This window comes from Sparus aurata, chromosome 12 (genome assembly GCF_900880675.1).
Source record: "Sparus aurata chromosome 12, fSpaAur1.1, whole genome shotgun sequence".
Taxonomy (NCBI): Eukaryota; Metazoa; Chordata; class Actinopteri; order Spariformes; family Sparidae; genus Sparus; species Sparus aurata.
The window spans coordinates 5,952,651-6,096,829 of record NC_044198.1 but is presented as its reverse complement, the minus strand read 5'-3'; the positions used below and the strand labels follow the sequence as shown (position 1 = coordinate 6,096,829).

General features: G+C 44.5%; 1 protein-coding gene across 1 annotated transcript; it reads left to right on the top strand.

The window, feature by feature from the left end:
* The first annotated feature begins 23,877 nt into the window (after positions 1 to 23,877).
* Positions 23,878 to 110,129, top strand: LOC115593249 (ephrin-A5b-like). The gene is made up of 5 exons (XM_030436733.1): positions 23,878 to 24,801; positions 95,404 to 95,696; positions 103,992 to 104,057; positions 104,198 to 104,278; positions 105,168 to 110,129. Exons 1-5 carry the CDS (start codon positions 24,677 to 24,679, stop codon positions 105,290 to 105,292), a joined length of 690 nt encoding a protein of 229 aa, XP_030292593.1. The 5' UTR covers positions 23,878 to 24,676; the 3' UTR covers positions 105,293 to 110,129.
* The last annotated feature ends 34,050 nt before the right edge of the window (positions 110,130 to 144,179 follow it).

Sequence of the window (144,179 nt, the reverse complement as noted above, 5' to 3'; positions counted from 1 at the left end):
CCTCTCACTCTTACATATCTTTGTCCTCCTGCTTTTTATTTCTGCTCCACTTTCGGTCTCGAATTACACAAAACTGCTTTCTTTTTTTAATCTTCTGCTCCTTCTCCTTTTACACCGTTTAATCTTCTCCTCCTCCTTCTTGTCCATTTTCTATACCCATTACCTCCTACTCCCTCCCCCTCATCCTCTTCTTACCCTCCCTCACCTCTCGCTGCTCCTTCTCCTTTCATTGCTCATCCTCTCTCAGCAGTCACAACCGCTCTACTTTATCTTGCGCTTCTCTTCCTCCTCCTTCTCTTTCTCTTACGTATTGAGATAATATCCATTAATGCTCAATCCATCATCATTTAGGTGCCTGTTGAAAACACCTACTTAAAAACAGAAGGGGTGATAACATGCAGCAGAGCGGGATATTTACCAAGCCAATCACTATCAGGGGCACAAACTTTTGCATCACTCCCATTTTTCAGTTTAACAGGATATTTACTAAGACTGCAAATGTAAAAGCTCAAAGTCTGTTCACCTGATTTGCATGAAGAGCCCCTAAATAGGCACTGATGCTGGGCTGTTATGATTTAATGCACATATCTTGAAAAATAACGGAGAAAGAGAAAGAAGGTTGTTTTCTGTTGTTAAATTTGAGGACTGAAAGTGTGAATTTATCTTGCAAGAAGCTTTTTGGCTTTTATTGGCTTAGTTAATAATTACTGGCTGCTTCAATCATATAACATAAGACTGGAACTGGGATTAGCAAGAACACTTTAGGGCACTTGCATCATCACTGCCTAAATCCTTTGAATTGGGACAGCCCGTAACAACACGCAACAGTTATTTGTAGCATTCACCTAATTTTTGCCAAAGCAGAGTCTGACCCTAACCGAGCAGTTGTGGTGCCTAAACTTAACTGAGCAGTTGTGGTGTCTAAACCTAACAGAAAAGCTGTGGTGCCTAAACCTAACCATGTAGTTTTGGTGCCTAAACCTAACCGAGAAGTTGTGGTGCCTAAACCTAACCAAGTAGTTTTGGTGCCTAAACCTAACCAAGTAGTTTTGGTGCCTAAACCTAACCATGTAGTTGTGGTGCCTAAAACTAACTGAGTAGTTGTGGTGCCTAAACCTAACCAAGTCGTTTTGGTGCCTTAAGCTAACCAACCAGTTGTGGTGCCTAAACCTAACCAAGTAGTTTTGGTGCCTAAACCTGACCAAGCAGGTGTGGTGTCTAAACCTAACCAAGTAGTTTTGGTGCCTAAACCTGACCAAGCAGGTGTGGTGTCTAAACCTAACCGAGTAGTTGTGGTGCCTAAACCTAACCAAACTGTGACCATTTCTCAACATTGTGAAATAATTGTTAACAGGCCATATCTTTTGTAGTCTGTTGCACACTTATTATTGCTAACTTGACTGCGGAGCCATTCAGATGCAAAACAGATGCTAGAGTGGTAAGCAGAGTGTCGTGGTTTGAAACTTAAGTCAACTGACCAAGCTGCTGTGTTTGAGGAGTTGAAAGACAAAAAAACATGTTGAACTTTGGGTCTTGACCAGATGGTGTTTTACACTTCCGTGGGAGCACAAGTAAAGACAAGAACATATGTTGACAATGGCCTCAAAGATCGAGCAGGATTTCTTCTTTGCACACCACGTGGAGTCGGCAGCAGAACAGTCAGTGCTGCCACAGGTGGCCGGATGCTACATTGCAGCAACACTCATTTAAACAGTTGTCTTGTTTGGATAATCTATTGTAACATTATAAATTGATCTTGCGAAATGAATAATACACAAACTATCAGTATTGATGCTCGTTTTCAATTATATTGTGTTATATAGACATTGCACAATATTTGTGTTATTTATTCTTCGGTGGAGGCTTACTGGGATCCAAATCGAGAACAAGGAAAGAAAAGCTGTTTGTAGACATTATGGTCTGCTCCCAGCCTGTCAGCCACTAACAGATTGAAACCAGCACTCTGAGATCAATGTCCCTCATCAGCATGGAGCAGGTGATCTCCGCCTCTCCGTCCCATTCTCCACTTTTCTCATTATTTCACATTCCTGCAACACTAACTGGATACGGGGAGAGGAAGCGTTCACTCAAAGAGATCCATGTTTGTGTTCATGCTCGAAATTTATCCGACATATCTAGTTCCCTGGTATGTGCATGTGATGTTGAGATACGGAGAGATGGGCAGAAATCACCCGCCGCTGTGTGTTTGTTTGTGTGTATCACCGGAGCCTGTCATTCAATTACAGGTCACACTAATCTAATCATCCAGCTGTGAGCTCAGTGTGCAGGCGTTTATGAAAGGGACTCTAGTGCTGGACAACACAGACCTCAGTCTGTCACCACGTTACCTTTAGCTGCATGACAAACTGTGTCTGTGCCGACTCTGATAGCCCACGGCTGTTTCCCAGACTGATTACTGTGGGAGTGAGCGGCCTTTGCTTCAATTTAGATACCTCAAGAGCTCCGGTTGGACATGTAAGTGTAAACAAGGGGTCACGTCTGGACTCCCAAACACATGCTGGTCTATTTGAAAGCTAGGTGATGTCCAGGTGTGATGGAGGACAGAGGCGTCTCAGAGATAAAGCTGTTATCAGTGTGACTTACAGGACTGGACAGGCGACTCAGCTCTCCTCCCTGAAATCATATTGACAGGAAATGTGGCTCCCTCAGATGAACTCTGAGGCGTTTCGCCTGGTTTATCATTCTAAGGCCTGCTTGTGAGGGTTGGCAGCTGATACAGATTTTCTCAGGCTCAATCAGCTGAGCGGCTTGAGGTAAAAGAGATCAATACTTTTCATTTTTAACACAGAGGCAATATCGACCGCCTGAAACGGCCTCGTCAGTGGGCACGGAGAGGCTTTCTGCCTCTATGATAAGAGGCGTATTATTTTAATCATCATCATCTTTCATCCGCTCCCCTCTCATCTGTCGCTCTTACACAGGAAGATGGCTGGAGAGAATAGGGCAATAGAAAAAGCTTCTCAGGCAAGAACAGATTGGTTGATTCATCTCTGAACCAGTGACTTCTTATTTTCTGCACTCTTTGTTGAATTTAAGCTGCAGCTAATTGGATGACATGCTAATGACAGGTTGTGAAAACATGCTGGAATTCATTCATGAACACAAACACATACACACAAGCGGCACCTTAGAGACTTACATCACTTGTACAGCTCTCACCACAACAGCTACAAGGCACAATGTCAATATAGTGTCATTTGTTTTATAAATACAAGGGTTTAAAAAATGAAATTATGTTAAAGTCCTTTATGGCAAAATGTTGAAAAGTAAGTAGGTGCATGCTCAGGTCTGTGAGAGCTGACCAATCAGAGCATAGTGGGCTTTTCAGGAGTGGGGTCTGAAAGACACAGGAGCTAAAACAGAGCCTTCAGACAGAGGGTGAATAGAGGTGCTGCAGCAATGGACAGTCTAAGAAAAAAATAATATTAAAACTTTAAAACATTTTCTAATAGACACTGAAATAAAAGTAAGAACCTGAAAATGAGCTTATTATGTGACCTTTAACATTAAGCCTTGCAGTTGTGCCAGCTACTAACAGACCACAGTCTGCTGTATGGGGAGCTGGACCCACTGGTGCGTTGCTAAATGAGCACTGACTGCTCATGGCATTGACGTTGGTTTCAGTAAAATAAATTGTTTGTAAAATAACAACATATGAAATGATAGTGTGAAAGGACTTGCTCCTTGTGTTGCATTATCAGCCATAAGTGCAGCTTAGCTTGGCTTTATAAGGCTTTATGGTGGGCTTTAGCTCGCTTTAGCTCATTGTTTAGCTCTCTAGCCCACAAATGCAAGCTGTTTCGGTTCACTCTCACCACTCCTATTCCACTCTTATTACACTTTTTTTCGCAAAATGCTCTAAAAACCCACTGTACAGTACCTGCTTAGCACCAAACAGTTAGCAACTAGTTGGTTAAATGATTAAGTATTAATTAAGTGTATTAAGCATTAAAGAGCCAGATATCCTCAGGAGTTGGTGGAGACCTCTGAATGAATGCTAATGTTGCCCTGTTACGCCTAGGTCAACTGGTAAGGCCATGATACATCCATGTTGTGGTCTTTACTTGTGCTTGCTTCCCCGAAGTGAACAGAACAAAACATCTCTGTTATTGCACTTTTAGCATATAAACACAGATATAAAGAGAGGCAAAATTCTTCAGACATGAGGGTTATTATTCACTGTCTATGGCAGTCTCAGCAAAAAGAGTTTCTCTACTCAGCAGCGCACCAACTGTCAAGCACTGATGTTTGCCTCTGACAGGCTGTTATAAGATAGGACCCACCCTCTTAATGTTTTGCAGCCAGTGTTTCGTTGCAGTGCTTTCACTAAACAGCCTGTGTCGACGAAGCCTTGCTGCTGCTGCTGCTGCTGCTGTCAGTGTTACTGTAGTGCTACAATAGGTGCTTCTCCTATGGTTACAACTTAGGCTGTTCCTACAATGGCAAGTTCCATTACTGTTAATGGCAACGGCATACTAAGTCTGTTAATTGACACTTCGTCAAAGTGGCAAGACACCGATCCCCAAATTGGCTTCTGACACCTCGGCCAGTGCCTTGCATGGTAGTTCACTGCCATCCACATTACCACCACAACTATTACCACTGCTCTTACTAGTATTTAAATGTTGGCATTAAACTACCACCACCACTACAGTCATCCACTATACACGGTGTTTTGGCGACTTTATTCTGATGTCTTGTTTAGCACGGCACTAAACGCCCATTCGGTGACACAGCACGTTGACCTGCTTGTGGATGGGTGCAAGCAATGAAAAAATCTCAAGCGTCGATGTTACCATCAGCTGTAATAATATACAGTACAATAATAACAGAGATGTGAAAACATCCAGAGGAGCCACGAGACAGCATAACGCTGATATTATCATAAGAAAACAATCAACGTATGTATTCATGACCACATCCACATTCATACACGCACCACGATGGAGCCATAACGTTAGGGGATGAATTATATGGTCATGTACCCACACACAGCCCGATGGAGATCACAATAGTCGAGTTCCATCACAGTTTGTCAGCAGCCAGAGAAACAATATATTGTAATTTTATTCATTGACCAAATTGGCAGATGAAATACAAACCATATTCATAAAGTGGCAATATGAGGCAGAGGCAATACAAAGCTAATGTCTCTGCAAGCACAGCAGGGTTTATTGTTTCACCGCAGTAATAGACTCTCAAGGACAAACTATTGTTTAGAAGTGGACTTAATGTTGCCAGAGAATCACATAATTATTCTGACGGATGAAATGCTGGGTATTTTTACATTTTTTCTTAAATTGAATGTTATCATGGTCTTACAAGTACTGACTAAACTCCACAAGCCAATAAAAGCCCATTCAAAACCATTTCATATCTCACTATGTCAGAACTTTACCTCCATAAAAGTTGCTCCAGTCCTCAGACTCTGCCTTCCAAAAGGACCCATGTGGCTGCACAAACACAATTCACATAACAATTTTATGTTCAGCCACTGTTATGGTTGAGGTTTTGATAAGTTTAGGCATGTAAATCTGCCTGCATGGGAAAAAAAAAGTGACTGTTGGTAGGAGATTGGATCTGAACAGGAGTCTCAGGTGTCAAAGTCAGAAACAGGCTTCAGGCCTCATTATGAGATTTCTCATAGGTATGACACAGTCATGCTTTCTGTCCTTGTGTCTCTTCTGTGGTTTAAAAAAAAAAAAAGTTTTGGAACAAATCATGCTGTCATTTTCTGCTGTGGACAGTCGAAGAAGGTGACAGTTCCAAATATGAAGTTTTTATTTTGCGATTCATTTAAAATCACTGAAAATGTCGCACAGCAGTACTGCCAATCTTAAAACAGTGTAAATTAGTTGATTGATCGCCAGAAAATGCTCAACCGTTTGTGAAGCAAATATGTCAAAACACGCTGTGCTGTTCTGAAATTAGATGATTTGCTGCTTTTGTCTCAGTTGTAAATGGAATATCTCTGGGTTCAAGGCTGTTGGTTGAACAATCCCAGCTCGTGGAAGACATTTGAATAACATTTGATACTGTAAAAATGTTTTTTTGCAGCGTCAAGGCTCATCTATGCTAAACATTAAATAAAGATGTGGACAGTATTCTGCATTCATTTGTTATGTATTTGCTTTCTGAAAGCTTACAGATGCAAATGAAACGTAGAAGTCTGAGCAATGGTGGACATCATAAAGGACTGTAAGTGACCATTGTCATCACATTCCCTCACTTGTAAAGTGAACACAATTGTGCCCACATGTCAGATCTAGTTAATGGCCTCAGAGACCAACGACATCTACAATGCTGCATCCGCTCTTTCCTAACATTACACTATCACATCCTCCTCCACCATTGCCATGTCTGTTGTTGTCAATAACTCTAGACTCTGAGATACCCTCTTAAGTATGCATGGCTAAACATCCACGCCAACAGAAAGGACACATGGGCAGTTATGATTTCATCATTTGAATTTTGTATGTAAAACCCAGACCAAATATTCACAATGGTGCATGTTGGAACTTGCAACTACTTGCAATGTGCCAGTCAGCGACCTGCCACTTCACACCAATGAAACTACTCGAGAGGTGATTCATCCCAATAACAACAATTCTCTATACTTCTGTTTTGATTGACGGTTTTTCAGGCTTGTTTTTTTTATATAGCTGGATGTAATTTGTTCCACATTAAAGTATGAATGCGCTCAGTGACAATGAGTTGCTCGCTACAGTCGCGGACATGGCGGTAACAAAAGGCGCCTGCGTCACAAAATGAGTGCGTGGGAGAGAAACAGCGGTTGAGTGAGAACGCGGTGGAAAGTGGCCGTGAGTGCGAGTGGAGTGGAGGGCAATCAGAGAAGCTGTCAGTGACCAGTCGGTGTTGGTCACGTACATTAGGTTCTAAAACCAGCCACTGGTGACGTGCCAAGCCGGGTCACAGGCAACACCGTCAGCCGACCTGTATCGAGCTGCTACAGGTCAGTTCATACTGCTGCGACTTTTCCCGGCAACGTTCCAAAATGACGTTGCATTGCAAATCTTTGACCGGAGCTGGGCCTTAGTATAGGGACGGCATAAAATGAGCCCTTTAACTGCACTGTAACATAGGACTGAATTGGTGCCATCTTCAAAAGTGACATAAGGATTTAATACTTGACATGAAATAAAAGGTCCACGTGGGTAAAAATGGCAGATCTGTATGAGTTATTATAAAAATGAATGCTGAAATGTTGAATAATGAAAAAAAAAAAAATATCGATGTTTTTTCAGGAATTGTTGGTTCGTCTATATAATTCACATTATTTATTTATTTGATTATTTCATAATGTATTTTTCTTGCAGTGCAGTTATAATGACAGACCTCTGATCAGTCAGGCCTGAACATGCGTTGATGATCAGACAGTTGCACTCTTTCAAATTGCATGTAAGACGATGAGTCATTCAGCAGCCTCTTTCTTTTCTTCTGTGAAAATGTGTCTAATGGAGACACAGGTGCGTAAGTCCTCTCATGTTATGAATGGACTAAGAAGGTCTTTTTTGCACAAAGACACTGAGTACACGTGTATATTTAGTTCATGGGCAGCAGGAGAGAACAGGAAATACAACTTATTTGGTTATTTTTTTCCACGAAGGCGAAAACAGAGGCTTATTCCGACGGCGTGATCATCATCGTCACCTTTGAATTGTGATTCAACCTCGTCCCTCCCTAAAATGAGGAATGTACAAAATGCTACTGCTCTGATATTTTCTCAGAACCAACGCTCAGCGATGATAGACTGAGCTCCATTCTCTGTAACTTCAGTCCATTATGAGAATCTTTTGCTTTTTCATGACACGGTGACAATAACCAGGTGCCCCGGCGCTGTGAAACGCTGATTACCTTGAGCTATCAGTGCCAGCTCCCATTCAACCTTTCTATGAATCACTTCAGCCGTATCCATTGTGTGACAGAAACCAGGGACTGGGAGGAATTCACTGACTTTGTGTACTCCTGCTGTCAGGTAAATGTCAATGTCAAAGTGTCAGTTTCTGCCGGAATGGGAGGAGTTGTTACTCTCAGATCAGTGACTTGCTCTCTTGACTACCAAGTGTTGAACGTTTCTAGTAGTCTTGGCTGTACTCATTCGGTTAACTTGCAAATATTTCAAGAAAATTTTAATTTTGTAAATATTGTGAATTTACAAGCCAGATGGTTTGCTCATTCATGAAAAGCCTTTAGTGCCGCTCATTGCTCTTCTCTCAATGAAATATGCTCTCCGGTTCTGATATAACTGATAATAGCATCTGTGCTAACCTCTCGACGGAGCCGCCATTGTTGTTTTTAAAGGAGCAGACGCCTGTCTCACTGTCGACACGCCTAACACACACCCGTTCCTGCCCGGAGTTCTTGATCCTACACTCTTTGACTTGGACAGAAGTGCAGCTCCCGAAGCCCGGCAACACGCGTTCATGTGTGATCTTGTGAATCCGTTTACCTCGCAGTGGTGACAGCCTTAAAAAACATGTGACCCCTGCTTCCACTCCTAGCGGCCCCTAGCAGATTTACCCAATAATCCCTGCTGACAATTCAGCAGCGAGGGCTTTTGGGATCGCAAAGGAGATTAACTAAACAAACACATCACCTTTAGAGGCCAAATCTGTCTTCAAGGAGACGGGTGAGGGATGAGCTCTCTGTGCAGGGAAATAAAGACAATGAATGAGACCGAGGTGTCCGTTTGTGACAGCAGGGTGATCTGATAGCCACCGAGGGCATCCTGTGACTTGGAAATCACACATTTCATCTTTAGAGCAATCAATGTGTCACTCACTGTTGAAGTGTCCTTGAGCAAAAGCTGAAAAAAACTGTGATTTGCTGCCAGGAGCCTCCACTCCCCTGATATGTATGACCTTTCTTGAGCAATACATAACAATAAAGTCTTTATTTTGTTTTGTAAAGTGCTCTCGAACCTCTCGAAAAATAAGAGGGGGGATATAAATAAAAGAGCCACAATGACAGTGTGCAGTTCCTGGCACCTGCTGCATAAGGGGAGGGGTTGTTTTCTGGCAACTTTGATTCAGGTTAGCTTCTCCCCCGGTTTGTTTTCAGTATGTTTTCTATGCTAGGCTAACTAGTAGCTGGCTGTCAAATTTGACATATAAAGGTCTTTAGACACTGGAGGCGTTTTGCCACGTCAGTGTATTTCTTTTTTTTCTAACTGATGTTTATGCCATGAGTACTTGCACACAGAAAGCAAATATTACACGCGGACAAGCAATTTTTTCTGCAAATGTGTGGTTTACTAATGACAAATCCTCCAGAGTACCTTGATAAAAACGGTATTTTTCCTTCACAGAACCTGTGAGTTGATCAACCACTGCCTCCATATGTAAGTTAGTCTCTTAACTTTGTATTAATACAACTCACCGGGCCGGACCAGATCCCTGAGACGGTCAGCTGAGGTGACCCGCCAATGTAATGATGTCTAGTAAAAGTAATAAATCACAAACATAATAAAAATGTGCAGCATTTAATGTAATAAACCCACAAATGCAATACATTTTCCACAAACGCAAAAGCCGCTTGCCTACTACAAACGTAGCATGCGATTTCCCACAAATGTAATAACTATTACGTTTGCAGGGATTTAATGCGTTTGTGGGGACGTGAAAATCTTTATTGTAAGAACTTACCACAAATGTAATGATACAATGAATAATGGTCGTTGTGGTTGCTGTTTGTTTGTTTGCCTATACACCTACTAATACTACTGACCGTGGGTGCAAAATCCAGCTGCTGTCTCTCCGCTCCGCCAGATTTTTATTACGTATGTGGTTTATTACGTTTGCGGACATAATTACATTATTACGTTACAGCCCTATCGGAGCTCTGCCCTGCCCTGCTTGGGACTTTGTGGTAAGTGTCACTTTAATGTGTGAATAGTTTTGGAGCGAGTATTTTGTATATTTCTGTTGGTAATTTGTCACGACTCTGGTGTGTAAAGGCCTCAACTGTCGAAAAGAAAGAGAATAAGTATTTTTTTTATGAATGGTTCCTTTGATATTTTTCATTCTTAAAAGTTCACTTCACAAACTGACGCTGACTCAAATTACATCACTTGAGGTGACTTTGTGAGGCTCTCTCTGGAGCCACAATAAGCTTTTTTATAAATACAGTAGACAACTTCAAGACCTGTGACTAGACTTTGAAATTGGTGGACGTCCCCTTTAATGACGTGCATGGGGCTTTTTTAGCAGCCTGAATTAAATAAGGAACAAGCCATGGTTTTTGGCTCTTCCGACGGCGAGGCTTTAGGGGGACGCAATAGTTACGTGGCCTTCTTAGCTTCTACTGGCCCCCTTCTCTCCCCTTTTGTCACATTGAAGCAGAGAAGGTGGACTCAAATGCACGAGATGGCAGGCAGAGAGTGCAGTGGGTAAAGTTCCATTCTCAGTCACGGCAACACAAGAAGCAGGCAAAAACAAAGAAACATCAGGCAAAGTAAAAAATCAACAGCAGGAACAGGAAACTCAACATGACTTTAAAAAGAACGGGACAAAAGACTGGACTAAGACAGGGATAAGAGGCAGGTTGAGCCAGGCGGAGAAACACCGGTGAGGATAATAATTTCGAAAAACCCTCGAAAACAGGGAGGTGAGCTCAGGGAGGTAACAGGGCTGAGCTAATTAAACAGATACGAGACTGGAAAAAGGGCCAATGGAAACCACATGAACACACAGAGCACGCACAAAGTGAAACTGAAAGGACGTGACGATGACACTTTTGTTTGTTCTTTCACAATCACACCTCCTTCTATCACATCTTTTCACAGTCAGTTGTTTCATGTTGTGTTTTTTTTTTTTTTTTCTAGCAGAGTTGACTGGAGAGACAAAAGATGTTTCCTTTGGGAGCTTAGCAAATTGCTTGGTGATTTCCTTCCTCCTTATATCTTTCCTCTGCCTCACTTAAATAAATGGGTTTCATTTTTGCTGTGGAGCCTGTTGATGGCAGTCACATCCATCTGCCTCGAATGGTCCTTCACAGGTGTACAGTGAGCTGCAATTGTCTGCTTTTGTCTTTGTTGGATAAAAACTTTAGAATAAGCATCTTTTTTTTTGGTTGGTGGTTGTTATTCATGGGTAAAGACTCTGCGTCTACTTTTGCCATAATTTTTTTTAGAGCACTTTATTCTTCTTGGCAGTTGCATTAGCGGGCAATGACATATTATAAAACACTTCAAGAAAAGTGAAGAAAAGTCTAATTATACTTGGATTTCAGCCACTGTTGGAGGTAATTGAGAGTAAGTGCTATTGGTCATAGGGTACCAATTTGGGCACTTAGTCCTTGCTTATTGTAAAATGTAAAACTACTTTGGATAAAAGAAAATTATCAAATCTATAGGAGCTAATATACATACAGGAATGTACCTGTTCTAGTTGTACAGAAACCACACTAAATATTATAATTCGAAGCCTTGCTGGAAGCAGGTCCACAAAGGAGCTGTGGTTTGTAGCATTGATGTATTTTTAAGGATAAGTTATTGAGCATTTCTGTAAGAAGAAAGACTGAGTTGTACAGCCCTCCTTAATCATTTTACAGTTGGTTTTGGTTTTGCATTGGTTTGCCAATCAAGTGTGACAACAGCACATGACAAGCGGTAGGTTGTGTCATAGAGTCCATGGCGGGATCCATATAGTACCTTGTAGTCTTTGGACAGACTATAGAATAAATGACACTGGGTCGACCGCTTTATAACGCACTTGAAAACATACTCAATTACACAGGTCAGTGTTTCAGGCATGTGATGTTTAACCCTTAAAGCTTCAGCTCCCCTTGAAAGCACGGTTTATGTTAGTCAGTATGCGCCAGCTTTTTGCTATTACCAGGTGTAGTTGTCCTGCAGGTGAAACAGCTAAGCCTTAAAAATGCAAACGGGAAATATGCCATATACATAAATTAAATAACCTAATATTTGTGTGACCTTTGAAATATTTTGCCAAGAAAATATAACTTGCATATAAGTTTGGGTCTCTGCTGCCTCTTGGAACCAGTAAACCATCTGCAAGACCCTAGCTTCCTAACTGTTAGTTAGCATGATTTACCTAGCATGCTAACTGTTAGTTAGCATGTTAGCTTATTCACAGGTAGTTAGTACGCCAGTCACTATAGCAAGCAAGCCAGCTAGCTCTGGAGAGCCATTGTGACTAACTAGCATTAGCATGATCCCGGCTAGCGAGTGGTAGCAGTGTTTGCAGGCCAGGTAGGCTAGTTCAAGAGCTATAGTCATGCGAATGATCAATCACCAAGCCCTGCACCCTAGGTTGTTCAAGAAGCCTACAATTTGTCAAATCACAACACCATTATTCATGTCAAGCTTTAAGGCAGTTCTTGAGATAGAGATTTTTTATCTACAGTATATTTTTCCATTGTTTTTGTGTAAAATGTTTATATTAAACTCGCTTTAAGAAGTTTTAAGATGATCACAGGTTCCGCGTCGACAGAATGGAGTCCGCGGCTAGCATGCAGATATTCTGCAGCGTTCTCTCCGCTGAGTCCTGGCTGCGCCGCTCTGCTGGGCTGGCACAGACGCCTGCTATCCATCATTACCAGCCACAGCCAATGCAGAGTCACCCCAGCTCCACACTTCTCCACAGGCTGTCTGCTAATTAGGAGGAGCGAAGAGTTGTGAAGTAGCTGCAGTGCAATAACATCTACAAGTTAGGCATGCGTGCCCAACATAGAGCGGCGATATGTTAGATTTAGCTCGGTGAGGGGATGTTTAAATATGCTGCTTCATCAAAAGTTTTGTCCCTCAAATAAGATAACCTCCACTGGTATAAGGACAAAATTAAAACTGAATGTGTAAGTTTAGTCCAGGAGATATTGAGCTGGAAGTTAGAAATTGTAGTTTTTTATGCATGTTACATTGTCACATGCAGCTTTTCATATTTCTGAAAGTGCATTGATTGTGTTTGCATGATGACCGCTTCAAGTGATCTTTGGAGTCCCATCAACCATATCGCCCACATACTGGTACAGCACCAATCAATGAAACGCCACCGGTGCTACGCCTAGCAGCTGGTTCCCTTTGGCTGTTTGACAGTATCATGATGATTCTGGTTGCTCACAGGATGCTGTGCAGGAATTCCTGGTCCTGAGCCAGACTTTGAAAGCCACAGCTACATAAAAGAGGAAGCCCAGGGCTGACAACTCATATTTGGTGCTCCTTGGGTTTGATTAAATTACGTTTCAATCCACATAAGGGTCTTTGTCAGGTCTAAATGTTGTAATTTAATAAAGTCCTACGGGGAAAATACAGGCTGCAAGCATTTCTCTTGTTCATTTACTTGCATTTAGCTTTCAGAAATAGTGTTGTGGTATATTTAGAAACTGAGCAATTGAGCAAGAATTACATGACCTACACTGATGTACTTATACATGATTTACAGCTGTGTGTGTGTATGACATTTGAACTACATGAGCATTTTTTTTATGTTTTTTTTAAATGAAAAGGTGTACTGTCTCTTGAGGCCACATGCAGTGTGTGTTTATGAGACTACCAGCTGCTGTGCAGGCCAGTCAGGTTCTCCAAGAACAGACTGGGGGAACCACGCTCTCTACGGAGCTTTGTGCTCCAGGGCACTGCAGTGTTCAAAACCGTGCGTCTTCCCCAGGCAAAGCTGAAGGCTCACTGTTGTGTAAAATATAAATGTATGCTACAATGTAAAGAGTTGTCTAACTGGAACTAAGAGGTCTAGTCCAAATCATGGGACCCAAGCAGCAGACCAAAAGTAAATGCAATCCTCTCCTCCTTGGGGGAGTGTGGTTGGTCAGGTTGCATTCCAATGCTCATGAAAGTATTTCTGTCATAGATATCACTTGTTTTAGCAATAAAGCTGAAAAAAATCAATGGTGAAGAAATGGAATACAAAGTGAAGGAGGTACTGGCAACTGCATCTGCACGTGGCTTTCTGATATTTTGTAATAATCAGTTGTTTCCCCGGTGATGTTGTTGGCTCTGTCGTTCAAGTTTTGTACATGTCATATGTACAGAAGTCACACTGAAACATTGGCAATGCATTTCTTGTTCTCAGGCTCTCTTCAACAATGCTCATGCTGATGTACGAAAAGAAAATAACACAAGTAAAGTCCCTTATGTGAAAAGGATCACATACGTACAGTGCATCAACACTCCGTACCTCATTAGTTTATTTGTGCCACTGAGTTTGTTTGCTTGCTCTACCGTGAAATCACTCTTCAAATGATCATGTGTTTCCAGTTTGATTCCGGGTCTCTTCCTCCGGCTGACCGCAGCACCAGTCATTTATTTTCAAAGCGCGTATTAAAGGCCACCAGCTTTATCGAAAAGTCTCTGTTTCATTTTCACACAGATCCTCCCAGAGGGGGATCAGATATCTGTCGGAAGCAGAGCCAGACAATGTATTCCCTCCTGCCCCCGTCTCCCCTCCCCTGCATGACCCCGCCAGGTCGAGGGTTCAACCCGCCGACGCATTTTCCCCCCCCGCCGCCTCGAACACATGATCTGATGAGTCCTTTCGATCATTCGCTTCAGATCAATTCTACGTGCTCGCGGTGATTTAGCCTCACCAGTCGGATTCGCAGCTCCTCGACTTCCTGTTATGATCAAGTGCCCACTTCAGCTCGAAATGCCTCAGATCAAAGGCTATAATGAACACAAGCTGGATGCGCTAATTTCATTTGTAGATCTAAAAGGTGTAAGTGCTGCGTGTATAATTAGTTTCTTTGATAGAGATTAACTCAAAGAGCTACTTCAACGGGTCATGTTTTTGCGAAGCTAATTTCTGCTTTTGTTTACAGGTCCCTCATACTGTACAGAGTTTCTGTTTTCCATGAGAGGGCGAAGACCTCAGCACTGGCTACATAATACTACTCAATATTATGTAAATTTCTCCGGCAATTTTCCATTCTGTCTTTAGTCCTCTCTCCAAATCTAATCTCAACCCCTACAGTTTTAGAAATAAGCTAATCCCAGTCTGACAAAATTGTGTTATGAGAATGGGAGTCAGTGGATTGATTGAAAGGGCAATAAGGGCCGATCAATGAGCAGATGAGCGCTGGACGTTCAGCTCCACAGAGTATGACTCCCCGAGGCAGGTCTGGCTTCGATTTGGATGACACCCTCTCATTTAGTCTTTTGGGGGCGGTCGCCCACAGCTGTGACTGTTCCTAGCTCTCAATTTAGGCTGCAGAGACCTGATCCTGGGTCTGCAGCGGTCGCCTCCACATGAACTGTATGAATCAGCGCTCCGCACAGATTCTGTGACTAAGATTCAAACATAACCGAGTCATTGGGGGGAAAAAAAAACCATTTGACAATAACACAGGACAGAAGATCACGGATAGATCTTCAGTGATCTTCCCTGACTATGGGGATATTACCCAGCCTTCCATCCAAATGCATCACACATTTTAAATGGAAATCACAATATTTTTAAAGCTGGGCTCTATCTTTACATGTTTTCTTGTGTAAATGATTCATACCTACCTTCAATGAATTCATTGTCATTTAGATCACCTCAGCCGACAAGCGCGACAAGGCTGCAACGGCTGCAGCATAATCCTTTGTGTCAACTCCGACTGTAAAAGTCACGTTTAAAGTAAAGTTTGTGTCTGACAGGCAAAGGCTGTTATTCTGAGTTTCTGACAACATTACGGAAACCGTTCCTATGGCGAGAGTAGGTTTTTCTCAAAAGACCAGAATCACGAGTCTCGCTCAAGGAATCGAAATCTTGCGAGGTGTTACAGTTCTTGCCTTATTTGGATTGTCAAAATCAATTAATCAAGAAAAATATAAATAAACTATGGAAACCCTTTCTACCGTTGTCTTTCTGCGACAACCCAACTCTTACACGATTTCAGAGCGAGTGACTTCTCGGCAAGCGAAACATGTGTTTCTGGTTACAAAAAGAATCTAAAAGGTCTTTCTCTGTAGTAACGGTTTCTGTGATGTTGTCAGATACTTATAATTTAAAAGAAGAAAATGGTAATAAATGGTTGTTTCCATCCACCGCCACTATACGATTATCAAGACGTAGGGTTAGGGTTCATCCAGATAAACAGTTGGCAATGCCAATCCAAACAATTATACCCTTGCAGAAGAACCAGGCATAACAAGATCAGGTAATTAAAAAGAGCGGCAGGGGAACTTCAAACGATGAGATACAATTAAGAAAACACAATGGAAATACAAAGTCCCTGTTTGTTTTTCGTGTGCGGGCCGAAATGCGAGGGACGTGACATCATATCTGTGAAGAGACTGTTTTAATCTGCCGCTACGTTTTGTCTCTTGAGCAGGGCAGAAGCAAACGGCTGATCAGTCATGGGAGTTACATTTTTGCTAATATTTGTTAATCGTGTCTTCATCTCCAATCAACTCTTACAAAAACGGCCAATACCAAATGAATTGAAATGAGGACAATTTTTCAGAATCTTTTCTAATGCGATACCTCAAAATGTGCATAAAAGTGTGCTGATGGAAGATACTGACCTTAGGGCACTTGTAAACGTGGGCTTACGACAGAGGACTTGGGTTTTAGAAGGGGGATCATTTGGATGAAATGCTGAATTTAACAAGGGTAAAACACTTTGGGACATAATGGTTAATCAGAGGGGTAATTGAGGTAATAACAAGGGTACTTATGGGTTGTCAATAACATGAGGATTTTGGTCAACTGAAGGGGCTCGCCCATTCAACCAGCATGAGACGTGAGTCGACCCGAAGCATACTATTCCACCACCACCCATCGGGCCGCTGGTGAGCATCCTTGTTGCTCACCTTTAGCAGTAGCTGGCCCTCGTAGGCTGCTTTCTGGCCAACTGAGCATGTTACTTTTTATTTTCTATGAGTGATAGTGGTGTGAAAAAAACGCTGTTTTAACATAATAGTTCATACACTGTATCTGCTGTCCTGAGTCTTCCAGTTTCCCTTTTTGATTGTCGAGTACAGACTACAATCTCCCAGTGGTACAGACAGGTGTCTCCTCTCACAGAGGCACAGAACATGCAAGCAAGTTGGCTTTCAGCTGGAGTCTACAAAGTGTGTTCAAATACACATTTTTGGCCAAGACAGTTGGCTGTCATTACTGCTGGTTCTTTGATGACAGTGTGGTGCAACTGGACCCTTATAGAGACACTGTGATTGATCCCACAGGGAGACTTTATTCAACAGGAAGGACACTTGGGCCTAATAGAGGGGTACTCGGGGGCAGTTTGGTCAAGCAAAGATGCACTTTAGTGGACCAGAATGGCATTTGGGACACCCAAGTGCATTTCTGTTGTGGCACTGGGGTAAAAATAAAGCTTGAAACCGACTCTTTACGCCTGAGACACATGCCGGGCTAAATTAAAGCTACAAAAGAAACAGGGCAGTGCACCCCACCACCCCCCTCTGTGCACGCCACTGGCATAAATGCACAAATCTGGCGAGCGAGCTACCCCACCACCAACAACATAGCTGGCATTCCACTGTCAGCAGCCCTCAGTTTGAATGACTTTAAGCAGGGCAGGCTCCACGGGTCACAGACATAACTTACCTACATGCAGGGAAACATCACTATGAAAACACGGATGGAGAGAAGTTTTTTCTCCATAAAAAAAACCCCACGTGAGGTGTGTGTGTGTGTGCGCGCGTGTGTGTGTGTATGCATGCCTTTGTGTGAGCTTGCACACACTCTCAAGCTTTTGTGCGCAAAGTGTGAGTTTGTGTATTTGTGTTTGCAGAAGGTCACGTATACAAAGGGAGTTCAACCAGGTGCCACACACACACACACACACACACACACACACACACAGACCTACAAGTGCAGATTGGACAGGAATAACTCAGACCTCCCACGTCTTTCTGGCTCCAAGTCAGCCTGTCATCATGCGTCTTTCCTCACACCCCTCCTCTCCCAACTCCTATTTCACATTAATTTGTGTATTTTTCACCACGGCCAAATCTTTTATTGGACCCTATTCTCCTTCCTAACCTCAGCAGCCACGTCCCGCGCTGGGCTGCATGCGAGGGCCAGCTGGGAAGGTTCACGCCGGAGTTTTGGACAGAGCGCTGAAGCGGGAGAGACGGAGGAATAGACCTCTCCCTTGGGGGAGAGATAAACATTTACTTTTCCGCGAGGAGATGGCGATAGCATGACAAGCAGGCCGAAAGCGAGGGAAAGGAGAAGAGAGGTGAAAGTAAAAGGGAAATCAAATGGACAGAAAGGGTGGAAGAGGCAGAAGTACATGACCGTCAAGCGCGATCCGTATCAGACTCACAATACGTTCTGATGACAATGGCTGACTGTTGGCTTTTGAAAACAAGCAGAGAGGAGCTTGTAGAATGTCAAGCGACCGTCTGCCAGTACCAGGCAGCAAGCTTTCATTAGCATTAAACGGAAAACATTTAAATAGCAGCCCGGCCTGATCCCCCAGACGTTTAATTTGTAGGGAAGCTATCGAAAAGTTTGCATCTGAATTAAAATCTGTATTAAATCCCCCTAAATTCTAACCAGGTAGGAATAGCTTCAGTTTCCTTCTCCTTATGTTTAATGACAATGCTACCAAAAGTATGACTGTCTCTTTGTAAAGAATATAAAACAAGGCGTTGCTTTTTCATATGTACTAACTGCGACATCCTCGGCACCGTCAATGATACATTTAGTCACCGAGGAAGGTACAAAGGCTGCATACCGAGATGTGTTAATATGACCGAAATGAATGCAGATTTTCAGTAAGTGATAACGGATGAACACGTTGCTTTGCTCAGTGGCTGTGTGCAACTTTGAGACACTTAAAATGGTAAGTGGATACAACCTCGCCTGTGAAGGTAATCCAGACAGCAATTATCGGTCTTTGACCATGACACCAGCGTCTGGGTGTTCCACGCCGTGACTGAGGATACAGACTACCAAAGCATTTGTTTTTGTTGAGGCTGGGGAAAGGTGCCGGTAGCACTGAAAAACCCTAACCCTCTCTCAAATCACTGTTTAAATTGTGCACTAGCATAACTCAACTTTGATTTACTCTGATTTGTTGCGCATTTTGTACTTTTGAGGTCTACTTAGGATTTTGAAGCTACATATTTTGCTGAATAGAGGTACTATGGTTGCACATGCACTTCACCTGTTCACGCACAAGACAATGTCACCTTGCTCTGCAGTAACACAGCCTACTGCCTCTACCCAGCAGATTAACTTAACCTTCGAAAAACTCTGTCTGTTTGAATGAACCGCAGAGCAGTGACTCGTTCAGAGCCAGAAGAATCCGTAGTAGTATCAATCTTCAGTTTGATGGGGCCAAAATCAAGAAATACACAAAGTTTGTCTGTTAGTCTGGAAATTCTCTAAGAAAAATAATGATAAAGTAAGAATCTCACATTACCATGCAATTTGAAATTGTGAGAAACACCTAAAATTCTAAATAACGAAATTCAAATTTGACAAGTGAATTTAGTGAACAGCTGCACTATGGCCCGGTACGTTCTCCAATCCAAGGAAGGGACTGAGCAGTCAACCAACCTCAAGGTTGTTGAGGACATTCTTTTTAGGCCCATTCAGGTCTAAACACCCAAAAAACAAACTATGCAAATGATAATCCAAATATAACAAGGTAAAACCATAGAAACCAGACACATTTAACATATACAGAGTAAAACATTTTAAAAATGTACTGTTCTTGTCGTTTTTTCCCCCCTCGGTTTCATTAATCCTCGGCCAGTCTATTCAAATCACGTCATTTCTAAATAACGAGCTGAACCTGCAGTGTCGGTTTTTATATAAACAGGCTCTCTGCAGACCGTATTAACACCAAGCAGGGTTATAAATATCACGTAGCACTAAAAGCTCTTCTGCAAAATATAAACTAACAAATGAATCAACAAAATATAATCAACCCGAGTGTTTACAGCGGATATTTAACTTGTGTTAAGAAAATAGAAAGTATTTTATTCACCTCTGGGCTAGCAGACGGGAATATTGAAATGGATTTTTTATTTTTTTTTTCTTCGCAGGGCCGAACGTGATTACAGTGTGTTTACGAGCCGCTAATGGAAGAGGACTGAGCGGCTGTAATGCCTGTGTCACAACATAAACACTCGGTGGCACTTTGATGGCGCTGCTTTATCGCAGATTGCGTTCATAAACAACGGCAAACAAAAAAATATATAAATATAAAAAAAAATCTGAACAATGTGCAGCTCCTGTCGCTGCCCTCGCTCTGCATGTCTGCGATTCAGCGTCCCTGTGTCAGCGTGCTTCACATAGGGCTCCACGCATGTGACAGTGGACTCATAAGGCCATGAGAAACATTAGGATGCACCGCTGTGTGTTGTGCTGGCAGCCCCACTGACCCTAATTTATAATGACTCCATTGTCTTGGGGAACACAGACGTATATCAGGCGTAAATGAAGTAGGACAGGCACTTTAGCTGGGGAGATGAGGTGATTATAGCTCATGGATTAGTCTGGCTGAGGTGGATGATCAGTCTGATGTGCATGCACACGCGCGCGCACACACACACACACACACACACACACGTACACACAACCCACACCCACCAGCATGCGCTAAAGCTGCGCTCAAGCTCACGAGCACACGCGCCAAACACCCGGACCTGCAGGTTCGTGTGTATACATACATGCATTCAAAGGACACACACACACAGCACGCGCACACACACAATGAGCTCACCACGACACCCAAACAAACACAGTGTGAGGTGGATTTACTGTAAACAAAGCCCACAGGAAGATGATCACGAGGCGGTGGAGTACGGGTTCAGCTCGCTCACCGCCGCCCTCAGGATTCATGCTCCAGCAGGTGCACGTCACCCTGGGTTTACGTGTTTTTAGGTGTGGGGGCGAGCGGTTCAGGGGCAGTTACAGCGGCCTCATAAAGACGGTGAGCCCAGGCTTAATTCAGTAAGTCAGGTTTAATTGCAGGGAATGTTGTTTTTAATAAACAGATGAGGGTTTGAATGAGTCCGACTTCAGAGGCATCGGAAAATGAACCCCTCCAGACCAACCTGCTCCAGGTTAGGTTAGTTTTTAGGTTGAGCTTCAGCTCAGGTTACAATCGATCCGTCAGACTGAAACGGTGTTTCCTCCAAAGTTCCTCGCAAAAACTCTTGTTTTATTTTTAGCGTTTTAAGTCCCTGTGTAAGTCAGTTGGTCAGGAGAATGCTGCAAAGTGGGCTGAGTAGACAACGTGTGAATTGTCACTTTTGGGTGAACGTACCCTTTAAGGAACAGACACCCTGAAATTGGTTTACTTCAAATACAAAGAGGGGCAACGAGGCTCCTGAACTCACCGTGAATAGCTGCGACTTTGATTATTATTTATGAACTAGTCTGCATTCATTCTTTGTGCATGTAGCTTTGAGAACTGCAGCAGCACATCATTTCACTCCGCGATATTTGTGTACTCTGCGGCCGCGAGGGCCGCAGATGTGATCGATGCGTAATCTGTAAGCTCCGGGTTTCAAAATCAATAAATGAATAAACCAGACGTGACTTTATCTGACCTCATCAGCTCCGACTTTATGAAACACTTTAATCCTGGTTCACTTTGTTCAAGGCGGGCTTTTATACGTCTCCTCTGAGAACCACCCCTCAGCGTTTTATTATAATGGCATCTTTTACCTTTGTGGCTTCTCACCAGAACACCTTTTGTGAACCTATTAAGCTCTCTGGATCTTGTTTGAAGCCCAGCACCAACCTGCAGACGGACACAGTCTGAACAAAGCAAAATGCACATAGTATCGATAAAAGGCCCTTGTTGGATTTAAAGTTACTGAAGTCATTTTGCCGCGGGGCAGCGGTGTGGGCCGCTATCCACCGTGCCGCTCCGTCACGGGCATTACAGCTGATGATGTGATACTTATAAATCACCTGATGTGATATCTAACCCGCGCCCTCTCCATTCCACTTCATTTTTGCAGGGCGATCGCCTCAGAGCTGCCGTCTTCATCAGATAAAATATCTCATCACTCGAGAAAGTGTTTCTACCCGCCCGTTAAACTGAAGAAACCATTTCACTTCTGCGCTCTGGGGAACGCAATAGTTTTGAAATACGTGCACACACTTTGGCATTGAGGGCTAAACAGATGGAGAGCTACTCTGAGGCGGTTCGAGGGGGCTGCTCAGGTGGAATAAATCAGGCTGTTTGCGAACAGAAGCCACAGTTCGAGGCTGTTCAGCGTCTCCGGGAAGTTTACAGTCCTCCTGTTGAGCCCAGCGGCCCTCAGACGAGCTCCCTCAGTGGTACTGTTGTCATGAGGAGGATTAGCTCGACTACCAGGCTGCAGTCTGTCTGCGTCTGCACCCACCCACTAATGGACAATCTTTAAACTCCACCTGGTGATGTTTATGTAGTCTACATACTTGTAATAATTCCATGCGAGCAGAGGAGCAGTTCAAATGTCCTCTTCTTTAATGAGCGCTGTATTGAATTCCTCTTAAAGAGACCCCGTGGATCCTCAGATGGGTTCATGAGGGTTTTCCCGTGACTGCCACTACGTGGCGCAGTGAGTCATGAGCCCAGACCTCTGCACAGCAGCAGCAAGATCTACAGCCCTGAAACCTGAGGGGGGGTTGAACGTCTGTGAGACGAATGTGTGGCCAAGAAAAGTGCACGAAAACATAAAGTCGTAAACTAGAGGAAATGAAAGCAGCTCTGCTTTTGTGCTGACAGTAAAATGTCTCATCTCAGGCAGTTTAGTGCAGAGTGGAGATGTTGTTTTCCCAGAAAAGCAAGTGAGAACTCTGCCAGCTCTGATGCTCGTGGTGCTTTCAGGACAATTTAGCCAGTTAAAGGACTGACATGGAACCAGCTGCAGCCCCTCATGTCTCGGGACAAAAACACCAGTATTTACTGAAAGGAGTCAAAGTCAACCAATTATTGATCGTCAAACTAAATTTGAGTTAATTCAACTTTAATTCATAGTTATTTGAATGTTTAAAAAAAACCAATAAAAGACCATTTTTTAAGCAATTGTAAAGTTTTTTTTACTAAACTTTTTTTTTTTAAATCAGTAGTTACTTTTAATGTCTATAGATGAACTGCACAGTCTTTATTAACCCTTTACAAAGCATTAAAAACATCAGTTGCTACTTTACAATAAACGACCGCCTAACAAAGAGTTTATAAAGCATTCAGTTGTTGTTAACAGTGGAATAACTAATGCGTGATTAACTATTAATTTACCGTTTATCATGAAGGTTTTAGGGAATTTTGTTGCGCCACGTTTGAATAAGCGCAACTATTAAGGTGAGGCTCGGGCGGCCTGAGCTCATGGCCGTCCTCCAGTGAGAGGGAGCCTGTTTGTGCAGCAGGGTTTTTTTTATGAACTGATCTGGGATCCGTCTGCCGGCCCTGGGAAGCGCGGATACCCCCCAAGGAGGAGGGACATTGTTTTTGTAAGCGAGACGCCCGTCATTCAAAATCCGAGCCAATGAGACCGAGAGCAGCCGTGAAACTGTACACTGCAAGAAATGTCGGGCTGCTCCCTGAGTTCCCCCCCCGCGGATGAACTTGATGGTGACAGCTCCTCCGTGTGGTTTGTGCACTTACTGAAACGGTTAGTATCGCTTATTTCGGAGTGGACTGGTCTGCTTTGGAGAGATTCTTTCTTTTTTTTCTTCTTCTGCAACCTGCGAAGACGTGACGCGTCAAAAAGTGGAAACGGAGCAGAGCTGATCATTTGCGCCGCTCCTTCATTTAACGTGACAGCAGCAACAACGCACCCCCAGAAGATTCAACAGTCCCCGCTGCTGAACTGCACAGGCGACCATTTTTTGCAGCGTGCCCCGGCTGGCACAGTAGGAGGGAGGGAGTGAGAGAGAGGGGGATTTGAAGGGGGGTGGAGGTTTGGAGGAGGGGGGCTGGTCCGGGAGAGCATGGCCGCAGGAGCCACAGCGCTGCTGACTTGGTTTGGTTCCTCCACATCGATAAGAGCGCTTCTCGTGCCGCTCGTCAGGGGACATTTAACCCGGAGATTGTGTGCGTTTACGCGCGGCGGAGAGGTTAGATTTACTGCGTGTGCTGTTGTTGTTGTTGCGCAGGGCAGCTGCGGGGATCAGCCGGAGCTGAAGCTGCTGGTTTGAGTCTTTTTTTTTTTTTTTTTTTTTCCTTCCCGAGGAGAGACCCCAGAGCTGGAGAGATTGACGGCACAGGGACTGTGTTCCTGCCCTTTATATCTTCGCATCTTGGAACATCAACTCTCTGTTTTTTTTTATCTTTATTCCACTGCGCACGCAGCAGCGTTGGCTCCTCTCTGGGAAATTCAACGCGAGTTGGGGAAACTGTTCGCGGAGTTGAGCCGGGGGAAGACTGCTCGTGTCTCAAGCAGATATCTAGTGGATTTTCACCTACTTTGAGCAGAACCGTCTCTCAGTCAAGCGAGTGAAGAGCGAGCGTTTGGTGCAAAGTCATTGATCTGACTGTCAAAGCGCGGACTGAACAAGACGAGAGGAGACGGACATTTGCGCTTGAACTGTATCAGAGACACAGAGGAGCGAGCGACATCTGTGCGGGAATAAAAAGCCCAAAGTGGACTCTCACCCTGTCTCATTCAACTACAGCCACATCCACCAGAACCTCTGAACCTGAACCGGAGGGAGGACTGTAATCAGTTTGGCTTCATCGGAGTTCCAGAGCAAACAGTATGCCGCAGGTGGAAATGATCCTCTTCCTCATCCTCATCATTGGGATGTGTGTGTACGGCCAGGACCCGGCGTCCAAGGTGGTGTCCGACCGCTATGCAGTCTACTGGAACAGGACCAACCCGAGGTGAGTAACCCGCCTTCCCCGCTCCGGCTCTCTCGCAGGGACGCACCGGCACGCAGGGCTTCCTCCGCCCGCAGCAGGCGGCGGGCTACACCCTGACGCTGCCCGGTTGAAGCTGCACTCTGCCCGGCTTACAGTAGTTCAGTGACTGGATGTTCAATGCGGGTGTTCAGTCTTTACACTGTGATCCCAGTCTGAGGCATCACACGCGCGAAAATGCAAAGTAAATCACTTTTTTCCCCCACAAAACCTCATTTAATATATCCACAATTTAAAAACAAACCTGTTCTGACATCACTTGTAACAACGACTATCATGATGTGACATTTTATTTCAATTACCAACATGATGAACTCCTCTCCGGCACACACACACACACACACACACACGCTTTGATACATGGAGCAGTTTCTAGTTTCAGCCTTGACTACGACCTTTATTTGCTGTCTTCGCTGATGGATCGTTGTTGTGATTACAGTTTGATAATCCTCCACATCTGAATCATCTCTGTAGCCAACCCGTGCGCACCGAGCAGCATCAATCATCCCTGGCAGAGGGACAACAAAGCATTTTCACACAGGCTGTGCGCTATTACGCACCATTACGCGCTATTACGCATTAATGCTCGGTGTTTGCTCCGCGCCCGGGTCGAAAAAATGCAAACACACGAGGAGTAATACGAGCGCTGCCTGGAGAAATGTGTTCGCCTCCGCCGAGGTAACGCTGAGTGTGTAGTCTGCCGCTATCGATTGGAATTGACAGATTTGTTTTTTTTGTGCCAAACGGAGACGCACCCTTTGAGACCGCGAGACTTGTTCGTGGAGCTAAGAGTTTATATGATTTATTATTCATCCGAGTATCAAAGTCACACGCTGCTTTGCTCAGAAAAGTGCAGATGAAGTCGTGCTGGGTGCAGCTGAAAACTTAAAAGTTGCTTCCTGGGTTTTAATTAGCGCAAGTTTGACCAAAAGGCCTTTTTTTTTTTTTTTTCCACATGAGCACAGAATATTCGAGCTGGAGCTACAAAGTGACATTTCTCTTCCTTAACACCCTCCTGTGTGTGTGTGTCTGTCAGGGCGCCTCCCTCCGTGACTCAGTGTGCCTCACTCCTGGCACTGATATAATGAGTGTGTGACACTTTGTTTTAGTAGGACAGGACTACTTTCACCTCTGGTCTGGTATTGGCTGGCAACGGTTTCGGCGTGAGTCAAAGAAAATATTATATCAACATTTGCTCGGGGACGAGAAACTGGTTTGCTGGGCTTCAGAGGAGCTGAGCTGACGAGACGCTCGTGATACAAATGCAAATGTGATGGTGGCATCAAAGGGCCGCTGGAGTTCCTGCTCCGCTAACTGACAGATATCTGATAACAGCTTTCTGTCCCACTCACAGGCTGCAGGTTGTTTTTGTGTGTGTGTGTGTGTGTGTGTGTGTGTGTGTGTGTGTGTGTGTTTTGCTTCTCTTGGCCTGCAAACAGTTCCCAAGTCTGGTTTCTTGGTTGCCATGCTCCCCCGTCCAAGTGTCCCCCGCCTTCCACCCTCCCTGCGCCCCCCCCTCCCGGCCCACGCTGGGGCAGACAATAAGGGGGTACACAGGGGTATTTCAGCCGCGGCCAAGGCACAGCGTGATGCTCCGTCTTGTGAGAGATCCACACATGCTGAGGTCACACACTTGGTAGTAACCAGGCGAGTTGCGGGTTAAGCAGCACAGAGGAGACCGTTGTCAGGGTCAAAACCGGGGCAGTACCGCCGGCCATGGGGCCCGGTGACGGCCCCGGCACGGCACCCCGCCTGGGCTTTGTCTCTGCAGAATGGGGGCTAAATAAATGAGTAACTCTAAATGACTGTCTCCTTTTCTCATTCATGACTTTAATCTAAACCTGACCCGGGCTGTATAATGTAAGAGAGGGCTGTACTTAAAGCCCGGGGGCCCCCTGACCCTCAGCAGAACCCTACAGTATTCCACACGAGCTCGCGGGCCCCGGATCCCTGCTGTTTAATGTAACCATGCTCGGTATTGGAGCTCTGGGAACCTGCTGCGGTACAGTCCCAACTTCCAGATGAGCTTTCTTGCCCCCCTCCTCTGCCTCCTCTGCTGCATATTTGACCAAAGTGGGGAAAAATGGCATCCGGAGCAGCAGTCCATACTCAGCCATTCATGAAATCCCCCTACAGGAGCAGTGGAATTGAAATGGGAAGTGAGTCGTGAAGAATGGAAATGCGATGACATTTTCATGTTTTCCTATTGTTTCAAAAAGGGCCGAGAGGAGGCTGCCTGTAATTTAGATAAACGCACGTCGGTGTTTGCTTCGCTTTCATCTCGGGGGAAACATCTTCCCGGTGCTGATGCTTGTTGCTGATTAGGCTCAGAAGAGCAGGGCTCTGAGCGGTGGAGGGAGGAGGGATTTACGGCCCAGAGGACGGTTCAGCCTCGCCTGGAGTTTGCAAAGCTCCCACAGTGACAGCGAGTAGCCGCGCTCGTATAAGCTACTTAATGAAATTAAATGTAACTCCAGTATCAGGGAGCCTTGTTCCAGGGAAACGACCAAACGCAACTGATGTTACGACTCTCAGTTGGTTCAGATCATCGCACCATTTTGGTCCTCGTCAGTCAGACAGCACTTCGGTGGGTGTCGAGGCTGCGGCGAATTGTTTTGCATTGTTCTCTCTGCTCAGAGTCGGTCCCTTAGTCTGGGGAGGATGTGTGCACGAACCCTGCACATAGCGAGGTTCGGAAAGTCTGGGAATGCTCCTAATTTGGACATAACATGAGAAAATGAAAGGATTTCACAAAAGTACTGTTGCGACTCCTTTTAGTTGTCGACCCGGGGTGGATTCAGACAGGCGGGGAATGAAGAGGCATGTGTAGCGGCGGCACCACAATTCCCTTTTCATGTAGACAGGTATTAATAGCAGTGTCTCCAGGTTTATAAGCTGTAAGTACTTGGTTCCACTCGGATTTATTGGCGTTAATAAATTATTGCTTAATGTTTTGAGAGGCCAGTTGTCAAAACAACCCTTTTGTTGCCAAGTTGTGATGGAGTGGACCTCCTCAACGGACAAGTGCACCGCCTGCCGTCTGTGAGAGCGCTGCAGAACCAGCACACCAGACCCGTTTATTAACATATTATTGACATTTACAAGCGCGGCGCTGATGCGGTATTGCAGTGGATGAACCCTTACCGATGATTTAAACGGATTTTTTCTGCATGTTGGAAAAAATACAAACGTAGCAGATACGGTGTAGTTTCAGATGTGGTGATGAATGAGTAATGAAGGCTGATGTGTGAACGCCGTCCCCCGTCGCACTGACAGGGCACTATTAGCAGGATAATCAGGTTAACAAGTTGTAACAAATGATTGATAAATAATTCACAAATGCTTTGTAGGTGAAAGGTTGCGGAAGCGCTAGCTAGATGCTAATGGCTCATGTAGCATTCATAGCTGATTTATTAACCACCATTCACCATCACTTACAATTGATAAACCCTTTATAAAGGAAGTCTGATTGGAACATAAGAATGAAATGGTAGTTAATAAATGTGTTTTAGTACGGGCTCAATCCCAAGTAGTTGCTTTTTACAGATCTTAAGTGTTAATAACTGAGTAATAATCATTAATAAAACATTAGTTACAACCTATGAACCCCTTTATAAAGGAAGCCTTGTCAGAAAGTGTTAAAAAGCAGTTAATAGATTGGTTTTAGTACAGACTCAATCCTGAGCATTAGCTTGTTAAAGATCTGTTTAGCATTAACAATAACGCGATAATAATTATTAAAGCATAGAAAGCATTTGTAATGAAAACCTTGTTAGAAAGTAAATATTGAAAAGTAGTTCAAGGTATGAAAAAATGTATTAAAAGTATGTACACTGAGTACACCTGAGTAAAAGGCTGATTAAGATTTGTTAGGTATTAACAACTGGTGTATTAATTAGTAATTAACCATTAGTTACAACTTTTAAACCTTTATAACGGAAAGTCAGCGCGAAAAAGTAGTTAATGAATGGATTCAAATCCGGACACAATCTTCAGTAATGTGAAGTATTAACAGCTGATTTCATAATTATTTATAAAACATTAGTTACAAATTATAAACTCAGTATAAAGTATGCCTGACTAGATTAGACAGATTAAAGAGAAACCAAAAACATGACCAGTAAGTGATATTAACACGTGCATTATCCGTCGTTAAAGTCAGTAATTGCATCTGATAAAACATTATTAAGGTCATGAGTTACAGCTTATAAATCGTGTGCAGCTTATGCTTCATGAGAAAGTGGCACCGGGACACAAACATCCCGGCAAAGACGAGAAGTCGAAAGCCAGAAAATAAAAAGCCGGCGTGGAAAAGCTCGTGTAAGAAAAATGAGTCACAGATGTTCCCTGTCAGCTTCGCCGTCTGTGTCGGTAACCAATGATGGAATAAAGTGTATGAGTGGGGTATTTACTGCCGCTCTGACAAGGAGCTATTAGCGAATTCCCTGCTCACCAGCTATTTAGCTGCTTCATTAAAACCCACCCGGGTCCATATGGTCCGCACGCAGGCGTTGCCGTGGCCCAAGGTGTTTATTTGTTGCTGATAGGTGGGATCAACGGAGAATCAGGGCCGAGTTCCGTCCCTAATCTCTCAAGCTGTTTGTGTCTCGGACGCCATGGAAACTGATACCCCTCGCCATCAAAGAACCTCATTGGGTGGGACTAACGACCTGACAGCTGGGGAGAGAGGGATTCCAGTGTTCAGGGAGAGCACTGTCACCCCGGGGGCTTCCTTTAATCCCTGATAATGTCCATCCAAAGCCTTTCCCCAGCAGATGCAACATATTTCTCCTTAAGACAATCAAAGAATGGCTTCAGTGTTGGGTGGAGGTGCGGTTATCGCCCTCTGATGATGAAAACGCTCTTTTCCCTCTCGGTTTACGGACACACGTGATTGTTTTTTGGTGGAGGCAATGCATCAGAAGTGGGAGTTCGCTCCTCGACTCGACACTTTGCGCACTTTCTCATAGCGGAATGACCTCCGCTATTTGCTTTTCTTGCGTCGCTCTCCTTTTAATCTCCACTTAAAGAAACAATGCTCCATTTTTCACTCGGTGGCGAGCCGATGTTGTGATAGTTTCCCAGTGGCATTGTGAGTTGCCCTGTTTGCATTGTTCCCAGTGTTTACCCTTGCTTTCCCCTCTCAGCCTTTTCCCGGCTCCCTGCCGCTCGGTTCCGCTTGGATTAAAAAACGGACACAAAAAGGCAACCACGTCCAAATATTGACTGGGTCTCAGGACCGCGGCCCTCTCCCAGCGGCGGCACAGAGCGCCTGAAAGGCCGCCATTGTTCCGCTCGTACTCAGCGGCCCATAGCCGGCTTTTTAGCTGTGCAGAGACAGGCTGAGGGGAAGGAGGAGACGGGAGAGGTGGCCGTGGAGAGTGTGCATAAGTGATCTGAGGTGGGGTGGGGGTGGGGGTGGGGGTTATAGCTGGAGGGACAGCACAGTTTCGGGGGTGAGAGAAACTTCCGCATTAGAGGCCAGAGGCTGCGGCGGGGGGGACCGGCGTCCAGGCCGCGGAGTCCTGGGGTGGGGTCAGAACCCGTGTTTCCACCCCGAGGAAGTGTCAATCTCAAAAGGCATCAAAGAGAGCTGACTGAATGTGATTTCCTGTCGGGAGGGTTCAGAAGCTATCAATAAAGTGAGGATAAGAGGCTCCTTATCTGAGGTTTACCTTCCATTTTATTACAAAGCTCAGGAGCATTAAGCCTCCTCGCAAGCACGTCAGGCTCTCGGCGCATGAAATGAAAGAGCGTCACATCTCAGATAGGAAATCTCCCCCTCCGTATTCACTTTCTCAGATCGCGTCAGGCCTGCGACCGCTCGGCGCACTTGAGTCGGTTGCATCCTACGAAATGGACTTAATAGGACTGAACCTTCAGGTCAATTAAGCTGTGAGTTTCATACGCCGAGCTTTGCGCGGAGGGGGAACAGTTGTCCCGCGGAGGCGCCCGTCATTCCTCGTGCTCTCTGTGACCCCGCCTGCAGAGAGAAGCTGCCCCGGCCCTCCCTTTTACGCTGTGTCTAATAAGGCGAGGCCCTCAGGCTGCCAGGGCCTGATTGACAGGAACTAGTGACGAGGGGTTACTAATAAGTGTGGAGGCTTTATTGGTTTACGGCAAGACTTCTCGCAAGCTCTGGCTCAGCGAATACACTAATCATGTCTGCATTGCAAGCTGAGGAAAATCTTTCCTTAACAATTTTTTTTCTTTATATTTTATATTTTTTCCCTAAAAAAGGGAGAAAATCAACCCCCGCACCACACCACAGTTAATTCAGATTCCAACAGATGTCGACTCGTTTCAAGAGTTTTTCTAGAATGTAGTGCCTGTGCGTTGAGAAAAATAAGGTAAATTACTGAACACAAAGCACCAAAAATCACCGCTGAGTTTAAAAAATGGAACTTAACTTCAAACCCGCGTTTCATTACATCGCACCTCGTTTCAAGAGTCTTTTAAAACTCAGTGTCAGGGTCTTGGAAGAAGGCAGGATCATCTAAACTGCCCCAGCAGAGTCAAGAAAAGCTGCACTCGAATGTAGAAATGATGCTCAGTACAATTTGTGAAGAAATCTTCCGGCGTGAAGCGATATTATTTCAGTTAGATTCCGATAGAGGTCGACTTGCTACAAGAATTTTTCCAGAGTCGATCGTCCTGAAACGTGAGAAAAAAAATTGCTGCAGTGGAATCGAGAAAAATCTCAAGCTTCACGCTGGAAAATTCTGCTGCTGAGAAAATCTGCCCGTGCAGCACAGCAACACACAGCAGCCTGCGATGGAAATGCAAATCAAAGTGCTTCAAGAACCCTCTGGAACAGACTGTCCTCTTGTTTTAGAACACTGAAATACGTTAAAATAAGAAATATCTTCTTGCACAGCGTGGTATCATTTCAGACTCTAGAAGTGGGTGTTCGGATGTTGAAAGAAGTCAGATTTAGGTAAATCGTAGCACCAGAATTCCTTTTTGTTTCGGAAAATAACGAACACTGTCCCGAGAATCCTTCTAAAATTACTATTGTCCTGACAGAAGACAGAATGAGGTCAGCTGTGGCCCTAGAACCGCGAAAAATCCCGACTCGAATCAAGAAAATTTGAGAAACAATCCGACCCCGCAGCATGGACTCTCAAACCTTTCTTCGTAAAAAAATCTACCTGTTTTGAAACAATTGTTAGTACTGATATGAGTGTTAGGGTCTTGAAAGAAGACAGAAAAAGTCACATTTCTGAACTGGGATCAAGAAAAATCACCCTTAAATCTCGAAAATAACGCTCATTAGTGAAAGTATTTGCTCATGCGGCACAGTGACGCCAGCCTGTTTGAAATATTCATCAGCCTGTTTCAGGACTCTTGAGTCGGATCATTTTAGCCTGTTTCTGTCCGCTCGTTTCAGAATGATCTTTTGCTAGAATCGGCGTCAGCAACCGAAAAGAAGCGAGGGCAAGCGCAGAATGATTTTTTTTCATCTAGAAAACCTAAAGAAAAGCTACGTATGCATGACTATTCTAACCTGTTTTGATACAACAAGGAACTTATTTCTAACAGAATAAGGGAAGTCAACACTTGAATCTAGAGAATTAAGCTTTACTTCGTATCTCAACCTGTTTTCATTACAAATCAACTTGTTTAGATATATTTAGAGCTAGTGTCAGTGTCTTGGAGAGAATGCGCCACGTCACAGCATCAGGAGACGTAAATGCACCAATTATGTGTACCACAGGTGAAGGAGTCGAATTCCAATATAAATCAACTTGAAGAATTTCCTAGATTTGATTCTGAGTATGTTGACAGCAGATGCAGTACGATTATACGCTAAACATGTGGGTGGACCAGCGCTGGAAACACATACAAAATACTATTTCTCTCCTGTTAGATTTGTCTTGTCTTGTCTAAGAAAAAATATACGTATTTTGAATGACTGGACAGAAGACAACGGTGGCTCGATGAGCTCCGCTGTGCTGGGATCAGATGCTGTGCGAGCCGGCCCCTCCTGTGTTTGATATGCGCGACAGTCAATGGATTAGCGGGGGGGGACTCTCCGGGCCTAATCTCGCAGTCTCACTCCGCTGCACAGAGGTTCACTTTTCTGCCGTTTTAATCTCGCCGGGGCTTTTTTCTTGTGTGTGCTGTTTAAATGTGAGTGGTGAAATGGCATCCCCTGTGTCTTTGTAGGCACCGGTGAGGGTATTAGCAAAGAGGCTCTCAGGGGCTTAAGAGGTCAGACCTCCCTTTGTGTGGAGACACAAAACACTTCCTGTGGGACCCTTCACCCCTCTCTGTTCTTCCCTCAGAAAGCCAGGCCCTGCCTGACCATTCACATTAATCAGCCTTAGCTCCTAATGACTGCAGTAAAGCTTCTCAAAACTGCTTCCAAAAAGAACCTAAAGAGCCACTAAGCTGCTAACAGACCAGCGAGACTGCTGCTGTTTGTGGCGCGTCACACAGAAGTAAGAGTGCGTGAGCGGCCGGCGGTTCGTGCTCGCCTCAACACCCAGAAATCGCAAAAGTTTGTGAAGTTTGTCGAGACTTGCAGTGTTAAACCAGAGTCCAGCGAAGGAACTCTGCAGCTGCTTCACGTTTGAATGTGCGCGCTGTTAAAAATCTGCATCTTAACAAGACTTTTTTTGTCTTTTATTGAACCATAAAAGTCTTACATTCTCTCTTTCTTTCTTTTTTTCTCCACAGCGCTCTGAAAATATCTCAACCTCTTTTCCAAAACAAGCGGCCTTGTTTCAAGCGCTCTCCCCGGTCGTGAGACGTTTTTTCCCGTAGTTATTTCTCTGGCCTCGTCCTCATCGCGTCCTCCAACCGGAGAGTTCTTGAAATAAGCCGATTTGTACTGGAAACAAGATGGAATAAAGTTCATGGAGGCTTTCTGCTCTGTAATAATAGTGAGATTTCTGCAGTGTAGGAGTTAGAGGTGCACGTAGAGTCCATCCTTCAAAGTAGAGCAAATAAAAAGATTGAACAGCCCGGAGTGAGAGCAGCGCTGGCTCTCACAGGTTCAGATCATTTCGAAGCAGCTCACTCTCTCGAAAAGTGTTTGTGAAGTTTAACTTAGGACTGAAGAACCGTGTGTGGTTTTGACTCGTTAGCTGTGGTGTCAGCAGTTTTATTACCCGGCGCTGTGATCCTGACAGGGAGGGCCCGCCGTCTCTTCTGGTTTCGGACGAACGGAGCTAACGAGGAAATTGGCACGCGGGCAGATGGAAATCACACACGATCACAGCTGAAACCTAAATTGGCTTGTAACGTACGCTTGATAAAAAGCAAATGTGATCATTTTGACAGCGCGGGGGCCAAACCTCCGACTAAATGTTTCTGGAACTATATGTGGGTCAGCGCGGCTTTGGAGCGAGGCCCGAAGACAAAAAAAAAAAAAGTATGCGCGCCTCCTCGTCAGGGCGATGTTTCCTGATCCTAAATGGCTGCTGACTCTTGGCTTTTTGTGTATCTTGGAAGAAATTAGACAAAGCTGAAGTGTGAGAGGATTACTTTTCCAGTCGAGGTTTGGGAATCGTGTGCGATTCGCGGGGAACTGAAGCTCCTCGCAGCGGGCCCACGTAGGACGGCCAGTTTTTCACTCGGCCCCCGGAGACAAACCAAAACATCTCTCGACGAGGCAAAGTATGCTTTTTGTGGGAGACGCCGCTGCCGTCTAATTGCTTTTGTTTCTCCGGGTTCGGATGTCTCATGTAATCATCTGGGTATGAGGGTTTGTGTCATGGCGGTGCTTTCGGTCCCACAACAGAGGGGAAGTTTTCGGTTGTTTGGCCGTTTTTTTCCCCTCCCCCCCGACTCCCGCGGCGGAAAAAAAAGGACAAATGTTATTTATCTGCGTGTGAAGAGCAGTTGTTGTTTCGTGAACTTGGTGTGACTTTGCGGGACCCTTCGTGTGGCTCCCCGGTCCGCCGAGACTCAAAGTGTTTCCTCCTGCTGGATTCCAGCACACTCGGTGCTTTGGGAGGCATGAAATATTAAAAAAGCCGTTTGTGATCTCACGATAGAGCCCGGACAAACCTTCACACGCAACCAGGAGAAATCCAGGTCAGGACCGCCATGACTTTAATAGCGGGGTCGACATTGCGTCGGCTGTTCTTTCTCCTTTTCACAAACTCTTTCCTGGCCCGCGTTTTGCTCTGCTGATGAATGACTGCGATTAAATTGTTGTTGGTATTTTATCATCGCGCGAGTCGAGTGGCGGGGTCATTAATTGAAATCTCAGACCGCCAGGGTCTGTGCACTTTCCATGGACGTGGCTGACTTCTCCCTCCGCTTCGCCCTTTTTTCTCTGTGGTGTGTGGCGGAGCGCGGAGCTCAGGCAGCCATTTTCCAAAGTCGACTCCATTTTGATTTAAGGAACAAAAAGTAGGTTACCAATCCCGGGGATGTCACTGGAGCATTTTTTTTTTCCCTTTCTGATCCTAACACTCCAACAGCTGCAAAGAAAGAAAAAAAGAAAAAAGAAAAAAACTCCTTCTCATGAAGCCATTTATGTCTGGAAAACAGTCCACGCATGTCCCTTTTGTCCGTTATCGAATTCCTCAAGACTGATTTTTTCCGACTTGAAGGATTTTATGACACTTTTCCTGATTCCGGTGCAGTGAAACACTTTACTCTCTTCACGTTCAAAAAAACGATGCACTCTTTTAAATGATACCGTGACGTTTTTATTGAATTTTACCGGAATAAAGTTGAAATGTGCTTTCTGCGCTGATACTTTTTTTACTAGTATGAATTCAATTTGTGGTTTCAGGACTCACTTGTAGCTGGAAATCATGTGATTTTGCTGCAGAAGTGATTGAACTTTGCGGGCACTTAACGCTCACTCCAGCATTCTCATTCTCCTCAACATTCTCTGTACAAGTACACTGCAAAAAAAAAAAAAATCCACTTCTGCAAACATTCAGAACATTCAGTTTTATTGCATCAAGGAAAAAAAAAAATCTGACAAAATGACTTGATGACAGGATCTCATGAGAGTATCCAGTAAATCAGGCCTCTGCGGGGCACAGTGCCGTCCTGAAACCGGCCGGGAAGAGTCGATGTGAGCCATCAAACTTCACATATTCAAGTTCAGAGGTTAATGAGACACCTGCTGTGCTGTGTTTGTCTCTCCTAGCTTTGATTGAAGCCACCCAGTTCTGTCTTAGCTGATGTTTGAGATATGACACTCTTAACATTGTTTTTTATTGTGAGCAACGTGACAAATTTAACTTGGATGAGAAAAAAAGGTAGGATTTGGTGATCCGGGACAAAGGTTGAACGCCTCTGTTGGCTTGTTGTCGTCCACCTTGCAGCCTGATTGACCCACTAACTCGATGATGACAGAATGATGCTGTTTGTTTATGCACAGACCCGCTGGTGTGTGCGGGCACGTTGGCGCTCATATCACTGGCTGCGGCAGCAGCACGGTGGGAACGCGCGGGCAGACGCTGCGAGCGCTCGCGCCGATGATCCCCTTTTATGTCTTGGCTCCATCAGGGCCCTGAGTTATTCTAGTGCATAATTGATGGAGGAGTTAGAATAGCAGAAGTAATGCGATGAGAGGGTGCAGCCAAGCGGAGCGAGGGATCGCGTGCGTGGGGCTGCAAACATTGCAGGGGACGAGAGGAGGGCATCTGGCGTAACAGGTCCCAGCGCTGAGTCGACACAGAATATGTCACCGCCCCCCAGCCAATCCCTGCTCTCCCCTTCCCCACCAATCAGACGTCTCCACTTGAGCGGAGTACTACGCTCTCGTGAATCGGAGACTCTCCGGTTATCAGAGCTCTTGTCGGCTTCTGCTCCTTCTCATTTGTGGCAATAAAGCTTCAAGTTGATTCTGATGTATAATTGAGATAATTGCATTTTACTGGCGCTTCCACTTTGGCTGCAGAGGAATGCCGTGAAGGACCTCGGGGTAGTTTATTCCCCTCCGAAAGCATTCTTTTGTCCCCGTGGCGGACTCTGAAGTCGACTTTGCGGTATCAGCAGTGACAAGGCGGATATCACACCTAGACGAGCACCTACAAAGACGAACTAATGGCCCAACAAGCCCGTATTGTCTGCCGAACAAAAGGGACGAGGTCACAGATAACCTGCCCCGTCCTGCTTCAAAGAGACTCATGAACTCTGAGGGGACAAATAAAAATCAGGAGAGGAGGCGGGTGTCACCCTGCAACCTCGCCCAGAGTTCCAATGCGATTTCACGTCAAAGTCATGAAAGAAAATGGCTGAAAGTAAAGGTGCTCTGTGTAGTTTAAGAAACAAAATTAAAACTAAAAAAGCATAATATTTACGATATCGATGAGGTGATAATGCACACTCGCACACACGCATTCTGTCACTGAATAAACAAGCCGTCCTTGAAGGAGAATAAGGTCACCGGAACACTGTTTGAAGCTAGAAAAGGCGGCAGGGTCCGCCACATGTAAACAGAGTAAGTCAGAATGAAACAGTGCTGTCCTTTAAGGTCGGTTTGTTTTGTTCAGTTTATTCAGCCATGATTTTTCTCTTCTTATTAAAATGTCTTCTACAAATTACACAGTGCACCTTTAATGTTGACGGGGAAACAAAAAAAAAATAATCACGAAAAATGTTCGATCACTGCAAAAAATTAAGATTCGAGAGGTTCTGCCTGAGAGGTAAAAGAATATAAGAAAATTAGACACAAAAAATAATAAGAAACAGAAATTGCTACTTAGTTAGTACTTAACGTGAATAGGTATTATTTTTATTGTATTATTTACTCTACCAAATAAATCTCATTTGATTTTTTTATTTGATCACTTTTCAGTAGTAATAATTTGTTCAAATTTACAACAGAGTGATTTAGAAAAAAAAAAAAAGAAAAGCAAATAAATAAATAAGGGCCACTTTAAGAAGTCTTTTAATCTCATACTGATCCTTTAAAATCCCACAAACAGAAGAAAAACCGCCAGCAGCGGCGAGACAAAAGCACTTAAACACAAATGGAAGTTAAGAAAAGGCCTCTTTAATCTAGAAAATGCCTAAAACATGTTCATTTGTCCTGGAAAAGTGAAATAATTTTCGCTCATTAGCAGATTATTTTCACTTGCCCCTCAGAAAATGAAGTTTGGAATTAAAATAAATTGGAAAAACATTTTTAGATTTTTGTTGCTCTGTAATAACCGCACATTCAAACACGTGTGCTGAAATAATTCATTCAGTCTGTTATTGCACAGACCGTATGACTCCTACATACAGTGTTTGTTGTCTATCAGTTTTATATGCTGTGTCTTAAGATGCAAAAAAAATGAAGGTTGGAGCCGGCTAATGGGAATTTATTGTAATTTCACGGGCAGTGAAAGTGTTCTTTTAATTATCCGGCGTCCGGGGTAATTAAGACAGTAAGTTGTGCAGAGTTTTGTGTGTGTGGCGGTGCAGACAGTAGCCGCGGCCTGAAGTCGGCTCTGAGGCACGGACCTGTCCAGCGGAGCACTTAGAGGCCAGTGGACCGGGACTGTGCCTATTAAGATCATAAAATCACGCTCATAAAGATGTTTTATTTGTTTCCTGAGTGTGCCGGCTGCTTAGGTTTCCATCAGAAGTTTTAATGGCTCCGTGCTCATATTTCTGTCTCTGGATGGAGGTGACTATTAAGTTTTAGTGGACTTTTGTAAGTAGCAGAAGCCTGGTCACCAAAAGTTCACTAATTATTGTTTTTTTCTTTTTCGTTATTGGACTTTTATGTTTGCTTTTTAACTGCAGCGTGGGGCTTCAGAAGGAATATCTCTGTTCTATAGGCTGATTTTGTGGTGTAACAATCTCAACATCCCAGGAAAAACACATTTGAATGCAATAAGAATGTATTTCAGTTTCTGTTTAAAGGGGCCCTACGTAGTTTTACGAGAAGAAATTCAACCTCAGAATTGGATTTATATTCAATACTTATATTATACAATATTATACAGTTATAATTTGTACTTTTATTTATACTATTATTATTTTCCAAAAGTGAATAAACAAGCTGTTCTCAGAGGAACATAAGGTCCCAGAACACTGTTTGAAGCTAGAAAGGTGGCAGGGTCCGCCACATGTAAAGCAAGTAAAAGAGTATAGATTGTGTTGTCCTTTAAGGTCAGCTTGTTTAGTCAGTTTATTCAGTCACAAAAACAAAGCGTATGTATATTTAGTTTGTTTAGGTATAAAAAAAAATAATCAGTCAGTGAAGATCTTTATCTTCTAATTAAAATTTCTTCCCCAAAACTACGTAGTGCACCTTTAAGCATTTGAATCGTCGATGTTAAGTAAATCCCACAAAAATCAGAGTTTCAGCAATATAATCAGATTATTTTTGTATTTTTGCATCTATGCGGATAATCTATTATTATTTATATATTATGGCTTATAGTCAATTCTTTAATCATATTATTATTATTTAAATTGGTTTATAACCATTTTCTTAAATACAAAAATGGTTTGTTTAATAGCAAATTTAAATGTAATTTCAAATTCAAATGACATTTTTTTAACATTGTAATTTTAGGTCCTGCTGTTCTTTGGAAGTAAAATGTACACCACATGCAAAATATTTCTTTATTCATCACAAATGTATTCATATACAGTATCCAGTACAAATATGCCTGTATTGTTTGTATATGCTAGAATATTGCTAGAATATGTGGTATTTTCAGTGTGTAGCACGACGTTACAGTTGAACTTAGCTCAGCCCACAGTGAACAGGACCTAGCATATCCTGTCCAAGCAGCATTTCCACTGTAAGAAATATTACAAAATGAAAAATCACTTAAAATGTACGGATTTTATATCTGTTGTAATTTTATTTACTAATGTTCAATTTTTCAATGGGATTTTTGCCGTCGTCACCATAGTTCTTTAGAATTAATCTGATATTAAGCCTTGTGACTGCTGTTACTAAAAAAAACTGAAAAAAAAAATCTTTTCAAAGGCGAGCTGGTCTTTGCGGGGCTCAACCTCGCTTTGATGCAGCCATGTGTCGCTGGCGCTGGGTCCCACTTCTGTCACTTTGCCTCAGTTTCAGTTATTTGAACCTGTCTGATTATAGGCCGGAATGAAAGGGAAGAATTGATCGAAGAAGAAGAAGAAAAAAAAAAAAAGAAAAAAGAAAACGGGCCTGAGAGTGCGGATGCTGAAGTCCTGTGACTGCTCCTGTGGGTCACATGGTCCCTTCCAGAAGTAGCGCTGGTGAGGTCTAGACACGCGATACACAGGGGGGTTAGAGAAACACGCCGGGTAAGACGTCACACACATTTACCATCCACCAAGCCACTCCTGTATGGAGGCAGGCCCGCTCTAAATTTTGCCCAGCAACCCAGCAGTGTAGTGGGAGATGTGGTGCTATGGTGCAGCACCACTGCTTGACATGCTGTTTGACTTTCCCAATCACAAGTCACATTATTTTCTGATTGTTTTTAAAGCCCAGCGAAGACCCTGCGCGGGTTTCAACTTTGTGTTGAGGCGATTAAAACGGTTCTAATCACTATTCCTGTTGAATTAAGAGTTTGAGGAGCGACTCTGGAGGGCGAAGCACCAGCTGAGAGGTCCATTTTTTTTTTACATTTGGTGATATCACGTCCTTTGGAGCCCGAAATTTTAAAATTAGGTTACAAATCCTTCACACTACAGTGAAAATGGATAAATATGCTAATTTCCCCCATCACCCCACCCAAAGAAAAAACCCCAAAATCAGGGGTGTGTCCTCTTGGAAAGTCACCAATCAGGATTAACCCATTGCCCCGCGGCAGCCAATGAGCCGCGGAGCAGCTGTGCGTTCATTGGCCCGCTGAGCGCAGATAACCAAAACTGTGCCAGATACACCAGGGTAGAAATAACCCAGAATTCCTGTTGCCTGAAGGGAGCAAAGCTCTTAATGTAGCATGTTGAAGTCATGCTGCAGCAGCCTGCTGCTTTCTGGGGGATGTAAAGTGAAATGCCAACAACTATCTGAATAAATCACTATCTGCATCGTATCTATTCTTTGTGGCAAGGACACACATATACACACACGCGTGCATACACACGCGCGCACACGCACGCTGTTGCAGAGGCGGCCACTGTATAAATGTTAGAAGGTTACAGGGAGCTGAGTTTGCTTTCTCTTTCATGCTTCTTCATGCTTGCTCATTATCTCTTCCAGTGTGTATCATGTCTCTCTATCTTTCCTTTCAAGGAAGCTCAGGCCTTTTAGCCCCAGAAGCTACTCACATACAACTACATACTAAACCTAGCTTGTTAACTATACATTCACTGATTTTGTTTAAGTAGAGCCCCTAGTGTCCCACCCCCCGCAAATTTAAATATTTGTGATCATCCTCAAATTTTTTACAGCACCACAAAATCCCAAACTTACTTCATCAAGCTAGTATTCAGATCCCCAAGCTGTGTCATTTTTAATGTCATATGCAGTTTTTATGTCGTCCCCACACTTTGCCGAAATACCCAGTTCTCACAAATCCCCCGAATTTGACGGAAATGCTCCTAAAGTTTTATATTTGGAATGCTCCCAAAGCACCCAACATCCACAACGTGTCTTAGGAAACCCCCGAAATTGTAACCTATAACACATTTGCTATAGGGCCCACAACACAGTCTTGGCATTATCCCAAATGATGTGACAGCGCATGCAAAAAATCCTCAAATTTGGTTGTAGAGTCACACAAATGTGCTATTTCAGATGATTGCAAAATGTTTCACAGTGTCAGAATCCGACGTAACGTTTGGTTTAGCTGCCCGAAAATTGTTATAATTACAAAAAGTCTACAAAATGATACTATAGTTCATGCAAATCACCTACATTTGGTGCAGTGTCCTTAAAACTTACCATTTGTGGTAACTGCCGAAATGCTTTACCACAGATTGTGTCCTCACGTTTGTAATTGGGCTTACTTTTTTTTCTTGTAAATTTGATCTAGTGCGCCTGAAATGTGTTTTTTTGTAAGCGGACTGCATTCATGTAGCGCCTCTCTAGTCTTAGCGACCACTCAAAGAGCTTAACAACACAAGTCAGCGTTCACCCACTCACACACACACACACACACACACATTCATACACCGGTTACAGAGGATAGCAAATTTATGATAATCCCAATTTTTTATGGTGTCAGAATACCAAATTTGGTGAAGCAGCTGCCAAATTTGTGTTATTATTATAACAGAATTTCTCAGGTCAGGGCACATAAACAGTCTCTTTTGCCAGGACCAAAAAATACGTTTTAATGCACCAGATCTCGTTTAAATTATTTGTGATACAAAATTTGACCAAAACGCCACAACATTTGGTGTAGAATGCAAAATTTATACTGGAAGGGCCAATTTTTTTTTGTGTTGAAAATATGTATTAATCTTAGGCTCGAACATACTGGAGCAATCCAAAATGTGTTTATAAAATCTCTTTAACAGCACTGGATAACAGCAGCATTTAAGAGAACGCCCTCAAAATGGGTCGTATCGCCCGGAAATGACAAAATGTCTGCCAGATGGAGCGGAATTAAATAGTTTGCATTTCATATAATTAGCTCAAAATAGGTAATCAATGACGAGCAGGTAACAGAGAATCCAGAAACACTTTCCCCCACAATCAGGGCCCCCTTTGTGGCCGCGGCGCCCTGAGCTGCTAACCCCGGCGTCCAGATGTTTTTCATCCAGATGCAGACTCCTGCTGCTCTGATATCAGATATGAGGAGGGCGATTAAAGCCCCTCAGACGTTCAACTCTTTGTTCTGCACGCTAAAAAAAAACATCCACCTTCGCTCCCGAACCACTCAGCTGACTCCCTCGCTCTCCGCCAGCTCTGAGGTGAAGTCACTTCCTTCCATGTGTGCGGCACGCAACCGCCGAGGTCGACGTCTTCTGCCCTGGCCTCGTGGGGACACGAGCTGATCAGCCTCCAGACGACACGGGCACTTTTAGTCTGTTTCTGTCCGTTTTTTTTCACATCCCCCTTTGAAGGAAATAGTTTTGGTTGTGTTCCCTCGCATTAAAAAGGGTTTCACATGCTGCACAGATGAACGTCGGCGTACTGGGGACTTTAATTTGGCGGTGCGCTCTGTGGGTGCAGACACACGTTTAATCTGCTGTGGAAAATGAGTCTGCAGACTTTGGGGAGACAGCGTGATCGCGCACACACACACACACACACACACACACACACACATGCTCTTACACACACACGCAGGCCACGCATGCCTGCACACACAGGGCGGACGCGCACAGATGCAGGCCTGTGAGCGGGGTGTCATATGTTTATCCTGTAAGTCAGCTGTTTGATCATAATTTGTGATTAATCAGCCATGAGAGCTCTGGAATTAAGTGCAGCTTTTCATGTCAGAGTAACTGCAGCCTAATCCGTCTGGCCTTTCCCAAATGCTTTATAGTTGAGCGGAGCAGATGACAGAGCGGGGCTGCCGGCCGCTGGTGCTCTCACAGTGTCACATAACTGGGAAGTCGCAGGTTTTTTAGCCCCAGTTGTCTCCAGAGCACAGTCGTTTCCTGCCCCGCTCGTTAAAATGTGCGTCTGGGAGGATATTTTAGATTTTTTTTTTCTCATTAAGACGCGATGCGGGCGAGGGAGGCATCTGCGCACTCCTTTGTCCACAACAAACGTGCGAGGTGTGAAGGTTCAAAGATTTGCAGCAGGAGAAGACCAAACGGGAGCGACGCTGGAAGGGAAATGACTCTGCAGAGAGGCTAAAGTCTTTAATTACTGTTTCACGGAGATAGAAAAGTTAGGGGAACTTCCTGTTTCGGGCTCTCAGTTTTGCTTTTAAAAAGCCCTCACTGAGAGCAGGGAGAGGCGTCACAGCAGCTAACAAATACCAGCTGTGGTAGCTGATTGGTCAGGGGCATCAATTAGGCTGATGAGGTCACGGGAATGAGCCGTTTGTGAGGCCGAACATCCGTCCTAACATCTTGCTGTAACAGGGCTAGGCGATATATATTGATATTAAATTGTTATCCCGACGATCTTATTAGACGTTGGATATCGTTACATCGTGATACAGCCTGAGAGTTGTCTTTTTTCGTGGTTTTCAATTTACAGGGCTTATTCTAATACCTGCCTCAACTCTCTCATTTATTTAGTTAGCCATCTATCAAAAATGTCACTGTGTTAGTAGCGAAAAAAGTCCAAAAGTCCAAAAAGTCCAAAAGTCACCGCGATGTTGAGGCATTTGGTCAAAAAAACGTTGCGACGCTCGAGTTTGTCTGATACAATTAGTTGTTTAATCGACTAAAATCTGATTAATTTCCGGCTATTTGGATAATCAATGAAGAGTTTCAAACACTGGCTGGTTCCATTGAAGGATCTGCTGCTTTTTCTTTGTCACGCGTGACAGTAAATGAAGACTCTTCTGGGTTTCAGGACTGTCGGTTGGTCAGAAGAAGCTATTTGAAGACGTCACTCGTCACGTCACTCTCGACATTTTTGAACATTTTGTAGACATGGACGATCAGCCGCTAATGAAAGCCGCCTGAAAGTTGCAGATCTACGTTTGAGAAGATTTCACAATATCTTGATATATAATATACCACGTGCTGCCACATAGACTAAAAATATTGCAATATTGTTTAAAGGCCATACGAGCCACACCTGCCTGCTGCTGTGACCTTGACGGTGCTGTTTTCCTGCGTGCGCACGGCAGCAGTGCACAATAAGCAGACGCATTAACATCGTCGCCAGTGTCGCTCAGTTAGTGGTGAAATATAAAAAGCCATAGCTGCCGTAATCGCTGCAGTCTGGTAGCCCGCATTCCTTTTGTATGTTTTTCTTTCTTGGAGGCAGGGCTCATTATTGTCACTCTTTATTTTTCAAGAGGACTCCAGACAATCCACAATGACGGTGAAAAAAAACCCCCAAAAAACTGAACATTGGATTCCTACGACATGAATCAAATTTGGAGCCGTACTCGCTACGAGAGGACGGTTTTTTGGGGGTTTTTTTTATGTTAAAAGTGACTTATCGCTGCAGGAGACGCGACGTTCGGGTGGGTGTGGTCACGATGTCAAGACCATGAGGTGAAATCGGTCAAAGAAATCGATTAAAAGTGTTTGTATTCTTTGGCGGAAAAAAAAACCCAAATGCATTACGAGCATTACTTTTCCAGCCATGTGTTTCCTATCTTTGGTTTGCAATAAATCGTTTTTTTTCTACTTGCTTCCAAGATGAATCAGTTTGAGGCTACACTTGTGGATAGTCTAAGACTGTCCGGATAGATTCTCCTTCCATCCAGTGATTTTAAAGCCCCTAACATCTGGCCCAGAGGAAAGTCACAGTTAGGGTCCAGATACTTTCTTTGAGCGACATGTTGGAAACATTCTAGCATGTCTGACTTTGATTTCCTCACGCTGTACTGCCGCCGTACGTTGCAGGTTCAACGACACCTCCATGCACATTCACCCGGTCGCCTCATCGTGCACGTTTCTCTGTACGTCTGAAAGAAACAATCTGCTAATTCTCCTCCGGAGCATCACTGCCATTAAAATGCCTTAAAATGCATCAGACTCACCCTGCGTGGCACCCTGGGCACACTGTTCCCTCCCCACAAATGTTTCTCCTACTGCCCCTTTGTTCCGCTCCAGAATGGAGTTGACGCGTGTGAAACCGAACGTGATACCAGGGGCCCGAGAGTTCATTATTCGCCGCTGTTCTCACGGGGCGAGTGAAAAATCACTCCTTTGTGCCTCGGAAGAAAGAGCCTTCCTCTGACCTCATGGTTGCGCAGTGTAATGTCAAAAGGCCCGAGGTTTGTGCGGTGTAGCCACACCCACTCTGTTGTGGAGCCGCCGTGGAATCCTACCAGGGTTCCCCGTCCTTGTGTGTGAGAGAGAGAGAGAGGCGAAGGGGAGAAAAAAAAACAAAAAAAAACGGCCCCTTGTAAACAAATGTTTGGATCCCACATCGTATACCACACTAATTGGATCTTGGCTGCTCACAGGATCTTTTTTTTTTTTTTTTTTTTTTTTTTTTCGTCCACATCCAAATAGTGCATTTTCTGCATTCTCCCTTGTACTGTCCAGTCAGACCACACTCACTCTCCAATTAGGCGCCTTCTTTTTAACGGACACATTAAAGATTTTTCTTCCAGGCCACAGTGTCTCCGCTGCAGCGCTGTGCAGAATCAGGCCAGTCTGAATTAAAGGTTTCTTGATGTCAGCTCAGCTGAGGTCTCCCCTGCTGCCCGTCACATCTCTCAAAGAGTTGACCAGCTTCAAACGCACGTCTGCGCTCGTCAAAGCCGCAGAAGAAAGCGGTTTCGTAAGTGCAGATCACGCATCCGAGGAGGCGTTCTCCCAGCTTCAGGCTGAACGCTAACAGATGACACGGTGACCCAGAGGAGCCCGTCGCCCTTCGGGTGTTAATTGAAGCTGTGTGTGGTATGTTTATATGCGCGCGTATCCGAGTGTGTGTTTCTGCTTTAAATTCCCCCCCCCTGCATGTACACACAGATGCAAAACTCCCTATCTCATCAAGCGACCTCTGTCTGTTATTAGGACCTGGAGATATTTACTTTGATAAGATGACTTCAAGAATATGCAAGTTCGACCAGTTTCAGGTACAAATCAGCTGGATTTGTTATAAACAAGCGACGTTTTCCTCAAGCTAGTGCAAGCAATCTGCTTTTCACGGGTTATGATTTCGCAATTTGTGGTTTTAACGAAACACAATTTAGAGCTTAAAATGCAAAATTGGCTAAATAAGAGGGTGATTTCTGTTGTAGTAGCTGCAAAACCCTTTGGTAGTCTAAATTATGTCTTGAAACAGTCTCATTCCGCCTGAAGCAAGATTTTTAAGGTCAAGGTTTTTCGGTCAATAACGGACAAACCAACCCGATCGCCAGAATATATGACGGCGATGTACTTCCTCGCAATCCATGCATATGTTGCACCTTTATTTATGTTCAATTTTCAGACAACACCACGCTTATGCTCTGTTTCAGTTTTAGGCACCGGAACACTTGGTCAGGGTTAGAAAAGACCATGTCTTGGCTTACCCTGTCCCGCGTCTGGAAATTGTACGGACATCTCACTAAAAATATCCAGTGTTTTCATGCTTCTAAATGTTAAAGCAGCACATTGAACAGTGGTCTCTCGCTCTGCAGCCTGACTGACACAACACCACCACCCCCCCTTTCTTCTCTGGACGTGAAGGACAGCCCATATACATGTATTGTGAACATGATGTGACTCAGGTTGTATGCATGTTGATGTCATACCTATGAAATGAAAAAAAAAAAAAAGATTTTGTACTTTTGACTTTTAGAGATCTGTAACTGACGGACCAACCGGACTGACAGAGTAAATGTTGGTAATGTATGTTTCTGCAAACCACTTAGAAGTTGAAACCACTTTGGTTAAGCTTAGGAAGAATTTATGTTTTTGGCTTGAAACACTTGTGTTTGTTGTCACAGACATGGCTGAAGATTATCTTAATGTCTCGTTAAAAATTGGCAGTTTTTGGCTGAAAATTCTCCCAGCGTTGCATCAGAAATATCTGTTTTCGTTGCCACTAACGCGGCTGGAAAATGTCCAAGCGTCTTCTGAAGAAAATCCAGTGGTGTCACGCTCAGACATGTTAAAACAGTTCAAACGTGGACAGTGGTCTCTTGCTTGTCTTGCTACTAACTCATTTCCTAGAATTTCTAACTTTCACACCCAGACGCTGATAAACCCACATGTCTTTTTCGGAGATTGAGATTTTTGCAGCAGCTGCTAAAACCTTCGCTGCATTCCAGCTCTGCTGACAAATCCAGACCCAACCCCGACCGCATAATGGAGTTTTCATTGCAAATCCTGGTAACTGTGTGATATACGATCGTCCGCTTTAATCGCTCATAATTATGACACGGCTCGACCGAACCGGCGCTCTTATGAGGTTGATTTTGGACGGGGCTCTGATGTTCCATCCACCTCCTCCGTCTTTCCGTCCTCTCCCCGCCTCCCCAGATAGCGCTGCCTTGTTAGCCAGGAATGTGGAAACGGCACATTTCTGCTATACTGAACCTTCATGGGAAAAACGTCGCTTCTTCTGTGGAGGAAGAACTGTTAATGGATTAAGTGGCTGCTGCTTCCCCACCCGGGGGCCAAGCCTCCGCCGTACCCCAGTTTATTCAGGCTCCCCCGCTCCATCTGCGCCGAGCCCTAATAGGCATGGCTAGCGTAGCTCAGCTTTAGACCCTGGTCCTCCGCCATGAACTTGGCTTTCCTGCCCCTCTTCACCCCATTCATGTCAGCAGGTCCTGGCAGTCTTGTCGGGCTTTTTTTGAGTGTGTTCACTTTGGACGGCGATGAAAGGAGTCGGGGGAACACGGGATCTTAAATCACTTAATGAGGGGAGACAGGCAACGCTTTTGTCCAGCTTGTTCTGGAGCTGCGTCCAGCCAAAGGCCTCTAACGGGCTCTGACACCTCGCTCTGCTGCAGACCCGAGTGTGTGTGTGTGAGTGTTGGTGCGTCGCCAGCGCTGCTTCAGCCGGGCCTGGCTTCAGCTTTGTACGATTTTTTGTATTTTTATTTTTTTTTCCTGGTCCCACATCTCAGCATTTATTTCGCATTTCCTCACCAGCTCGGCATGTTTATCTGGTCTCGGAGCGTTTGGTGTCTCTGGGCAGCTGGAAACATATTTGCGTGTGCGGTGAGGGTTTTAAGTGGGAGGCGGAGAGAAAGCGTATGATGTGTTGGGCGGCGGTGTCGAGGACAGGGTCGCTCCCTGCGGGTGTTTGGCCTTGGCCTGCAGTTAGCGTGCGCAGCCGGAGCCGAAGCGCGGAGGGAAAACCCAGAGAAGGAAATAAATAAACAAGTGGCAGCGAGAGTTCTGCGTCTTTTGTGTTCAGTCGTTACCCCGGGCCTTGAAGTCTCTGACACACGCTGCCGCCGATCCGGTGAACTAAACACACAAATATGTTAATGATGGGTGTATAAGATCATTAAACTACTTAATGAGCCCCAAAAGTACCTGAATCTGTTCTGAGTTTTATTCTCTTAAAAAGTTTCGCGTGTTAGTTTCCACTTTTCCGTCTTGTTAATGCTGCAATCTCGCCGTGTTGGTGGAGCGAGAAAATGGGAAAACGACATCCCGTTATTATGACCCGGAGCGTTCACACACTATTCCGCGACTCCATTATGGTGGATAAATGGAAAAGTAGCTGGAATCTTGATATACTGTCAGAGGTGTGCAGCTGCTCGCTAAGAGAGCTGCAACAATTTATCAGTCAGTTTTCAAACTAATTCAATCGTCAGCTGTTTTTCAGTTAATCAGTTGCGTTCTCAAGCAAAAAATAAGTCAAAATCCTCTGATTCTGATTTTTAGATGTGAACAGTTTCTGGTTTCTGTCCTTTGTCTCTGGCAGTTCACTGGATATATTTGGGTTGTGGACAAAACAAGACATCTGAGGCCGTCATCTTGAGCTTTTGGAAAACGCTGACCGCATTTTTAACCATTTTTTTGAAATTTTTAAAGACCAAACAACAGATTAATCTGCGATGAAAACAACCATTAGTTGAATCTAGTTGACCCAGATTGAGAACAAAACTACATGAGGCATGTAGCTCCTTTATAATTGAAGGTAACACACATATGGCGACATATGGCACGCGTTAAAATGTCCGCCGCAGCTGTTTTCTATCTGAGCCCGTGCCGCCTGCTGCACGAATGCAGATCGCGACGAGATGCTGGCCCGTTTTCTACGTGTCGGTGCTGCAAAACTAAGCAGCGGTTTTATCACATCTGTGCCAGAGATCGGCACGCCTCGGACACTGTGCCATGACTGGGGTCGTTCCGATACTGATACCAGTAATGGAAATGCCTCCAATACTGCCTAAAATGCTGGAATCTGCTGTATCGGAGAGTGCATAAGTCTATATGCCGATCCAATACCACATCAATTTGAGTTGGGCGCTGCTATTTCCTGCAATCCGTACTCACCACCTCACGTGCCCTTATTTAAAAAAAAAAAAAGTGTGCAGCATTCAATTGAGAAGGACAAATGAAATCGGATCTTGTTTGAATTTTGCCATGAAGTACAATATAATGTCTCTCAATTTAAAATATATTTCCGCAAGTCGAGAAAGTCGCAGTTTGGCGCTTATCTGATAAAATATAATTTAACTTAGTGAACTGCATTGTTTCACCCAGATATACAGCACCAGCACCAACATGGCCATCGCCATATAAAGTGTTAACAAAGGGGAAAATTGCAATAAATCTGGGCCAAAGCGACAACTGCAGCTTTATGTGAAAGGAGAGTTATTCTGTTTGTGAGCTGCTAATAAACAGGAGCAGCTCTACAAGGTCACCCGTACGAATGTTAGCTGCGCAGTCTCACCATTGACGCACTTTCACGGTCTTGCACTTTGTTAGTTTTATAACAAACTGCAACTTTTTTAGGTTGAAAAATGATCTTCTAAATAGACAAGCACCGTGCGTGTGATTCATGGCACATGGAGATTGGAAAATCACTCGTCTCTCTCCGTCTGCTTCCATACGGATTTGTTCTGAAATATGGAGGGGAGAGATTTTGCCTCTCTGTATCCATAAATGGCAGGCGACTGGTGTAACTTTCAAGCACATCCACAGTGTAACATCCATAGAGGTTTAGTAGTATACACCATAAAAAAAAAAAAAAAAAAAAAAAAAAATCCTAATGTCTGATACACAAAGTTCAGATATCAGAATCCTTGTCAGGAAGGAAAAAAAAACAAACCCAGCACATCTCTAACCTGCATCTGCTTCTTGTGTTTGACAGTGAGCGCCGTGGGAATCAATTAGCTCACATCGATCGACACGGTGTGTGCTGCAAACCTTATTTTGGTCATCTGGTTTGTTTTCCCATCTAACGTGGTTTTCAGCGTACGGCTGCTCGTACGCAGTCTGTATAAAATTACTCACATGCTCGTCTTTGGGTTTTTTTTTTTTCTAACCCTGCTTTGATTTATGACAGTCAAAAACTGGGTTACCTCAATAACACGCTCGGTTGGAAAAGGTATTCCCCACATCCGGGGGATAATGATGCCAGCGAGCAGCTGAGCTGCAGCTCAAACTGTAAGAGAGACAGTCTGGATCAGAGTGCGGTAGCACCACTGGCGTGATAAGGATCAGGCGAGGCCTGGGCAGTCAGGGGTCAGCTTTGTAGTGGAGGCCTCCACCCTGTGACATCACAATCCAGGAAATCCCCTTTTTTTCTCCCCCCTCCGGCTCCTCACACCAGCGGCTGGCTCTCCCTCACCTCCTCGACAGCCTCTGTGAGATGAGCTGCTCTCTTCCTCTGCTCTCTTCCCGCTGCTCTTCACACTCTCCCACACTCCTCACCCGCATGCCTTCCTCTCCCGTTTCCCTCTGACATATCTCGCTCAAGGTGTGTATTAGCGCTGGTACGGCTGCTTGGCTTTCACACTTGTACTACTCTCTCACTCTCTCACTCTCTCTCTCATTGTCTCTCGCCGTCTCTCACCACCAGCTCCCTCTTCTCTCTCGTTCTCACATGCTCGCACACACACATTTCACACATGCTCGCACACACACACACACACCGGCTATCTGGCAGGCCGGTGTTCAGTTACAGGACACCCTTCTCCTCTGTCCCCCACGTGTAAATGAGTTTTGTGAACTCGTCTTCATTAGAATCGCAGCTCTCCAGAGGCCGGTGTGGAGCACCCTGGCACCGAACCAGCCTCGGTCCAACCATTAACATATCAGCTGTAAACAGTTGTCGCTGCAGAGCTGCCGTGCGTGTGTTTGTCTGCGCATGTGTGTGTGTGTGCGGGGTTGCGTGTTGATGTTGGGCTCCAAAAAAGCCAAGATTTATATGGCGTTCTCGATTTAGCTTCACTGCAGCCGCTTCTCGGCTGTCAGGCCTCACTGTTCTTTTCAGCTGGCTCAAGTCCGGTTCCTTTCACAGTCCTCCAAAACAAGAAGAATGCCATGAAGTTCCCATGGTAAATCACATTCACATTTACATTTGAGGCCTCATCCAGAATGCAAAGGATACTATGGGAGAGGCTGCGTTCAGGCCCACAATGGCACTGCATTAAAAAACCATAACGGCCCCCGAACTGGTGTCGGAAGAAAACGGGGGAGTGCTGTTCGGAGGTGTATCAAACGGCAACACATGTTACTGCTGTTCGGACTCCTCCGAGGAATGGTTTTACAACGCTGGAAAGTTAGGGAAAGTGTCATTTCTCCTCCCAGATAAATAACACAACTGGTGCAGGATTCAACAGAGCTTCTCTGTTTCCAACCACGGAATCAGGCTCGCAAATCAAGTCCAGAGATAAGACGACATGATGACGAAATGGAAGTAGGAAAAAGAAAGCTGCCAGTAGATATTCAAATGTCAAGACCACAAATATTTAAGGAAGATAATTTTTTTTTTGTGCCTTTTATGACACGTGAAAGATCATTCTGAAAGTCACAGTTTGGCCTAAAGGTAGTACAATAAGTTTTTTTGGTTTGTTTTACGTTACACCGCTCAGTGAACTACACCGCCTCGCTCAATACACCAACGCCAACATGGCCGTCACCTCAGCAGCGAAAGAAAGAACAATCCAGAAATAAGACCCGCGTTCAGTTCCTTTGGTTTGCGTTAAACGATCAGTCACTTGCGCGGCCACTTTGGATATTTTTCAAATTACGCGTTTTCACCGTCTTCAACTTCAACAGCTTTAAGACACGCCGTGGCTTTATCAAGTGGAAAAAAATGATTTTTTTAAAAGCAAAATAAACATCATCTGTGTAATTCGTGGCACAGTTAATGAGTCTCTTGGCGCCAACAACCATGCGTGTGTTTTCTGAAATAAGGTCCCATGATGTTCCACAGGAAGGTGGGACTTTGCCTCTCTGCAAGGTTTTTTCCAGACAATGATGCTGCTATTTTTGTGGCACAATAGTACTGGAATGGACGAGGTAGCAAAGGAAGCTATTTCGGTCAGAGCGCATCTGTACACGTCTAGACTGATGAGGGTGAATGTCCAAGAAATGCTTGATTTAATGAACTGAAGGTGCAGTTAGTTTTACTTCTTTGATTGTAGTAGCATGAATGTATTGGGAGTTAATTTGGGTTGATCAAAGACGTATAGGTGAGTAAGGGAAGGCTACATTGGCCTTAGTTAGATTGGCAGTTGACGTGAAACTGGTGTTTAGCAGCTATATTTCACCTTACAGGAGGTTTAATAAATCACGTGAGTACCAGAAAGTGGACCTGGAAGATTTCTCCAAATAGTTTTCATGTTTTCTGCTTCCACCGAGGATATTCGCTGGCCTGTCAGTCCATCTCAGTGGGAAACTGTAACTTGACATTTTAGAATTGGTATGAAATTAAGATTTTGGAAAAGAATGCTTTGGATTAGAGCTCGCAATCAAATTAACACACACATTTTTTGACTTGAAAATGTGTGCTATTGGCTGGTACTATTATAAATGTGGCACTCTAACACATTCAATCAAGGATTTTCCCAAATGAAATCTCATCCAAAGATTTTTTTCAATTAAAATTTCAACAAAAAATCCAAACAACTTTTGTTTTACATTTTTTTTTCAACAATCTGTACAGACTCTTTAAATTATATATATATGTATATATATATATATATATATATATATACATATATATATAAATATATATATATATATATATATATATATATATACATATATATATATATATATATATATATATATATATATATATATATATTTAAATGCAAAAAAAAGGATCTCATTGATTAAGCCCGTGAAAACACATTCAAATTTGTGAGCAATCTATTATTTAGTACTTTAACATCACAACCTACTGAAATACACGGGTAAACAAAAAACAAGACCAGCGAGTGCAGCTGGACCCGTGAAGGACACGGAGAGGCCAGCTCTCTCCAGCTCTGCTGTGCCACTGGTCTTTCCAGGATGTTTACTGCGCTAAATGACAAGTTTATGTAAAAAGGAAAGTACATACCAACCAAACCACAGTCCACCCAAGTGGTGGCTGAGGAACAAATCTCATTTCCAGACTCTGTGTCGGTGCCAAACAGCGCGCTGCCAGTTCTGCCACATCTGTGCCTACTCAAAGTTTTCCTGCTGCATTCCGCTCCCGGAGATATGCAGATATGTTTTCAATCCGAGGATGTTGAGCGCAGAGTCAGTAGGATTGTGTTTTCAGGGTGATTTTATCGTGAGCTCCCCAATCTGCTACAGCTATGATTATTGCAGGCTCTCAAGGTTTTATGAAACAGATGTGAAAAACACTTTTTTTGCACTTTTGATTCGAAAGGAATAAAGAAAATGGCCTTTTCCCGAGCGAGTGTCGTTGTGCCCGGATAAATATGGATCGGTGCTTGTGCGGCCAGACTCCAAACAGACATTGTGTACTTGTGCTTCGCGGGCCGCTTTGCACGGGTGTTTGAATGGGCCGCTCGACGGGCCGTGAGACCATGAGAAACCCCCGACATGAAAGCCGTCGTCTGCGCACCAAGGAAATTCTGCTGACACCTAATCACAAAAAGAGGGGAGTGAAAAAAAATCAGCCGGAGCCCACGGCGATCTCGGCGGGTTATCTTGAGGGAGCGTAACCTTTGTGACATTGATAGGATTGTACACAAAGGAGGGCGCTTTGCTTGTGCGCGGCAGCACACACACACACACACACACACACACAACTCCACTTCAACTTTTTTCTTTCATTAGCTTTCTTTGGGGTGTGCTTTGGAGGGCTCTGAAGCAGCAGAGGTGATGGATGTCAGGTTGCCCTCTGTCGCTGTTCTGCTCAACTCGCCTTAATGGACCTTTTAGAGGCTCGAGTGAAATTGATGGGGGAAACTAAGTCCCGAAAATAAAAACCCCGGCTTCGTTTTTTCTCCTGCCCTTTTTCTCAGGCCTCGCAACCGCGCGGCGCCTTATCAACACCCAATATCTTACACGCAGTAAAACCTCCCATAAAGATCTGTTTCTCTTTACCTCACGTCGCTGGTCAGAGCTCACGGCGCTGGGAGTTGAAGTCGGGCTGGAAGGCAACCAGTGCAACCAGTCACTCCCCTCCTCTCTCACTTATTCCTCAATGTCATTCGTTTTCCCTCGTCTGACAGACTTTTCACAAGTCGGGCCAAACATGTGATTCCCTTTAACCGCTGCCCCGCAGCAGCTGATAGCACAGAAATCTCCTCGGAGGCCGGGCGGCAGTGGAGGCAGACGGAGTCACGACTGTTTATTTTATTTACTATCTATAGAAAGTGTCTATTTCTGGGGGAGGTGTAAGGCCGGCTTGATGAGGTGTTTAAATAGGGGGGGATAGATGCCAAGCGTAGGGCGCTGCGATAGCCTCCCTGTACCCTTTGACGGACAGGCTTTAACTTTTCTCCATCAGGGAGAGCGAAAGAATGAAGGGAACACTCTGTGCGAAGTGGAAAGCAGTCCCACATGGGCACATGTGCTGGACAGAACGCTCCAGACAGAGACGGTAACATTTGGGACAGCGTGGCGGGATGAAAGTTTGATGTTGCGACCCAGTCTCCAGAGTAAATGTTGCATTTCTTTATGTTCCAACTTTAACATGTTACATTTTCAAGTTCTTGTCGCGTGCGCTTATGGTCTGGTTAGGTTTAGGCAACAAAAACCACTTGGTCGGGGTTAGGAAAACATCTTGTTTTGGGGTTAAAATACTTGGTCTTCGCACCGCGAACCCAGCTGGAGAGGTCCCGACTACTTGTCAACAATATCCACTTTTAGTCACCACAAACACAGCTGGAAATTGTCCCAAGGTCTTCTTAAAAATATCCAGGGGTTTCATAGCTACGAACGTCTCAAAGTGCGGTCGCTGGCTTGGCAGCCGTTTTGCGTAACTGTAACTCCATCGCCTTCCCCTGAGCCTTCAGAAATGAAACCTGCACATGATACGACACGGTTTAAAAAATCTCAGTGTGGTACGAATGGTATTGACAAATTTGAAGGTATGCATGGTTTGCAGAGACGTTTACTCCTGACATTCTATTCTGGTGACTGGGCTGAATGTCAATAGTGAAATCATTGAAGTAGGGCTAAAACGAATGATTATTGTCATTATAGGCTATTATAGTAATTATTTTATTGATTATTTCGTCCACAAAGTCTCTTAAAATGGTAAAAAAAAAAAAAAAATGCAAATTATCATCCTACAGAATGCACCATGATGCCATCGAATGTCCTGTTTTAGCTGGCAGACAGGCCCAGACTCAAAGATGATGAAGACAATGAAAACTCAAGAAAATGAAGCAAATTCTCACAATTTTGGACAGGGAACCATCAAATGTTAAGCACTTTTTGTTCAAAATAACAAGAAGTGATTATTTTTTTTAGAGTACTTGACTTATTGTAATAGAGGAAAGAATGACCCCATCAAACATCACAAAGGAAATAAGCGATCAGGTTAACCCTACCCTTTTCTCCCTGAATAATCGCCCACTTAACGAGGCGGAGAAGGTAATACAGGGCCAGGTCACGCAAGGATTGAATGAGTTCATAAGACATCCATTGTCCCATCATGTCCGCCTCACTCAAAGGGGAGGATATTCTGATTTCAGACATGATAGAGAGGGGGGTGAGACACGATATGAAGATAATGATGCATATTTTACAGACAGTCTGTGCTGGAAGGTAGTTCACAGTGCATGAGGGAGTGAAGGGGTGCGTGGAGAAGGACAGGACACAGTTAGAGCAGACTGAATCCATCTTATCTTCATCTCTGTCCCTGTGTCAACATTTTGACTGAGAAGCTGAGTCAGATCTGACTGTCAGCCGCGAGCGTCCGAGGTCCCACCATGTGCAGCGAATCAAGCCCTAATCTCGCGTCTGCCGCCACTTCACCCGCACCTCTCAGCCTGTGGGTGTGTGTGTGTGTGTGTGTGTGTGTGTGTGTGTGCGCGCGCTAGATGATCTTACTGAAGTGTGCTGGCTGATATCTGATTCACCTGTGGCGAATAACTGCGACACAACAAACTAGCTTGATTGGAGTCACCTGAATGTTTGCACATAAGTGTGTGTGTGTGCGTGTGTGTGTGTGTGATGACCCTGTGTGTGTTTATCTCAGTGATCAGCCTCTGGTTCAGAGATAAGAGGACAAACAGCCAGCAGGAAGTCACTCAACACACACAGCCGGAGACTAAACTCCTGCGAGCTCCCCAAAAAAAAAACGTTAGCTGGAATTAGCTGTAAAAATGCAGTTTGACTTTTTGGGAAGAATTGTAATTTTATTTTTTACTTTTTCGGGAGTTAGGAAGACCCTTTGATGGCCATGTGTGAGGAACAGATGAAAAAAAAAAAAAAGATTAAAGGACCAGTTCAACTTTTTCGGCAAATGTGCTAATCTTCTTTGTTGCAGAGAGCGAGAGGAGAAGGTTGACGCCACTTTTATGTCTGTAATGTAAATATGAAGCTCCAGCCAGCAGCTGTTAGCTTAGCTCACGGAGAGGAAGCCAGCTCGCCTGGCTTTGGTCATCAGCAAATCTGCCTACCAGCACCTCTAAAGCTCTCCGCTGAGCACATATCTTGTTTGTATGATCAGTCCCAAAACAAAGTGTTTTTTTACCCTGACTTATGTGCGAGACTGTTTCTTGGCTAAGCTTTGGGTGTATTAAGGAGAATCTGGATACGGCATCAGAGACGGGGCACAGTTCAGTCTAATGAAAGTTTCTCGGCGGTGCATGAAGCCAAGAAAGTTCTGACTTCCCGGGTATAAAATTACCACATAGCTTCGTAGCCAATAGAGCATGTGCAAGACAGATATCCCCACGGACGGTTAGCTAACTTCTGGTTTAGCCCGACGCTAACTTAAATGGAGATAAAATGATTCAACCATGTGGCTCTTCTAAACTTTCCAAATGTTGTCAGACCAATTGGATCAAATTCTGTTAGTGAACCGAATAATTTTCATTGTGCATCACGTCACGTTGTAATTACATGGTCTGACCACTATGTCGAAATGACTCCAGAGCCTAGCGGCCTTCCAAGGAGTCTCCGCCGGTTTCCTGGCAACTGGCATCCTCACGGTAATGACATGCACTCTCTTAAAGAAAGGGAAAAAAAGGATAATTGCCAAAATATTGAGCTGTTCCTTTCAAAATAGATCATAGAAAAATAACAACAACTCGCAAAACAGCAAAATGATTTGATGAATTTTGTGCCTTTTGAGACCGCATGTGGCTTTTGTTTTCAGAGTATCTATTGTGGAAGTTTGTTGTCATGACAGTGATGGCTCCCCAAAATGTCAGATTTGGAAGTTACAGCAAACCACAATTGATCATTATTGTGCATAATTGTGAACAAAGTGGAACATTTTCCAACTTAAATCGAACTTTCATTCGTATTTGAGTCATGCAGCTCTTCACAGCAGAGAAACAGTAACATGTACGCTGAAGCAAACGCCAGCAGTGAGTCCTCGAGGCGTCAGAGCGGCGGTGACAGGTGGAGACGCGGCTGATTGACGGCAAAACAATGATGATGCTAAATCAAGAGGCATAGGTTGGAAAACCAACATTATCGTTCCATCGCTCCTTGTGTTATTTTGTGCCCCGGTGTCAGCGGAGGTCACTCGGTCTTGACCTGCTGACCCTCTGCTCTTCAGGCGCCCCACAAAAGCCCCAGACGTCGCTCATATGATCGCTGCCGACAACGCACTCCCCCCCGCCCACCCCCCCCCCGCACTCCTCCTCCTCCTCCTCCGTCCCTCCCTCCTCCCACCCGTCCTGCTGCCATTGTCTAAATGTCATCTGGCAAACAAAACGCCTGTTCATACAGAGCCGGAACAAAACACAGCATCCTCCATTCACACTGGGACTGTCAGACACTCCAACAAACGCTGCCACCTTCTCACAAACCCGGCTGTCTCGTTTCTTTTTTTTTTTTTTTTTATTAGCGGGGGCAGAGAACTTCTCACCCCTGATCAAAGAGGGTATCATAGCAAACATGGCAGAGATCCCGACCCTGATACCCATCCTGTGTGTGTGTGTGTGTGTGCGTGTGTGTGTGTGTGATTCGTGCAATGCAGGCAATGAAAAAGCCCATTGTGGTCGTGCAAGTGTGCCTAATTAGTGTGTACACAACTATGTCAGTCGTCCTGTGATCTCCTCTTGTTCGACTGTTTGTGGGCCTCTTTTGTGAGCCGAGTGGGAACGCAGAGGGAAATGCAGAGGATCCGTGCATGTGTGTGCATGTGTGTGTGTGTGTGTGTGTATCCCTAGTATGAGTGTTATCAGAGACACACATCAGCGTTCCTGTCTGTCTGGTTGCGGTCTCGTCTTCGTCTCACCCGCGAGCTCAGCGTCTCGGATGCCTCTTGATTTACGGCGGCGAGGCCCCGCGGCTCCAGGATCGGGTGGCACTGCTGCCCGGTGTGCCAGCCAAGGGCCAGGGGAGTCGAGTTCAGCCCAGTTGTTTACTTTATGCCCTTTAATAACTTAAAGTTAATGTCCTTATCAAGTGGTCCGTGGCCATTTTTATCAGGGTAGAGTTTCCCAACGGTACCCGAAGGTCTCTCTTGACTTTTATTCCAGAAAGCGCTGGAGTTACTCAGATAACGCTTGTATTACCCAGAAGACTTTTTGAAAATTGAATTTTCCTTCTTCTTCTATGCAAGTGGGGTTGAGGATTATCTTTTCCAAGTCAGTGCTGATAAGCAAACTGTCAAAAAGTTAGAGGAAAGTTATTTAAAAATCTGTTTAGCTGTCGTTAAACAGGGTTTTCAAGAGGGATTTGTTTTCTGTTGGTACAGAGATGTGTTGACACCTTAACTGAGGGGCCCCACATATTCTGAGTATAGGGTGAAGGGAATTTGTGGGCTCTATTCATACATACATACCTATTTGTACTATATGTGACCACCGCAAGAATAACCCATCTTCTTGTAAATGTGGTTTTGTGTTTGGCGATAGTAGACTTAAGGGTGCAACATATAAGACTTGATCACCTTTCAAATCCAATCCCCAGTCAAATAGGAGGCAGCATCTCACCAGAGTAACTGCTAAGTGCTGCTAACTGTAGTTGATTAGCTCAGTTAGCCATTTAGCTAGCAGTCCGTACTGGACGCTTGGAGCTGCTTTATTAGAAATGACGCGCTACGGCTAGCTGGTTAGCACGCTAACTTCCGTAGATATTTCCGCAAGACAACACTTTGACCTCTCTTACATCCAAATTCTTATGTTTTCATATTCTGTTGCTATTTTAAGAAAATGTTTGAATGTTTTATAATGAATGTCTTACATATTGCACCTTTAAAGCTTAAACATAAGAGATTATGAACAACAACAAGTGACTATTTGCTCCGTAAAGATACAGTGGAGTTCTGGAATGCGGACCTGGGCATGAGACTCAACAATCAGCCATCTCCAGAATCACTTACTGCCTCTTTAATTTAAAATATAAAGATAAACATACAATGTTTTACAGGTTTTATGCAATCTTGATAAATGCAACTGTCATATTAACCTCGAGGTGCATGATGTGTTTGTTGGCGAGAGAAGAAACAGCTTGAAAAGCGGAAAAAGTGATGAGGCTTTGATACGAAACTGCACAAAAATACATTAACACCCAGGGACGCCAGGTGACAACACAGAAACAGACCCTTTCTTTCCGTGAGACTGTGCGGCAAAATCCTCCGACGGCTCCCATCGTAACAAAGCTCGGAGAGTTCAAACTGTTGGAAGATTAACTTTGACTTGATCAAATGTTTTCTGTTCCCCCCTGCCCTGTTTGCGCAGATGAAAGAGCTGACTGAATGGGCTTTGTACTGGATGAGGGATAAGACTATTGTCTGGATTGGGCTTTTGTCAAAATGCCCAAGGATTTTCAGTTTACCTTGTTGGTGTAGCAGTTGCTGGGTTTCCACCGTGGAGCCAAACAGTCTGACTTAGCTCTCTTTCATCGGCTGCAGTTATAAATGACTTTGTGTTTTAAGTTCACTTGCAAGCAGAATTCCCAACATAGGGGAGGAAAATCATTATTCCCAACACAAAGAGGCTCCAAACAGGAAGAGCGCATCTCACAGCTTTGCATTTCGTCGTTACATTGTCAGACGACTTGAATGATCGCGCGTTCAGACTATCACACGTCGGTGTGTGACGGAAGCAAAGGAGCTTAATTGCAGAAAAGGGTTTGAGTTCTTTGAAAAACGCCGTCATCTTCATTTTCTGCTTGTGATATCTGTAATCTGTGTGATTGAGATTTTACAGTTGATGGAAATCTTGTTTTGGAGTAAAACCTTTCATCAGAATAAAGCACGCGTCTGATCTCCTGTAAACACTTTGAGATAGATCCGCCCTGTTGAAGCCCCCCCCGCTGTCGTAAAAAAGAAAAAAAAAGTCCCAAAAGGAGTATGGTGTTGTTGCTGGAGACAAAAGCCACAAGGTGATAACGCAGAGGTGTGTTATCAGCCTTTGATGCCTCGGCATGGCCGGGGAGTGTGTGTGAGTGAGTGTGTGTCCTGCTTTATCAGCGCACAGAGATGTAAGGGGGCCTGACCTTATCACGGCGTCTCTGCCTCCTCCCCTCCCGCTCTTGAGATCGTCAATACAAACACACACACACACACATACCCGAAAGAAGCAGATCAGAGGAAATGCTCCGAAACAGTTCAATACATCCGTCAGTGGCTCTCTTTGAAAGCGCGGGGTTCCTGTCAGTGTGTGGTGACCTGGACAGACAGCTGATATCGATGAATTGCTGGATGCCAATGTGATTGTCCCACCATTGACCTGTGTGTTGTTAGAGTCCCGTGGTGCTGTGACCTGTACAGGAAGTGCAATGAGTCGGGGTGTGGGGATTGGGCAGTATCACATCTGTTGCTGAAAATCACATCCCGGTTACTTGCGATCATGCACACACCTTGTTGTTAGCAGTTTTATATAGGAACTATTTTTTTTTCCGTCCACGAGTGGATGCATTTTTGCGTCGTAATTTCTGCAAAGAGACATCGCCGTTGAGTATTTCTTTTGAAATTTGAGCACCACAAGCCCAGTGCCGTCGTAACATAAAGGAATCATCCACCTTGGATGTGACTCACCGTCGGTAAAGTACTCAAAGCATTCAACAAGCCCCCGTTGTTCTATCACAGGGGATGGCGGATGGTTCGCGCATTGATGTCCTCGGTGTGTTTATCGTCAGACAGGAATCTTAAGTGTGTATCTCAGGCACAGTCGTCGAGTTTCACTCAGCGGGGTTTTATTGACGCCTGTGTTAGTTTCATCATGCTTCTCAGAAACGGTGACGTGTTTGATCCACCTTTCTTTCTTTCTCTTTCACCTCGAGAAAAGTTTTTTTTCCGCTGATGACCTGAAATCAGCTCACGAGCAGAACGTGGGAGTCAATCATCCGGATGAGGAGCGTCGCTATACGGGTGTAGAAAGTATTGGCTCATCCCGGCGCGTCGCTACATTCGCGGCATCGCCTTTCTTCTCTCTCATCCCCGACACACGGAACCAAAGACTAGTCAGCAGACGGGCCCTTCCAGTGCCTTGATAATAAAAAAGTTACGCGTTTAGCTGTTCGTCACTGAACCAGCTCAGCTACTTTTTTACCTCTTGCATTTGTAAAGCTGTCATAAAGATTTCAGAAACATCAAATCAATATAGCAGCTACATTGTGCACACTGCGCAAACAAAGGCTCTGTGATTTCTGCCTCGTGATATTAAATACATCGGATGTACAGAAGTCAGAGTCGGAGCACAAGTTGTCAGCGCGAGCTTTCCCTCTCTTAAACCTTTTTTAAATCTACATCTGATCGGCTCTTGTCATCGCTCGCCCTTGATGTGTTGCCCGTGTCCTTCCAGCACATGTCTTTGGTATGAATCTTTTTGCCATTACTTGGGGATTTTTGAGGTCTAGCTTCCCAGAGCTGGAAGCCTGCTGGAGCGTTTGATTTAAGACCGTTATTTTCGCCCAACACTTTTCCACCCGAGGAGAAGGAGAAGGCCTTAATTTACGTCCTGCTTTTCAACTGTGCGACTGTGCGGTCACAACCCTCATCTGTTTTGAAGCACGGAGGGGAAGTCGTTCTGTAACCCCTGCGCACGTGTGACTCGTTAGCAAACATGGCTATTAGCCACAGTTAATCCCTTTCTGTCTCTTCGCTGAAGGCCTACCGGGAGACACATAAATATCCTGAGTGGAAAAACTAAAAGCGAGGACACGTGACGCCGGTCGCTTCCTGACCACCAGCTGCCCAGCTAAGCACTTTTTGGTCATGACAAAGTCCTTGACATGCCTCACGGGCGCTGACATTGCGTTGCCGTGGAGAAAAGGGACGTTCCCGGGTGTCACTTGGTCTTGATGAGGCTGAGATTTACCACGACCTGACCTAGGGAAGGCCATCATGGGGTGTCTGGAATTATCCCAGGTTGACTCCTCCAGGGAGCGACGGTTAGAGGTCAGGGTGACGGATGCAGATTTATATAGCCGGAGCTACATGCTGCACATGCTCTTTCTCCATTTAGCTAATGGGCTTGCTGTCATAATAACCATGCTTTCAGGGCAGAAGAGTTATTGCCTCATTGTCTTCCTGCTGAAGTTGTTTGTGTGTTTCTTCTTGGAAAGCCGTGGGAGCTGCAGGTCTGCTGCTTATGTAAGCTGCGGATTCAGTGTCACATCATGTGGTTTGACTCCTGCAACAGCCAGTGTCCATTGAAGAAGATAGGTTGAAGTAAACCTATCCTGGCAGTGTTACCCACTGGTTCTGTTTGGTTTTGAAGCCTCGAGTTTGGGAACAGGGCCATCGCCATCTTGTTTTCTGGGAGCCATAAGTGACCATGTTGGGACAAGAGGGTTGAGCTGATGCTGATTGGATCTGACTGAGAACCTCCAATTCAACTGTGATAGCAACTTTTTAGTCACAAGCTAGCCCACCCTCAAGCATACCCTGATATAGTGTGCATTTTTATCTGGTGGTTAATGGTTAATCGACCATATTTAGATGGTGGCAAAGGTCGTTTTTCCACATTGCATGTTGTATAAACTGACAAATCATTATTATTTCACCACTTCCTGGTTGACCAGCAACTGAAAATACAATGGATAGTTAAAAATCCAGAGGGACCTCAAAGCCGTATTCCAAACAACGCATTCGATAAGCCTGGCGAACGGCAGACAACAGCTAATGTTAGCGTTCAACTGCTTCCTTGCTTACATTTAGCTTTGTAATAAGATAAAAAAAAAAAAAAGGTGCACATTGATTGAAAGATTGCACAGATACATCTTTGACACATTTGTTTAAGCCTGGAAGTACAGCGCTCTGGATGTAACCAAGCTTTTGAGCGGAGACGGAGCTATGTCTACATTTTATAAAGTCAGTGATGTCTCTGCCAAGATGCTGAAGACACAGAGCCTTTTAACTGCCTGTAAAAATAATGTGTATGTACAAGGGAAATGCACACAAGAAATAATACTACATCATTAAACACAGTCAGGGTCCAACCATCTTTCCTAGCTTAGCTCAACTAGCGTCTGTATTACAGATGTATTTTTCTCCTTGTGCCTTTTTTTTCTGAATCTTTCATCTCAAAACACGTTCCCGTTTTTTTCTGTTCATATTCTAAAGAAATAAAATCTCCGCATGTACTGCATAGAAAAGATAAAAATTACACACCTGTCATTCTAATCGAGAAAGAAAAAAGAAAAAAAAAACTATTTTGTTAGCATCCAACAACTACAGCTCCCATAAGGCTTTCACGACATGCCAGTAGCCACGGGGCGGCGCGCGGCAGCCTTGTCACCTTGCGTCGCGTCACTCGCCGCCCGCAGCACACTCCAGATGCGTCATGAAGACAGAAGTAGTCACGGTGCGGCAGCGTGTACCCAGTGTGATTAACCAGTTGTTCTTCCAGATCACCTACTTCTGCAGGCAGTGACATTGTGGCATGACAGGCCAGGATGACAGGAGGGTGAGTGGGCTCACATAGAAAACAACAGGCCCCGGTGTTGTGATTCATGCCATACGCCGCTGGTGGGCTGTTATGTCACGGGGTAATATGTGGTTGAATGTCCGCAATATAATTTATTTTGTTGTTATAGTCCATATTTTTGCTGTACTTCAAGCTGGGAAAAAAAACATGGCAGCTCTTCCCAGATCCATGAACTGGACACGAGTCGCCACGCACATGTGAAATGTGATCCTTTGTTACAGCCGATTTCACGAAATTGGAAAATCGAAATATAATTCAGGACCCAGTGTAGAAGTCAAGGCATCAGCATCGGTAGCAACATTTATTTTGAAAGATACCCCCTGCCATGTGTATGAGTGCTGGAACCCACAACTTCAGAGTTTTACAGTAAATCTTGATATGCAACTATCCAGGAAATGGATACGCCCCACAAATGGACCGTGTAACAACAATACCGCGTTAAAAATTCATTACTCTTTAATATGGCGACACATGTCGGTACATGGACGGTCCGTGTCCGAGCCGAGTGCACATGCGGCCCGACAGCCAGGTCTACACAGAGAACATCTGTGCCACATTCCTCTCCCATTCACACCAGTGTAAAGAGAGCAGCGTGGTAGCCTCCAGCTAACCCTGAACACTGCGGATTAGCAACGCCACGCTGGCTGGCGGCACAATGCACGGTGTTGAGAGGAGCTAACAGGCCGTGCGGCGGTTCTGAGTAGCAGGTGTGCCAGGAACACACACACACACACACACACACACACATGCATTCATACATTCCTCGTGTGCACCTTTAGATTCATCACAGGCTCATCAGAAAACCCACACATACAGGCCAGATGGGTGGTTATAGATCAGCGCGGGCCATGAGCCAGCAAGCAGCACGGTCATTAGAGAGAAGAGGGTGAGGAGAGAAGACGAGAGAGGAAGGAGGAAGTAAAACTGCGAGGGGAAACCTAAACCTCCTGGGAGCCCTTCGTCTCTCCGGCTCTGTGTATCACATTAGGAGGAACATAAAACTTTATATTGTCTTAGATGAGATTTTAACTTTGTTTTAGACCGGGTCCCGGCCCAGAATTAATGCTGGCCTCTGGACAAGCATCGAGCTGGATGTGCCACTAAAAATCCACTGAGACCGATGCTAATTAAATTCTTTCAGGCAGTGTGACATCTCAGGTGCAGACTGCTAAATGCTGAGGGATGCTGGAGTGAATGCAGGTTCTCTGCCAGCACCTGTTTCATCTGCAGGAGGAGCGGATAGTGTTGAGCCTCGGTGCGGTCTCTGGTACTGGAAAAGCGCGAGTGCAAAAAGCTGGCGTCGAATCAGATTCTTAATCTTGTTTGTAGGATTTGGGTTTATCGGGGTTTGCATTTATCAAATCCAGTATCAAATTCCACTTATTGAATCCAAATCCTCTTATCAAATCAAATTAGGTTTAGCGCTGAGCATTTGGAAGGAAGTATTAATAACTTTAACTTCATTATCTGTTATCGGGTTTTGTCGGTTGAGAGGGCAGGAACATGTGTAGTTCTGAGTCATAATGAAACGTTCACATCCCGTCGATACGAGCAGGAAATCAGGAGATGGAGGAGAAGAAGAGCACGTGAAATGCTACGGCAGCTGCAGTTAGCATCAGTTAGCAGTTATTCCGGTGATACGCGGCCCCCTATTTGTTTTCAGGAAGAATTGGACAGCTGGACATTTGTTCCATATTGCACCTTTACGAGCCATCTTAGAATATTGATATGATATGCTTGAAAGTTAAACTGTAAATTTCTGTTGAAGTTCATGTGATGTGATCAGCTGTATCACCGCTATAGTGAAGAGTCTGTCGGTGACGCTAGCTAACGCAGCCCCCAGACAAAGTAACATTTGAGCCGTTACCAAATGAATGTTAATTAGCTAATTCTGATGTGAACTGCTGCTGCCAATATTTATCATTTTAACTGAGAAAAAGTGTTGTCAGCGATAAACATTTGACTATTGCTAACGTTAACATTTTGTCACTCTTTGCTAATAATCCAGCTGATGTGTTGAAAGAATGTTCATCTTATCACATAAGCATTAAAAATGCCCTGAACATCTTCAGAAACGGAGCCGTTGCAAATCACCACATGGCAGTCATGGTGGCTATTTGACCTTCCACCATTACCAAAGTATCTATGGTACATATCTGTCTTAGGTTGGAAAGTAACATGGTGGCTATGGGCGCCATGGGCTTGGATCTGACAATTGAAATCTTGATACAGTGTTGGAGACGGTGTCCCATTCATTCCTATGAATGCAACTAAGGGGTGTTTTAAGCCAAAAAAGTTTGACTTCCCAGGTTTATAAATACCTGTGCTGTGGGCCCATGAAGCGTGCACACTTGCGCTTTTCCAGACTTTCCAGATGTCATTGGACTGGATGGCTCAAATCATGATAGTCAAAACCGGCTTGCAGTGCTAAAAATAAAGTATGCGCTGTTTTACAGATGCTGCTTTCACAATACAAGCGTACAGGAAAAAAAACATTTTTGTGCCTCAGTGCATCAGGTGATGTTGTGTTATTAGCCTGACACTCTTCCTCGGGGACCACGAGGTGTTTTAACAGTGGCACCATTTCTGAACATGTCCATGGCCCCAAACTGTAGACGCGCGCCGAGTTTGATCCTTTTCATGAAAAACTTAACATATCACCTCAAATTTAGCGCATACAGTCAGGAGACATAAACGGCCCAGTAAGACAAAGTTTATATTCCTGGGAGTGAGGAATCACAAAAAGTATCGTCTTCCGATACAGATTCTCAGGTGTTGCGTCAGGATTGGAATCAGAACATTTGCAACGATACCGTTCCCGCAAGAGATGACAGAGTGAATTTATTGCTTCAATTTATTTTTCATGCGCGTGTGTGTGTTTCTGTGTGTGCCTATGTGGAGTGTTTATTTAGGTAGTAAATCCCCAGCAGCAGGCAATGTGGCTGTGTGTCAGGACTTACTCATCGGTGTTTGGGGAAGGGATTATGAGGGATGAGAGACCTACATCCACACAAAACAGGATGAAGGGGAGAGCACGGAGAGAAGGAGTCCATTTACAAACAGCGGGCGGCTTCTCCTCCCGTCTCCTCTCCTCTTTTGTTCTCCTGCACCTTTTTAGCGAGCGCTTTTCATCCCGCGTTCCTCGCCGTACCGTGCGTGCATACGTTTTTTTTTTTGTGTTTTTTTTTTTTGCATCGGTGGCTCCGCTGGGAACCGAGCGCCAGCCCCCCTGTCACTGCCACCACCCTGGCGGAGGCGGTGCCATGCTCTGCCAGTCGAGCTGTGCAGGACCACACACTTCTTTCCTCCTCATTAGTCCCTCTCCGCAGCCAGTTCTGTAAATTATTAGTAGTAACGTCCTGCTCTCCGCGACAGCTGCCTCGGTCACGCCTGCACCACATGTCTTATGTGTGTGTGCGTGTGTGTGTGTGTGTGTGCGGCTAAAGGCAACTTTCATCTGAAGATTCAGCCTTTCAAACTTTTAGACTTAAAGAAAACTTTTTATTTCAGCAGCTTGTTGATTACTTCTTTGCTGGGTAAAGAACGTACAGGACAAAATCTTCACAAGCAGAGCATTCTTTAACGTCGATGTTTAATGTGAACGCCCGACTCCGCGGTTGCTTTTAAGTCACGCGATGTCACCATGTTAGAAAAGCTCCGGCGGAGCTAATAAGTGAACCCGGAGTAAAGATTATATCGTCACACAGAATGAACGTCCGACCTGCAGAATAAATATGTTGTTTTCCCGACATGAAATCCACTGCATGGAGATGTACTATACTATGACCACCATCAAAGTCCTGTCAGTGGTGTGTGACAATGTGTGTGACGGGTGGACTAAAAGACACACATACCGGACGGCAAGGTATGGAAAACGAAAGGCATGTTCTTTTATTCCCCCCCCCCCCTCCCCATCTTCTCCTCCATCACCCTGTCGCAGGTCCTCCACAGCTCACCCCGAGCTGTCAGGCCTAAATCAGGGGAACAGATGAGAAACAAATGGGTTTTGTCTGGCACACATGAGGGAGGGAGATACGCTTATCAGGGCTTCAGTGGTGGGCTTTGCCCAACGCGCCGCAGCTGTGACTTCGACTTTCTCCCTTCTTCCTCCTCTTCCTCTCTACCTGCCATTTTATCTGAGGAATGTGGGAATGCAGTGAGGTCAGGGACGGAGGGACGCAGAAAGAAGGGGATGTAGGGAGGGGAAGGATAAAGGGGAGAGGATGGAGTCCCTGGGTGCTGACAGGCCGGCTCTCCAGGCCGACACCTTCCTCCTGAGCCCGGGAGGATTAGAGCCTCAGTGAAGGGCCGTGGATGATTCGCACCCTCCCGGCCACCCATCATCCCTCGCTCATCCTCCCTCCTCTTCTGCCCTTAAATCAGCCACTTTCTTACTCTTAGGGGTACAGTAGGATGGTTTTTTTTTTTTTCTCGCAGCTGTCACGCCAATAAAAAAAAAAACCTTGTGCCTGGCATTCTGGCGATTTTCAGCTGACTGGAAACGGAAGTGTGAGCTTCATGGCTTAAATTAAAGACCGTTCAGCAAGTCTCCTGCCCTCTGGGGTGACCTAAAAATGCCCATAATGGGTTCTAGAAAATGAGAATACAGAGCAAACAGAACAAAAGGTAGTCTGATTGTGAAAGACAACACAGATTGACTTAAATAGAACAACTGATAAACTTAGTTTGATCAAATCTTTGTCGTTGACACTGAGAAATAGCACCAGATCAGAAATTCTCCTCAGGAACGGTAGTCTGAACCTAGGTCTAGGCCGAAGCTGCGAATCTGGATAGACTGCACTCACGGCAGAATTAGATAAAACAGGCAAGCTGCTTTAATTATTCTTCAGCTACGTTCGTTAGATGCCCGCAAAGCCCGCGCACAGAGCCCGGTGAAACCATTGGATCATAGTTGAGAAGGTGAGCTACAGTTTGATGAAGAGATATTTGTCTTCATGTCATTTCACGTCAACTCTCACCCAATCTGTTGCTCATGTTTCAGAAATTTGCTCAAAATCTGCGCAGTATCTGAATGTGAGACTCAATGTTGTGACAAGAGGTTGTAAAGCTAAGCATAAGAAACAACGGTCCACTTACTAGCTTTTCCTGAGCTTTGGGTTTTGGACTTGAGGGCCATAAAAACAAGACTTTTTAAGTTGTCGCCTCGGTCACAGGATGGGCAGTATTGTAACATTTTATAGACAACATGTAATGTGTAAAAGTTATCCACACATGAATCAGTAATGACAGTGCTGACACTCGCATCGAGAAGTCAGTGAAACGGTGAAGAAGAGCAGCTTCACGCTCCAGCAGCATTTAAAAACAACTCTTATCTCGGAATGCGACACACAGTTTGTGTTCATCCGCCGGGTCAGAGCAACCTTGGGACAAACACTGACGCTGTGCGCCGGGAAATCCACTCGGGGCCATTTAGAAACTCATCGACTGTAATATCATCCTATTGTGCAGCGTTCACTGTCAACACCATCCACTTAATGCGGCCGCAGATGCGCATATCGGCCGTCCAAATTGGCAACGAATCCGCGACGTGTCATTTGCGGGCCGGTCCCGCTGACCGCGGGGCCACCCCGGCGCTCTCATCCATTTACGGCGACACAGTGAGTGCTTCAGTCATGACGAGGGGCCCAGAGGCAGAGCTGGCAGAGTGTTTGGGAGAGTAGGTTAGTGAGTGATTGAACGCAGCCCGCTGTGATGTGTGTGTCAGAAGCGGAGAATGGTGTCAAATATTGGGTGATGTGCACGCTGACTGATTCCGCTGAAAGAAGCCTCATTTGTGACGCGCAGGCTCTCGGTGTGTGTGTGTGTGTGTGTGCGTGCAAATGCCTCAGAATGTGTGTGTGTGTGTGTGTGTGTGTGTGTGTGTGTGTGTGCCTTTGTATGCATACATCTGTGAACTTCATTGCCGCGTTAATGAGAAGCAGAACAGCCTGGAGGTGTGTGTGCGTGTGCGTACGAGTATGAGCTCTCATCTCCGGTGTCAGATCATCGCCTCAAAGAGGGGAAGCAGAGAGGTGAATATTTATGCCAAACACGGGAAATTCCTCTTCATGAAGACAAATACAGGATGAGACGACGCCGGGAAGAAGTTCAGAATTAAAGACAGTGTCAGAGTTTCATTAGCAGTTATTAAGATGTACATTTTTTTTTTTTTTTTCCCTTTCCGTTTCGGTCGCCACCTTCCATCTTTTCTGATCCGCGTTACATTCGAGAACAAGGATTTTATGGCCAAAGCGTCAATTAATCAGCAGAAAACATTAAATAGGCAAGAATCTGTCTTAATGGCGCTGCCACAGGGTCCCTCTGACAACAGTTTATACTGGAGCATATGGTAAAATATAAACAGAAGTGTGCATACGATATACAAAGACATGACAAGACATAGTGTACCTTGTAGAGTAGACTATACATACACTGCCACGTGTAAATATTCAATATTCTGCAACAGAGTGGATTTTGTGCTTATTACAGACTGTATAAACATCAGAGTTGACAAGTGTTTGCGCCCACCAACCACCAAAAGTCAATTATCTCTGCTCCTTTGTCTATTATATCCCATAATGTCTCTCCTCCCTCCCTCTGTTCTCCTCTTGAGTGATGAAGCCAAGTGAGCACAGCTGCTTTGTGACCCTTCAGAGGGGTCTCTGCCTCCTCCTGGAAGCTCCCAAACCCTCGGCGCTCCTTCCTCCGCTCGCACCTCCAATCAGCCGGGGGAAACCGCGTAAGGAGCGCGAGCGGCACTTGGACACGGAGGCGGACACTCGGGCGCAGGTGCCGGGATTTTGACTTCAAGAGGGAGTTGGCTCTCCTAAATATGCGATGTGACTTTGATACCACAGAAAACAATAGCGTAAAAATGAAATGTTTGGTAAAAACTAATGTTTGGTATCGGCGCAGACTTGCACCGCAGACTTGTTTGGGAAAGTGTTTTATGATGATCTTTTTCGAAAGCGAGCCAGAGGAGACCGAGATCTCTCTGTCTGATAGGTGAAAAGGTCAGAAAGGTCATTTACATTCCCCTCATGTGCTGTCTGTCTGAAACCTGCTCCACATCTGCCGCTGCGCTGAAAAGAGCAACGCTGTTCCGACCAATTAAGGCCCCCCCAGCGCACGCATCACCATCGCCACAGCCGCCGGCGCTGACCGCTGAGCGTCCGTCTGTCTGGCTTTTGCTTTGTCTACCCACATGTCAGTCACGCTGAACTTTTATTAAACATGAATGGATACATTTTTAATAATGGCACATTTGCTCGAACACCCACGATCAAAACCGTGAATTTACCAGATTGTCTATGATGTCGTTGTAAAGCAAACTTAAGTTGACATGACTGCTGGAGAGTACAAGCAACAGGTGTACTTGGTTAACGTTGCAGCACGGTTGCAGTTTGGTTAGGTTTAGGCACAAAAAGTACTTGGTTAGGTTTAGGAAAAGATCGTGTTAGGGTCAAAATAAGCGTGTTTGTGGCATCTTCAAGTTACATTTAGGTATGTTGCATAGGTTTCGGTTTCATATGGGTCTCTTATAGTGGCCTCCTTGGTGAAAGGCCTGTGTTTTCCAACATGTTACGTACTGCAGTGAAGTCATCTTATGTATGTTATGTACGTTTGTGAGGATATGCTGACTTCTGGTTTCACACAGCGATCACTTGGTTTAAAGTCTTGAAACGTTGTTGTTCTTTATACCACCTCACCTGACTTCCTCCTTTCTCCCCCTGACATAATTACAACAACCACTAGAGGTCAACAACCTGCTTTTGTCTCCCGCTGTACGGCAAGATTATTTTGCCGCTAACGGTGAACCTTTCTACAAAACATTATTAATTGAAGGCAAAGGCATTTTCCGACAGTAGCGCCCCCTAGTGGTAGTATCAAATGATACACACATCTATCTTGTTTTCTGCGTATTTTCCTTTTTTTATGATTTGCAAGATTTTATAAACCTAAAATCTTCTATTTAAAGTAAAAATTAATTTCTTGGAATGTTTTATTTCGCATTCATTTTTAACTGATAAACCTCCCACAGAAATTGTTTTAGCCACTACAATTAAAAGGCTAATTTAAGTCCACATGATATCAAATATGGTATAGGACTTGACTAACTGTGCTCAGTTGCTTTCCACCTCCGCCGTCAGACGTGGCGCGGCTCCGGCTCTTGTCACCTGACACTGTCCGCATGCTAACACGCCCGTGAGTGGCTCTTCAGGCTGGCCGGCACACACACCGCAGGGCCCCGCTGCGCCGCCCGGTGACAAGTGTGCAGGGACGAGAGCCAGGAGGCACACAGGAATGCAGCAGACACTCTCCTAATGCGAGTGTGTGTGTGTGTGTGTGTGTGTGTCACCCTCATTCCTTGCACGGCATAAGAATGGAAGAATTCATCTGACTAGCTCGTTGAAGGCAATACATGTTGTTTTCTCATTTTGTTTGCCTCCGGCTAACCCGCGTCTCTTACAGATTTCTCAACCAGCCTGCTCACACGAGGCCTCTCGCTTCCTTTTAATGCAGCGACAGCTCCCCTGTTGCCTATTCCTCCTTGAGTATCTTAATTATTATATGATATGGATAGATTTTACAACCTTAGTGTCACCTTAGCACATTTCAAAAAAGACTTTGAAATGAGACATTTTTAAAGGCAAATAATGAAGAGAGAAGCAAATGTAAGATAGAAGGCTTCCTTGCGGCGTGGCTTTGAATAACAATGACACTGTGATTATATGAACACCTTCCAACCAATCAGAAACAATGTGGCCATTAAAGGCTAATTTAAATGACATTTCCATCTCTATTACTCATTATATGAATGAGCTGTCAAGCTTCATTAAAAGACCTGCGTTCTTTTTTTTCTGGCGTTCTGAGCCTGTGTGTATGTCTGTGTGTGTGTGTGTGTGTGTGTGTGTGTGTGTGCTGTCACTCCTGACCCGAGCTTAATCATTTGAGGGATTATGGGGATTTGAGTCTTTACCTGCCGTGAGAAAAAGGCGACCTAATCAGCGTGTCTGCCTGGGATGGCTGCGGCCTCGGCTCCAGCGTCCGACCGTCTCACGTCTTATGAAACCTAACAGGTCCGGACATGTCACACACTCGCATACACGCAGCCACACAGTCAGGCGGGGACACGCTGTTTATCAACTGTGTTTCCTGCGACCTCATACCACCCCAGGAACACACACACACACACACACACACACACACACACACACAAATACCCACCCACTCAAACACACAGAGTGGCCGGTAAAGCCACCTGTGTGTATAATGGTCAGGACGGAGCAGTTTGCTTTACCTGACTGATGATCGCTCAGGCTGTCAGAGCAGCAGAAAGGCTTTGTTGAGGTGGATTAGCCGCCTGCAGGGTAGGGCTCGGGTTACTCTCTGGGTTAGGCTCAGCTAGCGCCTAATGACAGAGGAAAAGGTGCACCCTGTGACCTGTAGGTGTTAAAGTGGGACCTCTTCTCGACTGCGACGACCCGGCTCTGCGATCGGACAGGTTGAACGCGCGACGTGACATCTCAACTCTCGGCACATAACTGATTCGCCACGTGACTGGCCACAAGCGGCGGCGGCAGCAGCGGCGAAAGTCGACGTGAACGCAGCGAGTTTTCGTTCCTCCGTGACGCTCGGCTCCGGGAAAAACAGTAGTTTGTATCGATGTAAGCATAAATATAAAGAGGTTCATTTGAGCTGAACTCCAGGTCTGCTGCCTCTCGGTCGATTACTCAACTAATTGGTCATTAGGATCTTCACTCGACCAAGAAAGCTTCACACAATTAGTCTTTTTTTAATGGTCTTTTTATGTGGAATGAGCTATCAGTCAATAGTCATTACAGGAAAACTAGATTTTTAAGGGATTCATCTGTGAATGGCTCCAGTGGTCCTGAAGTTGCTTAGAATTTACTGAAGAGAAACCGGTATGTTGCTGTGACTTATTCCAGAAAACACAGTGTAAGGTGGTACCACTTGTAAAAACAGACAGAGAGACAGTGATCATGTGGTACGAGTCAAACAATGAAGTGTTAAGGAATTGTTCATATTTTTTTATTTGCTATCATAACCGAGAAAACTCAAACTAGATTAAAGGGAAATATTGGTCATTCCAAACATCTTTTCTCATGTTAGCTTTGCTGAATGAAAAATAAGTTTTCCCATCTCAAAGGAGACCTTGTCAGACCTGCCGGATGTTGACTGTTGGTTTAAGCCTGCCATTGACAGACTGTTTCAGTTTTCTTCTGCTATCTGTGTGTTACTCTGACATCTCTGTCTCGTGACCATAGACAACAGCCTCTGAGCTAGCAACCTACACTCTATAAATGGCAGTTCATAGTTCATAACCCTAACTAGATTCATCACAGTGAAGAAGCTAGCAGTTGTAATTTAATACTTTCCAAAGATTTAGCCATTTCAAAGTGAGGAGGAGCTGCCCCGTGTGAAAAATAAGTTCCTGGTTAAACTATTTAAACGGGGCACCATGGCTGCATTCCAGGTTTTGCGCCACCCAAGAATATTGGGATTGGTTGATGAAATACAAACAAGCCAGCACCTTTTTTTTTTTCTCTACCTATAATGAGCATTGATGCAGCCTGACTACAGTCTACAGGAGACCTGATAACAGAGTAAAAGATGAAGCTCTAACTGTAGTCAAGTACACTGAAGTAGATAAGCAAAAATCAATCAGATTATTCTAAAATAAAGTCTCCCAAGGTAGAAGAACACATACATCTTGTCAATGTTGCAGTCTGCAGTAGAGTGGCTGGTGGGTATGGTTAACCTGGCCATTCCTCCAGACTTGTTTGACTTTTTTTTTAACCAGACTCCCTTACAAAAAGAGTAAAGATAAGGCAAACCAGTGGATGTGATGAACGACAACACTAACAGAGTTCAGGGTGATTAACAGCAAACTGTATGCGAGCCTCGGCTAAGAAACGTGTATTTACATCCACGCTGAGTTATGTCGTTCGCTTTGATTTGTACCTAATCTCACCCAAACAGTATTGTGTAGAATAACATGAAAAATGTCCAAATGTTTGTGTCTGTGTGATTAAAACACCTCTAGTGCAGCCGCTCAAAGCCTCCCTGTCCATGTAATTGGCTGTTGTTCGCAGGGTAAACACTATCTGAGAAGTGTTGAGCATGTGAAGTGCTCGGTGTGTGTGCGTTAATGTGAGTGCTGAGTGCACTGTGTGCGCTGAGTGTTCGGCGGTGTGTGTGTGTGTGTGTGTGTGTGCTGACTGATGCTGGTTCAGAGTGATTTTAAACTCTGGCCCTTTTACCTAAACTGTCTCTTTCATGCGCTCAGACGTTTTCTTTCAGTGGTCGTAGATCTGAAGGTCAACCAATCAGCAGCAACACTTAACAGTGTCTCACTCCCAGTCAGCGGCTCCGGGATGTGACTGCATTTATATGTTAGGTTGCACAAGTGACTTTTCAGGGCTGTTGCTGTCTTTCAGTCTGTCTCCCCCACCCCCCGACTTTGCTGGGTATTCCCCTGTCATTGTTTTTAGCAAGACACTGCCACAGCAATTAAGATAGTGAACGTTGTAAACATTATACATATTGACATTAGTGTGTTAACATAGCATTGTGGGCATGTCACCTTGCTGATGTTAGCATTTAGCTCAAACAGGAAGCAATGTCGTGTCAAAGTACAGCCTCACAGAGGCTGAGAAAGTTAGCACGGCTGTAGACTCTTTTTCTGTAATTCCACGTTGTGCTTGAGAGCAAACGGGCGAAGGAACAAACTTCTACAGTCTTAACCATTTTTTGTTATGCTCATTTTTGATTTGACCTGAAAGTCCAGTGTGTAGGATTTAGTGGCGTCTGGCTGTGACGCCGCCGATTGCAACCAACTAAATGCCCCTCGTTTCACTCTCCCCAATGGTGGTTGCTAAGAATGCGTAAAATGTTTGAATTAGGCCCTCTCTTGAGTCTGTGTTTAGTTTGTCCGCTCCGGGCTACAGTAGCAACGTGGCGGACACTGTGGAAGAGGAAGCTGGCTCACTGTGAGGTAACAAAAACATAGCGATTCTTAGTTACAGCTGATTACTCACTAATGGAAACATTATTATGAATATTGTATTCCATTTCTGCCAGTAGACCCTCCTCAATCCCACACACACTGGACCTGTAATATCACTTGGGCAAGTGGACACCAGAGCTAAACCGTGATGTGATTCCACAGAAACACCATCACGAGTTTATTGAATTGCTGCCGCGCCCCGGTCAAATAACGTTGGCCGGGACTCCGCTCCAAAACAGAGCTCTGCTAATTGCTGCAGAGATCGAACCTGCGGCTGTTTAGATAACCAAATGGTCTCTGCCACTGCTAATCTGCAGGGCTCGAACGCTGAAGGACAGGAAGAATGTGCATTAAGGGCCAAAGTACTCAAAGTCGTAAAAAGTAATGACAGCGTCTGCTGATGTTGGCGAGCAGCTACAGTCCAACCGTGTGCCTACAGTCCATTATTTGAAGACGCTGTGTGAGTGGTCGTATCTTTTTACAACGTTCCTAATGGTTATGGATGAAAATGATGGCACACATGATGACGCCGCTCTTTCCACAAGGCGATAATGGCGGTCACATGCCATTTAGGGCGGGAGAGAGAGCGGTTGTAATGGCAGTGGAAGGACAGAGAGAGGGAGGAAGAGGCAGAGGGTTCGGGGGGTTGTATTGAAGCGATTAGAGATGCGGGGTTAAGATGGCAGCCCTGAGCTGGCGTGGAAGACGAGCAGGCGGAGGGATGAAGAGAGGGATGGTGGTGTAAAATGAGCGGGGAGGAAGGGTTAAGATGGCAGGACCAGCCCTGCTCCGCTCCCTCTATCTCCCCAGGGGGTAGATGAGAGATGAGAATGCCTGTCATTCAGTGAAGGGGAGTATATTTATCCAACCCTCCACCCCGCCGTCTCCGCGGACTCCCCCTGAATATGGTTCTATCTCTGTTTGAGCTCGTTCCTTTTCCTCTTTTTCCTCTTTTAAATCTTTTATTTTCAATTTTCTCCCTTCTTCTTTTAACCTTAGATATGTGCCTCTGTCTATTCGTCTTAAAAAAATCCCCCCCCGGCGCCCCCTTCCCATTCCAGGCACTGATTTGGTGATTTGCAAGTGTAATGAAATCAATATTCTCATATTAATATGGGTATTTTTAGCGTGGTGATCTGTATCCCAGTGAGGCAGAGGCGTGCAGAATCATGCACGATCTGATGTCCCCGTGACGGTGTTGTTCCTGGACCTTTTGTAATTGATGTTGCTCCGGGACCATCATTAAAACTGACCAGTGGCGCTTTTTGAAATTTCATAGCTTTCCGACTGCAAGGAATCCGTAATAAGAGGGGGAAAATAGGCACAGGGGAGAAGTTGTCCTCTGAAAGCTTATGATTAACATTGTGAAATAATCTATTTTAACCCAAACCGTGTTTTCCAATCTAACATATCTGCTACAGAAAACCGAAAAAAAGGAAAATAATAATATAGTGTAGTATAAAAATGAAAAAAAAAAATGAAAAACAACTTATTTTTTACATTCTGTTCAACATGGCGGAACGTTTTTTGTTCACTGACCTGCCTCCTCGCTCTCTCCAGAACGTTGAGGCGACAAGCGGGCAAATGAAACACATCGTTTTCATAAACCCAATACAGATTTCTCCGGGTTTGAACATTGTTGGAAACATTTGGGTATAATATGGGTGCACAACTCAACAAAATCTTCTAGCAGGCAGCAATATTACACTACATATCTTTAAATGTTTATATTGACAGGTCTAACTTGTGGCTAGGTAGGACTACATGTTAGACCTTCAATTTGAAATATAGTCTTTCAGATACTGTTGAAATAACACTCAGATGCAACCTAGACGTCTCAATGATAATAAAATAAGCTTAACTTTTCAGCAAAACTTCCTTAACAAACATATTTTAACAAATCCCCCAAATTGGATCTCTCTGCGTCTTCATGTGTTTGGCTCAACAGATGGTCTCTTTAACTGTATTTCTGGCCTCCATTCATACATTTCGTACGCTGTTTGAGCTCTGTCGCCTCTGCCAAATCTTGATTTCTCTTTTTTCTCCTCCGACTCACAAACAAGGACAGGCGGCGACGGTGTCGCCAGCAACTGTCAGAGGGAGACAGAGAGAAGTGTTGCTGCGTGTCGCAGTCTGAACAGCAGGCTAGTATCTCCACTCCAATAACAATTACATCAAGTGGTGTGTTAAATGAGGTGGCCCACGGTTCAGCGGCTGGGGCTAATCACTGCAGTCTGCTCCCTAAAACGCTGCAATAATGACGGGCAGAGGGGAGGATTCGGTTGCCGCGAAATGCCTAATTTAACCCAGGCTCATACTGTACATGTAAAAACACACACTGTGGCAGACGGTGAGTGGGAATAAAATGGACGTTTCCGACTCTCGATGTCTTCAGAAAAATAGATACACATCTGTCTTATGTCGTCTTTCCTTGGGCGAGGTGTGGAGGCGAAGGCTTCTCAGCGAGATGGAAACCGGCCCGCGGTGAGATGATCTATCAACAGCGGCTCTATCTCTCCTTTATGGCCCTCTCCATCATCACATCCAAGCAGTAAATCCTCTCTCAAACCGACATGCAGCTGCTGACATGTGGTTCCTATCTGGGGATTTCACAGCTGGCCCGGATTCAGCCGACGCGACGCTCACCGCGGCGAGGAACGCGCTGATAGCCGATCTGGGGTCGGTTGGGAAGTTCAGAGGGAAGTAGATAGAGACTGGGTAGGCGTCAGGTGTTGCCGAAGAGGAGCTCCGTGCTGTTTCTTGGATGTGAGGCGGATGTGAGTTTATTCAAACATTTCGGAAGGCGTGTTTCTGTGTGTGAGTGGGCTCGGTTTAGTTTAATGCTGATCAGCTGTTGGACGGCAGCTGGGGATATTTCCTTTGGCTGGTCCGCCCTGTCGGCTCGGACCGCTTTGTCCCGGGCCAGATTTCTGTTGCTCTCTGTGGCCTTTTGCTCAGAATAATAAGAGCTGTGTCTGCAAAGTGCATGTACATGTGGGCGGAGGGATTTGTATGTGTGTATCTTTTCTTAACTGTTATTTATCCAGGGAGGTTTTTCTGTTGGCGACGCCCTGCCTCAGGCTCACAAAGTTCCTTCTGCAGTCTTAATTGTGGCAGATGGTTCTTAAACTCTGAGAGGTGGATTCAGTTCGGATCTGGTTCCAGATCGGTCAAATATTCTGGTTCATTAAAGGGTAAGTTCACCCAAGTAGCCGCGCAGATAGTTTGGGGTTTTAGTTCTTCAGGTCTTCAGATACATTTAATCAATTATTTGTCAAATATCAGATTAATCAGGCCTGGGAAACGCTGATTGACATTTTTCACTATTTTCTGACATTTGAACCAAACAGCTAATTGCTGACAGATTATTCGACAGTAAAAGTAATCGTTAGTTGCAGCCAACCTTCTAGATTGGGTGAAGGATTCGGCATAGCTCAGATTTGATGACTACATTTAATTCTGAGGTTTGATTCAAAGGGAGAAAATTGAGTTAAGTATCTAAAGGCACTATTTTTTATCGAAAGTGTGTGTTTGTAATTCTTCCTCCACATATTGACCCCTTCAGTCAGATATTCAAACTAGCAATCTTGCAGTCGTAAGTCCCCCCTCCTAAACCTTTATCTCCTGCTGCCTCTATGGTGTGTATGTGTGTGTGTGTGTGTGTGTGTGTTTGCACTTACTGTAGATATTCACATGTGCTTAAAAGTTTTGGAGCACCCCTCGGGCCCGTTTATGCTCTGTAGCGGTCGGAAACCGTTTTATATGCATTGAAATTTGCCCACTGGAGGTCCCGAAAGACGGGCCATTACCTCACCGACAGAACGCCGTGCTCTGCTCTGAATATGTGAATGAGGAACATGGCCTCCGCCGACGCTGACACCGGAATGCTACAGCGGGTGTGAATATGAAATACAGCCCCTTAAGGTGGAGCGCGTGAATCTGAGCACCCCCCCCCCCCACCCCACCCCCCCCGGACTTCTAAAGGCAGAGCGTGTGAATCCGAGCCGGGCCGCTCTTCAGGTGGCGTGTGCAGATTGGAGGTAGTCTCTGCTTTGCAGGCTGATGGACGAGACTATGACAGGCATTCTGTGTCAAGGGGAAGGGGCGAGGGGGGCGTGATGGGGCCCTGAGGCGGGGGGGGGGGGGGGGGGGCAGATTGAGCGGGCCAGGTGGTACGGCTCTGCACTGGCATGCGGGGCACTCGGAGGGCGCGTCTATGTTTAGTCCTTACATGATGTTACATGTGCTGTTTTTTCTGGGCCTGCTGTGGGATGTAAAGGGGGCAGAGCTCTGAAGTGCCCCCCCCCCCCCGTAGCCTTTACAATGGACGCTGCACTCTTCTTCTATTGGATTTATAACATTAGTATTCATTTTTCACAAGTGCTGCACTTATTGTCATCCCGTGCGCTGCAAAACATCATCCAGAAATGAAGCGCAGACTTGATGTTAATACAAAACTTTTCCTTCATTTTCAGATCGTTTAACTTTTGAAATTCACCTGACTTGAAGTGTTTTGACTTGGCGTGATCAGCTGACTGAGCACAGCGCCGAGAGTTCACTGAACCCATCAGATTAAGCAGCATATTAAAAAAAAAAAAAAAAAACACTCCCCAGCATGCAATGTTAGCACTGCCACTGCAAGATGTTTTGGACACCCTGCGTGTCTTTAACGCACATTCATGCATATTCATATCTTACGACTGTTTCCTGTGATTGCAAAACAATGTGAACCATGATGAAGTCCTTGACCCCATAAACACGACATGTCTTTGCAACCGTGGTGTCGGCGTCAGCTGCGAGGTCCAGTGTGTAGGACTGGTGGTGAGGTTGCACATTACAACCGACCGCACACCCGTTGGCTCACCCTTCTGTATGGTGGACGATAAAAAGCACCAAAAAACAAAAACACCCACTCCAGAGTTGATTAGTTTGTCCGTTCTGGGCTTCTGTAGCAACATGGCGGACTCCGCAGAGTAGGGACCTGCTTTAAAACACAACGATTCTTAGTTTCAGGTGATCATACCTTAATGAAAACCCAATTAAGAACATTGTATTCCATTTCTGCACTTACCCTAAATCCCTGACCCTCACCTCTACTTAGACTAATGTCCGTTCAACGTGCCTCCACCGACCAGTAAAAGCGCCGTGTCGAGTGCTGTGTCATTTCAGTGGGATCGCTGCGTTGGCACACCGCGGGTCGCCCTCTCTCCTGTACCTGCAGCAGCGCGCCCACACACACGTGGTCAGCTGCCACTCACGCGCGGTTGCGACGCGCGGCAGAGATCAGAGATGCTGGGAACGACGGGGGACGGAGAAGGAACTCGGTGTGGTCCTCTCTGATCGCTCATCACTTAGTGAGCAATCTGACGAGAGGTCCGCGCTGCGTCTCCTGAAAAGTTAAAGTGTTCTTCAGCAGGAAGGGACCACCGCGACGCGTGAGTCACGGCAATCACTGTAATCACGGACAAATTATAGAGGGAAAGGGACGAGAGAGGACTTGACAAGTTGTTTAACACATGTCACAGCAAAGGTTGGCGTGTTTTTTAACTAAAAGGGCCGAACTTCAAGGACGGTTTGACGTCGGCTTCTCTGATTATTACCTTTTTATATCCTGAGTGGTCTGCCGACGACTTTCAGCTGCCTGCTTTGGGTGCGTGACCCACGGCGTGCACGTCGCGGTGACCTCGTGAGAGTCCTCTCCCTCTTGTCCCGCGCCCCGCCGCGGAGCGCCTGGCCTGAAAGTCATGAGCCGAGATGCGTGAGTGACACGTGTCCGAGCAGACGGACACAAAGGGTTCATTTCGTTCTCCGCTCGTAGGAGTTTGTTTGAGAGGTTGTGTGGGGTCGGGAGCTGTTGATGTTTAGAGCCTTGATACCGGGCCATGCAATTAAACTCGGCTTTCTCAGACCCACACTCACACGCATGCACAAACACACACACACACACACACACGGAGAGACCTCCTAGCTCTTATACGGCACCTATGGGAGTTTTAAATCACGGATGTGCTCTCTCCCACTCCCCTCTCTCACATTTTCTCACATCGTTTTGGCTTCTCCTTTCGCGTTTCTCCCACTAGTCGATCGTTCCCTCTGCCCTCTCTTCCCCCCAAGCCCCCCCCCCCCCCTTCTCCCTTCCAAACCTCGACTCCACTCCTCTCTCACCCGTTTCCCCTCGCCCCCTCTCTTCTCAGAACCATGAACACAACAAATTTTTTCCGAGCCCGAGTTTTTTAGCATTTCACCATCTCCCCACAGAACGCCTATTACTCAACCAAGCCGGCCCCGCCGCGCTTTGATGTGTGCGAGACCTCACTGGTGGATAAGTGCTGGTGTTGGTGTGTGCGCGCATGTGTGCATGCAGTGGCGGTGGTGTGTGTGAGAGCTTTGCAGGCTTGTCATGGGCGGGTGATTGAGTCCAGACGCTGTGGGTTCCTCTGCTCACCGCCGTCCCCCCCCCCCCCCCCCCCCCGCCTCTTGGTTGTGGGTTCAGAGTGTGTTGGGCCCGGGGCAGGGGGGGGGGGGGGCACGGCTCCCTGGGGTGCAGTAAAGTGATAGGGCAGAGCAGGGGGCTCGGATCGCCCCTGGGGAGGGAGGTCAGAGGTCTGAGTCTCGGGGCCTGCAGAGCGAGGATCAGGGCCGTGTTAGTGAAGTCAGCTTCAGGTGGGGCCTTCCTGTAGAACTCACTACTGCTTAGCTTAGTGCGCATCTGGGTTTCTCTCTGTGTGTGTGTGTGTGTGTGTGTGTGTGTGCATTAGTCTCGCCTCTGTGGGGTTAAGTATCCCTCCTTGTGTTCTTCTTATCTTTCCTCCTTTACTTTCCTCCTTTTCCCTCTGAAAGGAGTTGAGGAAATCCGTCAATCAATGTTTAAAGTGTGCTTACACATAAGCGTAGCCCGCATCTACATCATTATATGGATTATTACAATGTGAATGTTTGCTCTTTGGCTTGCACCGCACATGTGCAGCATCAAATCAATGAAATAACTTTTTTTTAGACTAAACGTATAACTTGGAGGCAGTCAGAGTCACTGAAAACGACTTTAACGACTTTTTGTCCATCCTCAGCTCATGTACTCAGGGGCCAAGTATTAAATTAAACCTCCAGTATTTTAATAATCGATTAATCATTTTTTTTTTTTCAGTAAAACAACTATATTTTCTAAATCCAGCTTAAAAAACGTCAATACGTTCTGGTCTCTTTCCTCCTCTATGGCCGTAAGCTGAATATGTTTGAGTTGTGGACAAAGCGAGACGTTTGAGGACGTCATATCGGGATCTGGGAAACACCGATCGATGTTTTTCAGCATTTTCTGACATTTAAAAGACCAAACAGCTAATTGAGTTACCGAAACTAATCAGCGGATTTATCGACGATGAAAATAATCGTTAGTTGCGGCCCCGGGGTCTTAACTTTTAAATGTCACGCGAAGCAGTTGCGATCACAGGACGGCGAGCGCCGACTGACCACAATCAGCGTCAAGGGGAAAATATGATAAATATAAAAAAAATGTGTTCCGTTTAAAAGATGTTTAAAAAATAACGAAGAGTCAGGAAAGAAACCAGAAAATAATATAATATAAATATATTATTGATATTTATTTAATAGATATTTGATATTATTTATATAATATGGAAAAAGCTGGAATCAGGGAAGAACTGTCTTAACTTCTCTCTGAGCAGGACAGAGAGAGAGAGAGAGAGAGAGAGAGAGGAGTCCAGTTTACAGGAAGGACACACAGGAGTGAATGAAGCGTGAAGCACTTCATGGGGAATTGAGTTTTTTTTTTTTTTAAGAGACTTCTTAAACTTCACCTTCCATCCCTCAGCAGCTCCAAAGATGGACGACAGCGAGGTCGCTCCGTCACCCGGGCTCAGACTCTGGCCAAACACCGGCTCTGAGGCTGAATAATGGGCTGTCACTAACCCCTGACCTCAGCGCCGAGTCTAAGGTGTCAGATCGATATCAGCCGAGCGCGGTGAGCAAGCTCGCCTGACGGGAGGCATCCTGGGATGTTGAGCTGCTCCCGGAGGTTACACAACCGACCGTGTGCTCTGAAGCGAGATTTAAAAAAAAATAATAAAAAAAAAAATCATCCACTTTACTGTTTGATCATCACTATGTGTGTATTCAGTGATCTGTAGCATCGTGTTCCTCAGTATGTCCAGCAGGTGCTGATGGGACATATTTCAGTGGGGTTATTTTAACAGGACCGGCTCTGGGCCTCCTGGAGTTATGTGGCGTTAGGGCTGGTGGTGATGGTAGAGGTGTGTGTGTGTGTGTGTGTGTGTGTGTGTGTGTGTGTCTGGGCCGACACATGTGTGCGCCTGCATGCATACACCTGCAGGTATGAACGCTGCGTGTTTGTCGGAAGCGCCAATTCTGCGGTCGGAACATTGTGTTGTTGTAAAACCAGCGTCATGGCAACCTGAGCAACCATCTTGGGCGCAGAGGGGGTTTATGAGGCGCTCTGTCGGCCCCATGGGGTTTTACACTGACTGAATGACGGAGACATGCTGTGTGTTTGTGTGTGTGTGTGTGTGTGAGTGTTGACTGACACTAACCCCATGCTTCTGTTGCTGCTTTGACCCCCCCCCCCCGACACCAGAATAGCGTTGTCAGTAATTAACCTGCCTCATACAGACCCTTCTTGTCTGACACAGTCAGCAATATTCGCCCCTTAAAGGGTCAGTTCACTCAAATCAAGTAAATCATGCTCTGATTGTCTGCCGCGTTTCGGGGGAAGTCCACACAGCGGTCAGCTGATAGTGTAAGTCCAGGGAGAACTAACGAGTTACATGGTCGTAAAAAGGGAGTTTGTGCACTTTCTTTTCAGGCTGTTGTTGGTCGGAGTTTTGTTGTCATTTTAAATAAAGATTCACACAATTCACATTCAATTTAACTCAAAGGATCAATTTACTCATCATGCTTATTTAGCTGTCAGAGGCTGAGCACTGCAAAAAAAGCAAAAGCCAAATTACGAGAAACAAACACTGAATTTTGAGGAGAAAACAACTGAACACTAGAGAAATGATCCGTCCCCGCAGCAACATCATTATAGTTGACAAGTAAATCTTTGAAATGAGTTGGTTGTGTTTGGAATCAAGCAGAGTGTGATGGTGTTAAGATGTTTTACATTAGTGGAGATTGTTGGTTATTAGATCAAATTATATGAGATCAGACACTATTACAACACTAACGAGTGCAATTCACCGAATAGTAGCAAATCATCCTCAATTCATTGCCATTGCATTCTTAATTTCAGCACACTGAAACCAATGAAGTGTTTGATACTGATGCTACTATATGAGCTACAAAGGAAAGAGATCCTCAAATCGATTTTGGAATGTAAGTACGTTTACTCAAGTACTGCACTTAAGTCATGTTTCCAGGTACTGAGTGTTTCCATCTTTACTCCCACGGCACTACATTGAGGAGTCACACATGGTTCTTTTTACTCCACTACATTTATTGGTAGCTTTAGTTACTTTGCAGATTTCACGCTGCATCAGAGCCACATTGTTTTCATTCATTTGTTTAATGTGTTATCTCATAATCAGAAAAAAACATAAATACTGGAGCCAATAATCAACTAGGCGGGTAAATGTTCAACATGTGCAGTTTATTCTGACTTGTACATTTCATGCCAGATAATAGTAGTGACTGTATGGGGGACATTTGATCAAAGGCACATTTCAACACACTATCTTTGCTTTCAGTCTGACTTCTGGGTACTTTTAACAACACTGTTCCATAATACTACAGTGTAATTATGTAGCTTTTTTCAGTGAAACTTTATGATTAGAAAATTACAGACCCTTAAAGATAAAGCCCTGACTTGCGCGCTTGTATTTCGACAACTTTTTAAGACAAAATAATGGAGAATTTGCTCTTCTATTAAATTCAAAACAATGTAGAAAAAGCACTGTTATGCTCCTAAACTTTTTTATTTTGAAGAAAGTTTCGCTTCCAGCCTCCGTTGTGTCTGTTCCCTCACGGTGTGCGCTGACACGCGCCTCACAGAGGCAGCAGGTCCTCATTTGCAGACGGACGGAGTTTAGAATATACACGAAGCTTTACGTAAGACATTCCCTGTCCGTGCGCACTCACTTAGCCTGGCACACAGCGTGTCTGCAGCTGCACTGAAGGACGACTTAGTGATTGGCACAGTCAGGACCACCGCCATCCATAAACAGACCGTCCGCTCTCATTCTCCCCCCGCCGTCTCTGCTTCCACTCTCTCCAGCCTCTGTTTTAGTTTTTTTAACTATCCGAGGTGCCTTCCCACAAGAGGCAATGTGTTTTCAATCTGAGGCCAATTATTCACCTCCTCTGGTTTTGTTCCCAAGCAGGAAAAACACAGAAACAGAGAACTGTCTATACTTTATAGCCTCCATTTTTTCCCCCCATCTCTGCACTGTCAACGCCCGGTCAGACCGAGCCCCCCCTCCCTCCCCCCCCCTCCGGCAGACACATTATGCATTCACATACATTCTGTGTGTGTTTGTGAGTCTCCGGACAGATGTGTTTGTGTATGTAATTAGACAACTACGCAATAATGGCTTTAACCTCCCGGCGGCGAGAAGCGAGAAGAGGCTGAATGATGGGACAGGTGGAGGGAGGGAGATCAGACCTCCCGACCCTGAGGGCAGCAGGACAGACAGACCCCCATCTGGTGACATCACGTCACATGACCTGATTACCCCCCCCCCCCCCCCTTTTTTTTGGGCCCCATAAAGAGTTCCCCCTGGAGGCTGTAATCAGGAAGTGCAGGTTTCCATGGTGTTGTTTAGAGAGACAGTTAGTACACATCGGTTTGTGGAGGAGGAAATTGAGGGACTTGATATAGAAGCAACATGAGGTCTGCACTCTGCGGCTTGTGTCTTTCAGTGCAGACATTATCCCTGCGTGTGTGTGTGTGTGTGTGTGTGTGTGTGTGTGTGTGTGTGTCGAGACAGGAGCTTCATGTGTTTTCTGTGGGCTGAAAGCATCTCCTCTTCTCTGTCTTTGTGGGATCACCCTGGGAAGCTGCCCCTTGTCTGACCCAACTGTGTTCATGAGGAAACAACAGGAGGGCTTTATCCTCCTCTCCTCCTCCTCCTCTCCTCCTCCTCCTTCCTTCTCCCTTCTGCTTTCTGCCACCCTCCTGTTTTGTCCACATTCTTCTTACCTCTCTCTTCTTTCCTCATTCTCCTCTCTCCCACCCATTCTCGTTTGTTACATGCGCCTCTTCTCCTTTGTCGATCTCTCACCCTTTTCTATTCCCCGACCGTTTTCCTTCCACCGCTTTTCCTTTTTTCCACCCCTCTTTCCTCTGAGCTCTCCACCCGTCTGCTGCCTTCTTTCCTCTTTTCCCTCCTCCCTTCTTCGCTATTTGGCTCTCATGTGTTCTGCATTCCTCATGCTCTTCCTCCTCTCTTCGACTGTCTTGTGACCATCTCTTCGCTCCTCACTTGATCACCTTCTTTCCCCCCCTCTTTTCTACTCTATTCTTTTCTCACTTCTTTCCCTGTTCTCAACTTGCTCTCCCGCTCTCTTTCTCAGAACCCCTGTCTAGTTGTTCCTTTCTCTCTCCTCTCCTTCGCGATGTTGTACAGTTTCAAACTGACCTAAATACTTTTCTGATTTTTGGTTGTTTTTTTTTGTTTTTTTTTTTACTTGAAATACTTAAGCTGACTACTTCGGAGGAAAGGAAAAAGTCGCCCCAAATTTCTTAGAGAGAAAAAACTGTAAATAAAATAGAGTAAAATACAAATAAAAAAATAAATAAAAACAGAAAATGACTCTGTCGGTTTCAATCACAGTCTCCAGACGCCCTGAGACACTAAATCAAACTGAAAAGACTTTATTTACTGCATTTCTGAAGCTCAAATCTTCACTGTAGCCACTAAGCTAAAAGGGTTAGCATGCACACCACTTGCAAAACTTTCTTTCAGTAGGTTTTTTTTTTTTCCATTGTAAAACAAGTCCCTGTCTACTTCAGTTGTTTCGTAGAATGCTGTTTGGCTGTGAAGCTCCAGAAATGTTGTATGGAATGAGAAACTGTTACCGGCTTTTCATCCTTTTCATTTTTTGGGGAAGCTTTTTCGTACAATGTTATCAACAAAAATTTTAAAATAAAAAAAAAAAAAGACGGGAAAGTGGCCACACAAGTCCGACTTCACCAAAGTGTGCACCAGCAGTGAGGGAGACAGTTCGCAAGAGTTTCTTCTTTTTCTTTTTTTTTTTTTTCTTTTGTATTCCTGCCAACGACATGAAACAGAAAAACGCACAAAGCATCCAGTGTTCCTACACCAGAATTAAATTTTTCCGGGCAATTTGGAGAGGACTTTGAAAACAGCATTTGGTCCTTGAAGTTAGGAAATAAAACAGTAACACTTTTATGGGATGTTCGGCTCTCCAGTTCCCCGAAAATTCACTTTGAAGTTTCCTGGAAACGGTCACATAATCTGCCATTAAATATTGAGCAAATAGAGACGAAAGTTCTCACGCGGATATTTGAGTTGGCGTTTATTTTAAGTCACGAGCATTGTTGATGAGCGCTGCCTCCCCTGTCTTCCACTTTATGAACATCCTCTTGTCCTCTTTTCTTCTACCTTCTCCCTCTCTTCTCTCCTCCCCCATGTGTTTTTTATTTTTTTTTTTTTTATTTTTGTCGCTCGGTCTGTTTCTGTCTACGCCGGCTCTGCCATACCTTACCTGTGCCAGGCCACGGAGCGACAATAACACAACAGAAGGGGATAAAGAAAGCAAACATGGAAGGGGGAGCGCAGTGAAAAGAGGGATTACCCGTAAGATGTGTGCTTTGTTAAGAGCTCCGGTTACTGATTCATTGATAAGCCCCCTCCAACTGGCCGTGAGTAATTCAGCCAATCAGGGATCATTAATCCTCAAGACAAATGAATCTGGGATTTAGGTGCTTTTATTTTGTTAATGGCTCATTATGACACATTCATAACTGACACCGCTGAACCGCGCTTTCTTTTTACGCCAAGGTCTGATCGCTCTCTCTGCCTCCTGCTTTCAAAGCCCTCAGAAACCCGCGAGCAGCCTTCACCGAGCCCTGCTGCTCAGAAAGGCGCCAAAAGGAAAACACACAACTGTTGAAATTGCCTCGATCGGCCCCGTGAAGGGCTTAATGACTCACTAAATAGCCTGTAACAACAAAGCCATTTAGACAAACAGATGAATAAGTCTCGCCAGTAATGAAAAAGGGCGAGAAGATTGTGAACGCCGCTGAAGGTTTAAGGCTCGGTAAATGACTGATATTTTTTTTCTCACACTCGAGTCCGGCCCGTGGCGGAGGAGGGTTGTGTGTGTGGCGGCGGCACGGGGGGGGGGGGGAGGTTTGACGGATGCTCTCGGAGTCTCAGGGTAGAGACGTCAAGAGTGGAGATCAGCAGGAGAAAGTCGGCCTCCTCGGAAAAAAAGGAAGAAACCAGGAGACATTGAGAGATTAAATGTCATCCATCCGGCCACATCTTGAGCCGGGCTGTGTGTTTATGGCCCCGTGTCTTATCAATATTTCATTTCTGCCACTCAAAAGCCTCCTCGCGGCCTCCATCTGGCCAACATCTGGAGCATCTGCTGGCACTCTCGCGCTGCATTTTAAATCATCCTTTGTAATAAACACCTACAGTCCACGTCTTAGACCTGAGACGTACACAGACTCTCCGCTGCACATGTTTGGCCACATTTGACTGCACTCTCAACCCATCCGTAGCGATGTGATCAGGAATAGATAGCAAAAAAAGCAAAAAAAAAAAAAAGCACATGATTTCCGAGGAAAGATGAGAAACTGATTGCACAAACTACGTTTGGCGGCCTGTTGTTTTCCGGGCCGGTCCCCGCTGCCCTCCCACGGCACAATATTTTATTTAGAGTCTCTCATTAATTGTTTCATCAGCTGTTTTGATCTTTTATGGCAGGAAGGCTTAGTACGGCCTCAGACGAACCTCACAGCACGACATGAATACAGCTCAAATGCAGCTTTCAGCCAGTTGGAGCTTAAAAAAGTTTGGTCATGTCACGGCTGGCAACAAATATTGATGACTGAGGTACATGTTATAGCAATCACGCTGCCGTACCGACAAGTTTTTTCACTGACCAAACATCCCAGCAGGAGAGACGTCTCTTCAACCTCTTTTCATCCTGGTGCATCACCATCAATCTGTCACGAAGCACGAATTTGTCCAGTTCTGATGAAAACAATTAACTCCCCCGAGGAGATCATGTTTTCAGCCGCGCGTCCCTTTAATGATTGGTTGGTTTGTCAGCGGGACTACACAAAAACTAATGGGCACTTTTCTCCGAAACTTGGATGGAGGATGGGTCTCGGTCCAGAATAGAGCCCATTAACTTTTGGTGCCGATCCAGGTAAAGGGACGGTTCCAGGAGTGTTTTTTCCTCTCTCTTTCCTTAACATTGTGAAATAGGGGGGGGTAGTGTTTTTTTCAACATTTTGGTTCATTTCTCGGGGAGCGATGCGTGGACCTTGATGAAAACTGGTATCTGCGGGCGAGTGCAGTTTGATGCGGATCTGCTGAGCTCAAACGGTGGTTTGGCGGCTGTTGCCGGTTTCATATTCAGAGCGACACGGGGCCGGTGAGCTCCGATAGCCTTTAATAACCTGAATTAAAAGGAACTGTTGGAGCTCCGTGGAGGTAGGCGCTCTGCTGAGTGCTGTTCATGTTTGACCATTTGTTCCGATTGAAAGCGAGGCGATAATGATAGGTATTTGGCGAAATGGTCTCTACATGCAGACCCATTCAACACATTGAGTTTTTCACACACAATGTCTTAAATTTAGAACTGTCAGGCTGTGAGCTGCCGACAATAAGCTTCTAGGTTATTGTAAAAGCAGCAGTTTTATATGATATTATGTGATATGATGTATATATATATATAGTTGTAAAATAAACAGTACGCTTCCTGCTGCAAAGCACGCGAGCAAGTACTACAGCTTCTCTGCGACGTTGTGAGAGAAGACGCACGAGCTGCAGAGACAAATGTGAGGCTTCACTCTCAAATAATAGAAGGGGGCGACTGTGGCTAAGAACACAGAGCGCCTGCCCATTAATCAGTAGGTTGGTAGTTTGATCCCTTAACCCCTGCAGTGAGGTGACGTTCACATTGGGGTTATTACAGGATTTGCAGTAGAGACATTTCTCTTGTGTAAGTAATATTCTATCATCGTTTTGGAGCCTGACTGAAGAAAGCACTTCGAAAACTTCTCCGCTGAATGCCAGGAATGCGAGTCCTGGTGGAACGCAGCCTGACTGCGGGCGTTTAATCAACGTCGGTGGGTCGGCGTAGTCGGCGAGAAGCTCTCGCACCAGTTCTGACCGTCGTTTAAACTGTGACCGCTCTGAGCTGTTTCCAAAACGTCTTTTCGGCAACAAAATGCTCACTGGGGTGATATGGCGCCGAGGATGGATCACAAGTGTATTGCTTGTTGAAAAAATATGCAAAAAGTTGCACAAGGATCATAATTGAACAGGTGCAGCAGCTCTCAGTATTCACCAGTTCGGTGAGAGAATGCACTGCAGCATCGACTGGCGATGACCGTATTGATTTGTATCGAGTCCAGAAGTGAAATCCAATCAGAAGTGCTCGCTGGAGACTGGTTATGAGGTGCTTATCGATGCCAGGAGTAAACCAGATGCTCAGGATGTATCTGAATACCAGTATCCCGAACAGAGTGATCATCCCTTCCACGAAACTCCCCCCCCCCCCCCCCACCTATCTCTAACAAAGCCACTAGTTAGAAACTGTCTTAACCCTTAATCCTAGCTGTTCCTCCTGGGTCAGGTTTGATTGACAGGCCCCGACACTTGCAAGGTTGCAGCTAACATTTAAGGCTTTGTAAAGACACGGCAGGACAAAGCAGGCTCTCCCACAGTGCCTCTGGCTGAGGACATGATACCGCGGAGCCGGTTGACCCCTGCTAGTCATAATACCAGCGAGCAGCCCTGAAAACCGAGGCTGAGGGAGGCCACGCTGTGCCCGCCCGGAGCCAAAGCGCTCAGCTGGTGCTGGGGGGGGGGGGGGGGGGGAAGGAAAGACTGGGAGAGAAAACAAGGGCTTTGGTTTCACGTTTGACCAGACTATAATTAGAGAGAGAAAAAGATTAGAATACGGCTGCTGATGCCATAAGACACACACACACACACACACACACACATCCGCCCATACAAACCCAGTAGGACGGCCACTAATCCTGCGGCACATTTACAATCCGTGTAACGACAACTTGATACCCCCAGCAGGCCGCGGCGGGCACACACCTACCTTTATGCTAACTCACGCCTCCCAGAAGCCCCGACGCGTTACCGTCAACGGGAACAGCTGCGCCTCAGCCCCCCTCCCTCCTGCCTCACCTGGCCTCAGATCAGCTGACCGGTACTTCCCGTCCCTTGGCGTGGAGCAGGAGTAGGTGTAATATCTGATCCGTGGGCAGCGGCACGTCAAAGCAAACCCCTCCTTCCCCACCCACCGGCGCGTTCACCCGTATCGGATCATCGGGCCGCTGCGTGCTTCAACACGATCTCTGGCCTGTCTTTCCCTTGATGGCCCTCACTGTGTCAATGGACAGAGGTGGAGTATTGAAGACATCCGCAGCATGTCAGTGATACTGGACCGCGGGCCATTAGCAGCTACGGAGACACAGGCAGCCGGCTGTCCAAGCCTAATCTGTCTCCGCTAAAAGCCTCAGAAATGCAACCTTATACGGCGCCTATGGGAATATGTGTTTCCAATCACTCTCCTCAGGAATGAATACCTGGCATATCTCGCCGCTGCACTTTTTTTTCTCTCCCCTTTCTCCCGTCCGCTCGGTTTACAGTAAACACCAGGCGCAAAGTCTCGGGGCCGCTTCGGAGGCGAGGCTTGAGAAACAGGCCTCATTTTCCCAGAGTCGGAGATTCCACAAGGGGCTCCTACATCAAGCTGTCATATTGGGCTAATGAAAATCTCATTCTACGGAGGGATCCTCTCAAAGCTGCTAAAGGCACATGCTAACCAGGGGGATTAGCCCTGTAACGCTAGGGGACTTTAATTTCAGCACCGGCATAAGTCATCGCTGCTGAGCACTAACATTGATATATGGCTTAGGACTGACTAGCGTGTGTCGGGAGAGGTTTCTGCCGGGGCGGGTGCGTTCGCAGGGGGATTCGGATGAGTCCCGCAAGAGGCCTTGGGGGATGATCGAGAGTGACATGATGAGACCCTGCGAAACAAACCAGAGGAGCCTGGTCGTGTCTTTCGCAGTTTCCGAACCACATGCGGGAACTTTTCCCTCACTTAGAGACCCAAAGTATCATCTCTTGTCATCAGGTGCCGGAGCGCTCGTAGCTCTTTGGAGAGCGCGCAATCATGGAGCATGATGGCGAGAGACTCCCCAAACAAATCAATGAGTAACTATCTTCCCATCTCAACAGCTGCTGCCAGCGTACCCTTGAGCAGAGCACTCGTGCTTCAGGGGGATCCCAGTGTTAAACATGCAGAAAACATTAAGCAGGCTGGTGCGGAGCCAACACGCACACTCAGCACATTATCATTGGGCAAATAAAGGTCGAGATCACAGGATCCGGTATCTTGCGGGAATCATCCCTGCATGTAAACATGTAGAACAATCACCTCGCCAGTAATACATTAATCATGTTGTTATTATTGCTGACGTGCACGAACCGGCCCTCGCTGTGGGTTGTAAAAACAGTCAAAACAGTCATGTAAGCACATGCCGTCACCTGTTGGTGTGAATGCAAACACGATTTTATTAAGGTATCGTATTTGACAGTTGTAAACTGAAAGGTGCCCGTGTTTGTTTTTAAGGCGCTCACCGAAATATAAAGGTGAAGATCAGCCAGGTGACGTCATTGTACGTTTGCCGCAAACTAGCCGAGCGACCGCACGTGTCCGCGTGTCCGTGTGTTTGAATTCAGATCCACCTCTCACATATCCCAGTACTCACCAGCTTCCGGTTCTCCTAGAACAATCAGAGTCCGATGTGACACCAGGTGCTTGTTCCTCCCGGAGGTCTGGCTCTGTACCCGACTCTCTCGGAGCAGCCCAGCAGCTGAGTGGCGTCCCCCCCCCCCCCCCTGCACAACCCTCAACCATGTCTTGTTTTGATACAGAGACCCTCAGCGGCTGGATTTGCATATGGTGAATTGAAGGTCTAACAAATGCGAATACCTTACAGCCTTCAAAACATTCGCAAAGCCGATCTGGGGGTAATTTTCATACCTACGTTGTTGACGTTGTCCTTGCCAGCTGTCGTCTTCTGTTCTTCTTCTTCCGCTCTAGTTTCTTGGCATGCTATCACCGCCTGTCCGTCAGTAGGATAGTGTGAAACCATGGCATCCAAATGAAAAAAAAACATTGCTCCATTCACTACTAATGGTCCAAAACTCCACAGGTTGCCTTTAATTGATCAAGAAATAAGGGCTTCAGCATCGACTTACTTTGGACTCCTTAAAAACTTGACTTAGGACTTGCAACTTTCTGTTTTTACGTTTTGACCAGACTAGGGTTGTTCCAATGCCAGCATCTGAAATGGCCTAAAACACTGTCACTTTGTCAGCATTCAGAGACCTGAAAGACTGTCTCTCAACCACACATGCTCACATTTGTCTCTTTTCTCTTCTCCTCCAGGTTTTACCGGGGCGACTACCACATCGACGTCTGCATCAACGACTACCTTGACGTCTACTGCCCGCACTACATCGGCCCGGTCTCCGACGACCGGGCGGAGCGCTACATCCTCTACATGGTGAACTACGACGGCTACAGCTCCTGCGACCACACGGCCAAGGGCTTCAAACGCTGGGAGTGCAACAGGCCCCTGTCGCCGAACGGACCGCTGAAGTTCTCGGAGAAGTTCCAGCTCTTCACTCCCTTCTCCTTGGGCTTCGAGTTTCGCCCTGGCAGAGAGTATTATTATATCTGTGAGTATGCACTAACCCCCTTGTGTTATATACAGAAATTGCTGTACTTTTGATACAGACAAAAATATGCGCTTTATGCCGAGTATCAACAGCTGTAAAGTGCTGAAAGTCGCTTGTTTTTTTCTATTTCGTTTGTTTTTAATTTGTACTTTTTTACTTTTTGGTTTGGTAAAGTTCTTGTACGGCTTAAACACCATTCACCATTGGCAACTTTGGCTTCTTTAGTTTACTGATTAAAAAAACATGTCCTAGAGAAAGGTGCCTAAAAACTCATGGTTTAGCATCAGTAAACTCAGGTATCGTATCAGCATTAGTGTCGAAAGATTCCCAGTGATACCCGGCTTAGACTGGCAGTTACATCAGAAGGCTGATATCAATTTCATCTTGGAGTCTTGCAAAAAAAAAAAAAAAAAAAAAGACAGCAAGCAGCGTTCCGGTTTTGTTTTGCAAGTCCTTGGAATGAGGGCCGAGCCAAAATACGAGCCAGAGGGAGCAAAACATCTCTACTGTCGAGCTCTCGGATGAAGCGTCTTTTGTTGCCGACTGGCTGCGCTCAGCTTTCTCCTCCTCGTGAGAAGACACGGGGAAAACAAACAGCTGGGAAGTCCTGTTTTCATAAGTGAAGTCAGTGCCCTGCAGGGCCAGAAGAGAGGGACTAAATGAGATACAGCGGGCTCCACGGTAGATTTTTTGGTATTTAACCGACATCGGCCAGAGGAACTTCATGGTTTGCGGGAACCAGCGGTAGAAGAGAGTGGAAAGAGTGCTCTCTTGGCATTGAAACGCACGCATAATACAGATATCAAATTCGAGGAGACTTGTGACTAAGCAGGAGAAGTGTGGGGAAAGTTTTATCTCTATACGTCAGTGTGCCAGGCGCAGATTTTTCAGCCTTGCAACCAGACCCAAAGCAGGTGTTCCAGAAAGCCGCCCGAAACTCTGAATTCATAGAAACGTACAGTTTGGCTCCCAGGACATGTTGTGTTCTGTTAAAAAATGCATCTCAGGATTTCTGATCTGTTATCTGCTCAGCGATGGAACCATTTGAACCACGATTTCCCCCAAATATATTCCATCCTGACATGGTCTGTAGCTTTGAAAACTTAAAAAACAAAAAACAAAAAAACAAAACAGACTTTAAAGGTTTAAGATCCGAGGACGAATTCTTTTACAGCGAGGTAGTAAAAATGGATTTTGTGTCTTTCAACACTTTTATCGCGCCTCACTGATCTTGGACGGTGCTACGGGCGAGCATCTGGGCGCGCACCATCATCAACACCGTCCACATGCGGGTTAAACCGAATCCAATGCTGTGTTTTTTGTTGCAGCGTCTTGTATTGTGATCTTTTACACATTCGCTCACAGTTTCTGTTGGATCCCTCCGTCCACTGGCCAGTCTGCTCGACTCCCTTGCGTTGACGCGACTGCCTTGTTTGGGGGAAGTTGAGGGTCGCGCCAGAGATTTGTTGATGCTATTGCAGCTCCTTGGATGTTGATAAGAAAAAAGTCATAGATTGCTTCATTTGCTCAGCTGGCTCCGGCTGATGTGAAACTGAGCGAAGATGTTTTTTTGGAGACTTTGATGATGATGATTGATCATTCGGAGAGAAAGGCAGAGACAGTCCTCCTGGCCTCGAGCAGTTTCAGGCCATATGGACTATCTCTTGCTGACTCAGATCCGTGACTCATCCATCAGATCCTTGTTCGCTAAAGACAGAAGACTGGATCCGAGCACGGGATGAAATAACAAAAGACAGACACACCTCCGGGAGAAATACCTAGGGCTTGTAGTCAGAACATTTCACATGATAACCACATTCGTCCTCACATTGTATAGAGGTGTGTAGTTGGAAAGAAGAGCTGCTTGTGTAATTATATATACCGATACATCCCCCTTTGAATGGTAGCCTCTGTGTTCCTTGACAGAGATGAGAGACAGTAGATACCATTAATATTCTGCGAAATATTTGTTTAAATAAGGAAAACAAGGTGTTCTTTGCTTGTTATAAGAAAAAAAATCTACTGATGGAATATGTGCAAATTGTCCTGTGTCTCACTGAAATGCTGCTTTGCAGGTGATTGTGTCTTGTAGTGATGAATGACTCTAAATACTACAATACCCATGGGCCTCAGCTGCGAAAAAAAAACAATGCAGATGCTGACTTCATCTAACACTGACCAAGACTCTGTAAAAACAAAGTTATGTAAAGTAGCATAAAACGTTTTTAGCCACATGCCAGGAAGCTAAATACACAGCATTTACATATGTTGCATATTACATTACAAGTCCAATATACCCTCTCTTTTTAGCATTAGCTCCTTGTTTTATTTTCCATTAACACCACATGGAAATATCTAGCTCCTAAATGCTACTGCACTATATTCACTTTAGCCAGCCGTTAGCTTTGTCTGTCATTTGGTGTCGGGCAGGAAGTGTGCGATGTCTGTCGAATGTTCTTCACTGAAAACAGCTGCTTCCCCTGGCTGCGAAAAAGGGAGGCTGTTGTTAGTAACAAACTGTGTGCCACGTAGCGCTGAGGTGAACTGCACAATAGGTGTTCATTCTGTGTGGGATCCCCCCTTTTACACTACATGTCGTAATTTGTTTCACTGTTGACGTGGTAATATTGATTAGTGCAGTTTTTAAGTTCCTATATATGAGATTGTATCAGGTTTCCACACAGTGCAGGCTGAGGTTTAACTGTTAGCTCACTGTTAGCGGCGCACCAGCAGAACTCTGGGCTTGGTGATTGAATTTTTTGGATTGAAAATGTTCTTTTTTGTTGACAGTCTGGCTTTTTTTTTTTTTTTTTTCCCATCGAAGAACAAGTTGTTTTTTTACACAGTACCTTATCATCTGTACTGAAATTTTTATGTCCCTGCAATCCTTTAGCAGCTCCAGCTTAGGAGTTATACTTATTTTTCTTAATTTCAATTGAATATAATAACTCATTCACTCAAAAATGTTCTCATCGGGTCTTCCCTGGTGCCGTGAAACTCACTGACATCAGTTAAAAAAACAGAAGTATTGTTGTCGCACGTGAGAAACACATTTTTTCCAGATGGATCCTTGTCTTATTCCCAGCAGCATCATCCACATCCAGAAACACCGGTTACAGTAAACTCTGTTTTATCAGCTGCTGGTATCAGTGTCGGATTGCATGTTGACTGTGTCTTGCTCTGACAAGAGTTGAACAATAGCTGATAGCTAATACCAGTGTTGTGCACATAATATGGTTTGGGAATCTGTTAAGAGGCCATGTAAATGACATGTTGACGGGGGGGGTTTCATGTCTGCTTGTCCCAGTGAAGACAGACTCTCCTTTGTCCTCCTCCGCGGTGATCGTCATTCGCCCAAGGCAGGGTGGGAGAGGGGGTGGGGCCACGTCAAATACATGACACCTGCAGTTGGCTGAGGGCATGCCCGTCTGGCAGCCAGACAAACACCCGGAGGAAAGCCACCCTGGTGTGGGATCAGCATTGCGGCTGGTCCTAGAAGGTCAAAGGTCGCCGAGATGACGGCGAAGTCTGCGCTGCGAGCTTCTCCTGGCCTCAGAGGGCGGCGTGTTTTTCTAATAGAGCCTCAGCGGAGCGGGGAAAGCCTGATCCTAATCTCAGGGGATAGAAATCCAATTTTCAGAGGAGACAGTTGAGAGTCTGGCTCTCCCTGTGTGAGAGAGATGACTGTCTCCCCATAAAGCCCTCGCGCTTCAAACGCCCGAGTCCCGCTCCGTACAGCCAGCGCAGATCTACATCGATAATGACATGAACCCCGCCAGCACAGCGCCCCGTCAGTTTCCCTTTAGCTTCCTGCGGCTGGAGCGAAGACAAAAGGCTTTCTTCCCCAAGATAAACCGATCATCACAAGGAAAACATCTGATCCCGCTACATCGGGATCCGGCTAATTCACCTCACAGCCACACCAAAGCTCGGCCTCACGCTGCATTCCTGCCCGTTTGGTGATCTGTGAAACCAGTCCCGAGAGTGGGATCGCTACCATCACGGGTCCCACAGCACATGACTGAACGTGTAACATGTGCCTGAGCGTGTGACCGGGCGCTGTTGTCATGGCGAGGCGGCGGCCGGATGACCCGAGTAGCGCCGGGTCTAGGGTTGCAGACAGAGCTGGAGTTACAGTCGTGGTGAAGCACGGCTGTGTAGCTCGAGGATAGAAAACCCAGACTCTGACCTCAGCGGCAGACACGAGAGAGAGGGAGAGAGACAGTTGGGTAATTGTGTGTGTGTGTTTGAACCTGTGAAGGGATGGTGGGGAGAGAGCGAGATGAGCGGAAAAGAGTGTGACCGATGAAGATACAGAGCGCAAGGGGGGGAAATGAGTGAAAAACAGAGACGGGGAGAAAAGATTCTGCACACAAACGGGACATTTTGGAAGATGTCACCCTTAGAAACAGTATCTCTGAGAGAAGAGGTCGTAGTCACAATTAGTCAGAATACTGGTTGAAGATACAAAGGTGGCAGGGTCCGCCAAATATGAACAGCATGTAACTGTGTTGTCCTTCAATGGTAGTTTGTTTCTTCGGTAATCGGTGAAAATCTTTAACATTTCTTTCCAAAAACTACGTAGTGCACCTTTAAAGAACATGTCCCACTGTCAGTCTTCCAAAAAAAACCCACATCAAAGTGTACGGAACACACACCAGATAATCTCTGCTGATAGATGACACCTCGGGGTGCCTAATCCTGCTTATACCACGGTCGATTACCGACGGAAAACAAGAGCGGCTGTGTTTTGTTTCAGTCCTCTGGAGGCTGAGTTTGATTTATTTTCTCTTATTTTATGTTATTTTTTTTACATTCTTTTGGTGTTTTTTTTTTTACTTTTAATAAGGACTTCTAAAAGCCGTCTAAAAGACAGCTGCGGCTCCTGCTTCATTTCTCTCTCTGCAGCACAGACTGAGCTGCACGGCTGCTTGGTTTTCCCTTTTTTTTGTCCGGACTCTGCACATCGCCCAACTTCTGATTCTGATTCTGCACAGCAGGATTTTACACTCGGCAATGATCTTCTACCAGAGTTGCAGATATTATTGGGAGCAACTACGTTATTCTTAAGAATACTGAGAGCAGCTTGCCAGCCAAAGCGGCTGAAAACTGCTAATTAAATATGTGGCAATCTAACATGTTTTTTATCAGTGTAAACTGTGGCTATTTCAGGTGTGAGTACATTAAAACATAGCGTGAGGCATATGTGTTGTTGCCGTGGTTACTACCTGCTTTTTAATATACATTTGCTCACTGATTTAGGATTAGTTGAGAGAAATCATAAAAAAAAGAAAGACAAAAAGACGAAACTGAAAGACGTCACATTTGAAACTTGGTAGAGAAACTTATTGTTACTGTCAAACGAGCATCTCTGTTGAAGCAGGGCTCTCCTTAAAGGTGTGTCTTGTGTAGAGTGGTGGTCAAGTGACGGCTGTAAACACACAAAGAACAGCTGCTAGGAAAGCTCCTCTAATTCTCTCCCGAGCGCGTTCCATTCCCTGAATTCTTCTGAATTCTTGACGGTAAAAGCCCCCTGTTATTTTGTAGCCGCTAAAAAATCAGGAAATGTTGGGTTTTCACCGGCAGTAAACGTCAAACCCCTTCATTCTCTCTGGTGTCCTGTACGGGCCTGAGTTGAGTGACCCAGGTCGTTTGAATGTGAGATGGGTTGTCCTTGATCGCAAGTCATCACCGAAACCCGCGTAGAAGCTAGCTGGACATGCTTCTTCCCCCCACTCTGATAAAGGTCCATCTCTGGAATAACTGTAAAGTGCTGTCCTACGCTATGATTTCACAAGATTAATAAAAATGTCCTCGATGGGAGCTGGAGACAGTGGTTCCTTTCTTCTGTCCAATATATCTGTCCATCAAGACGTTCGTGCGAGCGCGCAGGAGTACGCTTTTTTTTATGGGAGTCCAAGTGAAGAGCGATAATGACAGCCGGGGGAAACAGAGACAGGGGGAGTACGAGAGGCATGAAAGAAAGAGAGAGACGGGGCTCTGGCCGGTGGAGTTCAGAGGCAGAAACTGAGACTGAGTGAGTTCTGCTCCAGCCACCGTCGGGGTGTGAGGTAAGTTACTCGATACCCGCTGACACAGACAGAAGCGGCGTGATTGACACCGTTTCTCTCCGGTTATTTCCCCCCTCCGCTGCCTCAATTCCAATATTCCTCTCATGGTGAAGTTTTAAAGGTGATTTTTATCTCCTCTCACAGCCGCGCAGTATCTGATAAAGAGCCTTTTGAAATAGGAGCCAGAGTCGCGGGCGACAGTGGAAACACTGACACGGTTTACGCTTTTATCAGGAGTCCACCGCTGGGCCAGAATCCTGCACACGGAGCGTCTGGGCGGAAGGATAGAAGAGTGTCTGGACAAACTTTGGACACGTCCGTGGACATTCTCACATAGTCGTGAAGCCACATACATGCATGCATGCGTACTCGGCCCATGGTCATGAATATCCAAACACACTTGGTTGTTTGTGTGTGTGTGTGTGTGTTTGAGAGAGACTTGGCAGCCAGCAGGAAATGACAGAGGTCAGAGTATTGAAGCTCATGAAGAAAAGACCGAAAAGGGAAAAACAGAAAATCTATTGTTCGATGAAAACGCGGCCGCGAATACATGAAACATATTCCTGACGGCGGCGCAGACAGAAGTTGAAGTCATTCGTCACAGCTGGAGACACCCGCGGAGCTCTATTAGCTGCTCGGTCCCCCGCACTACTTGAAAACTAATTAGTTTTGGTGGCGCTGCAAAACAATCGCGGCAACCGCACCAAAAAGTTTTTAATGACTGCCTCTCACAATCAGGAAACAGAGGAAATGAGGTTCCGTAGGTGAGCCCCGACAGCGCGACACGCGTCTGCAGAAAAATGACGGCCCCTGGCCAAATTAGACTTGGAAATATGAGGGTGACATTGAGTTGCTTCATATCATAAAATATGGAGCGTTTCACGTCAGGGCGAGAGGGAAGTTCAGAAGCTCTTCAGACTGTTTCAGGGAGACGCGTGTTGAGTGCCTCCGATGAAGAAACTGCCGACCTTGCGGGAGAGTGTTCGTTTTTCGCTGCTTAGCCGGCGTTAATGAAAAAAGGTAGATTGCGGGGAGTGACAAGGACTCAGGTGAAGCATCAGGAGCGAATGTGAAGGGAGAATCCTGAGTGGGTTTACACGACTAGCACTACAAAACTTATGTTGGGGGTCAGACTGCACGATATTTTTGCCTTTTTGATCACAGGGTCAGGAGCTCTTGCTGTGGCTTGACCTAGAGGTACATCACTCTGCGATCTGTTGACGTCGATGAACATGCAGCGCGCCGTCCTTCGAGACTTGCGCGACACACATACTGTAATTCACCAGGAAGGACGTGGCAGGAACTGACTTTATAAGTCGAAGCGCTTAAGTGAAGTACACACCGTGTTGGATGTCCTCCAATGTGACACACTACACACTCGATGTGTAGCCCTCAACATTCATTTGAGTTGCAGACAGCCCACATCTGTTAGGTGGAGCCGTGATCCCACCAGTAGCTGGGTAATGATAATATCATGTACGTTTTACATGTTGCATAACCTGTACCTGTGATTCTGGATTATTAGTGGATACAAAAGTGTATCATTATTATTCTTATTATTAAAGATATTAATGAGAGTTTAAAGACTGGACGCTGGATTGTGTGTGCCTTGGTAGCTGGCCGACATTTGTTTGAAAATGGTGCTGATACAATATCTGAGTTTAGGTATTGAGAAACACTTCCTTTTGATCCCTTCAAAAATAACATCTTTTTATACACAATTTGTCTATTTAATTTTTCATTTAACTGAAGTTGCCAAAGTTCTCAAATGTTAAACGTCTTAACACAATCTTTGTATTTATATGTACTGTATGTCTATAAATATAGAAAGTATTCTAGATATTATACAAAGTAACACTTCCATGTCTTTTTTTTTATAAAGGTGCTGTATAAATACTAAACTCATTAATCTACAGAGAATCAAAGCATGGAAACTTTTTCCAGCAGACACCCACAATAAACGTTTGAACCTTGAGTTGAGAATAATATGGGCCCTTTAAAGGCTTGCACATGCAGTCCTCTAAACTGGCAACTGAGTGAAAATGAAATGTTCTAATTCAATTTGTTTTAACAAAACTGTTTGTTTCTGAGGAGGATGACTCATCGTGATCTCATCCTCGAGTGTAATATGTTGCCTGCCCTTTTAAACCATAAACATGCGACCCTAGATGAAATCCAGGAAGGTATCTGGGAATGTTCTGAACTCTGCGTGATGTTTCCACAGCCGCCATCACCGACGACAAGGGAAGAAGAAGCTGCCTTCGACTCAAAGTCTTCGTCAGGCCTCAAAGTGAGTCACGGGTTGTTGTGTCTACCCTGCCCTGGTTCTTTCCCATTCTGTCGTGCACCGGCCTGCGATCAGGCTGTGGCTGAGTGACGTTGAAGTCCTCTAATCTTCACATATCCTCTCTCCTCTTTGTTTCCCCCAAGACAATTGTGTGAAAAACCCCGGGACCGTGCAGGAAGGGGTCGACTTTGACGACAACAGTCACAACTCAATAGAGCCCAGAGGTTAGTGGGAATAAACAATACGTGTGTGTGTGTGTGCGTGCGCGTGCGTGCGTGCGTTACAGGCAGAATTTATATTTCTTTTAACCGCTACGTCTGCTGATGATATTCCCTCCTTTTCATTTCCTGGAGACCTGTCTTTCATTTAATACGTATTAAGGAGAGTTAAAGAATCACATGATGAAGATAATTGGTTTTCTATGACAGTTTGCCAGGTCAAAATGTCATGAAGTGACTCAAGTTTATATCATGGACTAAAGACAACCAAGTTTGGAGTATATATTGACAGTGGATAAATTGAAATTAAGTACAAAACTACATCAGGTGATTGAGCTGATGTCGTTAGAGTCAGGAGATACAACAGTGTTTCAGACAGAGGGGGAGCAGAGCTGCAGGACTGGACAGCACGAGAAAACTGATGTGTTTATCGAGCATTAAAGCATGTGAACCTGTTCCAGCAGTAACCTAAACTAAAGTCACGAAACTGAAAATGAGCATCGTGTGTCTCCTTGAATTAAAATCTGAATTAGGAATAAGCACAATGTCCATTTTGACACAGAGGCCGGCGTTTGGAGGTTGCTTTTGAAGGCTCTTCTCCTTTCGGTTGATGTTTTATTTTTTGCAAATATGCAGGAATTCAATTTAACACAATCAGCTGACCCAAGATTAATACAGGGCCCACAGGAACTCTGGGTCCTGGGGGCAGCTCTCCAGGTGTGCTGTATATCATGTTTGAATATCTGTCAGGCGTTTGCATAATGCTTCAGCAGGAGAGCGAGATCAGTCCCGCTCACGGTGTCAGATTTCTCCGTCATTTTAACACAAACAGAAAACAGAACTCTTATATACATTTTTTGCTTCTGAATAATAACTTTGATCTCTTTCCCTCCAGACGGCGTCGGCCACGAGTCACCAGAGCCGGCTCGGAGGGACGTGAACTCCGTCAGCCGGTTCCAGACTTCAGTCGTCCTGCTCAGCTCCGCCCTCATCCTCCTGGCCGCCATCTTGTCTTTATAGCGCCCGGAGTGAGGAATCCCACGGGAATGGACTGTCCTGATTGGACCACAGGCCGCCCTACCCTGCAACCCCTCCCCCTCAAGGAGCACTTTTTAAAAAAAAAGAAAAAAAAAGAAAACACTGACAATCTCTCCGTACGAAAAAGAGAGAGGACGGGACTTCGACACTGAAGCCTTCGCTGTTTTTTTTTTTGACTTGCCAACTAGTGTGATTCTTGACTCTCTGCGGGTGCTGGTGGTGGAGGCGCCCTGAGGTGACAGACCTGTTCGACTCTCTGCCGTCCACAGTATGCAGATATTACATTTTGTTTTTTTTCTTTGTGTTAAAGACAAGCACATGTACATGCTTTTTAAACATACACACACGCACGCACGCGCACACACACACACACAGGACACAATCAGTTCACTCTTTAGCTTGAATGGCAAAGAAGTACAGCAGGATCCCTCAAAAGTTTACAGACTTCTAACATTTTTTAAGTTCAGGAAAAACATCACCTAACCCCCCTCCCTCCCTCCCTCCCTCCGTCCCCCCCGACATGTAACATGATTATATCTCACACCAGAAAAGTGGAGGAGGTTTCAAAGAACATTCGGAGACGACGCATCACTTACAGGCCAACTGGACGGAAAAAGAAGAAAGATGTTGTTGCTAAGAGACTGTTGCCAAAGGCGTGGGCTAAAGGGGGCGGGGCCTTTGCCGACTCAACCTTCCTCTCAGGTTGAAACGGAGTCGGACGCATCGTCTCAGACCGTGGAGGACCCTCGCTGAGAGTAAATAAAAAGGCGGAAATTTAAAGAAGCACTCATCTTTAAGAGTTTTGGATAGGGGACGATTTAATGATCGATTAATGTATTTTTTTTTTTTTTTTTTAAATAAATCACGTAATTCAATTGTAGCAGCCAACACGGGTGTACAGTAAAATATTTGAGCGGAGCGTAGAGGTCGATATGGTATTTTGCCAGGCGAAATGTATTTTCCTATTTATTGTGAAGTCCTCGTGCTTTTTTTTTTTTTTTTTCTGTTCCGGTTTAATCTGTAAGTACAGTAGAAGAGGCAATAAAAAATAAAAAAAAACAACCACACTTACCCATTCAGTTAGTCGAGGTTACACGCCGTTTATTTGATACAATCATACAAAAACACTGAGTACAGTTTATGTGTCTGCTTGGATTGATGGCTGATGATGTTTTTCTTTTTTTTTTTTTTTTTTATTGTTTTTAACAATGTCCATGATGAAAAAAAAAAAAAGTCTGATGTGCTATCAGGGTGTAGAAGTCGTAGAATGTTTTGTGTTTCGAATATGTCATTAAAAATGTCACAAATGTAGTTTTACTATTACACTATTGCTTTCGTGAATCACTGTCATAACACAGCTGTTGTACATAGCCGCAAGATTTCCTACAGAGTTCAGGGATGTGTCCATGCCTAACATGAGGTTTGAAAAGAAAGAGAAAAAAAAAAAAGATGATTGTTTTTTAATCGGGGAGGATTACTCTTCCTGGAATAATGCAGCACAAGATTTTCTGTGGCTAAAGATGTTTCAGTGAGACAGTGACGGAGTTACAGAGCAGGTGATGGTGGTGGTGGTGCGTTCGGGGCCGGCGGCGGGGGGTTATGCGTGATTCGGTTGCCCCTCTTTGATGTCGGGTAAAGTGGCGTCTGTACAGAAGATGCACCGCGGGCACCCTCGTACTGGTTATTTCAGGAATGAAAAATCGACCACCCGCGGAGACGGAATAAACAGAGCGAGGTGTCCTGTTCTCTCGGGGCAAACTGAAACCACCACTGGTGGACCTGAGAGGGAAAAAGCGGAGGGCTGGGACGCTCAGCGTTGTAGCGCTCCTGCTGAGATCAGTAGTACGAGCGGTAAACATATCGTCTCCACTAGGCTCGTTCTGGTCAATGGCGCCAATCCAAATCCACTATCGACCGTTGAGGAGTGGATGGCTGTTCTCTCCCCCCCCCCCCCCCCCCCTGCTGATATTAATGAACTAAAGTTTTTTATAGAAAACAGAATCTAAAAACTGCTCTTCATTGTGCATTTACAAGAGATGATTGTGGTGGAGTGGCATGTCCGCGCCTGGTGGTGATGATGATGATGATCACTGTTAATCAGCACAAGTGACTCTGCTTTTTAAGTCAAAGCGACCCTTTTTAGATCGCCTTCTCCATCTGCCAATTCTGCCAAAGTGCAATCTGATTAAACCTCACATCTACAGTCTCCGAAGCTCTGCCCTGCACACCGATGTTTCACAGCCAGCTAGCTTGCACTGCAATTTTTTGTCCTCTCCGTCCGCGAGCCAATTCATTTCCACAAATCCCCCCCCGTTCAGCTAACTTTGGCGGTCTATTTTTACCGTCTCTTGTCTCTGGAGAGTGGAATTCACTTGTGAATGTATATATAAATGCCTGTAATAATTTTTTAATCGTGCATTTCATTTTTTTACTGACTTCTAGAATACAGCAAAACTAGTTTTACAAATTATGAAAAGAGAGGCCGAGAGACTGAGAGAAAGGAGGGAGGGGAGACCCCCGTCTGCTGACATTATTGAATCGCCTGTTGACGATCTCTGGTAATTTACGAGATGATAATACAGACGATTTCACACTATTTTCCACCCGTCACCCTCAGCAGCACTGACACACTTCATATTCACTAACTGCCTCATGAAACCTATGTCAGTAAAAGTCCCCCATCTGGAGTCGTACAAAGTAGAATAAGGAAGAGCGAAGTCTACAAAAAGTAATGATTTAAGGAGAATACAGTTTTATTCATAAAAAATGTCAGAATTTCAGAATAAATTTGGAATTTTACAAAAAAAAATAATAATGACAATACAAGAAAAAACTAACTTTTGAAGAAAAGTAAAAAGAAATAAGGATGAAGGATGTTTACAAAAAAGTTACGACAAATTACAAAAGTTGAAATCTTACTAAAGAAACTGATAAACAGAAATAAAATATAACAAATATGTTGACAATATAGGTGTAATCTCAAGTACAATTTTCTTTTTTAATAATAAAACTTTGTCTTGCAGTCTGGCCCTAATAGTCATTGTGCTTGGCGTCAGAGGGGAACATTTGTCTACGGTTGCGCAATTAAAGGGCCACTCAGGCAACTTAACGTCGCTGTTCTATAAAGTCAAACTCAAGAGACAGAAATTCAAAACAAATCGGAATGTAACGTAACATAACATATCGTAACAAAACGTGACGTGGCCTGACACGATGTAGTGTAACGTCACGTAACCGACCATGTTGCTGTCCTCAACGTTTCAGACGTATGTTGTGCTGTCAATGCCGCGTGTTGCCGTTTGTTAGGTTACGCGACGTCAATCGCCGCACTACGTTAACTCCGTCATGTTTGTTTGGGAACCGTCGCTTATGTCGTATTTGGGCCGTTTGTGGCAAATGACATTCTGTCGTTTGGATGGGACACGTCGGAATTACTCAGTTTTGGGAGTGAATAGGTACATTCTTCATCCTGATTAGTGTCAGGAAGTAATTTCTCATTTGACAGCACGGATTACTTCTTGAGTAAATCCTTTCCTCCTCACGCCTACCAGCCTCCAGCCATTTTACTTCAGCCAACATTAGGAGGCCAGTGTCACTGTCATCGGCGCCTCCAGCCACGTCATGATGAGAAAAACCAATCAGTTAGTTTCGTGGATACTGTGTATCCAACAATTAGTCTGTTGTAACATACAGTGTTCGATACTTTCTCTTTTACCCCACACCTCTTTTGAAGGGCAATTTAACTGACACATTAATGTTCTTAGCAAGAAGAAAAAAAAAAAGGTTCACTGTTTGATATAAAAAAATAATGCTTTGTTTCATTTTATATGTCTTTTATATGAAACAAGAAGAAAAAAAACACAGGATCAACATTGCACCCCTCTATCTGTAAATGTTGTGTGTGTGCAAACATGCAGTGCGGTCAGGTTACAATCATGAATCAAAGGGCCTGAAGAACGAACAGACAGATCTCCCAGAGTTACAATATCTGTTTTTCTTCTCTTCTCTCCTCTTTATTTTTTATTTTCCTTTTTTTTTTTTTAAAACCGCTCTTGTTCTTTGAACTGATGCATCAAAAAGTGTCTTTAAGGTTGCAGGATGTTCTTTCTCTCTGTCTGTGGTCGTCTGCTAACATCCTCCCTCCCCGACTGTTTCCGAGCCAAAAGCCGCAGTTGTTTAGATCCGTGCGATGACCGTGTTGCAGGCTTCAGGATGTGCCGTTTTGGCTTTTTATCGGTGTATATGTTCAGTGTGTTTGTCTGTGGCAGCGGGAGAAAGTCTGTTTTCCACCTGGAGATTTTGATGTTTCATGTTTCATTAAGCAAAATGTGCCGCGAGGAGGGGCAGGTATTATGTTCTAAGGACTTCTTCTTCTTCACCCGATTTTGGTACCATGTAAGCCTGAAGCTAACACCACTGTGTCCCCGGGTTTGCAGCGTCTGTTCTCCATCCTCTGTATCTTACGAAAAAAGGATGTGTGCTTTTGTCTGTGCATCTAGCATTGGGAAGGCTTTTTGCTACTACCGCCGCAACTGTGCTTGTTTTTTTTTTCCCGAAACTTGTCGTGGATGTGCCACAAAAGTGCACGTCTCTTTTAACATTGTAGTAACCGTAACCTTGTGCCTATATGACCCCCCCCCCCCCCCCATCCTCTCCTGTACTCATCCAAACTATTCTAATGTCTGTTTCCTGCTCAACCCCCTCACTAGAATTTTCTACAAAAAGGCCATTTCTTTGTAAATACACGTGTCGGAGCAGCTATGACTAACAAAAACAAGCAACAAAAAAAGATTTAATAAATATTTCTTTGTCGTTGTAATTGTGTCGTGTCTGGTTTTGTTTCATTAATCGCCGTGTGAAATGAGTGGCAGTCGGTGAAATGGAAAGAACATCAGAAAGGCGCCGAGGCCTCGTCGGAGCGGCTCGAGCGGAGCTGGGCGTTTGTCGTGGTTGTCACTCGGCGCATAATCGCACAGGCTGAGTCCGGGGGAAGTGGGTGAACAGCTGTTCCTCTATAATCTGGAGGTAATTCACCGACTTGAAAAAAACAAAAAACAGAAACGGCTTCAATTAATCTTGCGGGGAATGTGCAGCGCTTTAGGGAGCTCTGCCAAGAGAGCTCCGTCTCGCACGGTCTTTTGCTCCTCGCCCGGCTCTGCCTCTCCTGCTGTCTGCCTCCATTCCTCCCGCTCGTCGTCTCCGGTGACTTTGCCACCTTTCATCAACCGGCTGCGCAGAACTTTTTGGACGTGCTATCACAGCGCTCACGCTGTGCTGTCACGACCGCGATGGGAACACTTCCAGCGGAAGGTCAAGAACACACTGTTCCGTCGGTGCAACCTGTTTCATCAACAGTAATGAAGGTGCAGCTGAGGGGTCTGAATCCCAACCGTGTGCCGTCCGATGTCTGCACTCGGCGGTCTGAACTCTCAGTGGTCGGAGGAACCTTTCCCACTCTCAGGAGGTACTCCGGTGATATAGTACTTACACCATCATGGAGCACAGAGCGGTGGCTGAGTGATAAAATAATGGTCGGGGCCGATGCTGCAGAGACTGATAGATCCGAAGGTTGTGTTTCACCTCGAAGGGGTCAATCTCCAAAACACCGGATCCTGCGGTTTGACCCTCCCCACTCCTGCTCCCTCACACAGTGTAACTCTGTTTGTAGTCACACTTGCAGCTACACGAAGCACTCTTTATCAAAGTGATAGCTGCGGTCTTTTGATGCCGGGTTGTTTGAGGTACTTAAACCCTAGTCAGTGTATAACCAGCTCTCTCCCCCTGTGTGGAGAAGCAAGCCGTAGCACGGACAGGAAGCAGAGCACTGTAGCGCAAAACAGGACAAACTGCAAGACGTTTTTTAGCTTTAAAGAAGTTCCACCTGGTCCCCAACAAAAATATGAGTCATTTAAAGTGTATACTATATTTTTAATGTTTTAGTGCTTTACATTGCAGTCAGACAGGCCTTTCCTTTGGCACCACACTCCCTCAAATGTTCAACGCCGTCGATCAGCTGTTTGTGTCAGACTTCCAGCGGCTGTCTGAGGCCGTGTCTTGCTGTCGGTAGCATTTTGCAGCACAGTGATCTGCTTCCGTCGGTGCTTCGTTCTGCTTCTACACACAGGGAGAGCCGGTTGTCATCTACTGCAGGTCATACACCGACTGGGGTAAATACAACTCATACAACCCCACATGAAAACAGCTGAAGAGAGATCACTTTGAGGTGCTGGGCAAAGGCAAGCTCTGGGAGAAACTTCCCTCTCTTTGGCAGAAGCACTAAGTGTTATCTTCTGGTAACCATGGTTTCACACTGGCATCTTTCAGAAAGCGGCATACTCCTCTCTCTTATTTCACTCGGATGTTTACGAGCTGTTTTGCAACCGTCCCCGTAAATATACAACATACCGAATTAAACGTGTCTACCATTTTCTAGGGTACACTATATTTGATCTTAAATCCAGAGTAGCTTTTCAGTTATTGCCTTCTAGATGAGAGTATTAAATGTCCATCATGGTCTGAACAGTTTGCTTTTTATAGCCGCACGGAACTAACATTTGTGCAGAGCGTCTTCAAACACGTTTCCAGGCTGTTTAGTTCAGGATTGCGCCTGATGTAGTGGGCACTACAACGACATGTAGGTGGAGAGGAAGTGAGTCGGGAGGGGGTGTTGGGGGTAGACAGACAGACAGACAGAAAGAAAGAAAGAAAGAAAGAAAGACATATATTCCAATCACAGTACTTGAGTAAAGGTACTTGTCCTGCAGGGAAAAGTGAAGTGCATTCTTACTGGCAACAATCAGTGATGTCAGGAGATGCTGTCTCTTTCATAACTGCCAGTGACATCCGAGTCCAAGAACATCCTCCATCTTAGTCCTGAGGTGGCCATTTCTATTCTCAGACGGCCCTGTGGTCAGGTGTTAACTGAAGGACACGGTGCAGTTCAGTCAGTACAACCGTGGTTAGAGGAGACAGAGAATCTTTAGCGGTTAGAGACTTCGCTGCATGCACAACGGACCACTTCAGTCTCTTCATGAACCCGGAGTCCACCCAGACAGATTTTGTTAAGTTGTTTTAAGAAGAGTGTTTTAGGATGAGGGCCATAGCTACCACTGAGGTCAGTTTACAGTCTGTCATTTCAAAAATGACTCATGGAGAGTTAAAGGCCGACAATGATATGTTTGATCAAACTGGTCTGCTAGGAATTATATTTATATTACTAATTTGAAACAGCAAATATGTTTTGCAAGAAACATAACATATGTTAGAGGTCCCGTGGTGTAGGAAGAAGGTTTTCCACGTTTTTTCGATTACAGAGCACGACTAGGTGCTATATATATATATACCGTCAAAGTATTAAACGCTAGATCCAAAGACAAATGCACACAGCCCGGATTCAGAAACGAGCTGTCAGTACTGTAAGGCACAGACGCCACCCTAAGCCCCGCCCCCAGCATGGCCATGGTTGCAAAATTATCTAAAAAGCTGATGCGGAAACACGGTGGTGTGTGCCTGCACAGGCCTGTGAGAGCTGTCCAATGAGAGCAGACAGAGTCTTAAAGAGACAGGCACTTAAACAGAGTGGTCAGACAGAGGGTGAATAGAGGTGCTGCAGGAACAATCGACAGCATGGGAAAAATTATTTGTTTTTTGAACATTTAAGCATGTAAAAAAATTTTTAGCAAGTAGACACCTAAAATAAAAATATGAACCTGAAAATGATCACATTACGGAACCTTTACACATTAAACACTTGCCAATGCAACATGTGAATCTGAATGTGAACGTACTGAGCAAGTGTTAACACCATTGGCATAAACTGAAAAGATATTTCATAACTAAGTTTTTTTAAGACACCAAGAATCATTCTCTTATTGTTACCATCATGTTGTAGCACCGTGTTTCTACAGTATCCCAGAATGGACAAGCTAACACTGGCTCTAGAAAGGGGCTTTTTGAGCTTTTGTTTTTTACTGTTCATCGTAGGTGAAGGGTGAGGTGAGGGGATGTTCAGTTGGTCGAAATCTTCAGCAAAATAGCATGTTTGTAGCATCCAAGCTAGAATGAACACAGATGTTTTTACCCGAAAACAATGAATTAGAGGGATGTAAACAGTTTCTTTCCAGTGCACATGTACAGTAATATTTATATATATATATATATTTATATATATATATATATATATACACACATACATACATACATATATGTACTTGATCATATTATCACATCTCATTATCAACCACTTATCCGTGAGGGTTGCATGGATGTAACCCACTTTATCCCCCCTATTTCAAGGGGTCGCGGGGGTTACTGGAGCCAGACGAGTCGCCATCTCATTGCAGGTCCCTTACTGATGGCAGTGGCCCCCACGCAAGGTGCCAACTGCACATCAGGAGCAATTTTGGGGTTCAGTATCTTCCTTAAAGACACTTTGACATGCAGCTCAGTTCCGCCCCATTTCGAACCAGCGACCTTCCGATCACTAGTCAGGTCAACCTGCTCTACCCACTGAGCTACAGCCGCCCCTGATCATATCATATCATATCATATCAAGTATAAAAATGCAGAAGGTAAGAACACAAATTTAGTTTAAAGTTCCTCTTTTTTTACATTACCATAGAAACAACATAAAACATGACATTACCGCTGACATTTCAACTAATTCAATGTGTGTGACTGATGCAGTTTATAGATGCACTGTAAATGTTTACCTCGTGCCTCCTGTTGAGGAGACTGACATATCAAACCAGGAATCACAGTCCGCTACAGAATCATGCAGCCGAAGTCCTTCCACTGTGAGCTGTTTCCATTACTTTGGCTGCCTCCTGTCCGCGTCTCATGATGACAGATGTTGTTTTGTGGGAACATCTCAAACTGGACTTCCCACTGATAACCGGTCCTGTTATCTGCATTGTGGTTCTGAGGGAAACGTACATGTCAGATACATTTCCTGCTCTCTCCGCTCTGCTCGCTGACTTTCTGGCCTCATCTGTGGTTACGCGAGCTGCGATTGTCAGCTTTATGAATACAGTGTCGAGCGGTAAACATGTAATCGGTGTTCTCTACCTGTTTAAGGCCCAGGGATTCTGATATGTTTAAACTCTTATTGTCAGATTAGGGAGGATAAATCCAGGAACCTGTTCACAGTGGCAGGATTAGCTACAGACAGACTCACTGTATCTGCTCTGCTGTTAGGTAGATCAACTTAAGACTGGAAAAGCTGCTGATTACCGTGAGGGATGTATCCTGTACAACTCATCCCTGTAGCTGATTTTGCGAGGTTTTATTGGACGAGGACGACATTTCCGACTTCAAATCTACAGACGTGATATTCTCTGGACGGCAATGTGACATCATGGGAGTGCTGTTTGTGATTATCCGTGTAATTCCGCGTTAGACCACCTGAGAGAGTAAGGGAGAGTGACTAGGAGGCCTGCGCTGTCATTTCCTTGAAAAACAGCAAAAGGCCTAGAAGCAGTTTTCTGTCAGTTTCTCCATCTGTGGCGCGCCTCACGCAGCAGACGCCTCGGTGGGAGGTGCGAGCCGCGTCACCTTCATTAACTCCGCCGCGGAGAAACCTGCCACCTTGAGAAAACGTCAGCCGCAAGACGTGGAGTCTGATGGTTGCCGCTGTTTGGTCTGAGACAGAGCGGGAGATAAAGCGGAGCCCGACAGCAGCTGCACTGGGTTTGTTCTCCCAGATGATACACTATACGTCCAAATGTATGAGGACACTGTCCAGTGTAGTTTTTCCGCCTGAGGCTGTTTTTCATGGTTGCTTCTGGGTCCCTTGGTTCCAATGAAGGGAAATCATACAGCATATAGTGATATTTCAGACAATAGTGTGTTTCCAACTTTGTGTCAACAGTTTCTGTTTGACCCTTTCCTGTTTTAAACACAACAATGTCCCTTTGCACAAAGCTCCGTAAGGAAATGTTTTCGATTGCAGAGACAACTTGACTGACCTCGACCCCGTCCAGCGCCATTTGGGATGGAGCGGAACAGAACTGACTGTTAGCCAAACACCAGCGCTGGACCTCACTAATGCTCTTGTGGTTGAATGGGAGCAAAATTCCTGCAGCCAGGCTGGTATTGCAGCAGATTAATGGCCTCAGTTTTGGAATAATTGTGCTGCACAAAGTTATTGCCGTGGTGTATTTCACTCTCTCTGACTCGGCTTTTTTCATCCAAATTTCTGGATGACTTTATCGCTTTGTTTCAAGGGGTCACAATGCCAAAATGTTGGAAAACTTCCAGCAGACAGTGTGGTGGTAATGTCTGGATTTCCACATATATTCGACCACTGTGCTTGGAGCAAGCTAAGGGCACTGGATGGCACGGCAATGCACAACCTGGCTTGAGTGGGAGAATGTTATGTAATACCAGGGAGTGCTCTTCCAAAACACTTAATGCCATCAACAGTCTCTCCTCGCTTAACCATGAAGTGATTATCCTGCCAAATGCAACTATTAAACAAAACTAAAATGAATAATATTCGATGATGTAAATATTGAATATTAAAAGTTTCTACCCATCACCATGTCAGCTTAAAGCCATGCACAGTTTTGTAGTCCACAAAACATTGCTGGAGCGTCACTGTAAAACAGCGTTGCAGCATTCTCCTAATTGACTGAAGCAGATTAAGACTTGTTTAAAACACAAAACAACAACCAAATAAAACATTAGATGACTCAGTACAGCCTGTCCGGCGTGATCCGAGTCAATTTTCTGAAAATGTCGATGTTTTTGATAGTTAAGCACCATAAATGACCAATTACCGACAAATACATGATCAAGAATCAAGTAAGGGAAGTTTGGAAAATTGCTCTGAAGTTGGACTGACCTGCTGAAACCGACTGCTGAAAAGGTAAACGGTTAAAAAATGTACTCACCTGCAGAAGTCAGATGGAAAAAAAAAACCCATAATCAGCAGAAGTTAAGAAGTAAGCAGCTGGAAGTTTCCTGGACGTGCACTAAAGAAATCGCCAGTTATTCATTAACTGCCTGCTAAAAATAGCAGAATGTTGCTAACATGTTATTAAATAATACTGGGCTCATTTTCAATAAATTCAGAGGCGATGTGAGGGCTAATCGCTTTGAAATTACCCCCAAATTACAATCAAAAGTGTTGCTTGGTAATTATCACCTACTTGCTGTGAAATGTACAGACCTGCAAAATGAAGTGCAACCTTCAATTACAAAAAAAAAAGGGATTTAAAAGGGAGGTTTTCTTTTTTTACTCATGCAAAAGACAGACACAGGCCAATCACGGCAAAACGGTGGGCCTTGAAGAGTGACGATCAGCGCCAGGCACCGCTCGTGATTTCAGTTTTTGATCCTGCGTCCATTTCACTCAGCCTTATAGAACCCTCATACTGTACCATAATGTATAAAATCCCCTCTGTAAGTGCTGTCGTCACCCTCGGCACACATGAACGCTGCACCCACGCAGTCACCCTCTTAAGTATGAAAGGATACCGTGTGTAGCGCTGCCCCCTCCCTGACCTTTGTGAGACAATTTCTCGATCACCCATCATACACCACTCAAGCTGTGAAAAAAAAGGTAACCTGTGATTGGTCGGGGGGGGCCGTCAGTGCGTCAGTGAACCTATGGCTCTACAACTGCCTAAACTGACACAGTGATCATCGTGAAAGGCAGAAAAAAAACTGTGTGGTCTGTTCGGGGTATTAAAAAAAAAAGAAGAAGAAAAATCATGGATGGCTGACGGCAGTGGATTTTCAGCACGCACTAACTCTAAAATTAATCAGAGCTTAGGGGATACATTGACAGCTACTGAGGTTAAATTGAGATGCAAGACTGCGTCGGAATCTCCGAATATCCAGCGCACTGAACAGACTAGCATGTTACCCGTTTGACACCTTCTAACTCATAATCCTTCATTTCCCTGATTAATTTTCCTGTCGCCTTGGTCATGAGAGCGTCTCATGTGGCTCGCGTTAATTTGATCTCAAGGGGAGGGCCCCCGTAATATCTCCACTGTAATTCCCCCACGCTTCCTCTTCAAACTTTCACTCCTGTCCTCGTCAATTCAGCGTGACGGCTCGAGCAGATGGAATTAGGCGGCGGGCCCCGGTAGATGAATCGTCCGGGGGGGGGGTGGGGGGGGTGGTGGGGGAGGGCGGGAGCGAGACGTAACATCGGTCGGCCAAAGATTCGCGACACCTCTTCAGAAGGCGGCGACCTTCGAACCGCGTGGCAGCGCAGCCGCGAAACCCCCGAGGACAAACCCATTTCAGAAATCATCATGGAAAAATCTCGTTGGCCGTGTGCGCGGACAAGCGAGGGACAGGGCTGTATTACTAAACTCCCCCGTATTCCCATAATAGAGACCACACAATGGCACCCCGGCCAATTCTCTGCCCCGCTGTTAAAATGAAGCCCTATTCAGTTTTATGTAGGCCATCTGTAAGTCTACTCAAACCTAAAAATAAAGACTGAGTGGAACAGAACATATTCATCGCTCGGCGCTCTCGCTGTAGATGGCTCAGAGCTGAATGGGATCTGTGAAAGGAGAGAGCCGAGCCAGAGAAAACACAGAGCACGGCACTGTGATTGACTCAAGGCTGGTGAAAAGGGCTAAATGTATTATTCAGACACGTACGGGACCGGGAGGTAAAGACCATACCTTGGAAAAAAAGAATCAATATGTGCAAAATGGCCTCTTGTACCGGTGCGGCTCAGTACGGAGCGGCAGCATTGATCATCAGTAATATTCTTTGTTTGTCTTGCACGTTTCATACATTCATGCGACTCAAAGTGCTTTACAGCAAAGAGAAAGACATGCCCCAAGTGCCTCCCGTGAAAAAGCATTAACGTCAGTTGTCCCTCCACGAAAGGGCCACAAAATAATGTCATTCCGTATGGCGCTGATCTCATTATGACACATTATGTCATGTTAGCATAATTATTTTGAGATTAAAATCACAGAGCGGGTTTCTGTGCAGTTTGGCCTGGAGCAAAGTGAGCAGGGCTCCTCGCTGCAGGGCCCGCTGTAATTTGTGAGATATCGACTTTAGCAGGGCCGACCCGACACGTCTGGGGCCGGCGAGGAAAGTTGAGAAGAACGAGAATTATGAATAGATAAAAACATAAACATAACAACTTCATACATTTAAAGCAATTCTTTTTTTTACCACCTAAAAATAGTTGTGACAGAACTTACATTAGACACAAACAGTCCGTATAAAGCACATATTTGCTTAAAGCAGTACATCTACAGAGCTCGTTGCTAGGCGCAGAATAAAAGTATCTCGTGTTCTTAAAACTAATTGTGAAGTAATCATTTTTGAATTGCTGTCAGGTCCAAAGTGATTACTTTGTTTATCTCTGTGAAAGAGCTCTGATGGTTTGTTCCAGCTTCTAACAAGGTTTGTCACCAGGCAGAATAACGCTGTTTGAATCACGTGGCGTATGTAGCCCTTTTTAGATAGAAAAGGCGGCACATTTGCTCCAAGGTAAGGGCGGCAAAACTAAAACCGAGGCGTAATATTCCTCCTTTTCCAAAGCTGCCTCTGAGGTAGGCGTAAACATGTGACGTAACCTGAAGCTCGAAGTTGGGCTGTGAACAATGACAACACATTTGACTTCAAAATAAGAGCTTTACATTGAATCCTATTGGAGTTTAGAGCTGGATTCTTAGCGGGGGGCTTTTAATTTGAAAGTAGCGACTGTCCTTAGCTTGCCGACACAACAACAAGCTAACACAACCAAACAGCTACAGAGGCCGAGGAGACGCTAGCATCTCCTGGATCTCAGCGGCTGTCCAGTTGCTCATCTTAATGTCCGCAGATGAAATGATGGACTGACTGCTGTGATCAGCTGTTTCCTGGTTTTAAATCTCCCCGGCTGTGGGTCGCACAACAGTGCAGCCCACCTCACCCAGAGGCCGGCACATTGCTGCCTCGTTTTTAGATTGCAGGCGAGGCGGAAATAAGTGTACCCTCCTCTGCCTAAAACCGCAGACCAAGCCGCCAAAAGGACGAGCAAATTGGCGGCTTGGTGCTCTGTCTAAAAACGGCTTGCGTTTCATCAGCAACGTTGAGTCTCAGTAGTTTGTGAAAAAGACACTGCTGACTGGTACAGTATGTGCCCGGCAGCACTGACCTATCATTAGCTGGCTCGCATTAGCAATGTTAGCGTTACCTGGTGCAAGTTAGCAATATTTTCTTTCGCTCACGGAGATGATGGTTAGCTTATGTTAGTGGGCTCCATTTATGATCTAATGTTAGCCAGTGTTGCTCTCTGTCAGCAGAGTGGAGAGAGGCCATGACACGTGGCAGTCGAGAACGTGCACGCAGTCACATTCTTTGGACTGTCGCAGAAAATCAGAACCGAGCCCTTCACAAAGAAACCCACATTCCAAATTCATCGTCCGCAGGCTCGTACAGGCAACTGGGAGAGACGGTGAAGGTCTCATGTTTCACCTCACGTTATAATCCACTTACATATAAGCAATAAAAAAAAGTGATTAATACGTGTGAATTGCTGCAGATTGTAACGCCGAGCCCCTTTAGCGTAACCAGAATTGCAATCACCTTATTTAAAGTGAATCCTATCGATAAAATGTGGCAAATGTTACACAAACTGTAAACTTCTTTTCCTAATATTAACCAAATAGCTTGTGTTGCCTAATCCACCGCAGCCCCAGGGTGGATGTGAACCCTGGGTATTGGCGTGATGCTCCTCCACTCTGGGTGCCCTCCATCCGCCATGACGGCGACCCTGTAACTCCAGCGCGGCTCGTAAATGCAGCGTTTCAGTCAGTCAAAGACATTTGGTGCAGGCACAGAAGAGAGAGCCAAGTTCCAAATGTGTGGCCAAGTACACTAATCCTGGAGATTATACATTACATAACAATCTGACTGTGAGGCTATGTTGCTGAGGGTTGCATGTGGCTACGAAACCAAACAACAAAATAGGTAATTACTGAAATCTGACGCTACTAACTGCAGTAGGACATCAGTGCCTTTCACATCCCTCACAGATTACAACCACATAACTAGTTATGATTGTTTTGGCAGTAAAAAGGTTTGGGAAAGGTCAGGAAAGAGGATTATAAAGACACTTGGTCTTTGGTTCGTCCAATTTTTTGTCCCGCGAGCTCATCCCAGTGTGTAACGAGGGCCCAGTTTCCAACTTTACCAGAAGTCGCTTAAAAATTTTGTGAGCTGCTTTAATTTACTCGAATCTAAAAGGCATTAGGTCTTAGGTCTCTCAACATTAGTGACGCTCACAACAACATTAATTTAAATTGATGGTAGCACGTGTGATAGAGTGGTAGAGTTGACGATGAAGTGTGCAGTGAAGGTAGAGTGTTGACTGGTTTGAATGCATCTGATGCCTCTGTGGAGCCTTCAGCGGTGTGTTACAGTAACTCTTACACAACAACAACATTGAGCCGAAACACATGGGACAGCACGGAGCTGCAGGCAGTCCGAGGCAGGTGTTCCTCCCAGCCCGGGGGCCTCAGGTGGCCACCTGGCGCTCAGGTACACACACACAGACAATTACAGTACGGAGACGCACACTTCCCGACAATGCAACCGCATGAGATCCCAGGAGTCGGCTCTCAGACAGGGCAGCTCAACAACACACACTTTAACATGCACACGTGCGCACACACACTCGCACAACATCGTCGCTGAGGAGACGACCTCCGCCCAAGTAGAATTAGCACAAAGTGGTACAAAGTAACTGGAACACGCACAAGGAGTTCTGGGAAGCAAATCTGGAGCAGCTGGCTGTAAATTGTTGATACACTGATAACTTCGGCAAACACGACGTATTTCTTATTAGGAGGGAAGTGCCGCGCTGCCTTCAGAGCCAACTAATGAGACAGTGCTTCTGAAACGGAGAGAACGAGGAGCTTTCTTTTTCGCTGGCTGCATGACAACCAAACAAAAAGGTGGACAACAAAAAAATGTTATCATGTAAGCGTTAGTGTCACAAATCACAAACTTGGACCTACTCAGAGGCTCTCCATGTACAAAGTCAGTGCTGGGTTGTTAAAATGGACGCGTAAAGAACACAATCGTGCGACGGCACTAGAAATGCATGCCGAGATTTACGAAAGAAAACCGACAAATGGATGCAGAGGAAACATGCTGGTCCAGCAACGCAAAATGTAGTCTTTAGTCTGTTGTTTCCTGTATGAGGACTTCTGATTTGGCTCTTATTTCATGGTTTGCTTGTAGTCTGTTTAAAGGCCTGGACACACTAGAATGAGGCACGGCAGAATTAATCAGTGCATCTTTACAAATTACTTGATTAAAGGAAATTGGTGACGTAGCAAGGGATAGAAGAAGAATGGAAGAATCTTTATTTAAAGATAGCGAAACGGGTCCTTTGCATTTAACCCACCCTGAGGGAGCAGTGGGCAGCGTGTGATCACATCCGGAGACCCAGTGCCTTCTGGTCGAGGGCACTGACTGCAGATAATGTGCATGTCGTGATGGTGGGGAAAACCTGTCCACCAGCTGTCTGTAGCTGTCTGGGTCTGTTGCTGTTAGCTTGGTTGCAAACAGGTCAACAAGTTCACACAGTTTATTCTAGAGACTTTTTTTTTTTTTTCGTGCGCCATCCTTTCTAATAACTGTCTAATCTGTTTCTGTTTTGTGGAGCAGTTGATACTGTGACAGGAGCATGTTGGTCTGCAGCAGCTTCCCTCACTGTGGAGTCTCTGGCTCTCTATTCTCTTAAAGGGGCACTGCGTAGGTTTGTAGAAGAAATTCAAACTCAGAACTTTGATACTTACAATATCAGTGAGGCAATAATACAACCTCAGACTTTTTTTTTTCTACCTTAACTGAATAAACATACATAAGGTCCCCGGAGCACGGTTTGAAGCTAGAAAGGTGGCAGAGTCCGCCACATATAAACAAAGTAAAACAGTACGAAATTGTGGTGTTCTTCAAGGTCACTCTGTTTATTCAGTTATGAAAATTGAATTAGTTTGTTTTTTTTAGCTTGTGATTGAAATTTCTTTAACAGTTATTGCAGGCAAAGGAAAAACAAAATGCTTTGGAAAACTATCCTGAGAAAATACAGGCTGTATTTGGATTAAACGGGCAGATATGTGCACAAACACTATTAACGTCTTTGTGCTAATCAAGTGCGCAGTCGATGAGGACATTTTCAGTGGAACCCATTCGTCATCGCTGTTTCCGTGATGATCTTGACTGCGGCACTCTGTCTCTGTCTGTATTCTGAATGGCGTCTATACATACAAGCAGCTTTATTTAGAAAGTCATGGCGGAACTGTTGACTTATCATTCATGAACATCAGGTCACATGGTCACTCGTCTGTGGGAACGCACACACATTCCTGTGTTAAGCCTTCCAGGCTCAAAACGCTGCTGCAGTGTATTTCGAAAAATGTCACAGTCGACGGGGCTGGAGAGAGGATTCTGGTTCCCTGCCTTATTTGTTTTCCATTCCGCGACGGCCTGCCCCTGCTCTGCCTCTGATTGGCTCTGACCCGGACAGCTTTTTCTAACTATCACACCAGCCATCTAAACCCAGCCAAGCAACAAACTGTCAGCCAATCGGAGGGACGCTTGTCGTTTGTTGGACTGTCGTCGTAACAATGGACAGTCCCCACTGTAGCTGTCACCTGTTTGTGTCTAAGGTCAGGATGATCATACGTGCTTCTGCTTGTCTCAAATGCACCAAAACACAGTCGGCCTAATGAACAGAACTGAGGCCGGCGCACTGTGAAAATCATTTTGTTGTCTCCTGTACGAGTCACATAAAGTCTCTTCTTAAAACTAGTAAAAAAAAACAACTGCCACTGCGATGACACAGTTTGACAGTGTTTCCACATTAGCCGGCACTAAGCGTCCCCTCTCTCCATTCTAATGCACCGATCCGCATGATTCTGTCTTCACGACACTGAATACACAAACTTGGTGAGGGAGATTGTCTTTGCAGACGCTGGTGTAATTCTGACAGAATAAGAGACACTGCAGCTGTGTGATCGGTGCGAATGAATGGGCTGCTAATTAAGAGATTGCACTTAAGAAGACATTTAAATACGTAGCAGAAGAGAATTGAGTCCCATCAGCCGACCTGTACGTGTTGAAAATGCGGCTCCAGCGGCTCATTGCGCAGCTGCAATTACATCACCGCAGCCACGGCCCTGTTCTCAACAGTCGTGTTTGCTCTCTCTCTAACTGTTTGAGCCTCATTAGGGTTTGTTTGGATTTTGAGTTCATTTATTTACACTATCATAAAAAAGACAAAACACTAAGAGCACTTCAGGATCTCAAACGACTCAGCAGTTCCTCCTGGGCTGGAGGAAACACTGGAAAAAGTCAACATGAGAGGAGGGGGCGGCCGCGCTCTGTTTGCTGCGTTTTCCCGGTAAAACCAAACGTCCCCTCCCAACAATACATCAAGAAAACACATTCAAACGTCGCTTTCAGCGCACCAGTTTCGGAATGAATTATTTCCTACATCGGGCTTAACATAACCCTGGTTTTTGGAGTATATAAATCTATACCAGGCACATGTGTGAGTTTATGAGAGCTCAAGGAAGTCCTTAAAACCACTAACGCGCTGGCTGGCTGGCCGACAGAGCAGAGACCACACAGGTCCTCACAGCCACACCTGCAGGCTAACAAGCACTGATCACAGGTGTGTCTGCCAGGATAAACAATCAGGTTACAACCCTTCTCCAATGTTATTATTATTCTTTATTATATAAAGAAGTTAGTGTTAGGAAGGAGATTTAAAAAAAAAAAAAAAAAAAAAGAAAAAAAGCCATGTTTGAGAGTTAGGAAATGTAAATTCTTGCTTTTAGACCAGGAAAAGTAACAAAATGATATATCTAGAAATGCTCCCTCTGCTGGAATCACTATTTAAATATGTAGAGTTATCTAAAAGAAAACTTTTTTTGTTAATTTGAGTCAGTATGTGAATAATTAAAAACTTTATACAGCAAATTTTTAAAACACAAATGTCACAGAAATGTGACCACTCGACCACCTGCACGCCATAAGTCACAATAATTGCCAAGCTAGCTGGCTAGCTGTCAGTTGTCAGGTGAGCTTTGCTAGCTGAGATGCTAATGGGGCTTTTACATGCAAGAAGAACATTAGTGGCTTTGACTCCTGTCTCATTACTGTCTGTTAACATCCCTCTTGCTGACTTGTTAGGGTTATATATCACTGGGTGGTGGGACAAAGCTAAAGGCTATGATAGCTTCCTCTGATTTGATGTCATTGTTCTCTCAATGTTCAGAGTTGTATAATAATGCTTTTGGTCAACTGTTCTCAAGATGAATCTGATAGGTTGCCATGCTAACAGAAAATATGTTTAAAAACACATCTGTGTGTGTATTCTGACTTAATCCAGGTTGTCTCTCTTTTATTTTGAAATACTAGACTGCTTAAGCTATACTGTAAATATGTGAGACACAGCTGTGATCAGTTGTTTACCAATGTGGGTGCGGCCTTTATAAGATCCTGTTTGTTTCATGCTCTGTAACTCTCAACACTGACAAAGACGTTCAGCCAGAACACACTGGCGGTTTTCAGTCCTTTACTCTGCTCTCGTAAATACCTACATGTTGAACACACAGATGTAGTTGAATCCAGAGGTTCTTCCTGTTTCTACCCTTTACAGTCCATTTTACAGCTTCACTGTGGTGCAGCTGGGCTTGCTCTGTTTCAGGTCGGCTTTAAGAAGAGAATCACAGCACCACCAGCCATATCAGTTAGGCCTGTTTGTGGTGTGATAATCTGTGAGACAAACAGAGCTCTTGTTGAGTGAAATGAAAGTGGAGATGCACCGTGTTGTGATCCGCAGAAATCAACTATTTAAAGAAGTCTTTGTCATGGGACCATTGGTGCTTTGGATTAGAATAACAAGAGTTGCATTGGAGCAAGTTTACAATAGGCGTATTTTTGATCATTATATGAAAGATATTGTTACATAAATCTTCTTGGTATGTCGAATCATTGGAAGCTCCACATCTTCTCGAAAGAGGTCCTTGATCTTCTTTCTTAATTACCTCACTGTGTGCCTCCTGTGGAAGTAAAATTGGGCTCATAACCTGAACATTTTTTGTTAGCAGGAAAAAGACTCCCGTACACTGTCCACTTCACTTGCAATTAAGTATAATGACAACGACATTTTGGTACTTAGACCTACAACGGGCCATCTAAGTTGATGAAAGGAAACACAAATATTATTACAGGCCAAGAGACTTATTGCTATGAAGAATATTCACAGACTGATAAGTTGAGGGTTTCTAGCAGTGCTAGCAGTATGTCTCTCTCGCTTTACAAATTCAGTGTAACTAATCTGTTTTACCCTGCAATAGATGATGTTACATTTGTCTTCAGCCTTCAAGGTGTTTTTTTCATCGTTAATTACTTCACCTGTATACACTAGGGGTGTGCCAAAATATCGATACTATGATATATCGCTATATTTCGTCTTGAGGTACGTTATTGATACACTGTTTTTTTTTTTTTTTTTTTTTTTTTTTGGCCCACCACCACCACCACCCCTCTTCGGAGGACAGCTTTATCTTTATTCAAACATTGGTATACAACCAAATCAAATTTAAAAAATGGTTTAAGTAGCTCTGAAACCCACACATATAGATATTAAATGATAGCTGTAGTCAGTGTGTGTGTTACGAAGAGACACTGTGCAATATACTCTTTGTTTACTTGGCTGTCATTCATGTGAAATTGATTGACAATGTTTTGTAATTCCTGTGAAATGGATTCAGTGCAGTCAATAAATTCTGAATTTCTTCAGTGGCACAGATATCGTGATGTATCGTGGATGAAATTTCTTGCAATATATCGATTATCGCAGAATCGCTGTATCGTGATATTATCGTTATCGTGAGCAAAATATCGTGATAGTATCGTATCGCGAGTTACCTGGTGATACCCAGCCCTAGTATACACTCATTTATGCTCCATTTACGCATGAGGATATGTCCATTTTCAGACAATACAACTGTCATTGCCCACTTACTTCCATGCTTCTGTCACGTTGGCACAAATGTTAAACAATACAACCACTAGGGGGTGTCGCTCAGCATTAAATCTCATGGACCTCGTGTATCTAACATGAGCATTAATGAGCTTTATCAGTTAGCTTTGTACATATTGTTGATCTTATTGAGGCTACCATTTTAGGATGTCTTTTTTTTTTTTTTGCATTGTTGATTGTTTTTTTTACCTTGCTGGAAAAAGTTAACCAGTCAGCAAGACTAGCTGGCTCTCCCCAGCATATAGGGAATTACCATGATTTGATCTTCCCCACAGGATGAACCTTAACAACTGAAGAGATCCCCTGACATTGAAAACACTACCAGCAGGTCAAAATGTTCACCAATAATGTAAACTCCAAATGGATTGCAATAAAACTTAGTGCAGACATTCATGGTTCCCAGATGATGAATCCTACTGACTCAAATGATCTCTTGGCTTTTCTTCTAGCACCATCATCAGGTCAACATGACACTTCAGCAGTTCAGCTAGCTGTAACGTATCTGCATCAATTAGGTCTTTGTTATCGTTCTGTATCAGCATTTTTACAGTGATGTTTATGGTTCGGTTATTTTTTAAACTTCTTATTTACTTTTATGTGATTTTGCTTAACATCTTGGGACTATGTTTTAGTGTTTTAACTTTAATATGTTCTCCCTTGATTCATTGTGTCTCGGAGATTAATAAATAAAACATTTTTTTTTTAAAAAACAATGTCGGGAAGAAAATTAACAATCTGCCTGACATGGCTGAGGCTGCAATTAAGAAAACAGGCCCCAGAGACATGTGGAAGCTGGATATTCTCAGACAGTATGACCTCTGCCTCATACACAAACATCTTAACACACACACACACACACACACACACACATACATACACACACACACACACACACACACACACACACACACACACACACACACAATTAAAAGCCCACAAAACCCCGTGGACACACAGGAGCATGCTCAGCGCACCCTCAGCTGGTGTTTGGTCTCCCACATTCCTTCCCTTTGTGAGACGCAGTTTGAGTCTCCCCCCTCCTCCCCCTCTTCTGTTTGACATTCCTTCCCTTTATATGCCTTCTCTTTGTTAATTAGCCTGAATGTTTTTATTGCTTGGCTAATTAGCATAGCTTTACGCTGAGGTGACACATGGCTCTGTCTCCCATGCTTACAGTAAGGTGCCGCTAACCAGCCTGGGGATCGGCGGTGCGTAGTGGTACGGTGGCCCGCAGACGTCTGCTCTCATGGTTTGATGGATGAGTAACTGGGGTCCATTAGTCACGCAGCACCACTAAAAAGGCACCTCTCGAAGGGCTGAACAGGTCAGGTAGAGACGACCGATTATCACCAGTGAAAAATGAAACTGCACTTGCATTTTTTTGTGAACCTCAAGTCCGGGCGTCTGGCAGGGCCTTGTTCTCATTTTCCGTCCCTTGTGTGTCTGATCTCTAATGTGTCTCTGACTGTATCTTATTCACAATATTTTGTTATGCTTATACTGTTTTAATGTGGGCATCTGTCTGTCGTCAGCTTGTGCCAACATTTTTAGCCACTGTGAGAAAAACCTACATGAAAACTAAAATTGGTAAAGTTTAAATAAATAAAATACATTCAAAAAGTAAAACATGCTGAAATATATAGCTCCATATATATATATACAAAGGCTCAATAAAATCCTTACACTCCTGGTCACTGCTGCTTTCTGCAAATGTTACCCAAACTGTATAAAGTGCATGTGTCGGGTTCTGCTTTAGGGTGGAATAATATGTAACTGGTGCACAAAGTACTTCCAGCAGCAGGATGTGTGGTGTGTGTGTGTGTGGCTGATTGAGTTAAAAATTAACTACAGTGTGTGTGTCCGTGCTAATGAAGGAACATGTCACCCAGCGCAAAGGTGTGGCTCATTGATGTGTTTGTAATCATTTCTAATCCCAACCACGGAGGTGGAAGGAAGGAGACGTACCAGACAAGGCAGATCAATTAATTGTTCATTCTGGTCTATTAATTTGATTTGCGAATCTAGAATATAATGTAGAATATCACCCACTTATGTTTTGAGAGGAAGTGCACTACATTAGCTGTGTAGGTTCTTTTTTTTTTTTTTTTTTTTTTACCAAATATGAACCAAGGCGCCCTTTTGGGTGAATATTCAAACACCTATGGCACTGATTTAAAGCCTCCTTACAATAAGACATGTCAGTATTCACCCAAAAAAAAATATTTTTACAGCTTTTGTGTCTGATAGAACCCTGAAATAGAAAACCAATAGAGAGCCTAGAACTTTGGCTTTTATTGAAACTAATGAAAACCTTTCCCCTAATGTTGATTTACACACACAAAAAAAAATCAATATACAAAAGAACATACATGCATTTTACAGTGATGTGTTTACATGTGGTAGGGTTAATCTTCCTTCCCTCCATCCTACTGATCTGAAAATGTTCCTTATCTGATCTGAACTGTGTCACTGCAATAACTACGCCACAGTTTGTTCACAGTTTATGGTTTATGTCATCATCCCACTGTAACTGGAGGTGTCCAGAGTCTTAACACTGTCTGCAGCCACAGACGGTGACACTGGCACGATTTGCCATTACCACTAATTGACAGCACACACACTCCCTGCAGGCCCTTTGCTTTGGAGACACTTTTCTCACAGTCATGCTCCAGTGTTGCCCCCTTAGGAACTCCATGCTGTCACTGGGGCAACAAGTTCCCACGCCAGGTCCTCTAGTCACCCTCTGCAGTCACACTTGTACTTGGCTGTAAGTGTTTTTCCTCCAGAACACCTTGCGGCAACATATGCATTGTTGGATTTGACAGCCAAGAAGAAGAAGAAGAAGAAGGGCCTCCTCCAACTTCTCTGCGAGCGATGCTGAAACTGACCATGTAACAACCGTCTGATCCAGAACACCCACGTCTTTCATGTGCTTCTCGTGGTCGGAAATGCATTCTAGCAACACTGCCTCGGTTTCGCTTGTGCTCTTGCCTCCTTTTCTTCACTGATCCTCTCTCAGTGAGATTGTGGTCATAAAGACAGTTCCATGACAGCCTTGGTGTCGGAACAAACTGAGAAAATGAGGCTCTTCCTGTATAGAATTCATGGTATGCTCATTAGACCACATTCACATGGCGGCCATTTTCCTCCGACCTCACTCTGAGGGTGGGAAGCTCAAATGTGGTACTGCTTATTCCCAGGCTGCAAGTATCACAGACTTCCAGAATCTCCTCCCTCTGCTTCCTGATTGATAAGCAACTGAAAAGACACATCAGGCCAACTCTTTAGCTTCCATTAACGGCTAACGTTAGCATTCATCCACTGATTGTTAGTGTTATGATATGATGATACTATTGGAAAGGTTTATATTAATTCTATACATCAGCACACATCTTGGACACATTTAAGCCTAGAAGCAAAACACTGGATGTTATCAAATGGTAATGTTAACTAGGAAGTGGTTGAATATCAAGGTTAGCTGTTAAGGGTTAGCTAATGGCTTATCAAATATGTTGTTTTACCTTGAATTATGGCCGGATGTCCCTTCAGATTTACACCCTTTCCCTGTGTAGTCTTTGACTGCTCCTCTAAACTTTTGCGTCATTTAATGTCGTACCCAAAAAGAGAACATGGCACAAAAAGTAAACATGTTAGCTCACCTTAGCCTTCTTAGTTTAAGTGACTGACGGTAGCTGTCAGTAAATGTAGAGATCAGATGTTAAATGGCTGTCAAGAGCGAGTCAGAGCGCTGTCTCATTAAAATGCTCTCTGCTCTGCTGTCAGGGTGTTCGTCAAAATGTGATTAAATGGGATGGTTGGACCACAGACTGAATTATCTCATGCGTTTGAGGGAAGATTAAATTGTCATGAATACTTTTAAGATAATTGAAGGAGGAAAATTATTTACTTGAAATTACTCAGGGTCACACGTCTCTCTCTGCCTCCATATAAAATGATCGTGCATTTTTTTTACTGAAGCAGCCACATTAAATACATAACCCTCTTGTTGTCTTCGGGACATTAAATCAAACTAGAGATGATTTTGCTCTGTTCTGCTGTCAAAAGTTGAATTAGGAGGTGTTTTTTGGTGCACAGATGTTAGTACGCCTTGTTTCTCACAATGTTGGAATGCTCAGATGTTTACTCTGAATCATACTCTCTAAAAATACGGACACATCCACGTCTCTGATGTCAAGTGAAAGTGTTCTAAGCGTCCATTTGTTTTTTTTTTCCCGATGAGTGTCGGCAGCCCACAACAGTGGCAAAATGTTCCAGTCTGCTGTTTCCAAACTGTGCTGTCAAACCTCCGATATCAATTCCAAACGCACACAGTAGAGTGAAAGCGAATATTTATGTTGGCTTCTAATGTGTCGGGGAGAAAATTAGCCATGTGTTAGAATAACAGCACACGTCAAAGTGCTGCAGTAATGTACAGGCGTGCTCCTCTGGAGGACAGAGCCGAGGTGTGTTTGAAGGGAAGCTGGAAACGTGGCGTGTGCTGTCAACCCACCAGCCAGGGTCAAAGGTCAACCATTTCCCCAAACCAATACTTCCCCCTGCTGAATGGAGACCTCTCCCTCTCCAACCATAACAACCTCAGGTTTACATGGAAAAAACATCCGACGAAAAAGTAGTCTGATCCCTGTACAAATAAAAGTATAATAATAAAATCTGCATTCCAAGAGTAAGAGCGTGCTGAATAGATTCTTTCAGGGTATTATTGATATATCACACCTACGGTAACTAGTACAAGCAAGCCTGATACATAAATGAAACAAAAAAGGGAAATAGAAGATTTTCAACCCCCTTTTTAAAAATTATTTCTTTTACTTTTTTTCAATTCTGGTCCAATAAGGAAGGACAGAAGGAGGGAGGGAATGAAGGACAAAGCAAATCAGAGAGAATTGAAGGGGAGTGGGAGGAAGGAAAGAGGGAAATTAAATATGGAGAGAAGAAAAGGAGGGACAAATGATGGATAGAAGGAAGCACAAATGGAAAGACAAGTAAAGAAAGGGGAACGCAATACGGGAAAAGAATGGGGGGACAAAAACAAAAGAAGGGAAGGGAAAAAAAGGAGAGTAAAAAGGTAAGAGACTTAGGTGGAGATAGAAGAAATGCAGTCTTGTACAAGTTCAAAAAAGGCTGAAATCTTTTCATAGAATGTCAAAAACACTTTGTATAACTAAGCTGAAAGACTGCTATACAAGGTTTTTCCTTGGACTGTAACTCATGGTTAATGTAACATTTACAAAAGTGCTATCAATAAAGCAGAAGCACAGAAAGCCTTCAGAAGGCATTGTGCATTTCTGCAAACCTTGGATAGTTTAATCTGTACGATTCATATTTTAGGTTTGTACATTTCAGATCATACAGATATATTAAACCGTAAATTTTCTTTATGTTTTCAATTCTATGTTGTGGCAACACTGCGGTCAGCCTGTTCTCACTCCCAGCACTTCAAATAGCTTAAGCTTCTAAGTGTCATAACCCCTCCAGCTCCATCTCTGGAGGCGCACTTTAGCGTAGTGGTATAAAGAGCTGGACTATCCTGACCCAAGGTACATCAGGGTTTGTGTCTTGTGTGTGACAAAGTGTCAACATTTAATTGTTTTAAGATATGTTGCATGTGTAAGTTAACTTCCGTTAATTACGTAATGTAAGTAGACTAATCTAACCTTATGTGCATGCGTATAGGTAGAGCAGCATTGCCTAAGGCCAATGACCAAGCTGCCATATTTGACAAGTTGGGAGTGAGCACATGATGAATTTGATAAGGTCAGGTTAGGTTTAGGCATGGAAGCCTCTTGGTTTGGATTAGGAAAAGACGTTGTTTCTGTTGACTATACCTGGTTCTGTTGACTCAGAGTATTGCAAAAGGTCCTACAGGTGTCTAAAAATACCCAGGTGAATTGGACTTAAGCATGGGTTTCTCACATGGCACGCCACCACCACCACTACCTTTTCCGTCCTGATATGAAAGGCAGCTTGTATACACGTAATCTGAATGTTAATATGATACCTGCTACAAAAAAAAAAGATATTTTCCTGGCAACTGGGCAGTGTAGGAATGACATATTTACAGTCTGAAACAACAGCCCCCGAGACTGAACTTCTTGTATCAGCTCCAGAATCAGCATTACCGAAGAAAAGCCCTTTGGATTTCCTGGAGTCCAACATGGGCTGCTGTAAGAGATCCCCCTGATGTCTCACTCAGACCCAGCTGGCGCAGTTCACGACCAGAACTTAGAAAAACAAGAGCATGTTGAAGGTCACGGTTTATAGTGAGTGAAATAGTGTATTCATCAATTTTCACATTTTATCCTCAGTCTGTATTCCCAGGCACACAGAGAGAAGTCAATGATCTGTGCAGTTGTTGAAAGGTGAAATGTTGGAAAAGACTTGATCTGCGTTGGAGGAAGTGGTGCTCAGTCGAAGGGAGTTATCAAAAACCACTTGCAGTCATGTTACACGGAAAACTGTATTCTCAGCAGTCCTTCAATGTTGGCTTGTCTATTTTGCAGTCCAGTCTTTACACACAAAGCAGTTCGGAGTGTGAGGATGCAGAATGTCCTCTGCAATTTGCAATGTATTGTATTCACAGAGATTTGACTAGATTGCTGTCTTGGTGGTCCAGTAATTCTGGAGTAGGATAGAGAAAATATGTGAATTGTGATACATGGATGGTTGTAACATTTTCTTATAAGGTGTGACAACCATCCCCACCCCTGTCAGCCATTGTTTAGCTAGCTGTATTAGCATGGTTGTTTGAAATTAGCGTTGATGAAAGGGCTCACATTTTACATAAGAACCTACTCTTTAAGTTAATACAAGTTACCTAATTCAAGCTTCAACAGCATCAGTCAAATTAAAATATAGACAAAAAATGACTTTGTTACCTGAAAATGAATGTTCTGACTGGAAAATCTGCAAACTTCTTCTCACAGCCATGCAAATTCAGATGCAAGATCAGGGAGGGAGTGGTTATATATGAAATTGATATCCTTTATTGGTGAAAGTGATGCTGTTACAACTATCCCTTTGTTACAACCAATCCCGGTCTCCCCTACTTGGTCCCATATTATTAAAAACACGTTTTCTCTGGTCTCTACATATATAAACTGGTCCTCTCTAAGCCTACCCACTCCCAGAATGAGGAAAGCAAACGAGTCCTGCATGGTCTCTGCAGCCCACCCACTGGTAAAACGGCGCTCCTACAGGCTGTTCAGGTTCAGCTCCTGTCGTTACTTTACGAAAGGAGAGATTTTCATAGGCCGGCCTCCTCTGTGCAATGATGGAGATATCCGAGAGGGGGGCGTCCATCCCCGAGGTGAAGTTCGATGTGTCCAGCGGTAAGATAGCAGTGTTTCGCAATGTCGTCGCTCAAAGTTAGACACGCAAATTACTCTGTTATTGGTTGTAAAAATCATCATCAGTGCCTTTATTCTGTCCCAGCTACAGAACAACAGAAGAGACAGTGGTTGTGTTTCATTTTTAACCACAACGTGCCAGCTGCGGTTCCTGTTAGTTTGTATGTGTGTGCTAATCACTTCACATCGGACCGCTTCAGTAACGAGGGTCAGTACAAAGCTAGCTTTGCCTCAACACTGACCCTCGTAAAAGAATCAGTCCTAACCATACGGGACCCAGCAACTGCACCCTAGCCACAGATCAGAGTCGCCACAGTCTGATAGTACTTACAGTTGCCTACGAATATGGTGAAGTCAGCTGGAAATTGGCTAACTAGTTAGCTTCGCTTCGGTCCGCTATGCAGTGGCGTTTGAAGCGAATTTAATGTTAGTAATATTACAAGGGAGCTTGGTTGTCACTGTAACAAGTCTGGAAACATGTGCAGACTGGAGACAGAGACTATACAAACAGTGTCCAAGGGTTTGGAGACTGTGTTGGAGACAAACACAGCTTTCGCTAGCTGTAAGCCATCAGCTACATGGTAGTAACTGTAACAACACATAGAACAAACTAACATTAGTCAGACACACTAACCATTCTGAAACGTCCTGCTGCAGCCACAGAGTCAGTATTTCTTCAGGAGCCTCTCCCTCTGGGTCTGATTCTGGGTCAAACTGGTTTGGTTGAACGAAAAAATCTCTGAGAGCCATAGCGTTACATCCACCGTAAACAAACAAACACCGTAAAAGAGGCATCCTCTCCCTGAGAGGGGCGTGTTGCAGGTAAGGCTCTCCAAGTAGGCATTGACAGACGGAGTTCATTAGCATTTAAAGGTGCAGGCAACGAAACAGCCTGCTCTGAATAGAGCTCAGTAGAGCGACTTTTAGACAGCTGAAACTAAGGACCACGGATGGTTTTGGGGCAATACATTTCGAATACAGAGTTGTTGGACCTCTGACAGCTGTTTGAAATTGATGAAAAAAAGTATGATATGGGACCTTTGAGGTACATTTTTTATGCTAATATTGTGAATATGTTTACTTTGGTAAATATTTTTAATGCATGGCTTTTACTCGTAATGGCATATTTCTAAATTTCTGTGGCATTTTTACTTTTGCTCTGCTAAAGGATTGAAAGTCCTTCCACCACTGCTTGTTGATGTACACATACGTTTCCATGTTTATGAGCTGCTTAAAAACCATCTTTTAATATGTAACTTTGTTGAGTTTCTATTATCAGAAGCTGGATATAATAGCTGTTATGTAGAGGTTTAGCTTTTGAATTTATAAGAGACTCAAAGATCCACCAGTCTGATTTGTCCATCTGCTTTGCTTTCACACCACAAAAGAACCACAGCAAGCGGTCTGGTGCACCAAGGATTGATTGACAGCTTTACACCAGCCCAATCTCACTGAACCAAACAGCCAAAGCACGAGAGGTAAATGAACAGAACCCGATAGGTTAGGTGTGGAAGCACCCTATATGTTCATTTTATTAACAGTCTGTGGCTGTAGAGCTAATCCTGCTGAAAGAGATGAAAAATCATGACTAAACATTTTTCTTTCGAAAAGTCCTGAATCAGCGCACCATCATATTTCTTCCAACAACATTACTGCTAATGTAAAACAGAGTGAATGTAGTTTGTACATGAGTCACTGCTGAATTTTTCACCCCTGGTTGTTGGTCTGGATTATAGGCCCCTTTAGACGGATCATTGATATCTTCAGTGATGTAGGCAGGACTCCCAGCCACCAGCATCACTCACTGCCAGTTTTGGTGTCAGTCTCAGGTTGCTTTTATCCGGCCCTACAGAACAGAGGCAGTGTGTATGAAAGCAGGTCTCCCCGGCAGTATCAAAGATGCTGCTGGCTCTTTGTCAAGACAAAGACGTAATGAGATCTTAGCTGTTCTCAGTCAGTCAGCCGCTGAGAGTTTCCCCCCGCCAAACGTCCGGGGCCAGCCGCGGGTCAAGCCTCGCCTTGTGATTTATGTTCTTCTTTATCAGACATAATGAGTGTTCTCACAATTAGCTGGAGACACGCTATCAGAGTGCAGCTCCGTGTCAGCACTGACCCGCGCAGACACAGCTGCCTCTTAACGGCGGCCAGGGCGAGCCCAGGATTTCGGTTTTAATGGGCGGAAATCACAGCTTCGCTCGCTGTGGCCGCGGCTCGTTACGCTGCCTCACGAGAACAGCTCTCACCTCGTCATCGCAGAGCATCGGCTCAGCCTTTTTCCGCCCGCATCCTGCTGCGACCTTTGAGGTTTTTTAGTGGGCTAGTAAATCGCCTTTTCTCTGTACCTGCTCACTGCCTGTAGGTGTCAATGGTGGTGATTAAAAAAAGGTTGGAGACATATTACAGGTGTCCCATGTCAGTCAGAATCATAAAATGGCAGCAAAAAGGGAAACAAGTGTGAATGAGATGTTATGACCGCTGTTGGTCTCATTATCTAAATTCACCAGCTTGGCTAATATGCTAACTTAAACAGCAAGTCACAGCCCGCCGGGAACAAAGACATACGGCCCTACAATATTCTTGTAAAAGTAAAAAACTTTTCAAGGGTACTTAATGTGACATGGGTTATCCAATTTTCTGCTACTACAATTCAAGGCAAATATTATACTTCTCACCCAACTAACATTTATAACTTTAGTTCTTATTTTCTAGCTTCAGAGTGATAATACAAAATATAATCAACAAATACCTTGAATTAAACACTGGAAAAAGAGGGCAGCTGTTACAGTATTAGTGTATATGTGGTGTGAATATAATATAAAAATATTTAATATTTCATATACTGTGAAATATTAAATATGTTTTTTCTTTTTCACGAATCCCACTGTCTTTGATCTGATTTGTAGTAGTGGGGCCTACTATTGTGAACTCCCAGGAAATAATTAGTACCTAATCATTAAGTAATGACAGACTAGTCAGTAACTACTAAGTATTATGTATCTATTTAATATGAAGGTGCACAAAAACAGTAACTAATGATTTAACAATTTCGAATTAATGAGTCGTCACTAGTTAATGCTACTCAGCAACTGGTTGATAGTTCATTGAGAACAACTCATGAAGAAAGTGGTCAGTATGTCGATTCATAGATATTTATCAACTACTCATTACCTAATGATTAATTAATATATTATCCTCCAGTCTGTTCTTCAGTAACTCGTTATTTTCTACTATATAGTCCTTGAATCACAATTATTCAGTCATAAATGATAGATTAGTTAACTATCAAGTTGTTCCTGATTCATTCCTTACTCTCTCCTAACTACTCACATTTTTGTGCACCCTAGTAAAGTGGTACCGGAATATGATCTGTATTGGCCTCACTGCCCAGCAGGCCACTAACATTACGGCTTTGTGACTGGTTTTGTATGGTGTTAGCAAGCTAACTGCTGGGTGCTAATCAGAGTTACACGCAAATCGCCAAACAAAGTAATTCTTGCAATTTGACCTATTTTTTCACATGTAGCTGCAAGTAGCTGTTGTTATCTCCAAGGCATGTCTATCATGCTAATTTATACAGCAACAACTCATACACATACTGGCGAGGATCCTGGATCAAAACAGGCTTTGTTTAACAACAAAGCTAATGCTAGCATAGCTGCTGAAGACACAATCAAAAATTATTATCAATTATTGGCACACACAGTTTGCCAGTCATTGTGAGAACATTTCCGTCACATTCCATAAAACACCAAGTTAATCCACTCAGTCTGACATCCTCAGATTGCAGTAGATAGAGTAATTTGTGTTGGTTTCTCCAGTCAAACAAAGCAGCTTTGGAGCTTAGCTCATGGCTTTTTACTGGATCTAAAAGCAGTTCAGAGTACAATGGTTAGAGTTTTTCAATTATTTCAGAAACATCGCAATCACAAATGAAGTCAGTCCACTCAGTCGTGAAATCATCAGATGATAGGAGCAGTGTCCTGGACATTATTTCCATGATGAGCAGCAGCATACCTTTAATATCAGGACCAAATCTTATTTACACAGTCAATTTGATTAGAGGAATATATAACATATAATCAACAATTACTAAAGGTGTTATATAGAGGTTATAGTATTGAATTTCAGTATTATATTTCTAAACCAATACAATCTCCTAGTGTGGAAACAAAAGGAACATTAAATGAATTAATTATTATTATTATGACTATAATTATGTAACCTTCATATTCATGGCTTAAAGATAGTACTCAGACTAATTTGACAGTTTGTATAGTTGTATTATTCATTTATCATATGATCTCCAGAGGAATGGAACCAAAAAGAATATTTGTGTTTTCTTCAATCAAAACAAACAAGCGCTGATGCCAGAGTCACCTTTCATTCTAATAACTCTCATACATTATAAATTGATAGCCATGTTTTTGACTGTCACGGATAATTTGCAATATTTGGTTCAATCTCCCTCGTTTGTCATCTCTTTGCACAAAAACATTATTTATTAAAAATCAATCTCATTGAGTAATTATTCAGTACAATAATGTCCTCATTTCAAACCAAATCCCTGGCAGCAGGAATGAAATATTAATGTTACGAAATAAAGATCAAGAACTCAATCTAAATACCACAGCAGATGAGAACATGACGATGTGTTTAAATTCACTGCACAAAGAATTTCAATTAATGTTTACTGCCTGATGGGAAACCTGATATTGAGCACCACCACCCACTTCTGCAGTACACTGGAGAATAATTTCAGACTCTGTAATGAAGACTTGGAGTCAGAGCCACATTGTGGCAGTTTTGCCTTTTTAATACTTTGCAAACAAGCTGCATTATTTGTTCAGGGATCTCTTTACAGAACACCATTTCCATCTTCCATCGTAAAAAATTTAATATGAAACTTTTATACTGTGCAACCATCAACATGGCAGGTAGTGGACTGTTCTCCAGCACAATGAATGACAGAAATGATTAAATTGCAGAGGGCGTGTGAGATCTTTCATTTAGCTGAAATGAAAATGATGCTGTTTAAATGTCTTTATTGTGCTCTGCTCCCTGTTAGCCAGTCATCTATTGTTTCCTCTGAGCTAATTAATATCTCCACGCCTAAGGCACCCAGCATGCATCACTGCATGTTGCCCACAGAGCCAGACTTCCTGGCAAATTGGCACTATACAGGGACACACATATTCACAAATATGCGTGCACACACACACACACACACACACACACACACACACACACACTGAGTTACTAAAGACAGACGTTTCCCTGTGAGTCCTCTATAGGTCTGCCAAGAGCTGTGGATATCAAACAGTGCAAGGAGGTTCGAATAATTCACATTTATGTCTGAGGTTCAGATGTTGCATTTGTCATCACACACAGCTGTTGGCTTGTCAACACCAATCCCTCCTAAAAGGAAAGATTCTCATGGAAAAGATCAATCCAGCACGCTAGACTGTAAAATAAAGTAAAATAAGCTGTTGACATTCATGGTTCCATGAGGATGAATTTGGATGTTCTCAGTGACATCCAACTTTTCTCCAGGAACTGCCGCCCTCCTAAAACTTGTACCCAAGATAAAATTGTAGCAGTATAAATTTAATTAATGGAAATAATGTAGCCTATCCTCTGGGGAGCATGTGCTACATTATGACCATTGTAAACTAATCAGGCTGAATGTTGAACTTTGTGTGGGGCCCAGAATTATAGGGGCAACACTCCTTCAGCAGCCAATTCGTCAGAATTCCAACAGAAGAGCAACTGGTGTTTCTGTTTACAGCACAACCAACAAGCTCACATTGTTTTAATGAAGTCAATCAGTATTCTGCCTTTTTCCATCATGGCATGATTGGCCATGAGTAACTTCAGTCTATTTTTAGAATGCATGCGGTGCAAGTACTTTTCCACACAAGCAGGGCAATGAGATTTTTTCGGGGGGAGGGTTATGCATTTATTTATCCTGGTTTAATTCTAAGGTTGTCAAATACTGGCATTGTGTCATGCCTCTCATATAACCCCAGTACAAACTCAGTGAGAGTCTCAGGACCAGTACGTGACAGGATCTTCACCCGCAACACAGGTTTGTGTCCCCATGTAAAATGAGTCGACATTCTTCATAAATCTAACCAAGAAGTATTTGGGCCTGACCTAACCAAATTGTGACAATTTCACAATGTTAACCACTCTTGTTTGAAAGGCTTTCTAACAGAATGGCTTTGGTTGCACACAAAGACGTGTGTGTTATGACTTGGGCTGAGAACTTTTTTTTATTAAAGATGACATTAGCACAGGTCCCCAGCTGGACTCAAACCAAAAGGCTTTTACTTAGGACAATGCTAGTTACTCCCTTCTTGTTTAGGTTTAGGTAAACATTGGAGTTTGACTTATAATCACTACGTTACTTATGTAGCTGAATTTAAAAATGTATCTACTGTACATGACCTAAGTAACTTGCGTTATGTTTTTTATATGCCATAACTATGTTAGTAAGTAAACTGTTGACTTTTGGTTTCAAACGGGACATGAACAGCAGTTTCCTAAATGAAGGTCCTGTTCTTGTTTAACCCAACCGTCCATCCCCGACCTTTCTCCTTTTGCAGATCATTTGCTCTTTATACTCCCTCTCCTTACTTCCTCCTTCTGGAGCTATAAAAATGACTACAGCTGCTGGAGGTCACCGCCTAACAAGAAACGTAAATATCGGTAGTAATAGCCTGCGACCTCTATGGTCATTATTCAGATGAGGCTGACTGTGTCCAGTGCAAATCCAAAAGTCAACAGTGAGTTCTTATAATGTACTTAAGTAACTTTTGTACATAATATGTACATTACTTAAGTTTCTTAAGTAACATTTATTTTTACCCATACCAGGATCTTTTCCTAAACCTAACCAAGTATTTTTAGTGCCTAAACCTAACCAAAGTGCAGCTATAGCACAAAGCTCCAGTACGCCCATCACTGATACTCTTATTTTGTTTGAGAATGGTGATGTCATTTTCAGAGTTACCGACAATCAACATATTTAATCATTTAGGTATGAGGGTGTGTTGAAGTGCACGCATGCTTTGCTTCCTGTGAATCCCTGATAATCCACAACGCGAGCGGCTGACTCCACCACGATTAATGAGAGCCACTAGAGAGGCGATTAAAGATATATTAAATGACAATCGCTGAAAAAATGCCAGCAAGGAGTCATAAAATAAATGGGGTTTGATTTAATAAAAACATCTTTTTTATTAAAGCCGACTGTCATAAGTCTATTAGAAAAAAAGAAACGGGTTCAAACAAATAATATTTCTCTCCTAAATGTTGGATGTGGCCAAACAATAAAAAGTCAGCTATAAAAGGCCTTCAGAGAACCGCTTCTTTTCTTCCTCTTATTAATCTCCTGAGAGGTAATACTCGGTGTGTTCGGGCTGGACACGAGCAACATTACATTACATGGTTCTGTGTAATATCAATTCTGCCTTTCATGTGGGGACTTTCTGTGTCCTCCTGTGACTCACTGCCTCCCCTATCTCATATTTCCTCAGTTTCCAGGCCTGCGTTACCCACAGTGCAGAAACTGCTCTTTATGGATCAGCCCAAGCTTAACCAGAGTCATCAATTATAGGACAGTCAGACACGGCCGATATTCGGTCATAACTCAGTGAACCGGGCCATGCAGGCAGCTAACTCCTCCCGCAGCATTTAGCCGGCTAATAATGATTTAATGGACGGGCTTTGACAAAGATAAACAGTAAGCTCACTCTTGACAAGGAGAAGCTACTAATTACATCACAGAGTACAGGCAGAGAGGCCGTCTGTCTCTGCATGAGCAAATAACCGGGTGCATATGTCTTCCATATGGAGGGCCGAGGCCCCCGGCTGCAGCTCTGCCCCTGGAAACAAGACGACGGCAAACCGCAAGAATTTCACAGGGAGATGCGTTTGAGCTGACTTTGATCATTATGAGCGGAACAAAAACCAAAAATAAAGGGGCCGGATGATGATCAGCATCGACTCATCATAATGAACTCTGATTTCATTTATGACCATCAAAGGCGGCTCATCACAGCACGCCCATTGTGCACTTGACAATAAACTCAATGTCGCTGTGGAAGCGGCGCAGAGAAAACACGCCAACTTCCATCATTTGGAATCTCTCTGTCACGTTTTTTTTCCTGTAATGAAGCATTTGGAATTCGTAGCAGGGGCAAACACTTTGGTGGTAAGTGTAGATATTTGGAATAATCTCGCTCTTGAAATTTAATGATTATGCTTGTGGAATGATGACTGTATTATGCAGCTGACATCTCCGGGTAAGTAATCTATTCTATCTCTTTATGCCCTGGGAGAAATCATTTTAATTTGCGCGGATGATGATGATGATGGCGACGATGATGATGCAGTTAGTAAAGTGCAGTTTGAATGTTGATCAGACAGCTCATCATTCTCTGCTCCTCTCCCTCTTTTCTCTAAATCGTCGGTGCCCAACCTGCGGGTAGGGCCCCCCCGAAGGGGCACAAGATGAAAGAGGGCTTCTTGGAATTACTCAAAAGAAATGGGAATAGGAAAAAAAAATGAATTTATTATTTTTGACTTTTCTCAAAATCTTTTCTCAAGTCTTTTTTATTAATTTTTTTCCTGTGAAACACTGCAGAGTTTCGCCTCTTCAGCAGTTTTAAAATCAAACAATCTGAGAGGAGAACACCATCCCACCGGTCACAGCTGAACAGACGCCATCTGTGATGAGGGAGCAGGCATTACTTGGCAATGGTGTGGAGCGAATCTAATAGAGAGCCGATGCAGCGCCGTAGTTATATCTCCAGAGCTAATACCGTGGTGTTATTGTGGTTAAATCAATTGACATTATTACCCAGCCAACCACATTTTTGTCTCTGTGGCCATGACATGATGTGTCCTGTAAAAATAAAAGTGGACAAATGTTACAGAAAGCGTTCCATTTCATTGAATTTCTCTGGTCGGAGATCAGCCGCTGTGCAGGCCTGAAGCCCAGGGGTGAAGACATGAACCTCAACGCCGCGGTTTGGAACTCCACTTGGTCATTTTCTCCTCTTATTTGTTGGCTTTGTAATGTTTTTGACGTTCATACCACCCGTACTGAAGTATTTTCTGAGCGATGAACACCACCGCTGGATACACTGATGTAATGGCTGGACGGCTGCTTTTTTGGTTTCTTATGCTGCACTGACTTTGAGAAGATGCAGTTGGTCACGATTTTTCTGTTTTTCATTTTTCCTTACTGTGCTTTGTGATATATTTTCTGTTTCTCTGAATTTTTTCCAGTGCAGAGTCCTGAACAAATTGTATGTTAAGTAATGCTCAAGTTTCCTTCATTTGATCCCCCAAAGTCGTTGGGTTTTTTTTCCCCTCTCGTTTCTTTTTTCCTTCAAATTGCCGTTTATCCACTCTTTCATTTTCTGATTTGTTATGTATTATTTTTCTGAATGTTTTGCTTTGCACATCAAGGCCACCATATATGCCAATATAGATGAATATAGATATAGATAAATATAGATTTTTTTTTTTTACTAAACTTTTAAAAACTTATTCAATTAACAACAGATAAGTCCCGTAGAAGACCCTTTTAAGACCTTTCACCCAAAATGTATTACTCTGTCCAAATAGTCCTGTGGTTACTCATTCATCATGACTGGCGCATTGATTTACCGATGTGGCCTATGCGGTCAACAAACTGACCGGTCTTGGTCATTATTACAAGACAAAATACGGTGAGTTGAGCTCAGTCTCCGCCGGCTGCTGTGCCTCTGCTCACATTCCTGGTTAATCCCGTCATGTTGCAGTGTTTGCCTAACTAACATGATTTAGACCGCGTGCACTGGGCCAGAGCCCTCGCTCCCCGCTGCAGAAGCCTGAGTGGCATATTAAGTTCTAAACAGACCAACAAATGGAATTTGCCATTTTTCAATTTTTTGCCCCCGTGCCTCCCTGGAAGTCGTTCTGGACAGTTACGTCTTTCAGCAGGATTACCAAAGACTAAAACTATCCTCAATCAACAGCGAGGAGTTCTGAGTAGGCGAAAACAGACTCGCTCCATTAGAAAGGTGCAAAGGGTATTTATTACAGCTTTAAGCAGCCACCAATGGGAAAAAAAAGAAAAAAAAGAAGAAGATAGGGGACAGGGATAACACTTTTTGAAATATTACTCTAAGTGGAATTAATTCCTGCCTACTGAGTGCCTGGACATCCCAGGTGTTACTGTGAAAATACCATCTGGCTCATTAATTGGGAGTTATTCCAGACGATTACTGATACCCCCGAGGACCGCAGTCCACTCTCTCTGCACGCATATTGAATATCATAAATAAGACACCACCACGCCTGGCGCTGGGGAGAGGCTCAACCGGGTTTTTTTATGGGTGAACATTGATTATCAACAGTTCAAGGTAGTTTATGCGCATTGAGCAGAATTCACAGGTGGAGGAGAATATGAAACCTC

Excerpts from the sequence above, each read along its gene's own strand:
- LOC115593249 (XM_030436733.1), top strand. The coding sequence starts at position 24,677 with ATGCCGCAGGTGGAAATGATCCTCTTCCTCATCCTCATCATTGGGATG. Across the intron at positions 24,802-95,403 it reads TGGAACAGGACCAACCCGAG|GTTTTACCGGGGCGACTACC; the intron begins GTGAGTAACCCG and ends CTTCTCCTCCAG. Across the intron at positions 95,697-103,991 it reads CAGAGAGTATTATTATATCT|CCGCCATCACCGACGACAAG; the intron begins GTGAGTATGCAC and ends ATGTTTCCACAG.